Here is a 126,894-nt window from a genome sequence, read left to right on the forward strand (position 1 = left end):
ATGCCAAAGAATCTGATGTATACACGACTGATGCAGAAGCTGGGAATTGCTCACAAAATGTTGTATTTACCAAATGCGATGTAGTTGCAGGTATCGGAGTCTCCTCTGCGTTCGATAATGCACACATTAAAGTCTCTTGGAGTGAAGAGACAGTAGATACAGCCATCATCGGGATCTCTGGAGATGGTAGCCTCGTTACCATCGGAATCTCTGGAGCTGCTCTCATCGTTGTCATCGAGATCTGCTTCGTCATCATCACCTCAGTCGTCAGGGACCCCGGTGAAGACACGAGACCCTCCGTCAAGATCTATGCAGTCGTTGACCCCGCCACCATTGGGATTTGTACCGATGTCGACGTTGCTACCATTGAGTTCGGATACACATCAATATTCATATACAAGACTTATATGCAGACAAGCCAAATCATCAGATCTGCACTGCACCACTACAAGAGGTGGACTGAGGGACCTGCTGTCTAAGACTCGCTTAAATAACCATGTTCGCTTGTATAATACGCAAGTCAATACATCATCCATTGTTATTACTTAAAAAAAAAATTAGGAATTTCAAGGAATGTGAATTTAAATTATATATACAATCAACTAATCACACATCCTACATACACGGTTAATTTAGACTTAATAGAGGAGCAAGAGTCTGTAATCAATGGAACTTTCACAACCCAAACAAAATTTAAAGTAGGTACCCAAATTTAAATATTATGTAGAGCTACACATAACATCCAACTGACTCCAAATGACTACAACACATGATTAAAATAATTCATACGATACCAAAGTCAATTTTTTTTGTACCTCTCATCTACAGTTCAGAGGACCTTCAGTGTTGATATAGCTACAGCCAAGACATGTCCAGTACCATACATCTTCAAAGCCTTCAAAGTCGATCCTTGTTAAGCCTTACGACAAAAGTCTCCGAAACAAGAGACCTACTCTACAAGTTTACTGGACATTTTAAGCTTGTCATAGCACACATCGATAAAAATCTTCGTAAATAACCCAAAATATTATCAGACCACTAGCATTCGATTTATGCACATACAGTAGGTCACCAACATATTCGTCAACACATGACCATTCTACATTAAGCTCCTCACTTACTTCCATCGGTCTACTAGGCTCCACGCAGCACACATAAACTAAAAGAAGTCAATTAACAACCTATTATTTATTTACATTCGACTATTTAACAGCATACCGTCGACTAGTAAAAAAATCCTGTCAGTGAACATGTCAGCAAAGTCTACATTTATATAGAACCAGGAATCCATTGAACATTCAGAACCTAGCTACACATACACAGTGCTGGATGCAAGTTAATTCTACACTTATTTATCATCACTGACACTCATATTACATCATAGGCACTTGAGTCAACACTCATTTTCCATCATTAACATGCACACAAATGCAAATTAACCACCATCGACACTCAATGCAACCAACCACTTTCCATAATCTAATCTCAATTCGGCACTCATTTTCCAACATCGACACTCAATTCAACACTCACTTTCCATCATCGACACTCAATTCAACACTCACTTTCCATCATCAGCACTCAGTTTCCATCATCGACACTCAATTCAACACTCATTTTCCATAGTCGACACTCAATTCGACACTCATTTTCCATAATCGACACTCAATTCAACACTCATTTTCCATAATCGACACTCAATTCAACACTAATTTTCCATATTCGACACTCAATTTCCATCATCGACACTCAATTCGACACTCAATTTCCATCAACGACACTCAATTCGACACTCATTTTCCATCGATGACACTCAATTCAACACTCATTTTCCGTCATCGATACTTAATTCTACATACTCCTTCCTTCTTCGACACTCATTTTCCATCATCTACATACAGTAAAATGGAAACTTTCCACACACACACACAGAGATATATATTAATATATTCATACTCAACTCAATTCTTTAAAGTAGCAAACACATGAACTTAATTAGGGCATGAATAACGACACATTTTAATAACAATTTTTAAAATTATATTTATATCAAAAAATACAAAAGTATAAAAATCCGTCAGTCAATAAACATTACTAACTTAATATATAACCCGAAATTCTAAGTTCATCAAGAATAGCCCACGTTTCTTTGATAACTGATAAAATTTCGTCATCTTGCGAAACAAGTAAAAGTCGCAACCTGTTCACCAACACGTTCGGGTCTTTCCACGATATATAATCAATTTCACTTGATGACACCATCTTCTTCGATTGTTTGCTGAACATATTCTGAAAATCGTTGTAATAATGATTATGATAATTTGTATCATCATCATCGCTGCTGTCCACATCTTTATCAAACACACTGACATCTTCATCTTGCATATCCCAGTATTTCGAATTTTTTGACATTGGAGTACCGTCATTGGCATCAAGCTTATTTCCTAATTTTCAAATAACAATATTCCAAAGTCCGTAGAAGTCTACTATAAGACGTCTTGTCACTTTTTCTGGAGATGTTACTTTCATTATCTTCTACCTTACTTATATCTCCAACACCATTTAAGATATATCCTTTCTCAAGACCTGGAGAGATTTTAACACAATCGCTTTTAAGACTAGGTCGATCAATTTCATTGTAAGACATACAGTCCCCGAGCATATCGTCTCCATCTATGTACTTTATCTCCTGAACAAGCTTGGCTTTACAAGTTTTATAGTGTCTTTTTAAATTCTCTCTTCGTGTCATCCGCCTACCACACTTGCCACAACTTAGTATTTGACGGAATGGACTTTTAACACAATCGTTCTTTTCATGTCTACGAGGATTATAGCTTTTATCAAATTATTTGCTACAGTATGTACAATGTCCTTCAGATCGAGATCGATATTTGAGTATCGTACCTTCACTAGACTGTACGTACTCCATAATGGTTGAATAGCAACTAAAAGTATTATTTAGGTACTTCGTATTTTTATGTATGAACATTCATCAATTATTTACGAAAAAAGATTTTTTTTTCTCATTTTGACTAAAAAACTCATGTTCCACGTAGTTTTACTACCTACCTTCATATTTCCTCATATGTTATGTTGTAAAAGCAGCCAAAGTTGGTTGTAGGTAACGGAATGCTCACTCACGATCTGTTGAAAAAGGTGTGCTTCCCTAGATCTCAAGAGGAAGAACATTGACCTTATTTAAAAATTAGTGAATAATATCATGGCCTAGCAAGAATCACAAGATAATCTATTCACATATTAGGAACCATCATGTACCAGTTGTCTGTATATGCAGTGTCTGTTGTCTGTATAAGTAGACAATGTTTGTGTGGGATGCGGGATGCTCCCTAACGATCGCAACAGAAGGAGGGCTTCGCTAGAACTCAAGGGGAAGGGAAATCTTCGTGTGTGATAGCTTTTCCCATTTGTTTCAAGACATAGTAATCGTATGATTAATGAACTTTAGTTTTTGTGTGATTTCCACCTGTTAAAATTATTTTTTAAGTGTTGATTTGATAATATGACTTCGGAAATTTATACGAAACTCTGAATAAAATTACCTGTCTTAGACACCAAGGACAATACAGTTTGTCTTTCATGTTAATGCTTCTCAGCTGTCTCAAAGCATATTATTTGTCTGAGTAAAGTTATTATTTTTTAAATCCACCTTGATAAAAATATTGTAAGTGCTGATTTATGACAGAATTTCACTGATTAAATGTAACTCTGAATAGAAATGACATGACTCAGTAAGTAAAAAATTCTTCATGCAGAGATAGATCTCTCACAAATAATCTGAAGCACTCGGTGAAAACCATCAGATGTCTAGCCAGGAATAATCAGAAACACTTGGAGAAATCCATCAGATGTCTTGTTAGGTATAATCAGAAGCACACGGAGAAAACCACCATAATATTGTCAAAAATAATCGGAAGCTCACGGAGAAAACCACCATAGTATTGTCAAGAATAATCGGAAGCACACGGAGAAAACCACCATAATATTGTCAAGAATAATCGGAAGCACACGGAGAAAACCATCAGGGAGGATGTCGTTTATAAACATCCTAAATTACCAATTTTTTTAAAAAGTCCAAATTTAATCCTGCTTAAGCAAAGAGTTCACAAGTCTGCTTGTGAACTCTTTGCTTAAGCAACATGAGAGTTCTAGCACAGACTTGTGAACTCTTTGCTTAAGCAACATGAGAGTTCTAGCACAAGTCTGCTTGTGAACTCTTTGCTTAAGCAACATGAGAGTTCTAGCACAAGTCCGCTTGTGAACTCTTTGCTTAAGCAACATGAGAGTTCTAGCACAAGCCCTCTTGTGAACTCTTTGCTTAAGCAACATGAGAGTTCTAGCACAAGTCTGCTTGTGAACTCTTTGCTTAAGCAGGATTAAATTTGGACTTTTTAAAAAAATTGGTATTTTATGATGTTTATAAACGACATCCTCCCTGATGGTTTTCTCCGTGTGCTTCCGATTATTCTTGACAATATTATGGTGGTTTTCTCCGTGTGCTTCCGATTATTCTTGACAATACTATGGTGGTTTTCTCCGTGAGCTTCCGATTATTTTTGACAATATTATGGTGGTTTTCTCCGTGTGCTTCTGATTATACCTAACAAGACATCTGATGGATTTCTCCAAGTGTTTCTGATTATTCCTGGCTAGACATCTGATGGTTTTCACCGAGTGCTTCAGATTATTTGTGAGAGATCTATCTCTGCATGAAGAATTTTTTACTTACTGAGTCATGTCATTTCTATTCAGAGTTACATTTAATCAGTGAAATTCTGTCATAAATCAGCACTTACAATATTTTTATCAAGGTGGATTTAAAAAATAATAACTTTACTCAGACAAATAATATGCTTTGAGACAGCTGAGAAGCATTAACATGAAAGACAAACTGTATTGTCCTTGGTGTCTAAGACAGGTAATTTTATTCAGAGTTTCGTATAAATTTCCGAAGTCATATTATCAAATCAACACTTAAAAAATAATTTTAACAGGTGGAAATCACACAAAAACTAAAGTTCATTAATCATACGATTACTATGTCTTGAAACAAATGGGAAAAGCTATCACACACGAAGATTTCCCTTCCCCTTGAGTTCTAGCGAAGCCCTCCTTCTGTTGCGATCGTTAGGGAGCATCCCGCATCCCACACAAAACATTGTCTACTTATACAGACAACAGAGACTGCATATACAGACAACTGATACATGATGGTTGCTTATATGTGAATAGATTATCTTGTGATTCTTGCTAGGCCATGATATTATTCACTAATTTTTAAATAAGGTCAATGTTCTTCCTCTTGAGATCTAGGGAAGCACACCTTTTTCAACAGATCGTGAGTGAGCATTCCGTTACCTACAACCAACTTTGGCTGCTTTTACAACATAACATATGAGGAAAAATGAAGGTGGGTAGTAAAACTACGTGGAACATGAGTTTTTTAGTCAAAATGAGAAAAAAAATCTTTTTTCGTAAATAATTGATGAATGTTCATACATAAAAATACGAAGTACCTAAATAATACTTTTAGTGGCTATTCAACCATTATGGAGTACGTACAGTCTAGTGAAGGTACGATACTCAAATATCGATCTCGATCTGAAGGACATTGTACATACTGTAGCAAATACTTTGATAAAAGCTATAATGCTCGTAGACATGAAAAGAACGATTGTGTTAAAAGTCCATTCCGTCAAATACTAAGTTGTGGCAAGTGTGGTAGGCGGATGACACGAAGAGAGAATTTAAAAAGACACTATAAAACTTGTAAAGCCAAGCTTGTTCAGGAGATAAAGTACATAGATGGAGCCGATATGCTCGGGGACTGTATGTCTTACAATGAAATTGATCGACCTAGTCTTAAAAGCGATTGTGTTAAAATCTCTCCAGGTCTTGAGAAAGGATATATCTTAAATGGTGTTGGAGATATAAGTAAGGTAGAAGATAATGAAAGTAACATCTCCAGAAAAAGTGACAAGACGTCTTATAGTAGACTTCTACGGACTTTGGAATATTGTTTTTGAAAATTAGCAAGTAAGCTTGATGCCAATGACGGTACTCCAATGTCAAAAAATTCGAAATACTGGGATATGCAAGATGAAGATGTCAGTGTGTTTGATAAAGATGTGGACAGCAGCGATGATGATGATACAAATTATCATAATCATTATTACAACGATTTTCAGAATATGTTCAGCAAACAATCGAAGAAGATGGTGTCATCAAGTGAAATTGATTATATATCGTGGAAAGACCCGAACGTGTTGGTGAACAGGTTGCGACTTTTACTTGTTTCGCAAGATGACGAAATTTTATCAGTTATCAAAGAAACGTGGGCTATTCTTGATGAACTTAGAATTTCAGGGTATATATAATAAGTTAGTAATGTTTATTGACTGACGGATTTTTATACTTTTGTATTTTTGATATAAATATAATTTTAAAAATTGTTATTAAAATGTGTCGTTATTCATGCCCTAATTAAGTTCATGTGTTTGCTACTTTAAAGAATTGAGTTGAGTATGAATATATTAATATATATCTCTGTGTGTGTGTGTGGAAAGTTTCCATTTTACTGTATGTAGATGATGGAAAATGAGTGTCGAAGAAGGAAGGAGTATGTAAAATTAAGTATCGATGACGGAAAATGAGTGTTGAATTAAGTGTCATCGATGGAAAATGAGTGTCGAATTGAGTGTCGATGATGGAAATTGAGTGTCGAATTGAGTGTCGATTATGGAAAATGAGTGTTGAATTGAGTGTCGATTATGGAAAATGAGTGTTGAATTGAGTGTCGATTATGGAAAATGAGTGTCGAATTGAGTGTCGACTATGGAAAATGAGTGTTGAATTGAGTGTCGATGATGGAAACTGAGTGCTGATGATGGAAAGTGAGTGTTGAATTGAGTGTCGATGATGGAAAGTGAGTGTTGAATTGAGTGTCGATGTTGGAAAATGAGTGCCGAATTGAGATTAGATTATGGAAAGTGGTTGGTTGCATTGAGTGTCGATGGTGGTTAATTTGCATTTGTGTGCATGTTAATGATGGAAAATGAGTGTTGACTCAAGTGCCTATGATGTAATATGAGTGTCAGTGATGATAAATAAGTGTAGAATTAACTTGCATCCAGCACTGTGTATGTGTAGCTAGGTTCTGAATGTTCAATGGATTCCTGGTTCTATATAAATGTAGACTTTGCTGACATGTTCACTGACAGGATTTTTTTACTAGTCGACGGTATGCTGTTAAATAGTCGAATGTAAATAAATAATAGGTTGTTAATTGACTTCTTTTAGTTTATGTGTGCTGCGTGGAGCCTAGTAGACCGATGGAAGTAAGTGAGGAGCTTAATGTAGAATGGTCATGTGTTGACGAATATGTTGGTGACCTACTGTATGTGCATAAATCGAATGCTAGTGGTCTGATAATATTTTGGGTTATTTACGAAGATTTTTATCGATGTGTGCTATGACAAGCTTAAAATGTCCAGTAAACTTGTAGAGTAGGTCTCTTGTTTCGGAGACTTTTGTCGTAAGGCTTAACAAGGATCGACTTTGAAGGCTTTGAAGATGTATGGTACTGGACATGTCTTGGCTGTAGCTATATCAACACTGAAGGTCCTCTGAACTGTAGATGAGAGGTACAAAAAAAATTGACTTTGGTATCGTATGAATTATTTTAATCATGTGTTGTAGTCATTTGGAGTCAGTTGGATGTTATGTGTAGCTCTACATAATATTTAAATTTGGGTACCTACTTTAAATTTTGTTTGGGTTGTGAAAGTTCCATTGATTACAGACTCTTGCTCCTCTATTAAGTCTAAATTAACCGTGTATGTAGGATGTGTGATTAGTTGATTGTATATATAATTTAAATTCACATTCCTTGAAATTCCTAATTTTTTTTTTAAGTAATAACAATGGATGATGTATTGACTTGCGTATTATACAAGCGAACATGGTTATTTAAGCGAGTCTTAGACAGCAGGTCCCTCAGTCCACCTCTTGTAGTGGTGCAGTGCAGATCTGATGATTTGGCTTGTCTGCATATAAGTCTTGTATATGAATATTGATGTGTATCCGAACTCAATGGTAGCAACGTCGACATCGGTACAAATCCCAATGGTGGCGGGGTCAACGACTGCATAGATCTTGACGGAGGGTCTCGTGTCTTCACCGGGGTCCCTGACGACTGAGGTGATGATGACGAAGCAGATCTCGATGACAACGATGAGAGCAGCTCCAGAGATTCCGATGGTAACGAGGCTACCATCTCCAGAGATCCCGATGATGGCTGTATCTACTGTCTCTTCACTCCAAGAGACTTTAATGTGTGCATTATCGAACGCAGAGGAGACTCCGATACCTGCAACTACATCGCATTTGGTAAATACAACATTTTGTGAGCAATTCCCAGCTTCTGCATCAGTCGTGTATACATCAGATTCTTTGGCATCCAGTACAGATGATCTGTCAATCTCGACTGGGAAATCTCCAGCTCATGCAACATACGGGACTTCGTCGCCTACAACAGCAGTGCACATTGAAAGTAAGATACTTTCCGAGCCGTCGGTGACTCAAGGTCTAACGACGAGACATCTGTGTACGTACTGTGACAAAAGTTTTAAATACCGACAACATGCAAGAAGACATGAAAATCATGTCTGTAGAAGAAACGCTAATCGTGTGACATTTCCGTGTGACCCGTGTGGTGTACATTTCACAAACAAAAGTAATTTGATTAGGCATTGTAAAAGCAAAGTTCATTTGCAAGTTGTACATCGGGGAAGCGATGGTAATTGCGATGAATATCTGTATGAGTGCTGCTACTGTGGTAAACGATTTGAACGACTACGAAGTACACGCATCCATGAAAAGCATGGCTGCAGAAGAAAACTTGATCGCGTAAAATTTCTGTGTGAGAAGTGCGGTATACAGGTTACACGAAAATTTTACTTGAAAAAACATTATAAATTTTGTAAAGGAAGGTCTCTAGCATAATTTCAGGCCCTCTATCGTGATCTGTATGAATTATTTGTATTTTGTCATTCTTAATACGAACTATAATAATTTACTTTAATAAAAATGAATGTCGCACGGACTGAGAAATGTATATGATATTTATACCATGTCAGATTTTATTGTGTATAAATGTACAATTTTAAATAAATTATAGAATTCAAGAATTTTTTATTTATTTTTTCCTTAACCTACTTCACTCATCTTAATGTAATAAACTACATGCGACACGTAATTTAGGTCGGGTTTGTAATGTCCGTTTTGTCTTGTTTGTGTGTATTATTTTTTTTACCAATAATGATGAAGACTGTTTTTTTTTTTTTGCTAAAATTATTTTTGACTGTAAATGTCATCTGCATTCTTAAGATTTTTATGGGAGATGTTTTGGTAAAGTGCTGGTACAGGTAATACCGTAGCATTAGAGCAAATCTGACTAAGAACTTGATTTATTATTTTTGAGAAATAATTTATTACTTCCCGAAATAAAACTAACAGACTTGTGGGAAAATTTATGGTCTTTAATCGTAACCTGTCATATATTGGTGTACACTACGGAGGTGATATTAAAAAATTAAAGAATGTTTATCAATTGACCACACTTCGGGGTATGCTGGTGCACTGGATGGGCTGTATCAGTAAGATTCCGGATACTTGGTAAGCGGTTCTTCGTCCAAGTTACTCACTCCTTCGTTGCTGACTACTAACATGAATTTTTACATCATAACAGAAAAAATGTATACTGGCTAAGGTCTTGATTTAAAATATTTTGCTGCTTATAATTATCAGAGTATTGAGTATGGTATGTAGGAATCGACTCCTCTCGTATATGTGCTACACATTTATTTTTGTAGGTAGCAGGATATACATTCGTAGGCTGATTTTCTGCTCTGGTTCAGTGATGTATACTTTGAAGTGGTTCCGTCAAGTACTTTACATGAGCTTGATTACGATTTCACTGGAGTTTTACATGTAATGAGTTGGAAGGCTAGCGACGTGATGTATGCATGTCTTGAGCAAAACTTATGAGTGTCGCAGCATTCTGCCAGCTTGCAATTCCCGCGCGAGGGGTCAATGTTCATTTGCAGGTGATGGTAGGCGTGTCTCGATCGAGAAGTCTCTGCCTCTATCCTTGAGAATTTTTTTTTGCGGTTGGCGTGCTTGAATTTATGTACTTTTGACTAGTCGCACGTGAATAAGTTTAAATTCGTATGTATTGGAGCATATTTTTCTACATGAGGTAAGAAAAATACATAGATGCTACAATGTCTGAGGTAGGTATCGAACACCTGTTCCTTACCCTATGAGTGGCTAGCACTTGTTTGACCTATCTCCTCTAACCCTCGTTTACTTTGTGATAAAGATGAGACATGGTTGTTTTCAGACAGATGATGGTTAAAATGTCTTGGACAAAGTGTCCTTTGTAGAAATTACTGTTTGTGGTAATTATTTTAGTCGAAGAGATAATTTAATAAAACACGTAAAAATAATGTGAAGGATTTTTTATGTGTAAACAAATCATCGATAGGATGGATTTGTATGTAGAACTGGCAGTATACCACATCTCTTGAAGGACACTGCATGGTATATATAATGAAAGACTCTTGGGCTCAAGAAACTAAACTATATGTGGAAAGGATGATGCGGTTCCTATGATTAAATGAAAGGAACTTTGATGATTTTTTTTCTATATACTTAGATTATTTAATTCAGTTTGGGATGATAGAATGACGGATTAAATAATAAAACTGAACACATAGGATTTTACAGAAAATGAGAATGGAGCTCACAAGATCATAGAATGTGGTACATCTCTGACACCTGAAATGAGGAAACGATATCATAAAATGAGTGATATTGATGCAACTCATGGTAATATTGATGACAGCTACGATGATGATTTGTATCTGTGATAGTGACACGGACGCGGAGATTTTAAGACAAATAATATTATTAATATAGAAAAGATGGAAGCCTTAGCACGCCGATCGTGACGAGAAACAAATATTGAAGGATGTTGATGGTATCGGGAAGACTGAAACTAATGGAAGTATCAACACTGTGAAAAGTGAAAATACACTCAAACCTATATTCAGCAGATCGTCCACACTTTGTAAAAATAATGGACTCCTAAAAAGGAAGCATGAAGGCGATGCAGACACTTCGACATCGACGATAACGAGTTATTATACGGTAATCTGGGTGAAGACGATGCCTTCTACGGTGATTGCTACAGTGACTCTGAAGCTGGCGACGTGATCGAAGACTGTGATGCAGAACCTAAAGCTGACAAGACCGAAGAATGTGGTGGTGTCCTGAGACCGAAGCGATGGAAACGTCGTGATAAATAAATCTGATCAAGCTTGTGATGATCACTGGCTCGATGATGAAAGTAACCCTGAGGATGGTGTTAAAACGGAAGACACCAGAGATCATAATATTTATAATAAACAAGCAATGAAGATGGTGGCAGAAGAGATTGATTCCACATCATGGAAAGATCCAAACATATTGGTTGACCGGCTAAGACTGATGGTGGCATCTGTTCGTAGAGGAAACTACTCGCATATCGAGGATGTATCGTCCATACTGTAAGAACTTCGGAAAGCTGGCTACATACAATAATCATTTGTTTAACTGTCATGCGTGTACTATTGAAAAATAAATGAACTATTTATATTTTAAAAAAGTATGATTTATTTCTTGTATCCTGATTTCCAAATAAGCCTGTGTTTCCGCTACTGTATGTGTGATCATTCCGTTTCCTGTGTGTACATTTCGTTTTCCTGTTTGTACATTTCGTTTTCCTGTTTGTACATTTCGTTTTCCTGTTTGTACATTCCGTTTTCCTGTGTGTACATTTCGTTTTCCTGTTTGTACATTTCATTTTCCTGTTTGTACATTTCGTTTTCCTGTTTGTACATTTCGTTTTCCTGTGTGTACATTTCGTTTTCCTGTTTGTACATTCCGTTTTCCTGTTTTACATTTCGTTTTCCTGTTTGTTCATTTCGTTTTCCTGTTTGTACATTTCGTTTTCCTGTTTGTACATTTCGTTTTCCTGTGTGTACATTTCGTTTTCCTTATTGTACATTTCGTTTTCCTGTTTGTACATTTCGTTTTCCTGTTTGTACATTTCGTTTTCCTGTGTGTACTTTCCGTTTTCCTGTGTGTAAATTCCGTTTTCCTGTGTGTACATTACGTTTTCCTGTGTGTACTGTGTGTACATAGCGTGTTGGAGCCGAGTAGACTTGTATCCATGTAGCTTCATAGACATGTAGTTTCGTAGCCATGCGGTCTTTTAGTCATGCAGTCTCTCAGCCATGTATAACTCTGAACCAGCTAGATCCTTTTAGACTTGTAGCCTTGTAGCCTCGTAGTCACTTAGACTCGTAGCATTGTGGCCCAATATCATTGGAGCTGTTGAAAGAAAAGGTAGTTGGAGCATTTGGAGCTGTTGGAGTCATTTGGAGGCTGTTGGAGCATTTGGAGGCTGTTGGAGCATTTGGAGCTGCTGAAGCATTTGGAGCTAAGAAGTAGTCGTTGCACGTCTATGCAATGCTAAATATTTATAAGTTTGCTGGCTTTCGCAAGTGATTCTGTAGTACGATAGAAATTGTGTAATAAATATTATGTTTGTAAACGACTTTGTGGTGTTTTATTTCTCGAACCTTACACTTTTCTGGTACTTCTTTAAAATTAAAGTTGTTTTGTATCGGCCAGGGATCGAACCAAGGACATAAGTCTATTTAATCAATCAGTATATAGATTACAAATTTATTTAATGAATTTTGAACTTTTTCCCGAATTTTTAGTTTAATTATTACGAAAATTCCAAGATGATGGTCTTTATGTCGGATAGGATGATGGTAGTAGAGGATTTAAAGTCTCTTTAAGAATGTTGAACATGGTTTATTGAAATTATTATTTTTTTTTCATAAAATTAAACATTATTGCATCGTTCGAGTATCGAACCAAGGACTGGAGCGGATCGAATCAATATGTAAGTTAATGAGTGATTTTTTGATGAATTTTGGATTTTTTCCCGCTTTTCTAGCTACATTATTACATGATTTCAAGATGGCAGCCGAATTTCAAGATGGCGGGGGGCACATCCATAATAAATGATTACTGTACTGTAGCGGGTTAGAATAAAATTAACCAGATGGAAATGTACTCTATAATACAAGTACACGCGCAAGATGGTGTACTCCAGCATGTGGTCGCTCCTGGTAGCATGTACTGAACATAAAATTTCGTATCCATAATGGTCGACAAGGACTAAGTCAAGTTTCAAAGTCAAGGTCAAATTTCAAGGTCAAGGTCAAATTTCAAGGTCAAGGTCAAATTTCAAGGTCAAGGTCAAATTTCAAGGTCAAGGTCAAATTTCAAGGTCAAGGTTCAATTTCAAGGTCAAGGTCAAAGGTCAAGGTCAAATTTCAAGGTCAAAGTTCAAGGTCAAGGTCAAAGGCCAAGGTCAATGTTCAATTTCAACAGTTGAGGACAAAAGTATGGTGACCAGATAATTATACTACATGGTATCGGCACACTCTAGCAGACGAAAACAAGATGGTGGTCTCCAGCGGATGAAGACAAGATGGCGGACATGATGTCATACCAGTTGATGATATATACCTTGTTACTGGTGGTGGTAGATCAGTCTAGGTAACTTTCATGGAGGAAGGATCGACCCATTACTCTCGTCGGGAATCTAACCGAGGACGATGATCGATATAATTAATCAGAATTCGAATAAGTTAATTTTTTGATGAATTTTGGAATTTTTTTCGTTAAAATCGGATAATAAATAAAAAAGTTAAAGATGGCGGCCGTAACGAAAATTGCAATGGTGACGTCATCATCCAATATGGCGGAAAACACATCACCGGAATTTTCGAGAAAACACACAATGACGTCATCTAAAATGGCGGATCCAAGATGGCGGATCCAAAATGGCCGCCGTGATCTACATGTCCCGTTACGTTGTGTCCCGTTACGCGGTGTCCCATTACGCTGTGTCCCATTACGCTGTGTCCCATTACGCTGTGTCCCGTTACACTTATCCAAGATGGCCGCCATAACGTCACAATCCAAGATGGCCGCCGTGACGTCACAATCCAATATGGCGGACACCGACACCACCACCACCGCCTGGCGCCTGATCTCGGACATACATTCGTATACTACTACAAGAATATGCTACCCCCAACAAAAGGTTGCCGAAGTGTTGGCACTGCCCTGAACAACACTTTCACAAAGACTGCCCACTGCTCCGCTGGCAACAGTCTGAAAGGAACAGCCTCAACACAGTAGACCCCTGGAGGGAAAGAGTGGTGCCAACGAGCCCTACCCCTACACCGAAGGTAGAAGACCTCAACTCCCAAGCTCGGCTCGAAGGTAGACCGACCCCGAGCCTTATGTGCGTACAGCACCACCCACAACAAGAACTGCCAAGAGCCAAGGTGCAACTAGACTCACAGCCCATTCAGGCTCTTATCGACTCAGCCGCCACCACTAATTATGTGCGCGAGAGTGTGGTGCAGATAATAGGGACCCCTATTAATTCCCAACCGCAAATGGCACAGCTTGCCACCCAGAGATCCACCATGACCTTACTGGGCAATGCTGTGGTACAATGCTGCATAGCCGATATGGAGATGGAGATCCCATGTTTAGTCGCAAAGGACCTTCGAGAAGAACTTGTGCTGGGCCAAGATTGGCTCATGCAGCAGCAGGCGATATTGGACTTTGAAGATCAAACTATACACTTCGGACGAACGTCCCGCCGGACTCTTGACTGGGGAACCAAAGGAATGGGTGACCTGAATGCCCCTAATCAAAGTGGTGGTAACCCTAATCCTGGAATCTGCACTGAACAACACAGGGACCAACCTATGGTTGTGTTGACGCAAGGGGACCAGAGACCTCAAGAAACTCCTTCCCTTCGCTCTGCCACAACCAAGCTAAGCCAAAATAACTCGGGCAGTGGTTTTCAGTGGTGCCAGAAAGGAGGAACCCCAAAGGGGAAATCGACCATGCAGTCATGGAGACAGCCGCTAAGCGGCGCCCTCTCAAAGGCAAGATGCCACTGGAAGAAAGAGCCTTTTCCAGACCGAGGAATATGGTTTCCCCAGAACAGGATTCACCTGCAGCCATGGAGACGGAAAACAGATCTGTCCAAAAACCCCGAACCCCAGGAACCTACTAGCCCCTCTTCACCAGGACAACTACCTCCAGGACCCTACGACCATGGGAACGGCTAGGCAGACCAGCCCGCTACCGACTAACCTCCGCGAAGTGTAGTGGCCAGTGTAGAGGAGCCAGCCCTGGGACTGAAGCCCAGCGTGCTGACTCCTGGCATGAGCAACGATCCCAGTCAAGGCCACAGAGGGAGGGGGGCGAATTGTCATGTCCACCAGTTTGGCCTCGGCTGGTATGATAGCACAAGCCCCAAGTGCGCCACCCATCCTACATAATCTATGGGGAGGAAAGTTAGTTCGCAACCCGCCCCTAGATGGCAGACAAAGGGGAATGTAAATTAAGGAAACTTTGTCTACCTGCCCAGCCTAATTCAGGACAATTATGTAAATACCCAGTGTTGTGACAAGAAACCTGTTAATTATACAAGTGAATGTAAAGAGTATTGTAATTCGAATATGTATGCACAGGAAGGGTACAGATGTGCCCTCCCTAATGAATATGTACATACATTGTATATTTACCCTGGCTGAGCTAAGCCAGGCAGAAAGCTCTTCCCAGTAATTTCTGGGTAGATGGAGTGCGCTGGTTTCCCTTCAAAGGCATAGAATTGTTCAGGGGAATTTTTGCAAGCTATTTGAAGCAAATCAGTGCACTTTCGGCTTTATACTAACTGATTTCCTTTCAGCGATTTTAGCGAGCTGCCGAGACTTGCTGCTGCAAGTTCCTGAGTCGACCACCAGGAGTGCTCTTGTCGTAGATCTAGCTCTTAGCACCTAGATCCTCTTCTTGTGAGTGCTGTGTGCTACCGAATCGTAGCCTATAGGGGAGGTCGAGGGGGGGATCTGGAATGGATCCCCACCCGACGACGCCGAACCTGGGCGGAGACGATCTCGGTCCGAGGCCTTCGGCCGAAGCCACCATGTTGACCGACCGACCAACGCCGACGAACCCTTATGGACGACCAGCGAAAGCAACTGCATCTTCGCAACCATCGACGACGAAGCTGACCGCGCCTGGTGTGGCGGCCTCTTCCGCGTCGGGGGGGGGGGCTCTGCCTTCGCCCTCGGCACCGGCGGGGGTCCGCCCCCAGAGCGCCAACATCAAGGTCAGCGACTCGAAACACCTCGCCGGCATCGACCTGTCCACTATTCCGACTGCTACCTCGTCTCCTACTCTGTCCGTCTACACCACTACCACCACCACTGCCTCTATCACCTCGCCCATCGTGACTGCCGCTCCCTCCTTACCCGTTCTCGTCGTTGACGCGCCTGTGGACCCCATGGACACCGCCGCTCCAGCTACTTCAGACGACGACTTTGGGTTCGTGAAGCCTCGGAAGACCACCAAGCGGCCTCTCCGCGACGTGCTCTCTTCGGATGACGCCGTCCCAGTGGAAAACCGCTACGGATCCTTATCCTCCTTGCCTGACTCTGACATCGACGACGCCGCATCATCTGCTCCTCCTCTCACCGCCAGGCCTCGTCGTACCCAGCACCCGAAGAGACATAAGACTGTTGCCGCGCCGCCCCAGCCTCAACCTTCTACATCTGTCTCCCCTCCGCAACCTCAGCCATCCACGTCTCAGCGGCCGGCCACCTCTGCTCCGTCTGCACCTAAGCCGCCTCGCATGCCACCCATTGGCATTCGCTCCTCGCCGACCGCTCAACCCTTCCTCCACGTCAAACACTTGCAGTCCTTGCTCACCGGTCCACTCACCGCCACCTCCATTAACGATCGTACGTCTTTCTACACTGCTAATCCTCACGACCATCAGTTCCTCTACGACCACCTCAAGAGACATGGCTACCAGCCCTACACCCACCTGCGTCCCGACGAGCGCACCGACCGTGTTGTGGTCAAGCGCCTGCCCTCCTCCACCACCGCGGACGAGGTCAAGGGGGCTCTCCTGGACCTCGGCCTCCCGGTGGGCACCGTCTTGCCGCTCCGCACCTCCGCCGACTCAACAACCCGGCCCTTCCTCGTCTGCACCAACGGACTAGGGGAGGCGACGCGGTTCCTCAAACTGAAGACGCTAGGCTGCTGGGTGGTGACCGTAGAGCGCTACCGGGGCTCTGGGAGGGTACCCCAGTGCTATCGGTGCCAGTCCACCGGACATCCATCGACACGCTGCGAGCGGGACCCCAGGTGTTTCAAATGCGCTGGGCACCACTGGTCGCGAGACTGCACCTCTACGACTAAAAAGTGTGTCAATTGCGACGGGCCACACTTTGCTACCTCGACGGACTGCCGTGTCATACAGGCATACATCCGACGACACCCGCCGCGACCTGCTGACCCGACGATGACGACCGACGCTCCGCGCCCGTCTGCTCCGCTCCCTTCTGACGTTCGGACTTTCCCGGCCCTGCGGACTCCTGCTTGGCAGGGCCACGACCCGCCTTCCTCCTCTTCCCGGGCACCACCTCTTGCTCACCTCCCCTCATCCTCTTCACAGAGGCCACCCGCCACGTCATCCACTTCCACTCGCCCCGCCAATGCCGACTCAGACGACACTTCGCTGACATCCATGTTGAGGGAACTCATCACGCTCATCCGCCACTTCCTGCCACTCATCCGCCAGGTCCTGACAGCGCTTTCCCGTGCCCAGACCCCATCGGAGAAATTTGAGGTGCTCCTCCAAGCCCTCCTCAATTTCTTTGATGAATCACGCCCCACCCCTTAGTATCCTTATCTGGAACACCTTCTCCCTTCCTCCCAAACTCCACGATCTTCTCCACCTTCTCCGGGTGCATTCTCCCGATGTCGTGTTCCTCGCAGAAACCTGGCTCGACCCCCCCACACCCCTCCATATTCCGGGGTACGCCGTTCACCGCGCCGATCGTGATGGTCGGGGCGGAGGAGTGGCGTTACTTTTCCGCGCTACCTTGTCCCACCATCGTCGTCTCGTTCCGTCTTCCCCCGCGGCCGAGGCTGTCGCCGTGCGTTTGCACGGTTTTCCGTACTCCCTGACTTTGGTCTCCCTCTATCTCCCGCCCCAATTCCCCTTCCCTACCGACGACATTGTGGCCCTCGGACGGCTCGACGCCCACGTCGTGCTGGCCGGGGACTACAATGCGACCCATCCTTTTTGGGGCTGCGCTGCCGCGAACCGGCGGGGCAGCTCCCTCCGTCAATTCCTCCGGCGTACTCACCTTTCTCTTCACGCACCACCCACACCGACCTTCTATCCGGCCCAGCGCCATCGCCGCCCCAGTGTCATCGACCTCGCTCTCTCATCACCCCTTCCCGTCATTTCTCACCTTCGCACCATCACCGCCGGTACTTCCGACCACTTGCCTGTCCTCGGCTCGCTCCACTTCTTTCCTCACACCAACCCTCACCTCCCCCGGTACGACTTCATCCACGCCGACTGGTATGGCTTCCAGGATTCACTCTCCGCTGCTCTGGACCTCACGCTTCCCTTCGCCACTCCTGCTCAACTCGACGACCGAGTCCTCTACTTTTCCGACGCCATCTCAACGGCCGCTTCTTCTCACATTCCGCTCGCGCCTCCGCGCCCTCTCATCGTCCCCTTCCCGCCGTATCTCCGTGATGCCGTGTCCTTGCGCAACCGCTTCCGTGGTCGCTGGCAGGCGAGCCGCTCCCCGCTGCATCGCCGAGTTTACCTGGTGCTCCGGGGGTGGTGCCGCCGGTTGATCGCGGGGTGGAGGGCCCGGCTGGAGGCGCGGCGCCTCGGCTCCCTCACCGCTACCTCTGGCTCTCTGTGGTCTTACGTCCGTCGCCTTCGTTCCGTCCCCACCTCCATCCCTCCCCTCACTCTTCCTGTCGGGGTGGCGGAGACGGCTTCGGAGCGGACCGAGGCGGTCGCCGCCTACCTCGCCACCACCTTCGCCTCCGCCCCCCACCCCACCTTGTCGTCGGAGTCCTCGGACGATGATGATGCTCCTTCCCCCTTGTCCCGTCACGTCACTCTCCCCCTCCTCCCTGATGTCCTGCCCTTCCCGCTTGCCACGCCTTCTGAAGTCACCTCTCTGCTCTCCCATCTCAAGTTTCGTTCGGCCCCCGGCTCCGACTCCATTCCCGCCCCCGTTCTGCGCCATCTTCCCCGTAAAGCCACTGTTTTTCTCACTCGCATCATTAACGCCATGTTCATCCTCTGCCATTTTCCGTCTCCTTGGAAACTCGCCATCGTCTCGCCCATCCCCAAGCCCGGCAAGCCTTCATCCTTACCTTCCTCCTACCGTCCTATCTCTCTTCTCCCCATCCTCTCCAAGATCGCAGAGAGAGTCATCCACCGGCGCCTTCTTCTTCAAGTCAACACCCTTCACCTGCTCCCCCATCACCAGTTCGGTTTCCGCCCCCGTCATTCCACCACCCACGCCATTGCTCGTGTGGAACTCCTGGTGGTGCAGGGGTTCGCCAGGCGGCAACACACGGGCATGGTGCTCTTGGACCTGGCCCGTGCATTCGACTCCGTTCCGCATTCCCAACTCATCTCTCGCCTCTCCGCCATCGGTCTTCCGCCGCACCTGGTCCGTCTCCTCTGCTCGTTCCTGGGGGGTCGCTCCTTCCGGGTTCGAGTAGAGGGGACGCTTTCCGCACCCCGGCCCATTCTCGCCGGCGTCCCCCAGGGCGCCATTCTCTCGCCTCTCCTGTTCGCCCTCCACATTTCCGACTTGCAGCCCCCGCCTGGGACCTACCTGGTGCAGTACGCCGACGATACCTGTCTCCTCGCCTCCTCCGTCTCCGAGCGGCTGCTCGGCGACCGCCTTGCCCGCGGACTCACCTCACTCAACGCCCAGTTCCTTGCGCACGGCATTGGCTTGAATCACTCCAAATCACGCTCTATCATTTTCTCCCGTCTTCATCCTCACCAGGACCGCCCCCCCCGCATCTCCACCGTAGTCGTCCCTTGGTCGCCCACCCTCCGCTATCTCGGGGTCACCCTCGATCGTTCGTTCACTTTTCTTCCACACCTGGAATCCGTCCGCACCAAGTCCCGCGCCATCTTGGCCCAGCTGGCCACCGTACTCAGGCCGTCCTCTGCCGTTCCGCTCCCAGTTCGCCTCACCGCCTATCGCTCATATGTCATCTCACATTTCATCTACGCCTGCCCGGTCTGGGTTCACTCATCTCGTTCCAACCTTCGACCTGTCACGTGCTCATATTTTCTTGGTGCCCGCCTTCTCCTCGGCCTCCCTCGCGCCACGCTCCGCCAGACACTGTTGGACAGGACGGGACTTCCGCACCTCCACCACCTGCTCTGTCAGACGACCGACACTTTCCTCCGTCGTTGCCGACGTAGCGACAATCCGTACATTCGGCAGCTGGCGGAGCCGCCGCCCGACGCACCGCACCCACGACGTCCGCTTTTCAGTTACGATCACTTACTTAACGAAGGACAGCCGGACGACGTAGGCGCGGCCGGTGGACCAGACAGATGACCCTGGGGCCTCCACGCCGACTGGTAGCACTGTGGGAACCCCATCCTCCTCGGCGCCGCCATGATGATCTTCTCTCCGCTGTTCCGCGCCGGCCCATCAACGGCGCGGCACCATCCGAGCCCTGAGGACCCCCCAGCAGCCGTGAAGAACTCGCCCATCAATAAGTAGCTGAGCATCAAGGACGACCTCGTCGGGGAAGCTCTGCTTTGTTGTTGAATAAAGACTATTGTCACCTTGCAGGCCTTGTGCCCATGTACCAATCTTTTATTGTACCTTGTGCCCTTTTTTATTAAATGATGGATTTTTTGGTGGGTGACTCCCTTCAGTGGGAGTCCCCTTTGTAAAAAAAAAAAAAAAAAAAAAAAAAAAAAAAAAAAAAAAAAAAAAAAAAAAAAAAGAATACTTGAGCAGTATTATTTAGGCAGCGACCTCTTTGGAGAACCGCTCCTCCTTCCTACCTCTCCCTGCTTTTGGGCAGCGACCTCTAATCGGAGACCGCTCCCACTCTCTCCCCCCCCCCCCCCTGGACTTGGCAGCGACCTCATCTTGGGGACCGCTCCTGCTCCTCCCCTCTGCCCGACCTTTCCCTGCTCTTGGGCAGCGACCCCTGTTCGGGGACCGCTCCCGCTCCTCCTCTCTGCCTGGGACAAGTCAGCTTTTTTTTTTTTTTTTTGGTTCTTAATATTATACCATTGAATACAGAAGGTGCAACCGATACAAGCTACACGAACAAATTTTCCCGTGTCGGCTTTGGGAAATCTTGATCTGTTAAAGTTGTCGCAAGTCGCTTAGAGGTAAATTTTAGCAGGTGGCGTCATTGTTCAAGCTGAAATCAAACAAGAAGTTATTGTTTTGAATTTAATTTTTGTCGGAGTGAATTTTTTTGAATGAATTGCATTAATGTAGCAATTTAAAAGAGTTTTTAATGCGATGGAAGCTGTTCGCAATGGATCATGTTAATATCGTATTTTTGACAATCAAGGTATGGTAATAGTAACGCAGTAGGTGTACATTTCTTAATTAAAATTGTAAGGAGTAGACTAAGGGCGCGGTTACACGGGAGTCTGAACTACTTCAGGTGAACATGTTCAGCTGTTGAGTGCGGTTACACACAGTCTGAACATGTTTCGTTCGAGGCCATTTCTCATTTAACTTAAACAGGTTGGCAAAGTAGTTCAGATCGACATATCTTCTACATTAGTCTCTGATTGGCTGGTTAGAATATAAACAGTCTTTTGCAGAAATTCTAGATGGAAAGTGTTTCTGGCACAAGTTCGAGTAATATTTTACCGAATGCAACAAAAAAACCAACAGATAATTATACATATTTTTTAATTTATCCTGACCTTAATTTTCTTAAAACTGAGATAGGTACTCTCGCTCAAAAAATAATAAAAAATAAGTTTAAAAATTTTACTGTGCATGTTTGAATTCCCGATTTGTAAAAAAATATTGAGCAATATGTAAACACATTTCATTTCTGCTGATAATGCTGTATAAACAAGTGAGAAAATCCCGCGTTTTCTGGATGCAATTAAAAAATAGAGATCAACAACACAGTCATTCGTTGACAGTAGACAATCGGTTTTAGAGCTAAACACACTTTTCAGCAACTACCGTGTAACCGCACACTTTCGCGTTTGTAAACGTGTTTACTTAAACATGTTCACCTGAAGTAGTTCAGGGTCCCGTGTAACCGCGCCCTAGATCTCGATACCATAACGATATTGATGATGTCACCAACATGACAGCACTGTCTTCATTACAGAACAAGCGCGAGAATATTAAGGGTTTAAATTCACATGCTTGTTTTACTCAAAATACATTTCTTTATCCAACTAATTTTTGTATTCTATATTATAGCCCCATCTATTCAAGTGTAGAACACAATACTGAAAATATAATTATCGTATACAAATTTATTGCAAAATTGCTAAACTGGGTGGAACAATAGTGTAGAATATACCATAAATATATGAACTGTAGCATGTTACATACTGGAATCGGTATAGCTACAGTATACTTTACAATAGCCAGGGCATAAAAATAAATTTGAAAATGAATAACTAAATTATAAAATGTTGAACTGCAAAATATACCTACTAAACTAGAAGGGATTATAGCAAAAGAAATGATACAGTGGGAAATATATTTTAAGTATTGTGTTCTACACTTGAATATATGGGGCTATAATACGGAATACAAAAATTAGTTTGATAAAGAAATGTTAATGGTCGTTTGAATTCATTAAATTTTTTTAAAGGGCCTGTTAAAGACTTTTATTTAGTTTTTCTTAGTATGTATAAGAATAAAGATGTGAACCAGGTTAGTTAGTCACATGCATCAAGTCCATATTTGTGATTATGTTTGAAACAGCTGCACCTGGCGTGACTGTCCGGTCAGCGCCGGAGAGCTCTGACTGTGGTTGGTTGGCTGCAGGCGAGCCAGCTGTGACCGCCTGCCGAGGGATGGAAGGAGGTTCCCCGCCAGAAGACCCACTCCAAGCACAAAGGTGCCTTTGTGACCTTGGCACGTGAGGACTTCGATGCCGGGCCGACAAACTTGGATCGTATCGAGGAAGGATTGTGGCTCGGTGAGTTCTTACCAGATCACTTCTGCAGTTCGATCTGCCCTTGAACGTGCCCAGCAAGTACGCACCAGTCAAGGCTTGTATGAAGCTTCACGCATTTTCAAAATAAATACATGTGTACTGTATTAACCCATCAGTAATCACTATATGCACATTTCCCTCGCACTTCATTATATTTTTTCCCCTTTATTTTGAATTATTTTTTTATTCTAGTTTTATTTTCGACATTTGGTATTGCTTTGGTGTTAACGAAGTCTTTATACTTGTTATTGTTAAGCCCCTGCACCACCTGTGCTTGATTCAACACCCAACCAATTATGCTTGGCTTTTTCCATCATTCCTAGAATAACCCTTATATTTTAATTTGATGCATAACTTGTTCAAAAATAATTGTGTCCTGTTCTTTGCTTATTTCAAATTTTTTTTTTTTTTAATGGATACTTTATTAGGTATAAGTTGTTGTCAAACTTGCAAATGCTTAATTTATTACAGCTCTTTTAGTGGGTGTTTTTGTATCACTGTATCTATTTTATAAGCATGTTAGTATAGTATGAATGAATAAATGGTTTATTTAGTCTATAAAATAATCACTTATGTGGCATATACAGTATATGCATTAGGCTCCAAGAAAACACAACATGAGAGAATCCCCCATGCACAACACTCGTCTCTTAGGAGGAGGATAGTCTCTACCCGTATGAGCCCCAATCCTTACATCCCTACTCCAGAACTCTTCTGACTGTGATCTCAAAAACGTATTTTTAGGTTGGCAGTGCAAGATAGTACTGACATAGAGTACCTACCTATCTAACATCATATATCAGCATAATGTAACTCACATTTACCTACCTTCCAAACAAAACTTGTTTTTATATAATGAATTTTCTGAAATTATTTTTAAATTTGAATACACATATTATTTTTCTGAAGTGTTTTAAATATATACAGAAATTAAATAAAGTAATTAAATTTATGTTTTTGCTAGGCATTTACACTGTTGAATGTTCCGAAATGACTGATAAGCAGACATGGTTGTTTACTTATTATCGTCCCATTATTGCAGGAAATCACTGACAATTCCTCATTTATCTGAGTCTTGTTAGGAATAATGGAATCCACTAATTTTTTGCAAAAGAATTCTCAAATGGGGAATTATTATCTCAGAAAGTTGCATCTGTAATTTGTACCCCAGGAGCTACATCACTAGAAATACATGTTCACTTTTTAAGAAAAAAGTTTAAGTTAGAGCAAAACTGTATCGGATTTTTACGTGGTTTGACTTTGATTACCTATTGCAATAGGTCTCTTTTTTTGTGTGTTGCTGATTTAAAATTACTTTCTCTATTAACCTTTCATACATTAAGATATGACTCCCCTTTGGATGTAGTTTTAAATGATGGGTTTTATAAGGTACTTATGTGTATTGTCACAGTTCAGAATTTTTCAGTACCATCTTATTTAAATTTTTGTGTGCCCTGGATGGGACGGTGAGGGGGTGTTGCCGCCACGGTGATGCAACTCGGTAGCAGCGGCGTGCCTGTGTGCACTGGCCCCTGTTGTGCTAGCACACCACATTCCCACAACAGTGCGCCCGCCGGCGCAGCTGTGCTGATGTTCTCTGGTCGCATCGCGGCGTAAGTAGCGCAGGTTACGCTCGCGCTTGCTTGCGTCAGGAGTGCCATGGCCCCGTGGGGCGGGGCTGAAACCCTCTGGAACGGGGCAGTGAAAGTTTCTGAGTGGCCGGGAATGGTTGTTGGAGGCTCACTGGGCAGGCTCATGCCCGTCCTGGTAACGAGTCGGTAGAGTTCGGGAGCAGAGATGTAACGACCGGGGCTCACACAGGGGTGAGTCCCCTAGTTCGTGACCGAAGACGTGAACTTCAAGTCCGCCAGGCTCGCTGGCCGGACTCTAGCTCCGGGTAACGAGTTGTTTCATTGCGCAGTCCATGAGTCGTTAAGTTCCTGACAGTATTGAGGGGAGGAGAGGCTCGAGTCTTAAGTGTCCAAGTCTTGGTAATAACTACTTTTCATCTTAGAGAAACATGAGCAAAGACTTTTTGCATCTAATAAGAAATTTTTAGACAAGATCTAAGTTTAAATTTTAATAAACAAATCTGGAATATGTGGGATAAATTATGGTAAAGCTCTCTCTCTCTCTCTCTCTCTCTCTCCTCCTCTCTCTCCTCTCTCTCTCTCTCTCTCTCTCTCCCTCTCTCTCTCTCTCTCTCTCACTCTCTCTCTCTCTCTCTCTCTCTCCTCTTCTCTCTCCTCTCTCTCTCTCTCTCTCTCTCTCTCCTCTCTCTCTCTCTACTCTCTGTTTCTCTCTCTCTCTGTCTCTTTTGTATGGTTGTTCAGTGGTTATAATTACTTGAGTGATTGCTGTAAATTATAGTTTTTGTAAATAATAATTGTAGGTTTAACTGTAATCTGTAAAGACATTTTATAAATACTGATTTTAGCTTTTGAATTTTGACACTAAATGTAAGTTGGTTTTGAATTAGTGTTATGTTTCTTAAAAATAACTCCAATTGTTTATCTCTCACCAGACGTCCCATCCGAGATGCAAAACTTAGCCTTTGTGATCCTTGAATGAAAAGTTTTTATTAAATTAAGATTAACTAGAATGTCAAGCGAGTGATTTCAGTTTTACAGTTTTCCCCTAATAAAGTTTAAAAAAATACTCTTTTTAGATTCCAACTCATTTATTTTTATTTAAAGTATTTTTATTACTTATTCAACCTGCTTGCAACAATATCTCCACCTTATCATTTCATCCATTCTTGAGGTGTGTGTGTGTAGCAATAGTTCTGTCACTTGAGTGGGGTATTTTCTCAGGGTGTCCATGTTCTGGAAAGTCAGAGAAGTTGGAATTGGTCAGGGAAAGTCAAGAAACCTAATCCTGGAAATTTATGGAAATTCCCACAGTAATCGTAATTTGATGGGAAAATGTCATTCTCCAAGCTTCCATCATTCAAACTGTGATAGTTTTTTTTTTTTTTTTAGATTATTTTTTATTTTATTGTCATAAATGGTGAATGCATGGTTCTGTTTGAACTTTCATTTTTTTAATATAATTCTAGGCCATAGATTGAATGGTAGAGGAAATCACAAAATAGGTGAATTAATTTAAAAAAAAACTAGTCTGGGGAAATATAATTTTTGGTCACGAAAATATGATACGTAACAGGAAACCTTTTTTCAGATGCAGTGTCGCTATTCTAGTAACTACTGTTATTTTCCCCCCAGGGAACTTGACTGCAGCCACCAATGTGGAAGTGCTACAAAGCCATCGCATCGACCACATTGTGACGGTAGACTCGTGCCCTCTGCCAAAGAAGATCACCATGCTGCCAGGCGTGAATACAATGTACATACAAGGTAAGCTCCGAGAAGTGAAGGCATTCACTGTCTTACTTTGGGAATTCCTTTCTTTAAGGTTTGCAGAGCCTTGATGGCTGGCACAGAATTTGATGGTTGATAATTGCTAAGTGGTTGGAAATATTTGCCTGGTTGTTGACATCTGATGAACCTGTACAGATAATAAGTTTTAACTTCTTTGTAATGATGGTGTGATCAGCCCCGAAGAGCCACGGCAAGACTCGGGTGTACCAGGCGAGATGCGATGGTACTGCATGGTTACCATTGCCTTCCGCTCTGTGGAGGTGAAGGGATAACACACACCTAGTCCTGATCCAGGAAATATTCCCAACCCCATCAGGAATCGAACCAGTGACCTTTGGCTCGCAGCTCACTGAGCCAGCAGACTAGATTTCTCTTCTTTAAGTTACGTCAGCTTACGGCAGGTTCTCACACGCCATGTTGGTAGTTTCCATTTTCTCGTCACTGCTATTAGCTTAGGAGTATTTCTATATCGCTCTTGCATTTTCTCTTCTGTCACAAATACCTCAACAGATATTTATAAGTGTGATATATTTGAGGTAAAAAGTCATGCGAGTCATAGCAATTATAAACACTTGTGTGACTTTTTTCACCCATTATATAGTTTGTCCATAAAACAATGTCCCATTTACAACTTTAATAGTATCAACTGTAAGCGTTGTAGAGTTTTGGAGTTTAAGAGTAACTCAAACAGTTTTAGATAAGCGCATATGCGAGAAGCGCTTGCAGTGTCATCTATGTAAAATGGCGATTCCTGAGCTTAAAGCATTTTGTATTCTGCAATTTTCTAAGAGTGAATCTGTAATTTCAGTTCAACGTGCACTTCATTTAAAGTTTAATTGTGATCCCCCAAGTGGCAAAAACTTCTGCCAATGGTAAGTATAGGCAGTTCAAAATGACCGGATGTGTTTGTAAAGGAAAAAGTATGGGATGACCAAAAGTTTTGTTCAGGATGTTGACGTAGTCCTAAGAAATCAGTTTGGAAAGCAAGTCTTAAACTTCAGTTGCCAAAGACGACCGTGTGGAAGGTTTTATGAACATGTTTACACATGCGTCCATACCGGTTACAGTTGCTGCGTGCATTAAAGCCAGATAGATGACTGTGGTGTACTTTGTAACTTCGAACTTCAAGTATTGGAGTGAAAAGATGACTTTCTTTCTTGATAGTGTGGTGTTCAGCGAGGAAACAACTTCTTATGTACATGGGAAGGTAAATACCCACAATGGGGGTCAGAACATCCTCATGTAGAACCAGAGAGATTCCCCAAAATTAAACATTTTCTGCGCCATGTCCTGACGTCAAGTGTACGGACTATTTTGTTTCCCTGAAGCTACCATAACAGGGGTGGCTTATCTGGGTAAGTTAAAAGAATGTCTATTTCTCCAATTAGTAGAAGGTGAACCTTTAACTTTATTTGGCAACAGGATGGAGCCCCTTCCCATTGGAATCTTTTTGTACGAGAGTGGTTGAACATAGAAGTCCCTGACCGTTGGTTTGGTTGTAATGGTTGAGACTACAGAGCTCTTTTTCGCTTGCCTCCACATTTACCTGACATAATGCCATGCAATTTTTTCCTTTGGAGCTTTATTGAAGATTGTTTGTCTGAATTGAAGAGGCTTTTGCTTCCATTACTTCGGACTTGTTAACCAAAATGTGGAAAGAATTGGACTTAAGGTTGGATGTATGCCATATAACTAAAGGTGCACATTTGTAAGAAAAACTAGGTTATTTTACCTTCAATTTGATATATGATTTGTTTTAAATATTGTATATTAAACTCTTATAATTTACCATTGAAACTGGGACATTCCTTTATGAACATTTTCTGTATAACACTTAGTAGATATCTTTTGAAAATTTTTGTGACAGAACAGCAAATTCAAGCGAGGTGTAGTGTTAAATTTACAGAAATAATTCTTAACTAATAGCAATAATGGGAAGATTAAAAAAAAGAATCAACATGGCATGTGAGAATCCCACCCTAAGTTAAGGTGCGTGTTTACAGGATGTATACTTTCTTAAAACTTAAAAGGCATGGGAAATTAAGGGAAAGTCGCTTCAAGTTCTGGAAAAGTCAAAGGAATTCCTCAGTGATTTTAAATTGGAGGGGAAATTCCATGCTCCATCCAGAGTGTCATCACCCAGACTGAACGCATTTTCTTTCAGATGATATTCTATAGCTATACTGTGTAGCCCTATAAAATTAGTATGCAAGGTTTTGTTAAATATAGAAAGAATTCAAGATAACACGTAGTTGTATGCAGTTACAGATTTGCCCCGTGAGGACCTCCTAACGTATTTTGAAGAAACGTTTGAATTCATTAAAGAAGGACAAGCGAAGGGTGTCGTATTGGTGCACTGGTAGGTGATTTGTGCCTTTTTATGTGTGTTTTATTTTGTATTGTGGGATGTTAATGTACGTACTGAACTTAGTGTGAGAGTGTATCGGCATGTAAATACCTACACCTATCTCTCACTTAGCACGTCTTCAGATTGCACGGATTCATTTATCGCTATGTGAATTTTACTGCCCCAGTTTTGAATAGCATGTCTGTAAATTTCAGTTAGTACAAAATCTCGGCAGGCAAAATAAAAAAGTTGAACACGACTCACGAAGTCTGTTTCAACTGTAAACAACAGATGTGCCGTGGGATACAGTTAGCCAAACAAGGGGGTAAGAGATGCACGCGCAGGTCTGTCTACGCTATCGGCTAAAAGCTATGGCAAGTTAAGTTGCAACTATGAAGTGTAAAGGACCAAATGTTTTTACCTCCTTGCGTATGTTGCCGTGCCGTACTGTTGTCGCCTGGCCACAAACAGGGCCATGAACTCAGTCTAGCCAGTGGCAGGGAATTCACTCAAGCAAAAGCAACGTCTGCCCATTCAGCTGCTGGTAACTGTACGTGCTTGATCACTCATAATTCATCGTGTTCAAGTATTTGAGACAAAACTAGAAGTATTACGGCGCGCAGATTGTCATGAAGGCCACGATAATGTTGGTCGCACTGTAGTTTTAAGGAAGTCAACTGTGCGTACAATTGTACGAAATAAGGACTCGTACCAAAATTTTATATACATAAGTCTAATGCTGTTGGTTGTACTAGCGGGAATATAATTGACATTATTTACCGGAACAGAAATTAACAGATGATTCACGTGGAAAAGGTTGTTAAATGAATGTTATATGAAAAAAATAATCATTGGCCTGACAGGATTGGTGTGAACCAGGTGGTGATACGAAAATAAGCACTTTAATTTTTGAAAAATTAACATGTAATTATCCATACAGTCATTTCGGTTTCACTGTCAGTAAAGGATGGTTTGGAAAGGTACGGTAGGTGCTGAGTTGAAGGTCACGTCCGGGCAGGCAAGTCAGCCAGCCAACTGACGATAAAGTACATAACCATGTATCTCCCGTTATGGGGTGTTGTATTTGTCATAAAAAGTGCAATGGGAGGCGTATAAAGATAAATGGTGTGACATATTTATCGTTGAGTGTTATTCAACGCATTTATATTACGTAAAGTATATTTTCCTACACTATTTTGGAACACATTAAATAAATTAGCCTTGCTATTTATGGAAACTAATGCTTCAGAATACGCAATTTCGAATAACACAAGCATTTTTAGGAATGAATTAGTCGTGCTAAGTGAGGGATGGGTGTATATTGTTTGTGAGGGTTGTTTTAACCATATGTAGTGTCAACTGCTTGAATATTTTACCCTACAAAAATTTAATTGTTACGCGAAATCACTTTGGGCATGGAAATGAGCTAGAATACAAATATGCTGGATGTGCATTCCAAGTTTTAATCCTGGTCCAGCCAATGTGACCTGGGCTGTCTGTGGTTTCCCAGAGTCACTCGAAGCAAATTATAGGATGGTTTTTCACAACAAGCAAATGTTCCTTACATTAGTCATTGTGTGTTATCGTCTCAAATGAACCGAGTTGTCTACCAGAGATTAAAAACTTCATTTTAAAAAAAATCATAAAGAGCTCCTTGTTTAAAACATTTTCACTTTTGTTCTCACCTTTTTAGCTGATAAAGATAGTAGAAATAGAGTAGAGATTATGAAATTACTGTTTAAAATTTCCTAAGTAAAAAATGCAAGCCTCAGTTCTTTGGAGTTATTTTTTCTAAAGTTACAACTCCCTCTAAAGTAACTGTACGTCGTACTTGTGGCTACATCTATAGTGATGCGAGGTTCTCAACAGTATAAATAAAGAGTTAAATGCCATTACTTCCTTTGTACTATCACCGAGCGAGATAGGGCAGCAGTGAAGTGTTGGCCTTGCATTCCGGAAGACGTGGGTTCAAAACCTGGTTGTCAGTCCTGATTTGGTATTTCTGTGATTTCCTAAAGTCACCTCAGGCCAAAGCCAGGATGGTTCATTACTGTGGGATGTGACCGACTACTTGCCTAATTTAAATGACGTGTGTTGTGTAAGACCGCCCCTGATGACTTCATGGGCAAGATGCTCTATTGATATAAATAAATTATAAAAATAATTTTATATTTCACCATACTTTATTGTGAAATAAACTATTAAAATTTTATTTATTTATTTATTGTGACACATGAATAAAACCTATCTGAAAGGATAGCCCAATTAATTACCTTAAGTTCTATTTACTAACCAATAGTTACACTATTTCATAAATTACAACATTATTAATGTCTGTTCACAAACTAATCACACTTTCATAACGCCACTATTTACTCTCCTCACTGGAGCTTGGCACGACATGGGCTCTCTATGCTGTTTTTCTCTTACTATGCACCTCGGTCCCAACACACTGCTTCGCACTACACACCTGTCCTCTGTGCCATGTCACCATCCCAGATGCTTTGGCTCTCCATTCCGATCCGTGCAACCCTTCGCTCATAGCTCGCTGTCGCTCATCTGCAGCTCGCAGGTTGCTCCAAGGATTCGGCGGTGTCGCCACCACTCTCGCTCACTCGCCGGTGTCGCCACAGCGCCACAGGTCAGCGTCGCCTTGTATACTCACCGGCGTTACCCACAGGAAACTCTTGTAGCCCTCTCCCCCTCCCTGTGACCTAGCACTCAAAGGTACAAGAACAGTGGCATCCTAGTTATGCCACATCACACAATGGGGCTCTGGGAACCTGCAGAATCCTCGAGAAGGACAGTAGCACCTGTGCACCATGTGACAGAGGCCCACTAATGGGGAGAGCAAGTACTGGTAGTGGAAGGGAGGGGGGCATTCCTGAGTCGCGGCTGGGTTTCTCTGGCCAACACTTCACAATATTTTATTATTTATTTATTCATTCATTTTCTTCATGCTGACCAACAATTAGGAACCTTTTGAGGTGGGCACAAAGTAAACCCAAGAAAACAAATACATATACATGTAGACAACACAAATTCACAATGGCCAAAGCAGGTGCTGCAAGCAGGCAGGCACTACTAGTTGGACACACTGCAGACACTGTCACCACAGGACTGTCACCTCAGGATAAAATCATCTAAGACAAGTACATATACATAGAAATGATAAAAGATGACATGATAATGTTTACAATAATAAATTTATTTGTTTTAAGACCAAATAAAAATTTTAATTCTTAAAATTTCAAGTTAAGAATCAAGAAAATGCATATTTATCTAAATTTGTTAATGTTGGCAACAATTTGAAAAATTATGTGCCGATACATCAGCATTGATGTTTGATTATTTATTCGTAAACTGTATTTTTTTCTGAACTGTTAATGCTTTGAGATGCTTCAGTATGGTACTGAATTTTAATATCATCACACTCTGTGACATTGAGTGGACATTGGAGAATGCAGTAAACAAACTTTTGATGTGTTTGTAAATTATAAACATAAACTGCACCAGCAATCATTATTTTACAAACAGTAAATTTTCATGTATTTTTACATTTTTCGTAAAGTGTAAAATTGTGATACTGGCACCTGGCACCAAAGCAAATGGACCAATCAGAAGGCACCATTTTGAACCAAATGGTTGTGAATAATTTTATATGTAATAACCGTCTTCTGAAATCAAGTACTGAAATGGCATAATGTGTGTGAGAAGTACTGTAATAATTGAAGAGTGCTAGCTAGCAGAGATAACAGCCATAATTCTTTTGATGCTCAGAGTATTCTAAAAATGCATTAACTATTGAGGTAATAAAGGCAGTACTAAAACGTATTGTGCTATATAAAATACATGACTACAGTAACCCTTTGACTTTACCATTGGCCCTTATTATTGTGATGGTTACAAGACGTAAAGCCTTTTTTTCAAAAACTGTGTATTTGAGATGTTATATACAAAGTTTGAAGGAATACTAAAATGTTCTTTAATTGAAACAACATACCATTTGGAGTGTGATAGTAATATTCGAATTCACACACTGACTTAAAGTTCAAGTTTGTCATTCATAATCTCAGTGGTCCTGGTTGGTTGTTTCTCGTGTTCACCACTGAACTTGCTAGTCAGACTAACTATTTAAGAACTTAGTTGTAAAATAGAACCTGATTATTTAGTTTTCCAATACAAAATAGACATTTGTGTTACGAGGTGCCCACCCTAACAGCCAGATCATTAACAAGCTAGAGCTGACGCAGAGGACTTAATGATTTTATCTAATACAGTCTATTTTTATTGCAAATGGAAAATGAATTCCTTAATTCAGCTAGCCATTTTTATATTAAGAACTGATAAATACTGAATGTGCATGATATGTGTGTGTAGTTTTTAGTACAAGTTCTACTGTCTTCTGTTTTGTATACTCTAATTTGTGCATATAAACAGTTCACATAAAATCCCTTATTTGCAAAACTATTTTTTTTTATTTTGTGTCAGTCATTACTAATTTGTCTAACCCCGCATGTTCCTTGTTTGTATTAACATATGTTTTTCTCATCACAACACTACTGTTAGGAACAGTGATCATTCAGCTTATTACAACTCAGGTCGACTTGGCTGAAAGATGACCGTACATGTAACTTTCACAAAAATACTTTTTGTAGATGTTATCAATTTCGATGTTAAACATGAATTTAGATGAGCAGTTTTTACTGAAGAAAAAGATTTAGTAGAACTTTTACATAGTTTTTTTTAGTTCTTGCACAAAAATAAAACAATGTCCACCATTACACGATGCTCACAAGTACACACAGTTCTCATAGCAACACCAAAAAAATTTATTTCCTCAAAAAAAATTTTTGTCTTAATTTTGATTATGCCAAAAACATTCATTACATGCCAAACGCGACCTCTTCAGTCCACATCGAGCAGAGAAAACAACGCAACAGCCTACCAACACGCAGGGAGAGGTAGGTGCGTGATCACACCGACCAATCACAACACAGCTAAATTGTACAAGGACATAATTTCACATAAAATACGTTGTACATGTAGGTATTCCTGTACAAAACAAACATACAAAACATAAAGTTCTCTCCGATTGGCTGGCGTAAAATCGTGATAAAAATACTGTCCCTCTTGGGAAAGGATATTTGCTGACTTTCCCATCATAAAGAATACATAGAGAAACTGCCAAAACTGCCAGAAAGCCTCGGCAGCTAAAAACACTGTCATGTCGTGCAACTGTCTCAACTGTCGCTCTTTCACGCAAACAATACCAAATGTACTAGAAATGTAATAAAAGCTTCTAAGTACTCCAAACGTAAAATATCGGCATGCAAACAATTTTTAAAATTAACAAAATACCGAAAAATGCATATATACAAATAACCTAGCAAACAAAGTTAAAACCAGTAAAAACATATTTGAATGGCTTTTCTGGGATAAAATAACTTAATACCTAATTTTCGCAGGCTTTCACGGCCATTGTCTGAAGTTGCTTGGCTCTTGGGTTGTAGCAGTGTCCTTGGCGAATAATTCACCGATGTTTCGGTAGACATTGCTGTCGCCATCATCAGGGAGCATTTACCTACTGGTAACCTACAGTAGGTAACTGCTCCCTGATGATGGCGACTGCAAAGTCTACCGAAACGTCTGTGAATTATTCGCCAAGGACACTGCAACAACCTAAAAGCCAAGCTACTTTAAAATAACTTAATTTCAAAATTAATTACAAGAATATTACTTATGATCAAATACAAGTATTAAATACAGTCCCTATGACCTTGAAGCTATATATCAGCTGATCCCTCTACATGACAAACACTTGATGTCGCTGGGGCTTATCCTGTCGGTGGTGGGGGTTCGAGCCTAGCGCAGGTGTGCCACTGTCCCGGAGAGTACCGCAGGTTCTCGTCGTGGAACGAGAAGACGAAACTGAGAAGTTTCCTTGCCGTGGTTGCGTCTCGCGACTCGCGACCCACAGCCACACTCACTCTGCTGCTACTGCGGCAGCTGCGCGACTTGCGATCTGTTGTCTTTGGCGATCCACGCGATGCTGCCGCGCGCGATGATCCAGCTCGCAAGATTATCCCTACCCCAATCACTCCCCTCTCCCTGGTGCGTCTTGCCGGCGTTCCCACAACTCTTTCATTTCGTTCAATTCCCCCCTGTATCACACTTTTCCACACACATGCACACTGGGGCAAAGAGGTGGCCATATGCAACAACGGTCTAAGCGACTGGGAGGAGCACTTGGGGTAACGTCACACTATTGTTTTTTCTTTTAAAGAATTTATATAAAAGCTGGGGAGTGTAGGGCCTTTCAATGTTACAAGCTCAAGACGATGTTCTGAGAAAATTTTTATGTTATTGTTTTCAGCACACACAACTGAAATAATAATAGTATCATTTATCATACAGCAGTATATGTGCAGCAGCAGTAGTAGCACAATTATGTCATTTATACTATGGATAGAGCAAATGATGTATTGTACAGTATGCTAAACTATTCATAAACTATTCCTTTTTTTATTTTTTAGTGCAGATGATGAATTGTACAGTATGCTAAACTATTCCTTTTTTTTTTATTTTTAATGAACAGTGTGTTACATAACAAGTTTTGTTTATGTAATGCAAATAATTTTAATGGAATATTTTGCATAATATAGGTTACTTTTTCTAACTTTCATCACCGTTGTTTTTAGTTACTTTGGAGTATCAAGAAGTGCAACAATTGTGATAGCCTACGTTATGAAGAAATACCAACTTTCATTTGCTGATGCTTTCGAAAGGTATGTAAAGTACTCGTTTATAAATTCATACTTGGTAGTTTGTCTCTTGTGCTGTGTGTCGAAATCACAGATGGCCAAAGAAGCATGTGGAATATATTTCATTCGCGATATTATTTTTTGTCAATTCCTGGTACTTTTTTATGTCTTTCATGTTCCTTTTGATTGAAAATTGTGTACGTAGTTAAGTTCCGAATGCCACTGATTTTTAGTGTTCAAATGGTGTAAGACTACTTTTAGTTGATTTTGTGATGTTTGTGTGTTCTGAAGCATCTGTGGAACCTGTAATATGTGTATAAGCACACACAGAAATAAACTGGAAGTTAGACATTTTGAATGTTGATTTGATGTCCGGGCCACTGATAGTAACATCTTGCGCAAAAACCTAGTCCGCTCTCAGCATTGGCTCATCTAGATCAGTGATGAGCAAACTTTTGTAGGAGAGGAGGCCCAGATAAAATTTTCTTTTTATAAATCGACATGTGCAGGTAAGTTGTCATTCGGAACGCTATCAAGGGCCGGATCACACGAGTCGGGGGGCCAGATTTGCCCATTGTCATGCTAGCTGTTGACACTATAGGGCTCCCACACACGACACGTCATGCAGTCCCACATGGTCGAAGAGAAACCCGTGGTCTAGCAAGATTTTTTTTTATCACTTGGTTAATATAAAACAAACAAAAAGAAATTAAATGAATAAAATGCAGTACGGCACAAATCAGATTAGTTGAAGTCCAGCGCATCAGCTAGGCTGGACGATACCTTTGCATTATGACTAAGTTGTCAGCCTCCTGATGTGGTCTTCAAGATAAGGAAAGAGTTTAGTGATGAATTAATATATCAGTAGCGCGCAACAAAGATGTCCCCAAAGTACTTAAATTGTCCTATCTCTGGCGGCGATAAAGTGGGATGAGAATTGTAATCAGAGCACGGTGGACGGCATAACCATACCAAGGCACAAAGGTCATTGGGTCATTCAAAAATTATACTGCATACGTAAAAGGCTTATAGCCCAGTGCAATTAGCTCGTTTTGTAGCCAAACCCCCAAATTTGGAATAACAAGCTGAAATTTTCAGGACATATTCATTTGATACCCCTTAATAACATACTAAAAGTCCCAAAGAATCCCCTTTGGGAATAACGAGTTATTGCTGAAAATGTCCGCCATGTTGCATTTCATGCCATGTTCGCAGTAAAGCTCTATAAAAAAGTAATGGAAAGACCTACAGTAGTAATTCTTTTTTCTTTGTGTTCATATTTGTGTTCTCAATATGTTATTAAAGTCACTTTTACCTGTGATGCCACCCAAAATTTTTTGAATGGCTTATAACCTGACTTTAGAATAAAACCACAATAAAATTTTACAAATTTTTTTAATTTGTGGCCAAACAATGGGCTAAATTAAAAAATGTCGTGGAGTAAAAGTTGTAGAGCAGGAAAAATCCTATAAGAAACGTGCAATTAATGCTTTTTTAGTTTTATTCACTTTCTGAAGCAATCAAAATTGTAGAAAATATTCACCATACTGAATATAGCCTATACGTATCTATTGGTGAAAAACTTCTACGGAAATGTGACGGGATTATGTATGGACACAAAAGGTAAAACAAACCATTGCTTTTAGATTATTTAAAAAAATTGGTTGTTTTAAATTTACCTGTAACTGTACATGTCTATATAAGAGCAGGTGAATTTTATTTTGTGTAAGCATAATTATGCAGTTGCAAATGTTCTAAAGTTGAAACAAATTTAGTTTAACATAAAGAATCTAAGTTTTGTCTGTGGCGTTTCTCTACTATTTATATTTGTTTGTTAAAATTCGTTATTACCATGTAAAGAGCTTAGTGAAAATATAGCTAAATATTTAAAAAATATGTTTAACATATTACCAAAAGAAAATAATATGTATCGTTTGCAATATTGGAAGGCCATCTTCAAAGTCATAAGTTCACTCTAGGAGCTTCCTACGTTGCTTTTCTGGTAAATCAAACACTTCCTCGTCTTCAACTTGCAGCACCAGAAGCTCGTCGTCTTCCTCATCGTGTAGTTGCATTTCTCTGTTGGTGCATCCTTGACCAACGCATGAACCACAGAAATTGGAACATTTTATGCTATGCCTACGAGACTGGCAGTTGTATTCACATCCTTACTTGCAGTTACAAGAGATCAAACTCAAAAGTTCATTTGGTGCTGTTTTTTTCTGTGAAGAAATAGGGTATAGAAGCCCATTTTTGCTTTTCCACCCCCAGTCAGAAGGATCGAGTGCAATGCCTTTCCACGCCTGTACTTGATGGTATACTCTCATACTGTGCTGTCTTGTGGCTTCTGATGTAGGCGGAAGGCTCGCAAGCTGAAAAGTGCCATCAATGGGTTGCCGAGCGACACTGCATGTAAATCTGAAATCTCTTTTTGTTCAAGTCATCTGTTAACTTCCCTTTGTAGAAGGTTGACAGGAATAATTATCCAGCTGAAGCAATAGAGTCTGGGGAAGCTGTAGGGTTGTTTAAAATATCAACGATATCCTGCAAAGTAGTTTCATGCTGTAACTTCTTGGATGGTTTGATTTTACCAAGTTTAAATGGAGCAGATGTTGTGTCACACCCAGTGACAGCATGTAAAAATAATATTTGGTGACACATATTACCCAGAGCCTTTTGCAATTTTTTATTGCTAAATATTTTTTGAGGTTTGATTTTAGAGCCAGGCATAAGAATTGTTACTTCTGTATCAATGTCGGGAAGAGCTGCTAAAAGTACCAGAAGGTCAGTATCTTGGCCAACCAATACAGTGGGTTTCCCAGTCTTTGCAAGTTCTAACGATGTGTTTACTATAAGAACATCTGCATCGCCAGAGGCTTGATTCACTCTGAATCCACCATCGGTCAGGTACTGCGACAGAAGATTAATCACTCGTGCCTTATTTGGCAAATTGGCCAAAAAGTCCTGTTGTGCAGTAGTTGCTGTAACACATTCTTCTACAACAAAGTCGGCTGATTATCTTAGAGCAGATTGACGGATGTGTTCCATATCTTTAGTTGTTGATTGCTGATAACCATCAAACACTATTGTTGCATCCAATCCAAACATTTCAGTTACATACAACACATATTTTACACAAATCTGGCCATTTGTGTCGGTTCGATTCCAGGAAATTTGGTGAAACAGGAATCCTCCATCAATAACATATGTTGGGTGTGAAGGAAGCTCGCAGTTTATCCCCATGGCTTGAAGCACTGATATAAGGGAAGATTTTGTCCCCTTGCGTAGAGAAACATCATCAAAAAGGGATGGTGGAAGGGCAGCTAGTTCATATTGTAGATATTCCGCCAGTTCTTCATCCCACCTGACGATGCAGACCATACGATGGAACAGCTGGTTAGGGGTCAAGTGAACTAACTTGTCTCTTACTACAAAGCCTTTGGTTCCACTTGCCAAAGATACCACATTGTTCTTTCTTTTCAAGTGAACTTCACTGAAAAGTTTTCCTTCTATCAGCACCATTGACGACTTACCTACTTCTTCAGCACACCCACAGTTTACTTTTGCTTTTGCTACCATTACTGTGACAATACAAACAAGTAAGGGTGAATTTCTCTTGAATGGATTGTGACCCCTCATCCATTCAAGTATTTTATCACAGTCCAAAGAATCCCTTTTCTGTCGTGAAGTTCTCATTTCAACATGTTCTGTGGTTATGGTTGCAGTTCCTGTAAACGTTTCTACTGCATCTATTATCTTCGCTGATACTGGTGCAGAATGTATCCATTTAGAAATTGTTGAATCTGACAATCCACGACCATGTGTCAGACCTCCAACTGCCTTAATAGCTCACATTAATACTTGCTCAATGCACATGTCTGTCCATGTACCCGACCAAAATTTATCTGTCCGCCGTATAGTAAAATATCCCTTTTTTGTAAATTTGTGGAATTCTTCTTGACTGAGACTGGTTTTCAGTTGAGACATCTGTTGAAGATATAGTGGAACACTTTTGCTATAATTATGGTGGCCAGCTGCGAGCAAGTATGGCAACATACTTTGAACAGCAATGATGTGCAGATTACAGTCGCCACACCGTTCAGCTCTGACAAACAAACGTACAATTTCCACAAGCTTGAAATATTGTATCCAAAGTTTGGATGTGCAATTTGATGAGCTTGTGACTTGCAGTTTTGTGTGAAGTTCTTGTAATGCTTGTTTCAGGCACTGGGTATCCAAAGCTGTGAATGTGTACTTTACATTATATTTTAAATCACATATAGCAAGGACATCTTTGAAAAGCAGTATTGCTAGTGCTTGTTGAGTTAGGAAATGTGCCCTTAAAGCCCGAGAATATGCTCGGCCACTCAGCATATGAACAACTGAATTTCGTGCATAGACTGTTGCCCAAACATCTTCAAGACCACTTCCGGCCATTATTGTACCAATTGCACCTAAGAAAGACATAAGTAGATGGAAACCTCCAAGTTTTACGAAAATCTTCTTTAGCGGACTGTCACTGCTAGAAACCAAAACAATTTCAACAGCTTTGGCATACAATGGCTGGTCAAATGTTACCATACACATTGATTGATTATGTTTTATGCACTGATCAGCAGCATACAACAGTGCTGTGTACACGGTAGAAGGGTTACTGGGGTCACTATTTATGAATGGAAGAGGAGCTATGGCAGTTTTGGAAAAATGTTTCGTGTTGTGTACTTGCTCCATAAAACCACTCCATCCAGGGCATGAAAAGGCTTTTATCCACAGACCCATCAATGATAACATATTCAATAGGCGAGCAGGTTCTACGCTTTAATTTTATAATCCTTTAGTACCAATATTTTCTGATCTTACTAAAGACAGACCAGATTTGGAAGGTGGTTTGTAAGTCAAGTCAACACTAGCGAACCAACATCAGACAGTCTTGTGGAAGCTATCTTCGGTACGGGAGCATCAGAATGAAGTGATCTTGCTGGTGTTACACAGACGATTCCTCCCATGGCATGGAAAGAACAATAACCATCCAGAGTACGTACATTATAATCTGCATTATCAAAAACAAATTGAATGTATGCATTATTATCAAACTCAGCTGGTACATTCTTGCACACAGATGTTGCGTACAATACAGTTTCCTTATAGGGCATGCACATCCCTAAATTAGCAAGCATGTCTAGCAAGGATCTTGATCCATATCGTCTGTGAAGCGTTACGCTAAGTCCAAGATGTATAGGAGATATGAATGATCGAGGTCGTGTTGCAGAAATATGGAGTGCTGGATTGCCGAAGATTTCTTGTCTTTTTTGATGTCTTGGGCTGTAGAATCTTTACTCGTAGGACCCTTAATAATCTTATCTATAAAAAGTGAGAGTGTTTCGGGGACTAAATTATCCCTGCCCAATGAAATATCTTTTACTGATGGGTAACAGCCGATGTCATATACCCTTGACCTGATATCTTCTCTTATTAAAAGATCAGCTGTCTCAATTATTCTCTTCCTTTCATCGAGTAAATTACTTTTCTTTTCATTGTACCACATACTTGTAAGTATTTTTTGTGTTACTCCAGAGAAGCATACAATGCATTTCGTTCCAGGTAGCTCGGTAAAGGTCACTGCTGATTTGTATTTATCTTGAAGCTTTATTTTCAAATAGCTCTCCCCATATATTGGTGAAGATGGGTCTATTTCTTCAAGAGTATTTACTAGCTCACCAAGTGTATACTGGCATTCACTGTTATCTTCTAGTATATTACAAAGTTGACTAAAGGCTGCAGCTTTAACTGAGTCATCAGAATGCTTGTGATGTGGAGCTGTTCCTGGTAACGAAGAGCCAAGACGACTGAAATAGGCATAACACTGATGATGATAACAGGCTTCAGCTGCTACCAAGTCGGCTACAGTGTTAAGTCTTATCTTTACTACACTACCCCACATATCATCATGCTTCTCTGTTGTATCTCTTATATTGTCGACTATTGGTAATGTTGATACAAGACTAAAAGTCTTTCCGTGACGGTATTTGTGTACAACATCCACATATTTTCCACAAAACAAACACTGAGTTTTGAAATCAAAATCGGGTGAATGAGGCACTCTTAATTTTTGCACTGGTTCAACATTTTTTGCCTGTTGTACTCTGCGTCTGTAGTTTTTGCGACACTGTACGTGAATGGTAATGCAATCTTTACCATCAAGGTGTTCGGATAAACTGTCTTTCTTCAATCTACTACACTCTTTTATGGTATTTAGTCCTTTAATGCCTACTGTCACGAGGTCTCCTTCAATGTTAGTAACATGGTGAAATAAACAAACGAAGCACTCCATTATAATTGTTGAAAATAAGTGTGTGTCACACAAAAAAGTAAGAGACACAAAACCTAAATGTTTATTGATTTCTTGTCAACATGAGCAAATGTTTCACTTCACAGAATGGCTGCCAGCAAGGCAGTATCAAAATCATTCTTGTTGCTTGAAAGGTTCATTATACTTGAAATCAAATCCATGTCATTATCAGATTTGTATTTCACAGTAAATATATATATATATACACACAATTCAACATAAGGTATTCATAATTTTATAGTCTTCACCTTGTTCATGAGATTATGGGTTTTTGAAGAACCACCACTTGCACAATTATAAGAAAATAAATTTCTCTAATGTTATGTAGACATGTACAGTTACAGCTAAAATTAAAACAATCAATTTTTTAAATAGTCTGGAATGGTTTGTTTTCCCTTTGATGGTCATACATAATCCCGTAACATTTCCGTAAAAGTTTTTCACCAATAGAGCTATAGGCTATATTCAGTATGGTGAATATTTTCTACAATTTTGATTGTTTCAGAAAGTAAATAAAACTAAGAAAGCATTAATTACATTTTTCTTATAGGATTTTTCCTGCTCTACAACTATTACTCCAGGACATTTTTAAATTAAGCCCATGGTTTAGCCACAAATTAAAAAAAAAAAAAATTAAAATTTTATTGTGGTTTTATTCTAAAGTCAGGTTATAAGCCATTGAAAAAATTATGGGTGGCCTCACAGGTAAAAGTGACTTTAATAACATATTGAGAACACAAATATGAACACAAAGAAAAAAGAATTACTACTGTAGGTCTTTCTATTACTTTTTTATAGAGCGTTACTGCGAACATGGCATGAAATGCAACATGGCAGACATTTCCAGCAATAACTTATTATTCCCAAAGGGGATTCTTTGGGACTTTTAGTATGTTATTAAGGGGTGTAAAATGAACATGTCCTGAAAATTTCAGCTTGTTATTCCAAATTTGGGGGTAAAACTTTAATTGCACTGGGCTATTAAGGCATAAAACACTTCACATAATTAAAACATAGTATTAAATTGGTACAGTCCCTTACACTATTGTAGTGGGTAGCTCTCCAGTAATAATTTAATAACGCCCAACTACAAAGAAAAACTTTATTTTCACCTTCCAAAATCACCGTTACAAGCCTCTCTCTCCCTCCAAAGACAAAGTTCCATATCCTTCCGCGGTCAATATTTGCACTTACTTCAACCAAATATACACTTCAAAGTAACATAAGTTTAACAAAAAAAAATACAAGATTTTAAACCACAAATTCATTTACTTTACCATTATTTAAACAGCTTACAATAACTTCTGGCAACCTATAAAGAAATAGTTCCGGCACAATATGGCGGCAGCATACAGCGATTTTGTCTCAAATAAAGTGAAACGTCACTTGGCCAATCACAGCTAACTAGGTCACACCACAACACTTTCAAACACCTGGCGCCAGCTGGACGGCCCTTCCTTACTCCTTCTTCCCAAAACCCGGCTTAAACTTAAATTTATAAATCATCTCTGCCAGAAATCACCGACAGAAACAAAGGAGTTATAGAAAACATTTAAGGAATGCAGAGACAAATATTTCCATACAAAACATAACACAAGAATAAATATTTTTTTATCTTCTCAAAACCCCACGCTAAAGAATCAATGTTAGGGTAGGTCAGTGCCGAACCTCCTTACAACCCCCCAAGTTAAATGGAGTTTGAGTAAACAAAATTTAACTTTTGCCTGAGGTATGTGCAAGCCGGCGACCAATTCTCCCTTAGTTACTTCCTTCCAGCTTTTACACCACTTACCTCACAAAACAAGATAGCCATTTACAAGTGTTCAGTTTTACTTAATTACTTTCTCTAACACTGTTAATAACAAGTCACAGAATCCCAATAGACAAAATTACAGACTTGTAATTAACAAACAAACAAGAATATACCCTTAGCACAAATCTACTTGTACACAACCATCAATAAAATAAACCCACATTGGCTCTTACCAACAACCCCCTTATGAGAGTCCCAAAATGTTTCAAGAGATTTCCTGCTTCAAGCCAACATGTTATGCAGGTTATCCCGTTACATCACTAACCACACGACAAACATCAAATCAAACAATATAACATGAAACAACTCTCGAAACTCTAATCAACTTGAAAATGGCGCCACACGATTGGATTCACGTTTCACTAATGTACGGCTTTAACAAATATTGGTTAAAGCTACCTCGAACACCCCTGCCACCAGTCAAGTGTCCAATCTCCCAGACATTTTTTTCCTACTTCCCTAGTGATCCTGAACGGCCCTTCATATAGCAGTCCCAGTTTTTTCGTCTCTTTTAACATAAAATCACTTCTCCCACAAACTCTGAGCAGTACCAAATCCCCTACCTTGAAGTTACTGCTTATAACTCTCTGTTGTACTCCTCTCCTCAATGCTGCATGCTTAAGTTTCAGTTTAACTTCCTCTATCCTGTCACTAGTCTGATCCTCCTCCCCACTAGGAAACTTAAATTTTAGGGCTAGACTGTCCCGCTGAATTTTGCCACTGGTAAGTTCCTGCGGTGAAAAACCTGTACTGCTGTGAATGTGTTCATTAAAAAACCTATTTAATAGTGGTACAGCTTCAGCCCACTTGCTGTGCTGCTCATGGCAATAGGTGCGTAGCAATCTCCCTATTTCCCTCATAACACGCTCAATCGGATTCCCCTGCGGGTGCCTGACAGAGCTATAGATCACATCAACGCCCTTCCAGGCTAACTCCCAGCGCCAAACATCCGCAGTGAACTGGGTACCGTGGTCACTCAGTATTCTCTTAGGTACACCCATTCTTTCAAAATAATGATTGAGTAACTTGTCAACACATGCCGCTGCCGTGGCTTTCTTTAAAGGATAGCAAAGCACAAACTTGGTAAAAACATTTAATACCGCGAAAATGTACTGGACACCTCCCCTCGACTTGGGCAGTGGGCCATATAGGTCCACAGCTAAAAGATCCTCCGGTCCTGATGGAACAATCGGTTCCCATTTACCTTCCCAATTACGATTAGGGTATTTCGCCTTTTGGCAAATGTCGCAACTACTAATTATTTTCCTAATTGTCTTTTCCATATTAGACCAATAGTAGCTGTTACTTGCTAACCAAAATACTTTTTTGTTCCCAAAATGTCCAGTGGATCGGTGAAGATGCCATACTAATTGGTTGACCAATATCTTAGGTATACATAGTCTCCATTTTCCCGAATCATCCTTCCTATAGAGTACTTTACCCGTTATACAGTACCACAAAAGCAGCTTCTGGACTTGTGGTTGGTTGACATCTTTATTTTCATCTTCTAATACCCCTATGATCATGCCCCAGACTTCATCTTCCCTTTGGGCCTCCCCTAACTTGGTGAACTTCCTAAATAGTTCATCATCCTTTTCCACATTAATAATGGCCATAATGGGTCCTGCTCGGGGTTTCTCCTCCATAATTAACTCCCCTTGCTCTATTATCGTCCTACTTAGTAAATCTGCATCCCCATTCTCCTTGCCCGAGATGTAAACAATCTCCAAGTCATACTCCTGCAGAGCTAGGCACCACCTAGTCAGACGGCTCCCCATCAGTTTGCATGATTGTAAGAAAGCTAGTGAATGATGATCGGACTGCACTATGATTTTACTGCCTAACACTATATTTCTCAATTTCTCGAGGCTCCACACTACTGCCAGACATTCCCGTTCCGTAACAGTATAGAACCTTTCAGCTGCATTCAAACTCCTACTCAGCATGGCTATCAGGTGTTCTTCCCCCTCCTCCCCTAGCTGGAAGCACTTTGCACCCAATCCATAGCTGGAGGCATCTGTACTGATGTAGAATTCCTTGGTGAAATCAGGGTGCCGGATTACACAATTGTCCACGAAAAGGGTTTTTGCCCTGTGGAAACTACTCTCACATTGGTCATTCCAATCCCAAACGCCATCCTTCCTAAGTAAATTCAACATAGGTGCCACCACATCTGAGAACCGTTCAACGAACCTTCGGTAAAAATTACACAATCCCAAAAATCCTCGCAGTTCTTTGACAGTTTTGGGTCGCGGAAATTCTCTAATTAACCTCACCTTTTCCGGGTCCGGTCTTATTCCCTCTTCACTCAACCTAAAACCTAGAAAAATCACCTCGTTACTTAGAAACATTGTTTTGGATACGTTCAAGGTTAAATTCACCTCCCTTAGTCGGTACAACAACTGCTCAAGAATTTCCAAGTGCTCGCCAAACGTTTCTGTTGCAATTAGCACATCATCCACATAGGTTCGAACTCTGGACTCTAATTCGGGACCTAAGGAAGCATCCACCGCCCTACAGAACTCCCCTACACTACTAGGTAAACCAAAAGGCAGTACCTTGAACTGGTATACACGCCCCTTGTAAAGAAAAGCTGTGTATTTTCTATCGTTGACATGCAGTGGCACCTGCCAGTACCCCTTTACAAAATCAGTCGTGCTGATGTATTTACATCCATAGAACGCAGTGAACAATTGGCTGGGCTCCACTGGACTCTGCCTATCGGGAACAATTCTGCCTTTTAATGCCCTTGAATCTACACATAGCCTCACCCTCCCATCTTTCTTTCTAGCACACACCAAGGGGTTTACAAAAGGACTGTTCCCTCTTTCGATTATGCCACTAGCTTCCATCTGCCTAATTTGGTTCTCAACCTCATCCTTACATGCCCAAGGGATCGGGTAGCTCCTACCTCTGAATGGCGTGTCGTCTTTCATGGGTATTCTGGCCACATACTTGGTGGTCAGCCCAGGTTCTCCCCGAAAAATATCTTTAAATTCAAGCAACAGTCCCCGTAACTGCATCCTTTCCTCCTCACTTCCTACCTCACATCGCTCTAACATATGCTTCACCTCCTCCTCCCAAGGTGTAGCGGTGACCCTTTGAATTTGTTGTGGGTCCTTTTCTAACATTTCGCCTAGTTCTTCCTCCAATTTACCCTCCTTCCAATCCTCCACACACTGTACCCTCAATACCCCCGGACTCCGGTCCAACCAGTTGTCACTCCTCACCATAGCATAAGGGTCTCCTTTAATGAAAATCCTAGCCTGAACAAAATCAACAACTATGTTGTGACTATGCATGAAGTCAATGCCAAGTATCACCTCCTTGGTTAATCTGGGTATAACCAGACAATTTGCACGGTAGGTCTCTCTCCCTAACTGAAAATCCAAAAAGATTTGCTTGTTTACCTTTCTGCTTTTACCCCTGGTAGCCCCAATTACCGTCAGCTGAGGTACGGGCAGTGTGGGATACGTGAATCCCTGCTTGTTTAGCTCTGCTAGGAACTGTTCGGAAATCCCACTGACTTCCGATCCCGAATCAAAAAGGACTGCTACCTCCTGGTCCCCTATCTTACACATTAGTTCAGGCACACATACTTTATTTGGTTTCTGGGCTCCTTCAGACAATAAAAATTCTCTATCATCAGTGAAGATTGCAGCAGCCATGTGAATAGGCCTACACCCACCTAGCGGCCCTTCAACAGATTCGATCGCCCTAGCCTGACTGCCTAGGCTCGACGATCCACTTCGTTTCCCGATTGGGCATTAGAACGGTGGTCGCCGTTGCCTCCTCTCTCATCTATCTTACCTTCTTTCTCACCCCTCTCTCCCTGTCCTGCACCCGCTTTTCTATCATCCCCATCTACTGGCCCACTACCATTCTTCCCGTATCTCCAGCTACCTTGCCCCCTCCCATTACCAGATCCTCCTCCCTTCCATGGCCTGGTTCCCCAGTGGCTGTTATTGGAGTCCTGGTTACTGTTGCTGGTCTTTTCCTGAAAATACCCACCTTGGCTCTGATACCCCCCACTTGCTTTGCCATGGCAAAAATTATCAACCCCCAAACTCTGTGGTTGTCCAGACGCACCTCGTGGCTCTCTCCAAGCATTTATACGGTCTAACTCCTTAAGTACCTTGCGCAGCTGCTCAACAGTGGATATATCCTTTCCTACCAGTGCCTCTTGTACATGTTCAGGTGTTTGTGAATACACAAGAGTAACTATCTCCTCCTCACTGAACGCTGTATCGTAATACCTACTACGCTCAACTACATTGCTAAGATGGGCCTCTAGCTGCCCTGCCACGCATCTCCCCTGATACAGATTCGCTCGATCTATCCCTTTCACCCTTTTCCCCCAGTATTCACTTGTAAATTCTTTTTCGAATTCTTTGAACGTGGTAATGCGGTTTTCACTTAGCCTCAACCAATTCTCACCTGTCCCCACAATGGATCTCTTTGCCACAAAAAGTTTTTCATCTTCCGAGCACCCATAAACTGCGAAAAATTCGTGTAGTTTGCCAAGATGCTTCTTTGGGTGTACCCTATCCTGCCCCGAAAATTTAGGGATGTCTCGGTCCTGATATGGCTGTGTGAGACGCCTATTTCGACACATACCGTTTCCACTACACCCCCCAGCGCTAAGTTCTCCCTCTATTGTAGCTAACTTTTGACTGAGGTTCCCTATCTTGGTTTCGTTCCCGTCTATCTTTCGCCCCCACTGGTTCATCTCATTGCGAGTTTGTGCCATGGCTTCTTCCTGCAACCTACTTTCGCTTGATAGTTTTGCTTTAGCCGTCTCTAGCTCTTGATTAACACGCAAAACTTCCCCTCGGCTGCTGGCCATCATTCCCTCTAGGGATGTCAGCTGATGTTCTATGTTTTTGACATCAAGTTGGTGAGTGTTTACTTCCTCCTCCACTTTGGCTATTTGCTCCCTAATGGCCACCTGTTCCTGGACTAGGCTGGAAACTTGGTTTTCCGCTTCTGCTAAACGACCAGCATACCGCTCTTCCAAAACCTCCTGCCTCGAGCGAAACTCTGCAAAATCCCCCCTGATCTCTGCTTTGAAATTTTCCAACTTTTGATGGTGTACCGCAAACATTTCTTTAATTAGTGACGCTAGATCCTGGTTACTCTCCCCTGCTGGCGGAGGTGGTGTGGATATGTCCCCGACAGATTGTTCCTCCCCTTGCTCTACTATTTCCCCTTGCTGATCGAGCACCCCAACACTTACTAGTGGCAGGTCCTCCAAACTAGCGCCTGTTGCGCTACTGGCTAGTGCCCCAGTTGATCGAGTATTTACTGGCGCCATGTTCAAAGACAAAGATATTATTTACTCATACACCAGTTACTCTAAATATACAAAACAAAAAACAAACATTTTCCCTTCCACTAAACCCCACAGGATCTCGAACGTGTACAGCTAATCAACGATCAAAGAGTACAGTTCCAACTTACACCACTGCACCTTATCCTGTTTTGCACGTTTTTATGCTTTTTTTTTTTTTACAAAGACCCTACATAACAAAAGTGCACAACTACTTCACAAAGAAAAATATAACACCGTCAATAGGCTATTAACACAAACCGACGAGTCGAAATACTTTGCTGATACTGTGTATGTAGGGGAGTGTGACGGTGTATCTCCGACCTTAATTGACGGGTTCCCTGGTGACCGCTGCGAATGCCGCCATGTCGTCCACGGAGTGTCCTAGGCCGTTGTCCTCTGCCGAGCTGTCCCACGCTGTCGCCTCTGCCGCTGTAGACACGTGGTCGCCTCTGCCGCTGTAGACACGTGGTCGTCTCTGCCGCTGTAGACACTTGGGCTTCACACGTAGAATCACACTTCCTCCAGTGATTACACCGCGAGTGACTATTTACGCCACATTCGTTATTCTGCACTTTGCAGACCTCCAGTCACACTCCCTAGGTGATTACACCGCCCTTTGTTTCCGCTGCATTTGCCACGCCGACGCCGACCTTTTCACAAACAACTCCTTTTGTCCCTTTTTTTTTTCACTCAACACTGTCTATTGTTTACCCGAGTACTCAACTTCGTCGGGTCCCTGTTCGGGCGCCAAAATATGTAGTGGGTAGCTCTCCAGTAATAATTTAATAACGCCCAACTACAAAGAAAAACTTTATTTTCACCACATGTTTCACAGCTCCTTCCAAAATCACCGTTACAAGCCTCTCTCTCCCTCCAAATACAAAGTTCCATATCCTTCCGCGGTCAATATTTGCACTTACTTCAACCAAATATACACTTCAAAGTAACATAAGTTTAACAAAAAAAAATACAAGATTTTAAACCACAAATTCATTTACTTTACCATTATTTAAACAGCTTACAATAACTTCTGGCAACCTATAAAGAAATAGTTCCGGCACAATATGGCGGCAGCATACAGCGATTTTGTCTCAAATAAAGTGAAACGTCACTTGGCCAATCACAGCTAACTAGGTCACACCACAACACTTTCAAACACCTGGCGCCAGCTGGACGGCCCTTCCTTACTCCTTCTTCCCAAAACCCGGCTTAAACTTAAATTTATAAATCATCTCTGCCAGAAATCACCGACAGAAACAAAGGAGTTATAGAAAACATTTAAGGAATGCAGAGACAAATATTTCCATACAAAACATAACACAAGAATAAATATTTTTTTATCTTCTCAAAACCCCACGCTAAAGAATCAATGTTAGGGTAGGTCAGTGCCTAACCTCCTTACACTATGTGTATTTTAAAATAAAAAAAAGTATGAGAGCTTACTCTCACTCAGGGATGTTCTGAATGTCCAAGTCTGCCTGAAGATTAATAAATAAATTAATGAAAGTTATTTATTTAGTTGATTGTAACCAAAAATAACACAGCCCTTGGAAATAAAAAAATACAAACAATATTTAAGTGATCTTTTAGGTTATGAGGCATTGACTCAAAATATATTTTCTCACTCCCCTCCCCCTCCCCGCCAATCCCCCTTCCTCTCGGGTGAAGGTGCGCTGTCAAAATGGCCGTGCACACACGTAACTCGCTGACGTACGTGCTAACCTGTATTTGGCTTTTCTGGCTAGCCTCTTTTTCTCATCCCCTTCCTCTAATTCTTATAAGTAGTTCTTGCTGTTCAAGATATTAAGTATATCAACTGAATGTTTTCTTAATTTTGTATTATATTTTTTGTCAGCATCTTTTTTACTATGTGAAATCTCATTACAATGTACTTAAAAATAACTAGTTTTAGTTCTTAATAATGATAGTAATGTATATTAGATAAGGGGCCTATCTATTAATATTAATCCCACTTGGAAATTCAAAATTATAATGCATTTAATTCTAAAAAATGTGTCAGTATGAGACTTTAACATGGTTACCTGCAATCTTCAAAGTGTCTCTGAAAATTGAACTGAAAAGAAATAGTTATTGACTCGGAAGCAAGACAAAGGCCCCTTTATTCTGTTAAACAAATCTGGTCATTTACAGTGTATCGGTGTGACATCGATAAGGATGAAGATTCCCTCTTAAACAGAACACAGTGTTTATCACTAATACTTATACTAAGGAGTTTATAGCCAATAACATTAACTTTCCAATCTCATTACAGTATTTAAATATTTCAACTAAGGTAACCATTGAATCTCATAGAAATTAATCAAATAATTATTTTTATTACTAATAAATACTGTTAAATTCAAAGAAACTAACTTGGCTATTTGCATCAGAGTAGTGTATGAAAAATATTTTCTCCAAAGGGTACTCTAATAGTTGTATGGATACGTACAGAAACATATATAGTTGTCTTTCACTAAAACTTTTCATTGAATAATGAATTTAAGAAATAAATTACATTTATAATAGAATATAAAAACATGTATGGCAATTTGTAGTTGTAATAATAATGCAAATAATAACAATTTACATACACCTTTACACAATACCTTCAAACTACATTACATACCATGTTAGTCCAGGTTTATATCTTCAATAAGTATTTAAAAGGAAATACAGTATTATAGAACCTCAATCCTACACCACTAAGTAATTGTAGGATGGTCTCTATGATGCTTGTAGAACTCTAGAATTGCTCAGAATAGACAACAAGTATATGAAGTGATTTCTCATTTAAAGTAGTAGTTCATGTAGTGTTGGAACACACGCGTAAAACGTTGTTCTGTATAGTCAGCTTTCGTCAGCAACAGTTCAGTAGGGCCGGAACACACGTAGAATATGTAGTTCAGGTAACTAATCTTCATCATCAGCTCGCTGAATGTTTTGGTTGATTATAACTTCTCTTTTGTAGATTCTTGAAGTTATATATATATAATACTCATATGAAGTTCAGATTTAAATAACTCCTTAAAATGGATACTATAAGTTGTTGCTATAATCCAAATAACATTAACTTCTGTGCTGTACGATACGCAAAATTAATTCCAAGTGAAAATAAGCCTCATTTTCATCAGGGCTATCAAATCATTCTCAATTCCAAAAGTTCCAGAATGGATAACATTCTTAACTAAACAACTGTCTTTTTTACATATAGCAAATATTTAAGTTTTAAAACATTCAACAAATGAGCCATAAATTGTCTTATTCTCCTGGCTCAACTTTAGGCTTAGTATAATTTAAATAAATATTTTAAGTATTTTTCTGTAGCCTGTTACAGCCTATCAAAATTTTATCCCAGTATTGTACTCTCCTACTTAATTTTGTCTCCGGTCGTTTCATCCATGGGCTCCCACACCACTCAAGTCCTGATTAAGCATCGTCTCATGTCTCCCCGCTCCTCGGCACGTACGCGAGTGAAATTTCGCACCCCTTCAGTGTTCTGGGCACGTCCTGCCACACGCTATCTGTGCTTCCGTCAGCCCTCCTAGGCACACCCGTAGCTCAAGCTACAGTTGACCGAAGCAACTTTGGTCAGGTTCGCCGGCACAGGTTACAGTCGGTCCCGGCACGCCTCGGGAGTCCTGTAGGCGGCCGTTCCCACTACACAGCACTAACATCCCCCCCTTCTCTTTTCCTCTCTATCCATTCCAGACCCTTCCATCTGGATAAACTCCCTCCCTCCCTCCTGGTCTCTATAACAGACCCCAGACCGGCGAATGGACAGCTTGCGCCATCTCCCGACGGCACGGCGAACTAAGTTACCTTCTCTTAGGCATCGGAGCAAGCGCTCTGGCGGCCGCGACCATACCTAATCTAAGTTCCTTTCCTCCCCGACAGAGCTCGCACCAAGAGGGCTCCATATGGTACTACCTTTCGCTAGTTCCCCCCCCCCCCCCCCCCCCCCCCGCGAGACTCTCGCGTACCAACCCAGAGTCAGTTCCTGTTGTCCCCAACAGAGCGCTCTGCTTTGCACCTCTTAGGCCCCTTTAAGTTAGTCAATGAGCCCTCTTCATATTTTTTTTTTGGAGGGCGGAGCAAGTAGTCCTCCGAGCTTATTCTAGCCAATCAGAGGCCACTTCTCCCACTCCCTAAGACTCCGGGCATCTCGCTCGAACTTAACTTCATGTCACCTGGAATAGCGAGAGATTCTTCCTTCAGCGGTCACCACGATAGCGTCTCGTGCCGGAGCTGCATCGCCCGCGCCGTTTACGTATTCACCGCCGCAATCTAGTTAAGAGATGTGATCTCTCAAGTTCGGGAGTGTTCCCTAACATTTTTTTTATTCTTTATTCTTCTGGTTGGCTTTTGCCATTAGTAGCCAAGTAGTAATTTCGCATTATGTTTCGCGACGGTTCATCGCGACTACTCGCGCAGCCTCCCTTCGGGGAGTGACTTCAGTTCACTTCACTTCACTTCACTTCACTTCACTTCAACCCCAGATCGGTAAGTGGAAAAGTCAACGTCCTGTTTGACAATTGTTGCCTCCCCGTTATCCTTTTGCCCTAACTTAATTAGTTTACTATTCTTGACCACTGGATTCCCTTTTGGTTCCAGTGGGGTTCAAGACTTGAGTCAAGAAATGTTTCAAGACGCGAGTGAAGTTTCCTTTCAGGACTTAGTCTGCCAAATTTACGCCGATCATTCTGAGATTGAAGCCCTGCCCAGAACCTCCTAATTATGCTCCGCCAGTGAACAGTCCGCTATGCAACATTTTGAATATGTACTCCAGCACCAATCAGAGCAATTAATGTTTTTTTATAACTATTACATTTATTAATGTTAAAACTATTATTGTTATTTTCATAGTCTCATTTATGAAATGTATCATAAAATTGTAACTAATGACTTCAAATGGCCCGGGCCCCCTTTAAAATAATTAATTATTAATTCCAATAATGGTAAATTTGTAATTTCAAAGAACATCAAAATAATATAATGCAGAGTTTAATTAACAATAAAAAGGGTAAATTTTAAGCAAACATATTTGTTTTTCACTTCAAATACGATCCTCCTTCCTAGTTCCCATTGTGAGAACTAACTAATATTTTTGGTTGCTCCCTTGTGTCCTCTGAGTATTCAGTAGTTACTGTTTCGCCCACTTGATGCAGCTTCCAGTATTTTCATAACTATAGATAAAGTTTCTTTAACTACACAAGGGGCACACAAAATATGTTTTTTTTTTATCCACCATGGATATATGTACTTACAAATTTGTTCATAGAGCAGGATGATTTAAACTAGACTGTTAATTACTTTTACCAAACAAAGTATTTTTCTGTGACATTGCCAGGAAAATAAACATTTTAATTTTGTGGTATGTAACTACATATACTGTTGTTATTAATACTAAATATCTTTTATAGATCGAATAATATATACTATAAAGGTCACAAATCTAAATTCACAATCTACTGTTCCCGAACTTACTTTATTGTACCTACTACATATGCATTATAACATTCTTCTTTCACCTTTCAACTGTTGGATTATACGTGCTCGAACCAGCTTTGGGATCTATTCTTGTAGCCCAAAACTGTGTTGTCACAAAGTAGCTTATTCTTTGAAAATGGTCTTACCCATGTTCTCAGCACCTCAGGTAGGACAGCATGTACTATGTTGATCAGCTGGGACACAACGTCTGTCTATGACATCCTGCAGTGTGGAGCTACTCCTAAAAGCAATTGGGGCACCGAGATGCTGACCGTGTGATTGTCTGGGTTTGCTGAATGAAAAAAAGCCATGTACATGAAAACAAATGTGAAATAAGTCTGCTGGTTTTTGCTCTGCTTCAAAAGAAAAAGTTTATGACTGTTCATAGCATAGGACTTTCTATAGGTACTGACTGTCAACTTTCGTGAACTGGTGTAATAATTACGACAGTTGTAGTTACTCCAGTGGAGTAACCAGACGTTAATGAGGTACAGAAGTTTGGATAGAGATATTTATGCTCTGTCATTCCAGAAATTGGGACAGATAGGAAAGACAAAATTAAAAACTCTCAAATGGCAGGACATATTTCCCCTTAATTTTAAAATGTGTACATTTCTGCTGCCAAAGCTCTTTTAACCACTAGCTTGTTTTACATTATTGTATAGGTTTTTAGCAGGAATTTTAATAATATGTTCTATTACTATTACTATTTCAATTGCATTGTGAATGGTTGCAGAGCCTTAAGAGGATAGCTTCAATAACGTAAGTCGGAAAACTTTTTGTAACCTTTAAAGGAGGTTTAAACCCTGGGACCACAGCAATTTTTCAGGAAATCACCATTTTCTTGTGTAGTTTCACCATTCCTATGCCATAACTTTCTCTATTCCATACGCCCCCTACTGTTTGCTGTTCTCATTTCTTCTTTACTCTTACTTTTCCTGCATTTCAGATTCAACATTTTTTGCCAATCTCTTTACTTTTCATCCGCTTACTTACTGATACCATCACGTTCTTGCTTCTTCGATAATCTTCGAAAATGCCTGTGATTCTTTTCTCTCTCTTTTATTTTTTTTCAATTCCTGTTTACCTGGTTCCCGTCAGATTTCTTGCCGACTTCATTTCTGTCATTGTTTCTGCTGCATGCATCATTCAGCTTATTCACCTAACACCAAGTGTAATCTGTCTTCAAATTCCCTGTGGGGTCAAACCAGAAATTTTTAAAGTGAGAGAACATGGTGGACGTTTTTGTGAGCCTGTGGGTTTCCTCAGGGTGCTCCCGTTTCCCTTGCCTATTCATTTTTTATTCAGCCATTGCTTTTTCCTCATTTCTTCACCTCTCGCCGTCTGATCTCCCAGATTCGAGTCGTTAAGCCCTAGTTATAATTCATTCATGCCTAGTCTTATCCATTGTCCGGGTTACTGCGGCGTTCATTGTCGGGGGACATATGGTATAGTGTGCCTTGTTACAACAGATACCTCTCAGCTAGCCCAAAACTGGTCTGAATTTCACTTACAAGAAAGAAAAAAAAACACTTTAAGAGCGTTCATCAGAGCAGCAAGTTCTCAGCTCGCGCCTGGCATCTGCATTTGGGTGTGTGTGTGTGTGTGACCGCGAAGAGAGCAAAAGGAGGAGACAAAAAAAGTGTCGGTTATCGCTCTCGTACTGTCTTCTCCACACCATTCGGGAGGTGTTACCTTTCTTCCCCCCACCTTGCGGGCCCCTTGTCAAGATAAACCCTTCCCAAGGCCACGGACGCACAACAACCGATGCGAGCCACAGCCACAGTGCTACGCATACGTATATATGTACACTCCAACGATTCACTCATCCTTTTTAGTCTTGTTTCATATTAATATATTATAATCACAAAAGTAAAAATGGTGTTATAATACATACCGCACTTTAACTTGAATACATTTCGAATAGTTGTAATGGGAAACTAGGAACTATGATAGAAAATTTTCCAAATTAGTTAATAATTTCTATAAGTGCAAATATTAATTTTTGACGTAACAACGTCTAATAAATCTATGAACGCCGGCTGCACGCACGAAAAAGGATGACTCATTATCCCGTTACGCTCATTGTACCTTTGCGCCGCATCTATCTCTCTTCCACTAGATTGGCCTATGAATCTACTATTATATTAAATAGGTTAAGGCGGGCTTTTCAAAAGTAGCTTTTAAATTTAGTACTTTAACTAAACTATTTTTTTATTAATTAATTAATCATTAGCTTTTAAATTTAGTACTTTAACTAAACTATTTTTGACGTGACGTCTAATACATCGAAGAACTCCGGCTGCACGCACAAAAAAAGTGTCCCGTTGCGCTCATTGTTCCGTTACGCTGTGTCCCGTTACGCTCTTTGTTCCGTTACACTGTGTTCCGTTACGCTGTCGGCCAGTGCAGTAATAATAGGCTATGTTACAATTGACTAAAAAATTATAGTGATTCATATAATTGGTAGATATTTGATTACAGTTTATTAATATGAAAACTTGTTCATAATTATATTTAAACTTTATAGCTAAACGCCAGTTTTTAAAATTAATTACAAGTCATCTACAGGTGAACTGTTTCGTCGACTGTTTATAAAGTGAAAAAAGTTAATGTGGTTTTCAATGCTTATAACAACAATTTCGGCAATAAAGGTTAATTATTCTTGCATTTTAAAAATCTGATTACTAGTATAATTTCAAGTATGTATTCTTTTAATATTAAAATAAAAATGATTAAATTTTATTCATAAAGTATGCAATCATTTCATCAATGTTTTGTTATGACGTCACGTTAAACTATCGTCCGAAAACCGACTTTACAGACAACCAAATTTTTTTATTAATTAATTTTTTGACGTAACAACGTCTAATAAATCGATGAACGCCGGCTGCACGCACGAAAAAGCATGACTCATTGTCCCGTTACGTTCATTCTACGCTTGTGCCGCATCTATCTTCCACTCGTTTGGCCTATGAATCTACTATTATATTAAATAGGTTAAGGCGGGCTTTTCGAAAGTAGCTTTTAAATTTAGTACTTTAACTAAACTATTTTTTATTAATTAATTTTTTTGGTTTTTTTTCATTTTTCCAAAATAAAGAGCAATAAACAAAAAGAAACATAAAAGAGAATTTTAAAAATATTTAGAAATTTTAATATCAAGTTGAACCGCCTAACCGACGTGCAAGGGAATATACTATTTTATGGAGCCAATTGAACATTCCAATTAAACAATCACTTTCATTCAAAAAGTTATAGTTAAAATAATCTGTTCGTTAAAGTAATAAAAATATTTGAATTAATGAGTGCAAATAAAAGTAAATTTATCAATTAAATTGTAGATTTCATTTTGTATCCATGCAAAATAGTGATAATTCAATAAAAATGATTCAATTTTATTCATAAAGTATGCAATCATTTCATCAATGTTTTGTTATGACGTCACGTTAAACTATCGTACGTAACCCGACTTTACAGACAACCAATTTTTTTTTGATGATCTTTAAATACTACGGACAAAATACGATAATCTAAACCCCCTCGTCAAAAGTCAGACATTCTCCATCTGTATATTTCTCTAATCTCTGGATGTGACACTGAATTTAACATGAAGTACATGTCGCCAAATTACAAGGTTCAGTTTCCTCTATGAGAAACAATGTAAAATCAAAGTCGGAGATATTAACATTCCAAATTAGTTTAAATTCATTTAATTTGCTTTATCTGGGATAATACAAACCAACTCTAGACTAGCATAATCAATTATAGAGAACTCAAAGTTAAATAAAACAAAATATAGCTGGTACAGGCTTGTCAGTTATGGTAAAGCACTTTACGATAAACTTTTCTAAATTGATGATAGTTATGGAAAATTACTTCACAATAATTGGTGCAGCAAATTGAATATTATAATATTGATGTTACATTAATTAATCAGGAATAAATCTACAGATCAGCACGTCGTTTGGATTACCTACTAATATTTCAAAGCACTTCACATACATATTTACACTGTCAATTAACAGTAACTCCATACCACTTTAATCCTTCTGTAGTTCCAAACATAAGTCAAAGGATATCGTGGTGTTATTCGTCCAACCATAACATATAGTCATGACACTCCATAAATGTCTTCATTGTCACGGCGTTTGTTGGTAGGTAGCAGTTGAAATAACCAGTAGATCCTTAGACATCAACTCTATATTCGGAGTTTGACTATCATCATGTATACCCAGGTTCTTCAAGGTATTATGAAATTTGAATTATGGGGTTCTTGATTTAGTTATCCCTCGTCCTGAAGTTCGTGGTCCAGCATAATAGTCGAAGCAAGATATTTCGCAGGACAATTATAAGTTCGTAGTTTTCACTCTAAGATACACGCTGAAGTCGCCAACAGTTCTTTTTTCAATCTCCGTAGTAGCTTAGTTCACATTTTATACGATTAAGTATATATGGATCACAATTTTAATAAATTATAATCACCGTACATAATACAGTCTTAGTGTATAAAATAACATTGATGTATTTACTTCTTTCAAAAAAGAACCAAATTTTTTGCGTTTCAAACAAACAATTTTGTTTCTCATATATAAATTAGTAATACCCAATTTCAGCCACAAGTCCAAATAAAAAATACGTAGTGTTGATAGCAACACAGTTCGCATTTCGTAAACAAAATGGCATTTAGTACGGAACTAAATGTCACTTGTAATACGCGTGGCACCCACGCACACAATTTTTATACATTATGTAATTAGTGCGTTAGTAACGAGCGATAGTCATTCCTGTGAGTTACCTCGACCTCGATTTCTCAGTTACTTCCACAACGATCACCAACAGAAGGACAATGAAAAACAAAAATTACATAAACTACAGCAACACAGAGATTGTTCTTGGTTTTCTGTTGTATAGCACAGACATTTTATCCTATGAAAACAATTTTAATTTACATAATTGCATGATTAAGTACCAGTACATAAGTTACAGTGGTTTTATTTTTATCAATGTAGGCTAACAAGAACACACGGCAAAGAACACTGGTCAAGATACAGTAACACAATCACATATACAACATATACACAATATAACAAACGACGTGAACATAAATAAGATACAGTAGTGTACATTTAAAGTTGATACAGTCCTACAAAGTACAAAAAATAATAATAAGGAATAATGTGTTCCAGAATTTGAATGTAAAAGTTATTGTTCACATATTTGTCCAGTTAAAATTTAAATATTTTCTGTAACTTAAAAGTTACATAATTGCAATTGAACTAATTTCTGAACACAGGTTTTATTGCAAATGACCTTCTCAATTGTTGGTTTCAAATTAACTTCAGACTATAAAATACTTTAATGGTGTGAAGTTTTAAGCAAAATGTATCAATTCAAGCAATCAAAAAAAAAATATGTATTGGCGAGTTAACTTCACAGGTTGAATAAATCAACTCTATATCTATAATCAAGTAGCAAATTTAGTTATAATCAATTTAATTACATTGACAATAAAATTCATAAAAACGAATGTCGGGTTTAACCTATAATTAATTTAGATAGTTATATAATTATTTTGACACGAACCATTATGAATCAGAGGACCTTTAAAATAAATAACATAAATTTAGTTATAATGGTAAAACTATCGTTTACCATTAAACTGTTGAACTCTAGAAATGGTTTTACAAAAAAATACTTTGTGGAATAAGTTTTTGGATATTCGTTGAAAATGAAGCGTCAACTTGTAGCAAAAATCAGTTCAAAATAATTAATTCGTGCAGAAATATGATGTAATTGATATAAATAATTAAGTACTTAATTTTTTTTTTACACTGGTAGCAACCACCAAAATCATCAACACTATCTATGAATTAGAATTTTCGAAGTGCTAACAAATACGATATAGCTGTTTAGTACTTGGTCACCAAGTCTTGGTGCTACATCTAAACACATTTTTATGTATTCATTGGAGGATTGAAACTCTCTGTACACCCTAACAGCCAAAATTTAGACACTTAGTTATACCTTACAGTCTAACAACCAGTCATCGTGCGGCTTAATAATGCATTCAAAATTGCAATTAACTTTGAATAAACTTACTTACAACTTAATTAAGCTTATTTTCTTATATAGTTATCCTTTAAAACACATTAAATGATCAGAGTTAGGAAAATAGTACATTTACAAATTTACAACAAAAAAAATTTTCTTTTGGTTATTTACGAGGGTGGTAATACTTCCTGGTAATCTGAGCTTACGCAGCAATGCCGCGGCGCGCCGGGTCAGGTAGAAATCTATCTTCGTCTCCTCTTTGACGCTTCTTCGCATTCCAAGATAGGAACCGCGAGTATCTCTTGTTCCATTCTCACACATACACGGCAGTCCGGCGCGCCCAGCAGTATGCTATAAACGCGTGCAGTGCCTTCGGTTTAGGAAGATTACTCGAGATTTGTCGCGGTGACAATGGGGGACAAAGCGACAAAGTTTCTGGCGAAGAAATACAGTTTTTGCCTATTAAAACAGAATGTAGATGTGCCTATATTTCTTGGCTACAACGTCGTTTGAAAATGGCTAAAAATGGCAATTACAGTATGCTTTTAAAGCAACTTTCAATTGATATTTTCAAAATGTTATGCATTTAAAATGTTCACCAACATTTAAATTCTTTTAATGCGTCAACAGAAATGCTAAACGTGTAAAAGTATAGTAGTAATCTTCCGAATCCTGGATGACTGTATTAGAAAGTTTAACTCCATCTGATGCACGCTCTTAAGAAGTTGTTGGGTTGGAAAAAACTGTTCAAGTTTCATAAAAATGTAGTACTATATGATTCATGATTAAAATAAAGACTCTCAGTTACAAAGACTAATTTTTAAATTTTTAAATATTTATTAAATTTTATATCTTGTCTCTTTTTTTAATTAAAATAAATTGCAATACCATTGATACAAAATAGAAACCTAGATACAATGTTGGAAGCTCAATTTCCTTAAGCATATCCTTGTGATGTTTATTTTGTTAACATTTAGCCACATCTGTATGGTATCAGATATTGGATACTTTTATTTACTTAACTGTTTATTCTTTTTTATTAACCACCTATTTTCTTTACTTTTACAATACTTTAAGGGGGAAAATGTACTTAAGAAACTAAATAAATTTTTGAACACAGTGCTTAGTTGTTTAAATTGTCTAAATGAAAACATAAACTTGAGATTTATGAACTGAATTTTACATTTTTATAAACAAAATTTTAGATCTTTCGGGTGAATTTCATCATATTTCAAGTTTTCCCTTGGATTGTAATGTTACTTGGTTTACTGACATCCATTTTGGTGTTATTTTGGTTTTATTTGTTATTTGCCACACGATCCTGTCTCTGTCTATACAGCAGATTCTTCACTTATTTATAAAGTTTGCATTACAAAACCCTTGGAAACCCACAATTATCATCGTGAAACATTAGTAAAACCTTAAAAAGCACGTTAAGACTACAAAATTTTTTTCCTTCTTTTTTTCACCGACCCTCTTACCCTGTTTACAGCGAAACACATGCCCAGGGGTTACGTAGCTGCAGTTATCTGTTTCTGTGAGGTTTATCAGAGGTGCATTATTGGTTGGGAGTACAGTGGCTGTAGCGCGAAGTGCACTAGTGCAGTCGGCGGGCGCGCTGTACACGGTCCTATGTGCTGTTATGTACGTGTATGGTAAGTGACCTTGTAAGAGAGGAACAGTGGCAGTGGTGCGGGGAGATGGACGGTGTCTCAGAAGATCTTCACTTGTTTGTAAAGTTTGCATGACGTGTGTGGTAAGAGAGGGACAGTGGCAGCGGTGTCTTGGCTGGGCGCAGGGTGAAGGCACAGCGCCAGTACGTGGGGCCCAACCCGGGCTTCCAGTCGCAGCTGCGGCTCTACCACGGCATGGGCTGGCGGCTGGACCGCGCCAACCTGCAGTTCCGCATGTTCCGGCTGCAGGTCGCCGCCGACTACGTCAAGAAAGGTCGGTGCCCTTCGCCACAGTCCAGTCTGGCACTTAATGATGAGTAAAATGTCTTGTAGGAATCTGATGATATATATACTCAAAAGGTCACAAATCCAAATCAGAAACCACAAGCCACCGTCCCCGAACCTATAACCAGTATAACCGTTATACTAATTTTTATGAGCACGTTTTCTTAAAAAAAAGTTGATTGTCACATTAAAATCTCAGGGAGAGTAGACATTTAGAACTTTCAATGTTCACACACAAAAATTTAAGTAATGGTTTGTTTGAAAAAAGAAAATTGAACTTATTTAAAAATTGTTAGATATTTTGTTATGTCAATAGTTTCATGATTTCGTTAAAAACAAGTCGTAAATACATACATATTAGTTTTATGAAATACATGACACACATGTTTGAGTTTGTATGAAAGACATGCTTACATTAACACGTGTCGAACTGGCATTAAATATAGACAGTTGAAAACAAAATTCCTGCCACTTGTGAGTAAGAGAGATGTCATGCTATAATGGGGAGGAAATACTTTATTGTAGCACACTAAGAATTACAATAATCTATTAAAATTATCTCTCTGTGACTATAATTTCCTTATTCTGCTTTTGATTTTTTTCCCCCGGCTATGCATCTGCTCAGCACCTGCATGTGTGCGAACAGCCAAGCTGGGAATATAATTAATTCAACCCACAACTTACGTTATTTAGGTTGTCAAATAAAATTTTGTACACACATCATTGAAGAGGTGGGTTTTAATGTATAATTGTTAGGTTAGCTCAACATTAAGTGGTTGATAATTACCTTTGGCTTAAAATTTTCTTTGAGCTTCTGACATTAATTGTAACTCTTGTATAGTTCTATTATTATTATTGTAACTCATGCACTTTTTATATAAATTATATATTCCTTTTTATGTTTAAATAATGCTTGAATTATACCCTATCGTAATCCGCAAAAGATGTGGCTTGCCCCATAAAAGGCAATTTGTTGTCATTTGAAACAACCCAAGCAATAACACTAACCCAGAGAATTTTTATAGACTTTCTGTTTTCAAAATATACATGCAGGCAACACATGTAATTTATAATGCCGGTTAATTTTGTTTTTCCCTGCCTTAGGTTTATGTGATTAATTCATTACCAAATCTTGTGTTTTCTGCCATACATACCAATGCTCTTCAATGTGTATGTTCACAGTGCTCATGTGGCAAGATGACAGGGCCTGCTTTGGCTCATGTCTATACCCGGGAAAACATTATGAGCACTCAGTCAGTGAACAATTGGTTTGTAGTTCAGCGCCCATCTTCAATCTAAGAGCTCTTATCTCTGCTTCTCCGGGAATAGTGTGTTATAAACCCCCTGACATAATTGTTCTTTTCCTAATCTTTCTTTTCCATTGGAGATAAATAAATTCTTCTCTCTTGTCCTTCTGCAATGCCTCTCTTGCTTCTTCCATAATCTATTGTACTATTGTCACTATTTTACACTTTTTCTCTCTTTAGTGGTTTTTATTATCAGCAGGTGTTTTGTATACTTACAATTTTCATTTTTTACTTGCTTTGAAGTGGGCCACGGTGGTTGGGTTGTCAGATAATTCCTCCCCCAATGGGGTCAAACCTGGGTTTTTCGTAACGAAAAGGTTTCTCAGTGTATTCTCGTTTTCCCCACCAACTCATTCCATCACTGCTGTCCCTCATTGTTTAGCTCCTCACCCCCTTTAGCCACCTCAGTGTCTGTAAGACATGGACATACATTCGTTCACATATCTTTGACTGGGATATGCATATGGTTGGGTAAAATATTTTAGACAGAAAATACCTGGCCACTTGGTTCTCTGAATCGGAAATACTACTTATTTGAGAGAGACATATTCAAAGGATAAACTATCATACAATGAGCTGTAGTCTAAAATGTGTAGCTTGCTGGAAATTGATTGCTGGAAGTTAGATGCAGATGGAATCAGTTTGGTTGGATAGCAGGAAAAGAATTAATTTTTCTTGGTCATTATGATTATAGGATCACTAGCGTGAATAGCAAAATACCAAATCAAAAATGAAATACACAGTTTTCATGATTGATAATGAATAAAATAATAGCACCAACATTTAACTCTGTTGGTAAAGAAAAGTTAAGCACAGGTTTAGACTTCACTAGTATGAGGACTGATGAATTGAAGAAACAAAGAAATAACTTTTGTGTGATATTTTTTGAGTTGACTCCTCAGCTGACTCAATTTATGAGCATCATCATTTTCTATTCTTGTGATATAAAGACTTGGAGATAATCTTTTTGTACCTAATCATTGAAAAACCTGACTGTGTACATCTTAATCAGTACGTACTTACTGCTTAATTTGTTGAATAAAAATTGATTTTTGACTATGCTCAATGAATTGTTTTTAATATTTACACTGCCCAAGATTTACACTACCAGGTTTTAACCGTAACATCATAACTTAAGACTTAGTATGAAAACAAATTAATTTTTGTTATAAGGTATATAACTAGGTACATAATTTTGTATCCTACAGTGTGCATTATGTGTCCACATTGTGTTTTGAACTGTTATCTGTAATTTTTATAGCAAAGATATTGCCCCAGAACTGCATGGATGTGGTGAGACCTGACCCCTCGCTCATCACCGTTCGGCCAGATCCACTCGTGTACCGTTGTCGTAAGTGTAGGTAAGTTCATCATCATCATCATCATCATCATCGTCTGTTTCCACTGTCGCAACACATGCTTGGTTTACAGGGTACAGCTGTCCAGAGCATTCCCTATTGTGTCTTGTGAATAAGTTTTTAAGGTTATCTAATCATATTTATAATTTTGTTCTTTATTGATTGTATCTCAGTTTACAAAAATTATTTGAATGCACTGCTAGGATAGTGAATGTATGTTATGTAAACACTAAACAGGTGAAACGCCCCTCGTGCCTCAAAATTAAATTATTTTAAATTAATTAAAAAGAGCCTTGGAAACTTGCTGGGTAAGAATAATAAGAAAAATAAAGTTATTGACCAGAGGTGGCATGAGGTGGAGAACAAGACAATTTGGAACTCCCTGACACAAGCAACTGGGGAGCTGGTGGATCGTTTACGGGAAAAAGGTATATCATAAATAAATTAACACTAGCTTGGTCTATAGGTTCCTAGTTTATTATTATGGAATTTTGTGTTCGTATTATTCAATCCTGACAATAAAAATCTTAGTAATTAACAAAGTTAAAGGGGGCGCCCCAGAATAATTTAAAACAATACACATTACACCTTAACAAAATATTATTACATAATCAAAAATTTAAAAATTCGCACCAAATTTGATTTGTCCAATCATTACATCGATGATTAGTTTTATTGACTCTACATATTCTTAAGGAAAGCACTGTTCGCTGGTAGGCTATTCATTCGATTAATGTAGTTCGTAGCTAGAAGGTGGGGGGGGGGGGGATGTTGATTTCACATTACCCCCCGGGTCTTCAAAAAATAACGTCGGGTCGCGGAAACCTCTCTTCTAACGTGACCCGCAGTGGAGGTGCAGGACCACGAGCTGGGAGCAATTTGTCTCTCCAGCACTTCGACCCTGTCTGAAACCCAAATCAAATTCCAAACGAATTAGACTTGCTTCCAGACAGTCCTACACCGTCGGCGCAAAAGGCCAACAAACGGGAATGGGGGGGAAAAGGCCGGATTACTCACCAACCAGGGTGTAGAGTTCGGAGCTCACTAGGTGTCCCGCGCCGACATCAGGATGCCGCGGACCGAGAAGTCAGGATGCGCGAACGAAACCGGAATTTTTAGAATTAAATAAGAATAAATATAAAATTTAACAACGCATGACTTTTCTAAAAACTACCTCTGCCTGGCTACTGTACAAACGGGATCACATCCCTTAAGCAAGCTGACTACATTCTCGTGCACACGAAAATCACCGTTCCCGCAAAAAGCCTCTTAGCGCAGAGGACGTAGAGGAGACGTGGTCAGTAGCCGAGGTCAGAGGGCTGAGTCCTAGCAATCGGACAAAGCACCTAATTAAATCCGGCGGTAAGGCCCCGGGTTAAAGGAGGGGGTAGGTTCGGTTCTAAGCCGAAAATTTCCGAAGGAGTCACGACATGCGCGCTCTCTACCGGACCGAAACGAAAGCAACGAACAATCGACTTCTCCGGGCCGCGAGAGGAAAGCATAGTGCCTTATGGCACCGCGACGCTGCTTTCTAGCGGCGTAAGGGGGAACTACTTGAGGTGGTGAGCAGACTTGCCACCAGGTGTCATGAGGGTAAGCTCTGCACGCTGGCGACCAGGCCCGCGGTTACTTTTTCCTCCGCTAGATGTCAGGGATGTGTCTGTCGGACCCGGGAGAAGGTTTTTGCATCAGGTCATCGTCCCGTCCGGTCACTGCTCTTAGCTTAATTTCTCAGAACTAAAGTGAGGAGGAGAGAGAGGAAGGGGGGGGCAGAAATAGCCACTAAGGTGGGAACGCAGCTCCACTGGAGACTGCTTCGTGACGAGACATGCTTTTCTCAGCAGGCCTCTACAAGGTAGCAGCTTGCAGCCCAGGAGCTGCTCAAAGCAGTTTTGGTCATGCAGGGAATTAAAATTACAAACTCGGGACGTGACTGCAGGCGAGAGAAATTTCAACCGGGCTGACCATGTCCACATTAGACAGCAAAATATCAGATTGGCCCCCTGGGAAGGGGCTTCGGTCCACTGGCACAAAGTTTAAATCCGTGGCGTACACCGGCCTAACAAAAAGTATATCACCCCCATTAACAACCAGATAAATTAAAAAAATAGAAACCCCAAAAAATTTTAAAATTATAAAAAAAATTAAAAAAATAGACGAAATGCCTCATTTCCGGCACATACTCCCCCGCTTGAATGCGGAGCATATAGGGAAAAAAAACAACACTTACACTGCTCAGTAAAACTAGTACCAGGTTCGCCTGTATCCTACTACTTATATTCTAACACCTTTGAGACACGTCCGCCTCTCAGGCACAACATATCGATAACCCTTAAACAAACTTATTAACTAAGAGCTTACCTATTAACTAAGTTGCCACTTAAAACTAATACAACGTAAAGCTAGCATTCTTATTTCTAGTACCATGGATTTTTAAGACCTCGAGGATTTCTGGCATGCCTAATATTAGAGAGTTCCCTATGTTAGGGTAAAGAAATTAAACACATCTACTTTAAGTCAGCATGTGTTTTCTTTAGATGGGAGATGTGCGCTCTGGTCACGAATTCTCCTGAACTGGGGTCAGCTAGGCTAACCGTCACTGGCGTTAAAAATCGCTGTATTTGAAAGGGACCTCTCCAGCGGTACGCCAGCTTGGCGGAAAACTTATCCACTGCCTTGCTGAGTGGGTGTGCCTTACAAAGCACAAAATCGCCTACCCTGTAAGGGTTAGGAGATCGGTTTTCGTTGTATTTTTTCTGCTCTCATGAGCCAGATTGAGATTTTTACGGGCTCTTCTCCAAATCTCCCTGATGTCTCTCGGATCATCGGGCAATAGGTCATTCAAAGACCAAAGATTTGAAAGAGGGGTATTAGGTCGGTAAGTGAACATGAGTTCGAAAGGAGTAGTTTTGTGTCCTTCATGATGTGCATAATTAAAGGCCATTTGCAGCCACACCAAATTCGAATCCCATTTATCCTGCTCCTGCGCATGGTAAGCTATTAGAGCAGACCGGAGATTGCGGTTGAATCTCTCAGCATGCGCGGGCTGTGGATAATAAGGCGAGGTTGTGACGTGCAAAATGCCATGTGAGAAGCACATGTTCTTAAAAATCCTATCCGTGAACTGGGTTGCATTGTCTGAAACTACTATAGACGGGACTCCCGACGTCTTGAAGATCTGATTACGTAGCGCAGATACAGTGTTTTCTGCGGTGGCTTTTCGCATGGGGATGAGCCAGACAAATTTTGTGAAGGCATCGATACACACCAGCAGCATAGTGTTTCCTGTCTTTGAGCGCGGGAAAGGCCCGACAAAGTCGATAAACATCTTTTGCATGGGGCGCTCGGCCACATCTGAAGTTAAATAACCGAAACGAGTGTTCTGCGCTGGCTTACTCAGCGCACAGATTTTGCATAGTCTCACCTGCTCGGTGATGTCCTTGTGCATGCCGTCCCACACGAAATGACGTCGGATAGCCTGAATGGTCTTATATATACCGAGGTGGGCGCCCACCGGCGAGGTGTGATAATAATGGAATATCATATTACGCAGATTTTGTGGGAGCATAATTTTGTATGTTTTTGATTGGGGGGTGCGTTTTTGTAACAGCCCCTTAGACATCCTAAAGTATTTTGGCGCAGTTTCTGAACTAAAAAGGTTAATAATACTGGAAATGTGGGGATCAGCTTCCTGCTGGCTCTGTAAATCCTGAAATGCCAACGGAAACTCTGTCAATAGGGCTTGACATAAGAGTGGTGTTCCTTCGGGCGGAGTCTGAGTTGGGTTTTCGAACATGCGAGACAGTGTGTCCGCTACTATATTCTGTGTGCCCCGGATGTGTTGGATTTTGAACTTCAAAGAGGAAATTTTTGCAATCCATCGCCCGAGTTTCCCTAATTGTTTCGGGTGTGCCAAAAGCCAGGCTAATGCCTGATTATCTGTCTCCAACAGGAATTCCGTGTGTTCTATAAATTGTCGGAATTTGTCGATGCCAAATACCACGGCGAGGCATTCTAATTCGTAGATCGAGGAGGCTTTCCTCTCGGCGTGGGTAAGTGTCCGCGATGCAAACGCAATAGGCTGTCTGCAGCCTTCGACTTCCTGTGACAGTACTGCGCCAATAGCCACACTGGACGCATCCGTCTGTAAAATGAAAGGTTTGGTGAAGTCTGCCATGCGGAGTACAGGCGGGGAAGAAATCGCCTGTTTCAGGAAATTAAAAGCTTTTTCTTGTTCCAGACCCCATATGAAAGGTGTATTTTTCTTGCGCAAGGTATTTAGTGGTGCTGCGTGCTCAGCGAAATTAAGAATATATTTTGAGTAAAAATTTGCCATCCCAATAAAACGTGAAATACCCTTAGGGTTTGTGGGAGGCGGAAAATCACGAATGGCTTGTGTACGTGAAGGATCAATGGTGACTCCCTTGCTAGAAACCAGGTGTCCTTGAGAAGACAGTTCTTGGACTGCAAACTTAACCTTTTTTGTGTTGACAGTTAACCCTGCTTTACGAAATCTACTTAGGACTTCCTCTAAATGTTTGATGTGTTCCTCGAATGTTTCTGAATATACGACGACATCGTCTAGATGGTTGTACACTGTTTTGAATTTTAGATCTCCTAGTATCTGATCCAGGAGTCGAGTTAGTACTTGGGCTCCCGTGGCAAGTCCGAAAGGTACTACTGTGTATTGGTACAAGTTCCAAGGGACACAGAAGGCTGTGATGGGTTTTGAATCCGCAGTAAGGGGAATTTGGTGGTAGGCAGAATTTAGATCAAACACACTAAAATATTTGGCCGTACTGAACCAATGAAAAGCAGTGTTTAGGTCTGGCAACGGTATGTTTTGTATGACTATTTTCTCATTAACTTTTCTGTAATCAATTACACATCGTTGTTGATCCTTGCCCTTAGGCACCAGGAAAGCTGGGGAACTGTAGGCGGATGTCGAGGGTTCGATTACCCCTTTTTCCAAAAGCTCCTGAACATGATTGCGCATCGTCTGCATCTTAGGGCCTAAAAATTGATAAGGGTGAGATCTCACTGGTATTTTATCCGCTAACTCAATTTGGTACTCGACTAATTTTGTGCGACCTAATTTACTAGTCAAGACATCTGGAAAAGTACTGCATAATTTATCAATGGCGCCCCGCTGCTGTGTATTAAGGTGCTCGTGTGAAGTGGTGTTGCCCTGATCCAAGATGGCTGCCGTTGGCTCGGCCGGAACTGAAACTATTTGTTCAGGGGTCCCACAAGGAATAGGATTACCCATGTTGAATTTAAAAACGAAATTCTTCGCCTGAAGATTAATGATTAGACCTGTCTTGGCAATGAAATCAGACCCGTAGATTAGGTCTGTGGCAAGTTGATCAGACACCAAAAATGGGAAATTCCATGAATATAAATCAATCTTCACCTTGATCACAACTGCTAACGTAATATTTAATGGCTGCTCTGAAGCTGTGAAACATTGTAACTTAGTGGTCTCAGTCCTTAGAATTAATTTGCTCTGTTTTAACTTGTTAAACAAACGCCCAGAAATTAGGCTGCGCGCTGATCCCGTATCAATTAGTCCCGGTACAGTGTGTTCGCCAATCGTTGTTACTGCATACGGAATTACTGTAGGAATATTGCCAAAAATTTGGTGGCATTTTCTCTTGCCCTTATTTGTAGGATCAACACACGTTTTACATGAGTACGTGTGCGTTGAATTACCATTTCCCTTATTTTTGTTATTTCTCCTGCTATTGTGCTTTCTTTGTTTATGTTTGTGACCTCGCTTGTTACTTTTATTCCTGGACTCTTCGTTGTTAGGATTCTTGTTTTTATGTAATGATGTTTCTTGTGTACTGTCATTACTTGGCGCAAGTTGAACTTCCCACTTATAAGAAAAAATTTTAATACTAGAATTTTTCGGTGACCCTAAATAAGGTTGTTCGGGCCACCGCGTTATGCGTTTTTTGGAGTGTCGCCATTTTGTTTGTTGTTTTTGTGGTAACACTGGGCCAGGGAATGCCCGTCTCTTTTACAGAAATTACAATGTGTATTTTGTTGATACCTCCCTTGTGGCCTTGAAGAGAAAAATGTATTGCCCTGATGTTTCTGTGCTGCATTCTTATGTTGCGAATTACTGCGCTCCGCTCCCGCGCTGCTACCTTGTTGACTAGCGAATGTGGCTTGTTTATTTCGCTGAAAATCAGCGTATTCTATGTTTATGGCGTGTACGCAAAGTTTATCTAGTTCAGCATAATTTTGGGGGCGTGCCTGGAACACTGAGCGCGAGCGCTCCGCTGGGTTCAAACCGTCTAGAATCGTACTCACGACCTCTCTCTCTGGAACCTTTAGCCTGAGTACCTGGTTGGCTTCCCGTATGTCAGCAACGTAATTCGGCAAGGCTTCATTACGCTGCTGCAAGCGGTTAAACCACTCCAACAGGATGTTTGTGAGTAGCCTACTCGGTATACAAAAATTTAACACTTCTTCATGAAACTCGTCGAAAGTGAGATCATTCTCAATGGCTGCCATGATCCGCTCACTTAAGGGAGCTTGGGTGTATGGGTAAACAATTTCAAAAATTTGTTTGTCGGGAATCCCTCCCTTTTGCCGTAGCTTTAACAAGACTCGAAGGAAATCAATCAGTTTGTGTGCATCCAGACCCGACGCCTCTGGCAATTCCTTGAGTAGCCTTTCTACAGGATGGGTGATTTTTCCGTAGAAACTGTAGCCAGTTTCTGGGACTGTCGTGCTCCTCAATACTGAGTCGTGGGGCTGAGCCGCGGCTCCTGCCGGCTGAGGTGAAGGCTGATTTTGTGGCACCGGGTGCGACTGAGTCTGTTCCCGAGTCGCACCCGAGGGACTGACCTGTGGTGGAGTGATCTGGGGCGTTATGAGTGGCGGCTGCAAAATACCAGCACTCGGAAGTGGGGTGGTTTGCCATGAAGGAAACTGTGGTTGAAATTGAGCATAAGGGTTAAAATAGCCCTGAGTAGTCGGATACGAGAAAAACATGTTTGGTGGGTATGGTTGCGTCATGTGGTGTACCATGGTTGGTAATCCCTGTGAAAATGTCACGCTAGTGACGGGGTGGGTTGTCACATGACCCGTTGTAATGTTTGTCGCCGCTGTCGTCGACTGCACAAGCGGCTCTGAATGAGTGGTAGATACATGTATCGGTTGGTTTGGAAGCGACGTTAGTGGCTGTGAGTCAGGGGCTGCGTCTGGTAATCTGCTCGTTTCCGTCTCCTGTCTGTTTACTGTCGCTCGTACTTCTGATTGTCGCGTGTCGGGTTGCTCTACTCCCAGGGGCAAGCTAGGAGCGTCCCCTTCCGGGAAGGCGGGACAATCGATGCCTAAAGCCTGTGCCTCAGCCACATAATGCTGACTGCGTCGTGTGTCTTCCAAAACGGCTGCTCTCGCCGTCAATTTTGAATGGAAACCTGCCGTCTGTTGCAAACATCGTTCTACCTCTTCTATATAAATTCCATGGAGAAGGTCTGCCGAAAGCTGTTTCAGGTTTTGCAAACGTCGGGTAACATGTTTTAGCCTGACTATATGTCGCTCGACATTGGGTAAATTTTCCTCCACATCTAGATAGCTTACGAAAGCCGATATATCATAAAACTTGGCGCAAGCAAGGTTGAATTCTTCAGTTACATCTAAATCCAAATTCGATACACTAGTGGGCACGCCATCATGAAGGGCGGCCCTGAGCCTCTTCCTGAGGACTTGGACATTGCCACTGGAGGGCAAATTGCGTAGCTGTAACTCATAGGTCAGCTCATCTGACAGCAATAACTCCGGCTTAAACATACTGCTCGGACGTAAATTACTGCTAATTAAAACAAAATTTTAACACACCTGTACGATTCAAACGTACACCATAAATACTCCTCCCTTAAAAACTATCTTAATTTTAAATACCTCCTAAGGCTTCCTATATTAATATAAACTACCAACTAGCCCCAATGCGCGGGGAGTAAGTCACACTTTCAAGGTGGGGGGGGGTATGTTGTGATAATACTAATTATCTCAGAACATTGAAACTTTAGTTTAACTATTTTCCAGTGTTTATTTATATGTCTTTCAATTGTAATTATCTTTAGGGTTTATTTATTTCTCTATGTTTAATGTTGTGCAAAGATATGTCACTAAGAGAAGGTGATTTTGTCTATGGATCGGCGGATCTTTTAAAAAATGGAAAGGAGTGTGGATTGTTAACGATATAAGTTTGAGAGAATAAAATGAAGAAGGAAGTTTTAGTGGCTGGTATCAGCTATATTATCAGCTGATAGTTCACTGAATAAGTGAACTGTTGTGCCCCTGAGCCAGGGCGAATGCTATGGTAATATTTAATTACCGGGGCTACTTTTATCCGCTGAAATATAAGGTACCAAAAGTCTAATGTATTCAGTACTGAAGTTTTGTGTTCGGTGAGCCCCTCCTATTAACTGTTTCGGCATAGTATTTTATTTCTCTGGTTTTCATTATGGCACAACATAATTATTTTGAATTACGCCTAGTGGTCCCGATTTAAAGACTCTTGTGCACTCCGAAGTAACTGAGCTAGTTAATTTTTTTTATTCACTTTAAATACTATTATTTATCACAAATGAACTTTTGATTTTGGTTGTGCCCAACATAACTTTATAGATAAATTATATTTTATTTGATTTCTAATGAGTCATGGATAAGCAACCTAGTTTCTCAGTGTCGAAATAGGTAACCTTGGGCATAAGCCGCAATGGAAAATTACTTATAGCATAGTAAACATTTATGATTAATATAGTAATGTTAAAGTGTGGCGCCCATATAAACTTAATATAGTAACTATAATTCCTATCATATAAGTAAATACAATTATAGAGTGACAACTCAAGGGGTTTCATTTTGCTTCGAAACACATAAGAGGTTACCCTATAATATTAGTATAAATTACAGAGTGTCGACCGTACGTGGGGCCCGATATTTTGTCAAGTAATTTTTGTTGAGTATAATCATGAATACCAGAGGGAGGTGCCATAACCGAGGCAATACCGGATCTAGGGACAGCAGCATGTCCGAGGACAGAGAGACAATTCCTATTCTGGTAACACAAGAGATAGAGGGAAACGAATCTAATCAGCCCACGGAACACTTGGAAACTATCTCAGTTTTAGTCCCTACTCCTAGTGGCAATATTGACTTAAATAACTTGCTCCAGGGACTCATGGACAGGTTAGATGCCAACGCTGCTGAAATAAATGCCAGGTTAGATGCCAACGCTGCTGAAATGAATGCCAAATTAGACTCTAACACTACCAGGTTAGATGCCAACGCTGCTGAATTGAATGCCAAATTAGACTCTAACACTGCCAAATTAGACTCTAACACTGCCAAATTAGACTCTAATACTGCCAGGTTAGATGTCAACGCTGCTGAAACCAGTGCCAGGCTAGATTCCTATACTGCACAACTGACTGGCATACAGCAAAGTATCCTCAGCTTCGAGAGTAACCTCAAGTTAGAGCTGCAGGAAGTTAGGGAGTCAGTATCAGTTGTAACCAACCGGATAACAACACTAGAGTTTAACACTGATCAGAAATTAGCCCAGCTTCAGAATCAATGCCAAGACACCACACAGAAGATACAGGAGGAGTTAGGCAGTGTGTCAGAACGCTTAGAACAAGTGGCCCAACAGGCTGCACAAAACCTCTGCAGTTTGGACAACACTAGTCAACAGGTGCACGAACAAATGGCACAAATTTCACACAAAACGGACGAACTAGGGCACCAACTAGAACAGCGAGTAGGTAATCTGGAAAATCGCATGCTTACCCTCAGGTTGGACAACCTGATGGATAGACCCATCACTACCGCAGTTAAGCCCATAGCTATCCCTAGTAACGTGCCAGAGACGGCTTCACCAGTTACTACACCACATGCAGCACATTCTAGCCTTTCTCCTGCACTTGACCAAGTGGCCATTATGCACCACCCGGCCAGACAGTGGTCAGAGGCCATGCCTCGTTTCGCAGGTGGGGAAAATGAAAACCCCATGCGGTTTTTAAAAAAATTTGAGGAGTATTCAGCCATGTTTAAGCTGAATGACGAGGAGAAATTAAAATGCCTGAATACTGCCCTCCGCGAACATGCGTATTACTGGTGGGAAGTAATACAAACTTCGACCCACACATACGCAGATTTCCAAACTCAATTCAAGCAGAAGTTCTGGAGTGTGCGAATACAGGGCCACTTAAGAGCCAGGCTGCATGGGGAAAAATTCGACTATAAAAAACATAAGTCTCTGGAAGCCTATCTCTCGAGCATGTTCGAACGTACCAGATATTTAGACCTACCAATGAATGACGATGAATTTATTTCCATGTTTCTTGGACAACTACCCTACAAGTACCAGTTACAGCTAACTGGTAGGAATTTTTCGAATATTACCGAGTTTAGAGAACAGTTACTGGCATTCGCCAGGCTAGAGCAGCAGGGGCGGATTAATACCACTGAACCAGAAAAGGCACAAGCTCAGAAATCACCTCCGCTTTACCAACAGTGGCAGCGCGGCGGGGAACAGCCCAAAATACGAGTCAACACCGCCAAATGGAAGTTTCACCACACCGGTAAATGGAACAACCGGCAGAATCGAATACATAACTCGAACTTCTGGAGCGGGAAATGGAGTCGTCCCGGTGGTGACGAGTACGAGCCGAGCCACCATGAACAACCCCGTAACAAGAGGTCGCAACACGAAGAACAACGGCTTCCCAGGTACGAGTACCCAGAGCGACCAAGATCACCACGTCAAGGGTACCACGACCGATTGCCAAGATCACCGGAGCAGCAGCAACAGCTAGTGTTCCCTCCCAGTGGAGCTGAAACCGTCCAGTCAGCGAACACCACGACGAGTTTCCCCACTCACAACTTCCCCTCGTACACGTCAAAGTACCAACAAGGATACTTTGAGCGGCAATCGCCAATCCCTCCCAACAGCAGCCAGATGCAGCAGCTGCTGCAACAGCAGCAGGCCAGCTCATCATCAAACGCCGCCTTGGCTAGCACAGCCAATGTGACGGCGTTAAACTAGCAAGGATTGATGGTGGTACGCCCCGACCATTGATCCACGAACCAGGCATGGGGGTGAACTATTGTGTGCCCAGTTATAATTGCATCACATATCAAATTTTGCTCGCCACAGTTTTGCTAAAAGAAAATGAACGTGAATTTCTTTATAGCGAGGAACCTGAAAGTATTTTGCCCAAGTACAACACTGTTTGCCCAGAATTAGATTTAGAGGTTAATGGACAACAAATTAGTGTATTATTAGATAGCGGAGCAGAAATAACTTGTGTAAGTGAAGAATTTGTCACGCACCTGATTCATCTTGGACAAAAATTATGCATCATGCCAGTACCATGCATAAAAATTATTGGTGTGACGTCCAGGTCTAGTCCTATTGTAAACAAACAAGTTTTGCTCCACATCAACGGCCTAGGTCAGTCCAAAGACATTACGGCATTAGTCGTTAAAGGGTTAGCAAAAACATTGATTTTAGGTACTGATTTTCTGACACAGTATGGCATAGTACTTAATTTCGACAAGTGGACTATTTCACCAACTGAATGCAAGTTACCTACCACCATAACTACCAGTCATTGGCAGGTGACAGGTAATTTTATAGGCATGTTACGTCTAAACATGTTACCTCAGGTGCACAGCTTGCAAGCTAACAATAATTTTATTGCATCAGTGGAAGAATTACAGCAATCAGCACAGGAGGTTCTCACTATTAATGCCGAGCAAAAAGATTTGCTATTACAGTTACTTTGCCAACATCAGGATGTGTTCAACGAAAAGCCTGGGTATAATAGTTGGTACAAAGCGAAAATAGTGGTGAAAGAGGGCGAACCTTTTCATAGAAAAACCTACCCTATCCCAGCTAAGTACCTGAATGAAGCAACTGACTATCTGCAACTAATGTTAGACTGGAAAATCATCAAGAGGGAAGCAAGTCCTTACGCCAATCCTGTGGTTTGTGTACGAAAGAAAGATGGTACTGTACGACTATGTTTAGACGCTAGGGAGCTAAACTGCATCACGGTGAAAGATCGTGAGAGCCCGATCTGCACAAATGAAATTCTACGCTTGTACCAGGGTGTAAAATACTTGACCACCATGGACTTGTCTTCAGGTTACTGGCAAATACCATTACAATATGATTCCTGTCAGTACACTGCATTTTTATTCCGCAATCAACAGTACACATTCCAAGTGCTTCCCTTTGGTTTGTGTAATGCAGTGGCGGAATTCACTAGGTGTATGGCTACTACGCTAGGACCAGAGTGTGCATCATTTGCAAGAGCGTATGTTGATGACATTCTGATTACGTCATCAACCTATAGCGAACACCTAAAACACATTCACATAGTACTCACTAAACTCAAGGAAGCAGGCATGACTGTGAAAATAAAAAAATCACTGTTTTGCAGAGAAGAGCTGCCATTCCTTGGGCACATTTTAACTCCAACAGGAATTAAAACTGCACCAGATAAACTTAAGGCCATACAAGAATTCCCTGTTCCCAAGAACATTAAACAAGTAAGAGCTTTCCTCGGAGTCGTGGGATTTTACAGGAATTATAGCGATCAGGTGGCGAAAATTGCATTACCACTGTTCCAGTTACTGAAAAAGGACGTTCCCTGGGGTTGGAATGAACAACATCAGACAGCTTTCCGAGACCTGAAACAGCTGTTCCTTACGGGACACGTGATTTATCACCCCGTCCAAGGTCGAGACTTCCTTTTGTACACCGACGCGTCAGATTACGCGCTAGGATGCAAACTAGCCCAGCTCGACGACAAAGGAACAGAGAAAACTGTGGCTATGGCCAGCCGCACTCTGAACACAGCGGAACGACAGTACACGGTAACAGAGAAAGAAGCCCTTGCCATAGTCTGGGCTTTACAGAAGTTCCGCGACCTGCTGTTAGGGGAGAGAATACAACTACTCACTGATCACCAAGCTCTCACGTGTCTGAAAGCAGGTAGAGTGTTTGGAAGCAGACTTACTAGGTGGTATTTACTCTTACAAGAGTATGACATCAATATCTGCCACATACCAGGGAGCGAGAACTCGGCAGCAGATTACCTTAGTAGGCTGGAGTCACCTGAAACAGGAGATATGTTTCCTGTTAGCAAACCAAAGGAATTCCTAGTAGCTCCAGGCAAAATTGCTAATTTTGGCGAAAATAAGAATTTAGAAAATATTTTGAAAAACTTAAAAGCACTGCAAGACACTGACAAGTTTTGCCAGGAGGTAACAGCAAAAATGACAGCTTGTGAACCTACTCACAAGGTACATTTGCATTATTGCAAGTCAAAAGAGGATATACTGTTTTACCGGCAAAAACAACAGTCATACTTTGAAGATTGCTGGAAGCCAGTTATACCAACGGCTGTACGAGACAAGATATCTTGGGAGCTTCATGTAAGCTTAGGCCATGTGGGTGCAAAGAAGCTGTTCGGAGCCATAAGCAGACAGCTATATTGGCCCAACATGACAAGGACACTGTCAAAAATCACTGCATCCTGCTTGTTATGCCAGAAAACCAAGCATGCACAAGAGCGGCTGCATGGTGAACTACAACCAATCATTCCACAGCGAGCTCTAGATTTAGTGTCAGTGGATTTATTTGGACCCCTACCTACCTCCAAGGCTGGTGTAAAATTTATTTTTGTTGTAATGGACGTGTTCAGCAAGTACACTAAACTGTACACTATAGTAAATGCAACTGCAAAAACAGTGTTGTCAAAGTTCAAAACTTTCACTGAAACAATCGGGAAAGTCACCTACGTGTTATCTGATAGAGGATCCCAATTTTCTAGTGATGTGTGGCAAAGTGGTGTGAAACGACTAGGTACTTCACCCACCACATCTTCAGTGAGGCATCCACAAAGCAACCCTGTGGAGCGGCAGATGCGTTCGCTAGGTAATCTGCTAAGGGCATACTGTCACGATGCACAGCAAAGCTGGCGTGATTATTTACCGTTTGTAGAGTGTGTACTAAACCACACCATACACACATCTACCGGCGTTACCCCCCATGAGGCCATATGCCTGGTTCGGTCGGAGGCGATACCAAACCAATATTTACCCATCTGCGACGAGAATCCGGATCAGGATAAACTTCCTAGCAGGGAAGAAATTGAGGATTTAATTAGAGCAAAGCTACACCTAGAAGCCAGGAATAGGCAGAAGCGGAAAACCAGGCGCAAGCTACACCGTTTTAAGGTCGGTGACCTTGTGCTGTTAAGAACTGCACCAACAAGCAACAAGTGGGCGAATGTAACAAAGAAGTTATTCCTACTCTACAGTGGACCCTACGAGATTCTCCAGGTACATCGGGAGAACTGTTACACCTTAAAGGAAGTGTCAACAGGTATCAATGTGGGAAACTACAACATTAATCATTTAAGGGCCTACCACGCACCAGCTGTGCAAGATATGTAAGATCAGAGTATACAAAATAGTTAGCTATATGTATACTGTACTGTTATTGTGCCTAGAATTATTAATAAGATTTATGTGTAACTGTGAATTTATACCGGAAGGTTATGGTGTTAGTCAGCTGAGTTTTTTTTTTAATTTTGTGAACTCAGTTGATTTCGGCTAGGTGAAGCGTAGTCTTCCTAGCATTTATGTGGTTCAGTACGAGAGTAAATGCTTTTGTCCTTAGTCAGAGACCTAGAGGATGTACTGTGAACCTGGTGTACTGTATGTACATGTTTATTGGCAGCACCTAATAGTTCGGTTCACACACACGAATTGAGTAATTTTAATGTACACTGTCAGTACAGGCTGTATATTGGTGCTAATGTATACCTAGGCAATGTTCTGTTGTAGACACGGACACCCTGACACACTGTGTTTAAACAAACAAGAAGGTACTGTAGAAATTGAAAATAATGGCTTACCTTGTTATGATCCAGGTTACAGTCTTTTTACCTACCTATTTCCTAGGCATTCCTCATTTCTAACACTTTTCAATCAGTAGTAAATAATGCTGACTAGGATTGTAATCCCACAGGATTACCCTATCTAAGTGGATATTTACTTCATCCACAAATTCCTAGATATCACACATGAAGAAAGAATTAGCTATATAGCTGTCTAGAGAGACCACCTTCAATTCTCTTTAGATTAATTTTGAAAAGAAAGAAAATATAGCTGACAAGAAAGAAAAATGCACATTAATCATTGAATTTCACTTGTTTACATCATACAGATAGCACTCAGGTTGAAATCACTGTAATTCACTGTCTATTTCTTGATGTGAAAAGATTCTTCAGTGATGAGTGTAGAATGTTATTATTTGTTAATTGACAAAATATTATTAAATATCTGTGAGGTAATTAATAACAATGCTAAAAAGCTAGTGATGTGAAAATGTGATTTAATGTTGTTTTATGGGAGACCAAATGAAACAATTATGATTACTAAATATAATCAGAAATAACTGTAAAATATTAGAATATGTGCATATCAATGTTAATGGCCAGGAATGTGCTATTCCTATATACCAGCAAGTCATTTATGAAGTTCTAGTAATCACTGTAAATATTTATTTAATATGTGCATATCAATGTTATTGTGTTTGAAGTTTAATTATGTGTTCCTGCACTGAAGTTTAGTTAATGTTTCTAAGAACAAGTTGATTGTAAATATAATATATATATCATAATGAAACAAATGTTTATGGTTATAGGCAGAATTCCAGGAAATGTTATTATTTCTGCCATAAAATTAATGTACTAACATAATAATGTTTAATAATGAAGTTTAACAAACAACTATTTCAATTGATGGTATGATACCAATTGTAATAAAACAAAGCTTTCTTTGGCTGGGTTAAAAATAATTATTTTCAGCCAAAATAACTAAATGGCATTTGTGTAAATAGTTATCGATTGTTGTAGACAAGTAAAAATTATCACATTTATGTACACAGCATTTCATCATGAACATGGAAAAAAATACCCAGTCTCAACAATAGTCCACATCTGATTTCCACTATATTATGTAGTTGTGTTATTATGTTAATGAATTATGCTTATTTTATTTAATATTTTTGGTTAATATGAGTTGTGTCAAATTATGTGTGTTTAATTTAAGATTTTAAATTTTTAATAAGTAGGCCTATTTTAAACCAAGGTTGCTTACCCATTATTTAAGGTTAGTTAGGGTAGCAAGTAAAGAAGAATTTTTACGTTCCGGTGTCTGCAGCGAATGGAGAATAAACTGTACGAGGTAGTTCACTTGGACGCTTAAAGTTAAAAAGCGCGGGTGCATTTAGAGGCTAATAAATAACAGTTTAATGAGTGTTTATAGTGTACACGAGTGTGCGGACGAACTACGGACCGAGATGAATTCTTCTTGATCCTCGTCTACTGCATGGGGTAGTAGCATCAGCAGTGACAGCGTCCACCACGTCTGTCAGGCTTTGGGCATGACGTCACACCGCAGGCCTGGGGTGGAGCGACCGAGAGGTATATCCAGGCATGGGTTGTCTGGAATGGCTGCCACAGTCCTCGCTAGCCTGGATCACGATGTCAATGTGGTGACATCAGTGGTTGTCATTGGCTTGGACGGCGTCCCGGTCAACAGCGTCCAGCGACGGCGTGTATCTGCACATTGAGCGGTATTGCTTAGTACCCGCCACACAACACTTGTTGATAGCAGCCTCGTAATTCCCTGCAGAATCAACTCCTACCTTGTAACCAGCGGCAGAACGAGTTTTCTTCTTTGTTCCCGAGACCTTCAGCGAGGTAATAGACACCTCGATCCACGACGCCGAGTGTTTGTTTACCAGACACTTGTTGATAGCAGCTGCCTGCTCCCAGGATGAAGAAATATGGTGTGAGCCGTTACGATTCTCAACTGTCACGAAACTCAGTGTTACCAACTTTTGGCAAATGTCAAGTTTCAGTGTTTGAATTTGAAATTATGGTACGACCTAAATTAAACCAAATTTAAGGTAATTTTGGTGTGAATTAAGGCCGAGAGCGGCATCTGTGATAATACTAATTATCTCAGAACATTGAAACTTTAGTTTAACTATTTTCCAGTGTTTATTTATATGTCTTTCAATTGTAATTATCTTTAGGGTTTATTTATTTCTCTATGTTTAATGTTGTGCAAAGATATGTGACTAAGAGAAGGTGATTTTGTCTATGGATCGGCGGATCTTTTAAAAAATGGAAAGGAGTGTGGATTGTTAACGATATAAGTTTGAGAGAATAAAATGAAGAAGGAAGTTTTAGTGGCTGGTATCAGCTATATTATCAGCTGATAGTTCTCTGAATAAGTGAACTGTTGTGCCCCTGAGCCAGGGCGAATGCTATGGTAATATTTAATTACCGGGGCTACTTTTATCCGCTGAAATATAAGGTACCAAAAGTCTAATGTATTCAGTACTGAAGTTTTGTGTTCGGTGAGCCCCTCCTATTAACTGTTTCGGCATAGTATTTTATTTCTCTGGTTTTCATTATGGCACAACATAATTATTTTGAATTACGCCTAGTGGTCCCGATTTAAAGACTCTTGTGCACTCCGAAGTAACTGAGCTAGTTAATTTTTTTTATTCACTTTAAATACTATTATTTATCACAAATGAACTTTTGATTTTGGTTGTGCCCAACATAACTTTATAGATAAATTATATTTTATTTGATTTCTAATGAGTCATGGATAAGCAACCTAGTTTCTCAGTGTCGAAATAGGTAACCTTGGGCATAAGCCGCAATGGAAAATTACTTATAACATAGTAAACATTTATGATTAATATAGTAATGTTAAAGTGTGGCGCCCATATAAACTTAATATAGTAACTATAATTCCTATCATATAAGTAAATACAATTATAGAGTGACAACTCAAGGGGTTTCATTTTGCTTCGAAACACATAAGAGGTTACCCTATAATATTAGTATAAATTACAATGTGCCCAAACTTATTTGCGTATAGAGTCGCCGTACTACTCAGACAACTGCGCGAGCTTCCCCTGTCAGTTTGACTTGCCATCCTGTATACGTCAACAGGGGGACTGACCTGCCGCTCGCAAGGTCGTCTCCCACGATGGACAAGGAAGAGGGGTGTGCGGGAGGAACAGGTCCGTGTCGTCGCCCTCAGATAACGGGCGTGTCGCTGGCTCAAGCGGGGTGATAAGGGGGGGGGGGGGGGACGCCAGCTGAGCCGAGAGATAAGACACGTCTCGCTGCCGGCCTGCTAGCGGACCGCACGCCGCGACTTCTTGCGCCGCGCGCAGACTAAGTCCGCACGGGCCTTTAAAACTTAATCATAACTTTAAAATAGAAAAGCAATATAACTACCGGGTGTACCAGCGATCAGTTCACAATGTTATTATTACAAATTTGCTATCACAAAATTTAATTAATTTTTTTTTTCTATATTTATTTTTTTATTTTATTTTAGGTATGCCTACTCGATTTTAGGTATGCCTATAGACCAAACCACGCTCTGCTACCAATTGAAACGCCCCTCGTGCCTCAAAATTAAATGTAAAACCCCTTATTTGCACTTTTCAAGGAACCCCAAGGAAAAAGTGTAAATTGCGGGAAAGTGTAAATTGTGGGAAAGCACTTTTATTGGCAGTTAATGCTAAATTTTAGCTTAAAAAAATGTATCAGCATTTACTGGTGCTACAAGACAAACAATAGTTGTTTACAACACATTAAAGTACTAACAGGAATATTCAGTTCCTTGGCCAAAACCACTCGGGTACCCACATGCTTGTCTAACTTCTTAATAATTTTAATTTTATCTTCAATAGATAAAGTATTTCGTGGAACTTTATACCTATCCATCTTCAATCAAAATCTTGCCATAAATAATATTGTGAACGATAAAAAAACACGTGCTAACCAAAACGGACGTTGACTAATGTAAACAATGAAAGCCGTCATAGATATGTACTGTACATAATGCAGCACTACTAAATATACGTACTGTGTATGAGCGCTTTCCGGTAGTATCGATAGCTCAGCGCTTCGGACTATGCTCTGCTACGAGAGTGCTCTATGACACCATAAATAAAACCGTTTGTGGTTCTGCTACGAAAGTTCTCTATGGCAGCAAAGATTAAAACGTTAGTAGAGGAGAGGCACCATAAAACTTGTCGATACATCAAAACGAAAGGTTACAGACAATAGGCGAACTACTTCAAACTTTTCACATCTATGACTAACGTGATGAGTATTTACATTTTTACCGTGTTTTGAAACGTACATTCCGGGTTTTATGGTTACGTAGCGGTGTAATTTCAGGGAAAATGCAACACGAAAGTTAATGTACAATAAAACGGACCTACATAAAATGACGTTATTTGCGGGAAAACGTAAATAACGAGAACGTAAATACGAGGTATTACTATTTTAAATTAATTAAAGAGAGCCTTGGAAACTTGCTGGGTAAGAATAATAAGAAAAATAAAGTTATTGACCAGAGGTGGCACGAGGTGGAGAACAAGACAATTTGGAACTCCCTGACACAAGCAACTGGGGAGCTGGTGGATCGTTTAAGGGAAGAAGGTATTTCATAAATAAATTAACACTACACAAGTAGCTTGGTCTATAGGTTCCCTGTTTTATTTAAAAAAGGTAAATAATGAATTCCGTTTTCATTTGATTTGGCATTTAACAGTTTCCCAATTAATATATTAATTATATATATTAAGTTTTTCGATAACGGGCCGGCCCTTAGATTAGTATAACACATATACTCAACTTTAACAACAAACAATAACATAAACAAAAATTTATTAGTATCACACCAAAATTTGATTTGTCCAATTATTACATCGATGATTAGTTTTATTGACTCTACATATTCTTGAGGAAAGCACTGTTCGCTGGTAGGCTATTCATTCGATTAATGTAGTTCGTAGCTAGAAGGTGGGGGGGGGGATGTTGATTTCACATTACCACCCGGGACTTCAAAAAATAACGTCGGGTCGCGGAAACCTCTCTTCTAACGTGACCCGCAGTGGAGGTGCAGGACCACGAGCTGGGAGCAATTTGTCTCTCCAGCACTTCGACCCTGTCTGAAACCCAAATCAAATTCAAAACGAATTAGACTTGCTTCCAGACAGTCCTACACCGTCGGCGCAAAAGGCCAACAAACGGGAATGGGGGGGAAAAGGCCGGATTACTCACCAACCAGGGTGTAGAGTTCGGAGCTCACTAGGTGTCCCGCGCCAACATCAGGATGCCGCGGACCGAGAAGTCAGGATGCGCGGACGAAACCGGAATTTTTAGAATTAAATAAGAATAAATATAAAATTTAACAACGCATGACTTTTCTAAAAACTACCTCTGCCTGGCTACTGTACAAACGGGATCACATCCCTTAAGCAAGCTGACTACATTCTCGTGCACACGAAAATCACCGTTCCCGCAAAAAGCCTCTTAGCGAAGAGGACGTAGAGGAGACGTGGTCAGTAGCCGAGGTCAGAGGGCTGAGTCCTAGCAATCGGACAAAGCACCTAATTAAATTCGGCGGTAAGGCCCCGGGTTAAAGGAGGGGGTAGGTTCGGTTCTAAGCCGAAAATTTCCGAAGGAGTCCGAGGCGGGCGTGACAACAACACGACATGCGCGCTCTCTACCGGACCGAAACGAAAGCAACGAACAATCGACTTCTCCGGGCCGCGAGAGGAAAGCATAGTGCCTTATGGCACCGCGACGCTGCTTTCTAGCGGCGTAAGGGGGAACTACTTGAGGTGGTGAGCAGACTTGCCACCAGGTGTCATGAGGGTAAGCTCTGCACGCTGGCGACCAGGCCCGCGGTTACTTTTTCCTCCGCTAGATGTCGTGGATGTGTCTGTCGGACCCGGGAGAAGGTTTTTGCATCAGGTCATCGTCCCGTCCGGTCACTGCTCTTAGCTTAATTTCTCAGAACTAAAGTGAGGAGGAGAGAGAGGAAGGGGGGGGCAGAAATAGCCACTAAGGTGGGAACGCAGCTCCACTGGAGACTGCTTCGTGACGAGACATGCTTTTCTCAGCAGGCCTCTACAAGGTAGCAGCTTGCAGCCCAGGAGCTGCTCAAAGCAGTTTTGGTCATGCAGGGAATTAAAATTACAAACTCGGGACGTGACTGCAGGCGAGAGAAATTTCAACCGGGCTGACCATGTCCACATTAGACAGCAAAATATCAGATTGGCCCCCTGGGAAGGGGCTTCGGTCCACTGGCACAAAGTTTAAATCCGTGGCGTACACCGGCCTAACAAAAAGTAAATCACCCCCATTAACAACCAGATAAATTAAAAAAATAGAAACCCCAAAAAATTTTAAAATTATAAAAAAAATTAAAAAAAATAGACGAAATGCCTCATTTCCGGCACACAGGCCTCAGTTTTGGGGCACCAAAAATTTTTTTTTTAAGAACTTATTAAGGAATAATAATAATATGTGTACTAGGATGCAGATACCACATTGACCAATATTGATGTACCTATATGGGAAGCGTCTGAGAAAATTATCAGGTACTTGACACACCATTATTTTTAATTTAAATTTCTTCAGGATTAATGAGATAATGCATCAATATTATTTTATATTTTAAATAATTCTTTGTGTATAATGTATTCTCCTAGAGCATAGAGAGAAGTGTGGGTATCTGCAGTATTGGCAGGATGGTATCAGTATCAGGGCCATCATCAAAATCTTCTGAAGGCCCATCCCAAAAACACTGTAGAGAAATAAATTTAAATATTTATATACATCACCGAAAGTTCCTGCATACTGTCATAGATGAGAGATGCTCACATCACCAAGATCATGTTATGTATTAGAGTCTCACGAGTACTCGAGATTACGAGTCAGTTCGAGTTTTAAGTACTGGACTCAAGCCTAATTTTAAAACTCTAAAAATACAAGTACAGTAGAATCTCGTTATAGCGAGCACGGTAATAGCGAGAACACGGCTATAACGAGGTATTTTTGAGGAATTTACGGCGTGATCGCTTGAAGCGCGCTTTTGTTATTTGTCTGCTTTATCTCCGCCCCTCTCGCTCGCCACTAGACATCTTGCCGTTGATGCCTGTCACATTCTTCAGCCTCGCAGTCGCCACCTAAGTGCGTGGCTTTAAAAATAGAATCCCGTCCTTTCTTTCTTTTATCAAACTTCCGTTAGTTATCTGTGCCTGCGACTTCATAGTCACAGCATCACTGGCTGGCTTCAGGCCAAGGTATGCTCGAGTCGAATAAACCAAGCCTTTGAATATAGGTACATATACTTGTACACATTTCTTGTTATTTAGAAAATAGACAAAATCTATTTTTTCCCGCCATTAAACATAACAATGTGCACTTTTTTTAAAATATAAATGCTTTTAATTAATTTGTTGCGACATTTTCATTAACGATTAATAACATTGTTTATAACTATGTTAGGCCAAAAAAGTCAGAGTCGTCTTTATACTTGTTGCTAATTGATCGCGTTAATAATACACAAAAATTTATAAATTTATTTGGAATTATTTCAGTTTTAACACTTTTACAAACACGTCACGTTATTTATTTTACTATCTGACAAATAGTAGGCACTAGAGCTGTAGCAAACTGTATGTATTCGGTACTGAGTAACGGGTGCACCATCTAGTAAAGAGTAACGAAACGTTACACACGGCTGCATCTCATTACTCACATTTTTCGTATGTTTTACGCATGCGCGCGCATATTAGATGAATTTACGTTACAAAGAACGAGGTTTGTTTATTAAGTAAAGTATAATTTGGAAATTCGCAGTCCAAGTTTTTTTTACTGTTTATTAAAGGTATTGTGTGTGTAGACAAAGTTTGAGATTGGAACAGAAACAACGTAAGAAAGAATTTTTTACAAATTAGAAATATGTATGTTTTTGTTTTTATAATCGTGTATTTTCACGTTTTTTTTTTTTGGGTTGTTATCTTAAAAGAGATAATATTAAAAAGCTGCTCTAATGAGATTTAATTGTTTCTTGGTTAACAAAAACTATTAATTATCAAATATTGTTAATTGTTTATATTCTATTTATTATTATTTACGCGACGTCATACTGTATTCGTACGCAATACGACTGGATTCGTTGCTGCAACATAACATAGCATGTTATGCGGTATCAGAAGTAACGAGTAACGTAACGATAGTAACGAGTTCTAATTGTTATAGTAACGAATACATACGGGTACACATTTTTTCGTTACTTTTACACCTCTAGTAGGCACTACCGTATTTATTTCCGAATCGCTAGGACAGTTTTCTTGTAACTTTTGTTTCGGTCAGTTGTTGGGGTATCTGTCCGGGAAAGGGGTGGTGATGGTTTGAGTTTAATCCTTTAATCCCAAATTTATTTTCTAAAAAAGTTGACAGGTTTCTTTAAATGAAAAAAGTATAGTTTTCCAGCGACTATTATTTGAGGCGTACGTGCGTTGCCGCACTCCTGCTTTTTTGTAAGGAATTAAATCGTCGTGCTACACTAGCACCACCTGTTAGCAACATCCCGAACCAACATGGCCGCCAGCAGACAGCCCGCGTCGACAATAGATAGCAGGACAATGCTGCGTCGGCCGCGGGCTGAGATGCTATACTACGTGGCGTGGTAGGGTATTCTGGTTATTTTGACACAATCGGTGATCGCATCCGTACTTATGGGGTATCGTTTTAAAGAGAATTCTCACATCTGCTCACAGAAATTAAGATTTCGTTAATATAACCTGTTATTTTCCAATTATACAGGTTTAAACACAATTTGTATGCTATTTTCGGTTAATTTTTATTTTTTGGGGGCCAAAATTTGTCCAATTCGGTTATAGCGAGGACACGGTTATAGCGAGGATCAAACCCGGAACCGTGACTCTAGTGTAGTTCACTTTCAGACTAGGGACATAGTAAAATATTTATGAAACATCTTTAATACAAATCTGTATTAGTAATTGTGAAGCTCATACAACGCAGTTCCGTAGGAAATAGGATTAGTTCATGCAGAACTGTTCTAAAAGGTACTCCTTACAATCTAAGTACTTCAGCATGCAATGCTTATACTCTCCCGCTATTACATTATTAGATATTAACAATGTAGATAGTGAAGTATTGAATTTGCTAGCGATGGTGGTTGATTTTACATAATCTTGTACTGTATTTACGATTTTCATTTTTGTGTGGACGTACCGTGTTTTATCGCATAATCATCGCACATTTTATTCTAAAATCAAATTTAAAAAGTAGGGAGTGTGACGTTTATGCGAGAGAGAAAAAAATTTGTTAAATAAAGTTATTCATAAATACAAAACCCATTCATGGATAGTACGTTTATTTAAAAAGTTAAGTATAAAAGAGCACACCAAACAATTTAAATTAATGTCATGCAAAAAAAACCTTTCTTCAACTTTTTAAATAGAAAAACAAAATCTGTGATCCGAATGCGAGCCTGAGCGAACGTGTTACTATCGTCATAGTCCACACCATGAAAGAGTGCGGGCCATCAAATTTAGTTAAGTCGGCACTCGACAGAGCGCGCACGTTGCATGCAATCAGCGAGATATCGATATTTGACTACATGTGTGCACTCTATACAGGAAGCAACATAACCAAACATTAATGATGCCAACTAGCGCTGGCTACATTTTTATAAGCGGTACACCGCAGTGACGCAGACGAACAGAAAAAGATGGTAACGTTTAAAAGGTCTGTAAAAGAAAATTTACACATCAGACAACTTCGTATTTCCGTTAATTAAATAAGAAAGTGGTAATGTCCAAATAAATGTTAGATTTCTACTTTAAAATACATGGTTTTATACGGAAAAAAATACCTACTCAAAGCGATTGATATTTAATTGTGGGACCAAAAACATCATGCGACGTTTACGGGAGAGGTTATTTTTTATCCAAATTTAACGCCCTAAAATATCAGTGCAACGATTATGCGCGTAGTACGATAATGTTAACCGTTATATTAATGGTTATAAAAAAAAAAGAAAAATTTAAACAAACTAAAGGCAAAAGTAAATTAGAAAACTTAAATAAAATTCACAGTTCGGACCACTGTGAAACAGGGATGCCACAAAATAAAGAAAACTCCAAAACATTTTTGGCAATATGCCGAAATTATGAAAAACTGCTACTATGAACATATTTCACTAAATATTAGTCATCATGTTTTAAATGACCCTGTATTATTATCCAATGTTTTTGCTCAATATGTTTGGGATTTCAAATGATAATTCCAATGTATCTCTCACCAACAAATACGTTGACACATTATTTGTACGTACTATTTCTGAAAGCCTTGTTTGTACTCTGGAGTTTAAAGGCCCTCAAATCTTCTAGCTGATGAGCTGACATACCAAATTTCATTGTACCTTTTTTGAAACATTTATTTCATTTTATTTTAAAAATCTCAATTTTTTCCTAATAACGTTTCTTAGTGTTGTGTGATTTTTCGCAAATTCATGAGTCGTGATATTTCCTGGTCTCTAGTTATAAGTGATGTAAAGCTGCATACGTAGTAGCTAATACCTACCGTGAATGAGTATTAGACAACTTAAATCATGTTAGTTTATTTTTCTGATAATTTTTTAAAAGAATATTGAGCCTGTGTTATTTTTCTATACATCTACTTGTAGTTAAAATGATCATCCCTATCTGCTAGTGAAAAGAGGGATAAAAATTGTTTGGTATCTCGGTTTAAATAACTGTTTTTTTCATTCAGACACTTCCTGCTGGCATTATCTTTCCATCTGGGCGGGCTAGCGGCTAGCGCAAGGCGGTGAAGGAAATGAAGGGGACACTGCCTTTGTCGGTGTCGCCTGCGATCTTCAAATATTTACCACGTGTGCATGCTGGTCGCTGGCGATATACTGCCGCGTTTTACCAGAGTCTATTGTATTTTCACTATTGTGCATTCCGGTACCAGTACCAACATTATATTTACAGTTCTCGGTGCTGGTTAATTAGCTGAGAACCGGCAGAACCAAGATTAATTTCAAACTCTTTGAATTGAATTTTTGTTAGTTAAAACATAATTCATCAGTCCTGTAAACATTCAGTTAGTAATATAAACCCCCTTACTTTAATTATCCTATTTTCTTTGTTGTGATATTTTATTGATGCTTTTGTTTAACCCTTGTCTTTGTTACTAGAATTTTTAGTTGTTCCCAGTTTGCTTATGGTATTATTGTGTTGTTATGTATTTATTATATATGTGTTTCATTATAAATATTATCCTTTAAAGCACTTGCGGCAGTTAGGACCGTGCACTCGGGGCGGGGGAGCCGGGGGAAGGTGTGGGCGGCCGCCTTTACATCCCAACCGAGCCTGACCTAGGGACTGCAGTTGCCGGTCTTGTCCGCCGTAAGGGAAATTTCTATTTGCTTTGTTGTTTTGTTGCATCATTTTCTTTTCTGCTATTTTAATTATACTATACTGTCCTTATATTTTGTACATGATTTTATCCATTTGTATCTGTTTTGTTTTGGTTACTGCAAATATGTGGTACGCTCACCTTACGTATGTCGGCCAGTTGCGGATGTGCCTACCTGTTGCGGAATTTCCCTCGGGTAGTGCTTGCCTGCTCGTGGTACTGATGGGGTGAGTGTCCACGTATTTTTAGTGACCTTATGTCCTTGTCTGTATGTGTCCTGCCCATCGCTAAAGCTCGACTGTTGGTGGGTGTGTGACAAATATATAAATTAAATAAATAAATAAAAATTAATAAATATAAAATCTTGAATTTTTTATTTTTTCCTCCTACAGCACCAATTGATAGTAGTAATTAAATTAGACAAGCATGATATGTTGCTCTTTGTGCTTGTAATGGCTTTTGGGTCAATATTATATTTAGTAAAAAAAAAATTGTAATAATTTACCTTGGAAGTGGCTGGGATTTAAAAAGAAACAGATTAACAAAACTTTGTACCTTAGAGGCGACACTAAAGGTCCAACAAAGAAAGGATAATGCCTCCTTGTAAACACTGTGGAGACTGTGGATTGGTAACTTTATATTAATAAATAAAAAAAATGCAGTTTCGTCTATAGGTGTGCTTCATTTTATTTTACTTCATATGGCCGAATTGTTACAAAAGGAAATAGACATAATTTTGATGATAATAATAAGTATACTTTAAAATAACTTTAATAAGTTAAATTTATAATAGGGTAACTTTATAATAATAACAAACACAATGACTTAAGTTTATGACAGGGTTTTATTTATAATAGGGCCTGCCCGAAAATGATTACACAAATGCATTAAGACATAATTAAAATAAAACATAATACAATATGTTAACATATAGAATTTGCACACTGGGGTTCTTCTTTGTACATAAGTAATTATAAAAAGGTGGCAGTATTTAAATTTCACATTTTTGCTCGACTTGCTGACATCTTAATTCTTGCGGTAATGTCCTGCTGTTGGTGTCACGGAATAAAAAGGGTTCTGAGTCGTTTAGAGAATTTGGAATTGAAAATTTCATAGCCGGTGGGTCTGGAGTGGTTATTTCTTAGGGTGCCAGGAAGACCATTTGGCCGCAATCTCGGCTCCGGTTCTTGGACCCTGTTTGCGAACAAGCCAAATCCAAAGGTGTTAGACCTAGTCCGCAGAGTCATAAATATGCACAAATGTCCGCAAAAAAAAGGGTAATTATCGGGGATGAGAATGGGTATCGACAACTCACCAAAACAGGGTGTTGCTCCTTCAGGAGGTGTCTTGCCCAGGTGCCCAATAAACTAGGCGCAAAACTAGATTAGTGGACGCGGAAGCACTCATAATTAAAAAAAAAACATTAACAAACTATTAACTATAACACTGACTGACTGTTTACAAAAAGGTAACTAAATACGTGATTTGAGAAAACATCCCTTGACGAAACAACTACATCTTAGTTGAAGTAGTGAAGTCGAATCTAGCTGAGGGCTGGCCGAGAACGATGCAGTCAGTTGGAATTTGCGCCAAGAAGTCCCTGGTATGGCACCTGTGTCGTTCAATTAAATTCGGCACTTCGCTTTGAAAGAAAGGGGGGATACTTCGGCTTCAGGGCCGAAAAGTTCCGAAGATGTTCGAGGGAGGGGTCGAGAAAGCCAGGCTTCAAGAGCTCGACGCTGCTGTTGGCACTTGATCGCAGCACTATCTACTGGGGAGTGGCCAAAACAGAGATGAAGTCAACTCGCACATATCGCACAAGACTACTTCAAAAGCAAAGGGCCTATGGAGGAGACTGGTGGAGCGCTCTGGTGGCTCGGAAGAGAAAGACAGGAGAACGTTTGTTGCGTTGGTCGCTAGAGGGCAGGTGTGTTAAGCAAAAATTCGAACACCCAGGGAATTAGTTTACAACTCCACCACTAGAGGTCAGAGGCGGTACATTCAAACACCAGTGGCCAGTCCTTGAGACAGGCCGTCGCTAGCCGGGGTCAATGCTCTGGGCGCTGATTCGTGGAAAAAGGGAGGGGGCAGGGTGCTGACTCATGAGAAATGTCTTACCTGAAGCGCCTATACGTGCTCGACAGCCCTGGAACATTAGAATGGGGCATGACTACAAGTGCTCAGAGAAACGAGCTCCCCTGGGAAGCTGCAGGGACAAGCAGTCCTGGTCACGACAGCAGAGGGGAGTTTCAGTAGCCGGGCGTGCACTGAGGCGGGGAGAAAGTGAGGCTAGCCTTCCAAAGGGTCGGCAAATGCTCTCAGATACTGTGCTGGGAACGACTCGAGGAACTAGCCGAACAAAAATTAAGTGGGAGGTTACAGTGAGCAAAACAAGTTTAAATTCAAGCTATGAAATTACTGTTTGAATTACTGTTGAAAATTCAAACTTAAAAATTGTGCCGAAAATCACTATTTGCGGCACATGGTGTGCATAGCAACATCAAAATTATACATATATCTGTCTGGTTTTATGTGGGTGTTTTTAGTGTGTAATGAAACACTTAAAAAAAAAAACTTTTTTTAAGTGGAAAAACAGAAAACTGAAAATATGTATGTGAAAAATAATACAGAATTAATCGTTTTCCTCTATTGTTAATACTTTGCATTTTAGATATTTTATATTTCAGACCAAGAAATGATTGTTCATGGTATGAAAAAACATCATAAAGTTTATTTTATGTACATTTTGTTCTGTCACTGTTGACGTTTGAGTTGATTGCATGTCTATAAATGTACACATTGTGTATGATCAGCCCTGTTTTTGCCAAATGATAGGTGGTGTGGTGTGCTGCTTTATTTAGTACTTACCATGTGTCTGCATGATTTGACTGTAAATTATTTTAGCTTGTTGGCTGAATTTTACGAAGTTTTTATAGATAATGTACAGTTGAAGGTCTATTATTATCAATAAATTTTGGGAATGAGTTATGTTACTTAAAACTGTTATTTCAGCGTAAAATAATTCTTTTTCAGTTTTAATGCTTAGGTTATAACTTCAAAATTAAGAAACAAGATAAAAATAAAAATTTGGTACTGAAAAGTAGAACTACCATTAATTTTCTTACACAAATTTTGCATTGATTCTATGTTTTCACACCAAAATTTTGCCATGGTTCTTGGCTTATTTTAACATTGATTTTTATCAGTTTTATTTACCTTTTTTGGGGTCCCTGATAGGTAATACAGTAATGCCTAGTATTAGGGATTTTCAGTACTTATTACTGATTTTATAAACCCAGTTATGGAACTATGGGTTGTTGCATACATATTTATTATGAAAACAGAGAAACTTAATGAAACATCTGAAAAAATCAGCATTTCATACAATAAATATCCCTCCAGTTTTAAATAATATTTTTTGTAAAGTACTTCATATTATTTCCTAAGCTTATATTAGCTTTTTTTTTTTTTTTTTTTTTAAATGTTGAGGGGTTTGCAAAATTAAATTATTTGATGGAGTGATTTTGTTCACTACTGTATGGGAGTGTGTGTTCATTATTTTGCAGTCTTGTATTTGGTGTGAACGAGATAACGATGGTGTGCCTGGAAGTTGGTAGCTGATGATGTGTGGTGGAAGGACCGGAGTGAGCAGACAGACGGGTGTGTTGTCGCGGCTCAGGCGCATCCTGGCGTCGGCCTCCAACCTGCTGCCGCACCGCCCCAAGGAGCGGCCGCTCTGGGCGGACGAGAGCTGGTCCGTGCCGGGCCCCACGGACCAGGCCGTGTGCGCGCAGACACACTTCGTGGAGCCCATCGCGTGGATGCAGCCCGTGTACCAGTCGCTGCAGGGCAAGCTGCAGTGCCCCACGTGCCGGTCCAAGCTGGGCTCCTTCAGCTGGGTCATGGGTGAGTCTCTCTCTCATTCCCATCTGTCTCTTTCTCTCTCTTTCTCTACTTTACTCTTTTTCTCTCTTTCTATCTTTCACTCTCTCCTCTCTTTCTCTCTCTTTCTCTCTCTCTTCTCTCTCTATTTTTCTCTTTTCTCTCTCTTTTTCTCTCTATTTTCTCTCTCTTTCTCTCTCTCTCTCCATTCCTTGTGCCCCTCTTCATTTTTCAGTTTTGACCGGGTACAAATATAAAAAATGATAAAGCTCGATATGAAATCTATAAAAATAGTAATACACACTTCAATCTCATTATAATGTACTTGATACTTCATAATGAAAAAAAATACTTTATACTGAAATTTGTACAGCACGAGTCAATTCTCCATACAAATGGTAGAAGCAGTGACTAATTTATTTTTCGTGTTCACGAAGGCGAACCAGTTGAAAAGAAGATGCCACTAACAAAGGAAGAACAAATTGATTTTTTTTTTCTGGGAGTGGTACCATTTGTATGAATAAAATAAATGTTAATCACCACTTTCACCATTTATATTGAGATGTAGACTCATAGTGTATTTATAAATGTAAAACATCTTATAGGAATCTGAAAATAATTTAAATTAAAGTAATTGATAAATTTAAAGATAGACTTTCTAATGAGGTTTCATTGTGGTAAGACTTGCAGAGTAAATGTGTAACCTGCAGTTCTGTAGTGAGATGCATTGCCCCGTGTGCAGGTTGCCAGTGTCCGTGTGGCTCCAGGATCTCACCTGCCTTCTACCTCGTGCCCTCCAAGGTGGAGTGGAGCAACTTCGTGCAGAACGTTCAAGTAACTGTATGATGAACAGCCTGGCTGGAATAGTCGACCGTCTCTTCGTCTTTTGATCCCTCTCTGCTGCTTATTACTTGCTAGTCATTGTGGGACAGAATGCTGAAAGAATGCAGTCTCTTCCCACTTACCTGAGTACTTTTGAACATGGTATTAGCCTGTTACGGCATGTAATGAAACAAGAACTGTTTGCCAATGTTGCCATGAAATTGTTTTGATTGTTCAGGGTGTCTACTGGTCACGGAAGTCACGGAAGTCATGGAAAAGTCATGGAATTTGGGGTAGGGTCACGGAAGTCACCGAAAAGTCACGAAGTTTGGAAAGAGGGCACCGATTTTTTTTTGTGGAGAACATAAATGTGATGTAACTCGCAAAAACCTCTGGAACACCTGTTTACTTGCCCTCCCTTTGATAGAGATAACGGCTGAAATATCCATCTTTCTCGCTATCTATCTCACTGCGCCGTCCGTAGTGTTTTTTCTTTGTCAAGTGCAAGCGAGGAGAAAAGAATACCGATCGATTACATGATGTAACAAACGTACGAGAACTATTGTGTACGTACTAGTACAATGGGACCATATATCTTACCAACAAGAGCAAACCCAAACATTAAGTGTAGAATAATAATCGTGTTTGTACCACGTGCGAGTATCGTGGGACGCCCAGGGCTGACAAGCACACTTCGAAAGCTGTTGCGTTGTTAATTATTTATTTAAGGAACAGATATATCGTTTCCGCCCTTTTTTTTATTCAGTGAGGATGTAAGGTTTTGTATGTAGGAATATGTTTTTTTTTTTAAATAATGACGCTGTAACTGCTAGACTGGTTCTCACTTTCACCTACGCTTCGATCAATGTTGGCAATATGTTATATGCTTTGCTCTCACATGAAACAACTGCGTTTGTTTGGATTATTCGCGGACGGTATTTTTTGGTGTCCTTGCAGTTATAGTTTATTATGTTTCAGCCAAACATAATTTATAATTAATAATATGCCGGCGTACAACAGTTTGGGGAGGTTAAGTTTATTTTTTTTTGATTTCGTGGCCGCTACGTTTTATGACGCATTATTTACAATTAGTAAACGGCCGGCGTTTTTTGTAATGATATTTCTTTGTGAAAGAAGTAGAAATGGGCCCCATTCTCACTAATTAACAATCGGTAATTTATTTTTTATTAAAATTACAGTGAGTTGGTTAAGTGTGTATATTTTCATGTAGGCCAATCTGTTTTAACCGCCCACAAGGCTCAATAGTTGTAGACTGCCCCACGGTTCACTATGTTGACAGTTTTTTTTAATGAATGAAGTGTTTGTGTAACAGTTTTTTTACAAGATGCCGGGTAAGTGCCACTTCCAAGAGATGTGGTTGGAAGAAGAAGGATGGAGAACTTGGCTGAGAAAAGGCAAAGATAAATTTTTTGGTTTTTGTTCTCTTTGTAAAAAACAAATTGATGTGTCCCACTCTGGTGTGAATGCAATAAAAAGCCACGAGAAAGGCAAGAAGCATAGTGAATTTTCCAGTTGCCTGAAATCTGGAAAACAAAAAACTCTGTCTTCCTTCAGAGCTATACCCATGGATACTGACGGGCCTTCCATGAGTGTTCCTCAGGCTAATACACCCAGTCCATCTTTGCCAGAACCTAAGCCTAGCACGTCTGCTTCTAGCCAAGAACATACTGCTGAACCATCAAGGCTGTCAACTTTCCTAGTTAATGACAGTGTGACAAAAGCAGAGATTGTGTGGGCAACTCACTGTGTTTTCACACATGCTTCATCCCGCTCGGGAGAATTAGCAGTGAAGCTGTTTCCCATTATGTTCCCAGATAGCTCTCTAGCCTCTAAAATGAAAATGCATAAGGATAAAATTGCATACAGCATAACATATAGACTTGGACCCCATTTTGCGAAATGTGTGTCACATAGTGTTCAGAAAAGCCCATTTTATGCTTTGTCAATTGACGAAAGTTTAAACGATGTTTGCCAAAAGGGGCAAATGGACATTGTTGTAAAGTATTGGGATGCAGAAAACAGTTGTGTTTGTACAAAATATCTGACATCTGCTTTCCTGGAGCATTCAAAAGCTGCAGATTTGCTCAATAATCTTATTGTATGCATTGGAGAAGCTGACCTGTCTCTAGGAGGCTTGGTGCAAATTGCAACTGATGGACCCAATGTTAATTTGAAACTGATTTCCGACCTGAAAAGTTACATGAGATGTACTCTTGACAGCGAAAAAGAAATCTTGGACTTAGGCACCTGTTCATTGCACATTCTAAATGGTGCATACAAAACAGCTCATGCAAAAGTTGGTTGGCAACTTAATGAGTTTCTTAGAGCACTTTACAGTCTTTTCAAGAACTACCCATCTCGTCGTGCAGTTTATCAACAGATCACTGGCTCCAGAATGTTCCCGAAAAAGTTCTGTGCCATACGATGGACTGAAAACTCATCTGTGATGAAAAGGTGCTCAGAAATTATTCCACATCTGAAGAAATACGTTACAGACAAAGAGATTGAAAAGAATCCTCCAAACTCCCAGAACTTTCATGTGGTAAAGAAGGCCTTGTTGGAAGACCCAGTACTAGAAGCTAAGCTACATTTCTCTGCCATGATATCTGAAGAGCTGGAAGAATTTTTGACATGTTTTCAGAGAAACGATCCCCTACTGCCTTTTCTTTATCAAGAAGTTTTCCAGTTGATGAAGAACATTGCGAGTAGAGTGTTTAAAATCTGCAATGGAAAAGGTTGTTAGTGCATCCCAGTTAAAACATTTGAATGTCAAAAATGAGACTGACCTAAGAATGCCAGATTCTATTGAAATTGGTTTTGGAGCAACATTTTGCCTAAAGAAAGTAAAAGAACTACACTCTCTTAGATTTAAAGCAGATTGCAAACAGTTTTTGTTACAGTTGTTTTCCAAGCTTGAAGAGAAAAGCCCTTTAAGGAAGCGAATTGTGCTTGGATCCACTTGCTTATCTCCTTCAGTGATTGTCAAAGATGTCAGAACCTCGAGGGCCAAGATTGCCATTGAAGAACTTATTTCTCTCAATCACCTGTCACCAGCAGATGGGGATGTTGTGTTAAGAGAATATGCTAAGTTTTGTGCACTTCCTGAAGTTCTGAAAGCAACAAAGTTCTTTAACTGGAAAAAGGATAGCCTAGATAAGTTTTTGTTTCAACTGCTAAGCTCGGCAATGGAGAATGCCCATAACCTGTTTGTTTCTTTCATTCAGCGTTTTTTGATTTGCTTTCATGGTAATGCAGCAGTTGAGAGAAGTTTTTCTTTCAATAAGGAGTTCTTAGTGGAAAATCTTCAAGAGAAATCTTTGGTTGCCCAAAGACTTGTTCATGACCATGTGTCTTCTCTTCCAGGTGGGTTTAAAAAGAAATGCTTTCTGAATGTAAGTTAGACTTAAATATTTCTTTATCAATAATTTTAAATCTCAAATTTTTTATGTTACAGGTGGAATTGAAACTTTTTCTCATACTATATCTAAACAGATGATTTTAAACTTCAGAAATGCTGCATCAAAAAGAAGAGATGACCTGATGAAGAAGAAGATTAAAGAGGATGAATCTGTGAATGCAAGGAAAAGAGCAGCACATGAAATTACGCTCTTAGAATTGAAAAAGAAAAAAGTGCTGGAAGAAAAGAAAGAAGAACTCTTAGAAATAGACAGGGATTTGAAAAAACTTAGGAACAAAATATGTTTATAAATGACAGACTATATTTCAAATACCTGTTAGTTTCGCCTATTTATTTATTTTTAAATTAAGTCATTATCGATTATTTGGATTTATTTTTCATTACCCTCCAAAGCTGCTTAAAGTAAAACTTTTTTAAGGTCAAGTTTAGCATTTTAAACTGCATGTGATCCCATTTATTTAACAATAAGCTTAACCGTTGATAAGTAAACTAGACCTATATTCAATATCCGTTTTAATTTAATACAATTTTTAGTAAAAAAAAGTCACCAAAAATGACAGAAAGTGGGCTCCAAAAGTCACCAAAAGTCACTGATTTTTGGAAAGGAAGACCAGTAGACACCCTGTTGTTGTACAGTAGGGGTGTGCGAAAAAACAATTTTCAATTTGAATCAAAGTTGAAAATTGATAATTTAGCGGCACCTGCCACCTTCGCATCTCCCAGCCCGGCCAGAGCATCAATAATGTTTACCAGCGAGGGCGGGGCTGGGATTATAAGGTGGTTTACAGGCTTAAAATTCACACAAAAGCGCAGTGTTCATGTTCCGTCCTTCTTTGATGGCATTACTATTCGTGAGTTGTAGGGAGAGGTGCTGGGTTCGATGACCCCATCCCATAGCATCTCACTTATCTGTCTCTGAATAGCGTCCTGCTCGCAGGGGCCCGAACCCAAACACCTCGTAAGGTGGCTTGTGGGGCACCATAGGAATCCTGTGTTCAGTAACGGTGGTGCGTCGCAATCGGTCTGCTGCGGCGAAGACCTGGGGCTGGCCCTTCAGCACACGGTTGATGAGATCAGCATACTCACTGGGCACGTTGTGCCGAAGATCGTTCAGGCGGGTGAATGAGTCAGGGGAAGGAGGCTGGGGGCGGTGCACACCGTAGACCGTCCAGCGTCCGCACGTACCGAGATGGAGTCACCCGGCACGGACCTGCTCGAGCCACGGAGCCCCCAGGTCGGGCACCGCACCACTAGGGCCTCGGTGTGACTGACATGGTCCCTGATGTCGAGTCTTACCTTAGTGGTGCCCGCCATCGTCGTGCTGGCGCTCCTGGTGGCCGGCTGCACCACTCCTGGGCAGGGCGTGACCTCGGTGCACCGCGATGTGTGAGTGGCTCGCGGCAGTGTCCACCAGCGCCATCAGGTCCCGCTCGTTCGCACGGACGGGGATCCGGAGCAGCCCGGGTCCTTCCGGCAGCTCTCCCTCCACGTCGGCCACTGCTGCCAGGGTAGCCAGGGCCGTGACGCCAGCAGGGGAGCTCGTCTGCGACCCAGGGTGCGGTCCGTAGCGCTGTTGTCGGCCAGCTCCACCGGCGTCAGGTGGACGGGGCGGCTCAGCTGGTAGGAGAATCGGGGGTTTGGGGCCCACCTGCTTGCCCAAACCCGCTTAGGCATTTCCCGCTGACGTTCATCCAGTTCCGCTCGTCTCTTATTGGACGCGCTGCTCCCCTTCGCGTGGTTGCCGCCAACTCCACCACGGCGGGTCTTGTGGCGTGGCGACGCGTTGCTGTGGTTTGTTCGCAATGGTGGCGGCGACCATGAGTACGGCAGGGCAGAAGAAAGTCCAGGATTTAAACATCTGTTGTGCGTGTCGGTTTGGTGGTGGCATAGGCGCAGCCTGCAGATGTTGCAAGTCCTGCTCCACTTCCCACGCTACCAAAATGGAAGTCTTCGAGGCTTCCCGCTACGGACCTCAGGGACAGTAGCTCTACGATGACGGACAGCACTCCGCTCAAGTCGTCACCTGACGCTAGACGTCGTTACAGATGCAATTTGTCATGTGAACTGCTCCACTCCTTTCCCTTTGCCCTTGGTTGGCAAAATAATGTCCTTTGGCACTGTGTGTGCGCGCGCGTCGTCGAAACACAGCTCTAACTGCCCCGCGAACTCGTCCCAAGTCACTCGATAGTCCCCTGCCATAGTCCACCATGCTTCGGCACGACCCCGGAGTGAGCGCTCGCCCGTGGTGCCCATTCGTCTGGGGGCACGGAATAGCGTGCAAGTCTGTCCTGGCATGTCCTTAAAAATACCCACTGATCTTCGTGTTCCCGTCCACTGAACTCCAGTAGCACAACAGACGCGCTCGCATAATGGACTGTCTGCATCTTATGCCTCATCTGTTCACCCTTTATTTTTTCCTCACAGTTTTGGCACAGAAAAAGTCAGTCGCGAAAATTCGCGAACTCACAGGTTGTTGTTCACTTAACACCGCGCCACAGCTATGACAGCACACTATCTCCCTCTGTTGTCCCTGAAAGTAAGACAGTGCGCACGTCATCTTGGCGCTGTCACCCGCGCTGACACTTCCACTTCCGGTTGTCACTTCAGGTCCTCTGCGCACCACGTGTCCGATATGTTATCGACCGCCCCCCTTTCTTCATTACTAAGTGAAGACAAGAGAAAATATATTTAGAATGAACCCTCATTAATACAAATATCACTCTGTTGTACAAAGTAGCTTATATTTCACAGTTCTATGAAATGAAGTGTAGTTGCATACTAAGTTCAATGTTGAGGATAATGGTTTCGACTCCCAAATCATGATGTATTTTGTAAGGAATGTGTCAGTATCAAAGTGACTTGGAGACTACTTAAATTGGGGACATCCTTCTGTCCAAGGGCGGATTCAAGGGGCGGGGGAAAAAGTGCCAAACCTTGCAAAAAATGGAATGCTGATTTTGATATCATGACTAATACATTTTTCAAAGGATGTATTGGAAAAATGTTTCGTATTATTAATTATAAATTTACCCATGCATTTTTCAAGGAATTTATCAACATGAAATGGGCAACACTGCTTCGTAACTTTACTGTTGATGGTGGAGTATATCTTTAATGGGAAGTTAATGCTTTTTTTTTTTGAGGAATTTCTCAAAATGAAGTTGGAAACACTACTTGGTAACTGTAGTGTCCGAGATAGTTTCGCGCTCTGTAAAAGCAAGCAAGCAGTAGGACCTTGGTAGTGGGTATTGTTTCGGTAAACCATGTATTTTGTAAGCTGCTTGATGCAAGGACTACTGCAGAATTGTTTTAAATACGAAAGAAATCTGACTTTACACTATTGATAACACATAGGTCTCCTTCCTAGGTTCCAATATTCTCAATATCATGGTAGCAGAGCGTGCGGTTGTGAAATTTAAGGGGTAATTTTTGATGTGATAAACCTCGTCACTGAAAAATTTTAATATTTTTTTTTAATAACACATTTCAGGATTATACAAATTAATATTCATTTGCTTAAAATCTTCTGCATTTTCTTTGTGTAGGCCTGTCTAATTGCTGTAATATTATTAAAGACATAGATCAGTCCACTGGCTTGATTATTTCATTATTCCATTTTTATACATTTTACAGGAATCACGAAAAATGTTTTATAACCACATGTCATAGTTTAGATTTTTAATTAAATTTTATTGGAAAGGAGGGGAGGTCTCCAAGCATTTAAGATATAGTTTCAGTATTGTAGTGTTTTTAGATTACCTAGATTTTGTAATTATCCGGTTTCGAAGTAATCCAGGTTTATTTACACAAGACTTTTTAATGCCCAAAGTATTGCATTCTTTTTGGTAAGGATTTTTTGAAAAATAATGAATTTATCTTTCTAATAATATTTAATTTTTAGGTTAATTTTGAATTATGTTTGTCATGTTGGTATCATCAATATGTCTATTCTATATTGAAAGAGCAGGGTTTTGTCAATATTGTTCTATGTTTTAGGAAATAAGTCCCTTAGTTTTCACAGTTTTTAGATGGTCATTTGATTTTTGAAATTTGGCTTCGTCAAAGTATAGTATATACCTATAATTTCATGGAATGCCTCAAGTTAAATGTGACTGGCTCCTTCAAATAGTTTACCGTGTGAAGTCATTAGCATTTAGTATTTAATTAGTTTTTGGGAAATGACTACAACTGTAAATACGCTGTCAATGATCCAATTTATGGACTTTAATATCTTGATTTGCAAATTATAGTTTAACAAAGGCTAATTTTCAATGTTAAATGATAATAAATTGTTATGGCATAAAAACTGTTGTAACTTTTGGAGTCTTTTGGTTCGTCTCTTTCTCTCTATGCATATGCATAATAGGTGAAGATGCTTGGTTCGGTTAGTACAAATTTTGTTGAAACAAAGTACCAGAGTAATGACCTGTCAGGTTTTAGTAATGAATAAAGTTTGCAGGCTTTCTGTGCCATTGTTTGAATTGGCTTTCTTTGTGGATCTTAGCTGCGTCAAATAATAAATAGTGTCCTGAGGTTAGGACGACATCACAGTTGCCTGCTGATGCAGATACACATGCAGTCCAACTGCTACCCTGAAGATGGTGACTGCACTGTAGATCGAAACCCTGGAGGCTATTTCTTCCTACTTGACGAGTAAAAGTCAAGCCAACCTACAGTTTCAGATGAAGTTTCATTGTTTGTTTATTCTGACACATGGTTGGTGGGTTTACACAGCACTGGAACGAAGCAGGGCGTTTGAAAGTTTTCACATACACTAACAACTCCACTGAACACTGTCTTGTATGTTTATTAGGTAAAATATGATCAGAGGGCAAGAACATTATGTTGATTATTTTGACAAGTGACCTCTCTTAGTTTGGTTGCCAGCCATTTTTGAATGCAAAGAAGTTTGAGATTCTTCCTTCCTGACGCAACTGGTCGAAGTAGGAACATGAGGAAGCACTAAACGCGTCTATGCATCACACTAATTGTATCACATGCCCCAACCAATACCTTGGAATCACATATACTGTGTTTATTTTTATGTAATAAGTAACTAATTGACTAAGTAGAAAAACTTAAAATTTCTTTAACAATGGAAAAGTTAATAATGCCCGTGGAGTAAAGGTCATATCAGTGATTGCCGTTTGGTAAACATTATTTTTTTTTTACATTTAACTATTGAGTTGTTATTCGTTATTCCACATATCACACAAGTTATTCTGTTAAATAAAATAAACTACTTTATGATTTCCTAACAAATAAGCTAGCCAATCATTTACCAATGATTTTCTCAGAAAATAAGTAAGAATATTCAGCTGTCGAACTAAAAAAATTAAGTTACTTATAAAGTGCACTCGCTTGTGAGATGTACTATATTATTGCATTGGGAAATAAATAAAGTCAGGTGGTAAGACTCAGAACATTTTTAAACCCTCATAATCATTAATAACTCCATTGTTGTGGGGGGGGGGGGGGGGGGGGGAAGCAAAGAGAAAACACTACTTATTTGTAGATATAGCACTCATGCTAGCGGTAATCATTACTTTTGTCGCCACAAGTCGAGAGGGCGGGCCGACTCTAAAGGTTTTCAAGGAGACGCCCAAGAGAAAAACTAGTTGTGCCGCACACCCTCGTTGCTTTGTGCCATTCTAAAAACATTCAGCTTTATTTTGTCGAATAAGGTTCTCAGTAATGGAGAGTGACAAACATCAAAACATTAAGTTGTAAGTATCCAATATTAAAAAAATAACAGTGATACAGAACACAATATTTGATTGCCATGGTTTCGAACATAATGGTTCACAACTACTATTAGCATGTGTGGGAGGGAGGTCAGTAGCATAGCAGGGGAATTAGTATACACTAGAGTCCCGTTATAGCGAGGTGTCACGGTTCCGGGTTTGATCCTCGCTATAACCGTGTCCTCGCTATAACCGAATTGGACAAATTTTGGCCCCCAAAAAATAAAAATTAACAGAAAATAGCATAAAAATTGTGTTTAAACCTGTATAATTGGAAAATAACAGGTTATATTAACGAAATCTTAATTTCTGTGAGCAGATGTGTGAATTCTCTTTAAAACGATACCCCATAAGTACGGATGCGATCACCGATTGCGTCAAAATAACCAGAATACCCTATCAAGCCACGTAAGTATAGCATCTCAGCCCGCGGCCGACGCAGCATTGTCCTGCTATCTATTGCCGACGCGGGCAGTCTGCTGGCGGCCATGTTGGTTCGGGATGTTGCTAACAGGTGGTGCTAGTGTAGCGCGACGATTTAATTCCTTACAAAATAGCAGGAGTGCGGCTGCGGCAACGCACGTACGCCTCAAACGTAATAGTCGCTGGAAAACTATACTTTTTTTTCATTTAAAGAAACCTGTCAACTTTTTTAGAAAATAAATTTGGGATTAAACTCAAACCATCACCACCCCTTTCTCGGACAGATACCCCAACAACTGACCGAAACAAAAGTTACAAGAAAACTGCCCTAGCGATTAGGAAATAAATACGGTAGTGCCGACTAGAGGTGTAAAAGTAACGAAAAAATGTGTAACCGTATGTATTTGTTACTATAACAATTAGTACTCGTTACTATCGTTACGTTACTCGTTACTTCTGATACCGCATAACATGCTATGTTATGTTGCAGCAACGAATCCAGCTGTATTGCGTACGCGTACAGTATGACGTCGCGTAAATAATAATAAATAGAATATAAACAATTAACAATATATGATAATTAATAGTTTTTGTTAACCAAGAAACAATTAAATTTCATTAGAGCGGCTGTTTGATATTATCTCTTTTAAGATAACCAAAAAAAAATGTGAAAATACGCGATTATAAAAACAAAAACATACATATTTCTAATTTGTAGAATACTTTCTTACGTTGTTTCTGTTCCAATCTCAAACTTTGTCTACACACGGCACAGATAACTAACGGAAGTTTGATAAAAGAAAGAAAGGATGGGATTCTATTTTTAAGCCACTCACTTAGGTGGCGACTGCACGGCTGAAGAATGTGACGCGTCAACGGCAAGATGTCTAGTGGTGAGCGAGAGGGGTGGAGATAAAGCAGACAAATAACAAAAGCGCGCTGCAAGCGATCACGCCATAAATTCCTCAAAAATACCTCGTTATAGCCGTGTTCTCGCTATTACCGTGCTCGCTATAACGAGATTCTACTGTATTTTATTTCTGTAACAGACGCATGGTGCAACAGCCAATGAGAGCAGAGTGTAGTGGAAAGAAATTGTCAGGATATTAGCCTACATGGCAGTCATCATTATTATCTAGATAAGTGACTCGAAGTAAATGTACATTAAATATTCTATTAAAAAAGATTTTAGGCTCCTTAACCTTAAACATTGTTCACTAAAATTTTTGCATAAGCTATAATATTTAAGCTATAGTTAAATCTTAGTTTAAAAAAGTAGTGTTTACAAGGCGTAAGGCTCAAGTCCGCTGTCAGAGTGCTTAGGACGTGAAATTTACGTGATATGGCGAAATATCCCTGTTGGGATTAAAATGATTATGCGAAGAGCCACACGTAAGAACGTACGGCTGAGTGGGGTCGGGCGCAGAGCTAATTGCAGGGGTCGAAAATGGTCACTTAACTCACTTACAGTCACTTATTTTGCATCAATTACTTTTTTGTCACTTTTTTTTTAAAACAGTCACTTAATTTACTTTTTTTTCGATATTGGTGCCCAAAATTTGCATTTCCGCTTATGAAAGTGACATTAATTAAATGCTTGAATTTGTGTTTTTGACCGTAATCAAGGTATTTGCCGTTTGCCATAACACGGATTGTGTCGAGATAGTTTTTTACATGCGTAAAAGCGTAAACAACTGAAGTCAAACTATCCATTAATCGATTCGCCGTACAGTATCGATCGGCTGACGTGATGGCAGATAACCTATGTTCTCGCCAGTATGTTTTGTAGTTAGTCTGATTACGGTCTTAAGTTATTTTTGTTCTTGGGGACCTTGGCTAGCGATATGACTTGTGTCATGCTATACTATTATTTGAGGTAAACAAGTAACCGGGAAATAATATCGTAGTGTTTTGATGTTTTCTTGTGTGGTGAAGATGGGGAAGTGTTGTTTTCGTAGCGAGTGGCTAGAGAGGCGCGATGATAATTGTTATATCATTAACGAGTGGGCAAAAAAACGTAACGATACTGATGTTTTTTGTGCAGTTTGCTGTGTCACAATCAAAATATCAACCAAAGGGTATCAAGCACTATCTCAGCATGCTACTTGCGAGCGACACAAGAGTGAATGTCGGAATAAGTTGACTCCTAGTCAGCTAAAATTCACGGTCGTTCGACCTTTATGTTCAGCTTCCACATCAAGTGAAGTGTCCTCAGAAAACCATGTTAAATGTCTTTAACGTGTACGAGATCGTGCAACAAGTGCAGAACTGAAATGGGCAATGAAATGTATTATTTCAAATTATTCAGCATCATCTTGTGGAGGAATAGCTGACGTTTTTAAAAGTATGTTTGGTGAGGGTGTGCCTGAGGACTTCAGCCTGAGCAGCACTAAATTTAGGTATCTACTAACAGATGCATTAAGCCCATATTTTAGCAATGTTATTTTGAAAGACATGGATGGATGCTACGATGAAACAACAAACCACACAGGTAGAAAGGAACTGCAAATTGCTATCAGGTACTGGTCTAAAACAAAGCTACAGATTATCACTCACCATCTTGAAACCTTTTTTATTGGATCAGCTACAGGCGAAATACTAGTTGAGAAAATTAATTCTGCACTAGACAATGCTGAGTTATCTTGTCAGAAGATATTAATGTTAGGAATTGTTGGCCCGAATGTCAACAAGAAAGTTGCTCGTATTATTTGTGAAAAGTTGGTTTCTATTCGCACATGTTAATATTGGCACATGCAGCATCCACACACTTCACAATGCATTTCTCAGTGGACTTGATAAACTTTGAGAAGATGTAGCTGATTTGGTAATGGCTGTCCATAATTTTTTTGATGGTTGGCCTTCAAGATGTGAGGACTACTTACAAATACAAGATGACCTATCTGTTCCAAAACATAGTTTCATCAAGCATGTTCCGTCAAGGTGGCTTACCTTAGAAGGAGCTGCATCACGATTGATCGAACAATGGGAAGCTCTCAAAAAATACTTCCTAAGTTATGTCCCCAAGAAGAGAAATAGCCTAGGCAAGAGCAACAACTACAAGAGAATAGTGAGTTTACTAAAGAAGCCTACTATAAAGGCTGAACTTCTTTTCGTGTGCAGCAGTGCCAGAGTATTCACACGCTTCACTGGTGCATTCCAGAAGGAAGAACCAATGATACATGTTATGCATGATGATCTAGACACTCTTGCTAAGAGTTTGCTTGGAAAGGTTTGCAAACCAGAACTTATACAAACTGTTGGTGTTAGTGAAGATTTACTAAAAACAGAGAACCTACTTCCTGCCCAGAAAATCTATGTTGAGAAAGAGATTGTGACAGAAATTTCAAAGGTAAGTTCTAGATTTAGTTGTTTTAAGATTTAAATCTTCAAATTGTACTTTCAGGGTGGCCACTTGACCTGGAATTTTTTTCCCCCTGTAAGGAACAGTAGGGGAATATTTTTTCAAGAACCTGGAATCATTTTTGTTTTGTAATATATTTCTTATAGTAGCCTACCATTTTTAAATTTGGTTCCAACGTGTAAACAATGTACTAAATTATGCACAGATCATTGCAGTAAGTGCAATAAACCATTTTGCAATTGTCTAGAATAGAGGCATTTTCAAAAATGTTTAAAAAATTAGAAAATGTATTAATTAAATAGTATTCACCTCCTTTAATAATACTGTAAAAGATTTTTTTTGAATTTGAAAAAATTTTACCCCTATTATCAAGGCCCCCCCCCCCCCCCCCCACCCCCCAGGCTAGTTTAATATGTTTGTGCCTGCTGGTTTTTTTTAATATCTATAATTTTTTTTAAAAAAGGAGATCCCTAAAAAAATAAAACTACCAGGCAGGAGGTGTGATTGACTTACCTCGAAATGTTATTGATGATAGGGGTGAAAAAAGTTCTAATTTGAAAATCATTTTAGGTTATTAATGAGAAAGGTTGTTACTATTGAGTGCACCCTATTTTCAAATTTTAATTTGACATTTTTTTAAGTTTTTCACAAGAGACCCTATACTAGACAATTACTAACAATTTTAACACCTGGTAAATTTGTTGTAGAATTTTTTTGCAGTTAGGATATATAAGTATATATAGTGGGCACCCTAACTCTTGGTTCAAAACACATTTACAAATCATAAAAGGTATATGTTACAGGTGGATGAAAGGTTTCAACTGGAGTTTTTGGCCGGAGTGAAAAACCATTATGTTGAAGCTGTTACTCATGTTATCAGAAAGTCACCCCTAATATTGAAAATCACTTCTGAAGAATTGCCGTTGCCTCCAGAGAAAGGGTTTTACACCGCAGTTGTCGAGACATTGTTGCTCTAGCAAAGGGTCTGCCCATTGTAATTGATGAAAGTATTCTGTTAGATGAATGGAAACTACTCCAGTGTGAAAAGGACAATGTGTGTGGTGGCCGTATAGATGACTGCTGGGCTCAGTTTTTTGTTTTGAAGAACAGCATTGGTGATGATAAATACCCAAACGTTGCTAAAGTTGTAAAATCTGTTTTGGCTCTTTCACACGGAAATGCTGACTTAGAGCGAGGGTTAACTCAAGACAAAGCTTCCATGTCGGAAAGAACACTCAATGCAGCACTGACTGTCAAGAGTGCAATAATGAAGATGTACCACAGCAAGCCTGATTTGGTTCCCATTACAAGAGAGCTATTAGCAATGGCTCGTGTAGCTCATAGCAGCTACCTTACACACTTGCAAAATGAGAAGGCTTTAAAAGAAGAAGCAGCTCAGAAGAAGTTGGAAACAGATGAAAAGAAATTAGTGGAAGCAGAGAGAATACAAAAACTGAAAGATGAGAGAAAGATAATAGCTGGTGCTGAGAACAAATTGAAGAGTTTGCAAAGTGAAGAGCAGCAAAAAAGAAAGACTGCAGATGTACTTTTTGAGGAGGCAAATAAGAGATTAAAGAGGGCTGTAGAAAATAAAGATATGCAGGAAATTGGATTGGCCCAGGCCATGTTGGAAGGTGTTAACAGTCAGAAAAGAAGCTGCAGAGAATAAGCTTGAGGTTGATACTGTACAACACTCAGTGGAGAAATGTAAATCTAAAATTATTTCGACTATTTTTCAAAATACTCAAAAAAATTATATGTTTTGTGTTGATGGAGTGTTCTGACATAAGTTTGCTGATGTTGAAATGTTCTTAAATTGGGCTAGATACAGTTTTGTAGTAGGCCTATGGTGTCTTCTTAATTAATATAATTCTTAGTTCATTTTGTAAGACAATATAAAAATGTTAATCTTGACAGAATTTTCATGGAAATCACTTTTAAGTCACAGTTTACACACTTGCCTTCCCTTTCACCATCTTAGGTATGTGAATAATTTGTTTCTTTTAATTTTGTGCTACTGGTGCATAATTTGTAACTTGTGTGTTTTTAAATAGTTAATATAATAACTGTCAGTATCTTATTAGATCCATATATAACCTAACATTTTATTTTACTACAATCAGAAATTTTTGGAACATTTATTTCAGTTATATTTCAGGTCACCTTTTTAGTCACTTATTTTCCTGGAGATCACTTTTCTCACTTTTTTCCAGTGAATAAAGCACTTTGAGGCCTGCAATTGGAAAGATTGGGTAAACTTACGACTATGGCGATGAACTGGACGTGGCGCGAAAACTGTAGGCTCTGCGTTCGCAGAGCGACCGACCCCTGTGAGCTCCCGACGGCAACTGGTGCTCTAGCGCCGCGCGACCTCGCGCCAAGACGCGTATAGCGCGGGAAAACAGCTCCGACCAGTTTTGAACTTAAATGTTAAATTTGATATTACATGATTATCAGGGTGTCTACCAGATCTAGTAAAATTAAATTCCCTGATTTTTCCAGGTTTTCCAGGTCTAAAACTGAACTTTTCCAGGTTTTCTGTAACACAATTACGACATTCCACGAAACTGAAAAAACTGCATAACAGTACATTGACGGGTTTCAAAATATTTCAACTCACTTAAATTAGTAAAAAAAAAATACCTTCTTCAAGACGTGGCCAAAGTAACTCAATTGATGGCAAATAAAACATGCTGCTACAAATATTTCACACACATACTTTTGCAAAAACATAAGTAAAAGGAAGCTCCCATCAATTTCGCAATGACTCAACTTTTGTGTCTATTGCACTTGCTTCAGAACGAGCCAAATCCAACACTCGAGCCTTCTTCAACTGCAATGCCTTGATCTCCTCTTCAACTCTTCTTTTTCTGCCTTCTTCTTGTCTGTAGCTTCCTTTTCTTTTTGTTTCGTTTGCAGGGCTTCCTTATGCCTACAACTAGCATTTCTTACATACTGTAACATGGACTTGGTGATATCAACATGCTCTACACCTCCAGAACGTTGAACAAAGTCGTACATCTATCTTTGTGCGATCAGTATTTCTTTCTGCAAGTTTTCAGTCAGCAAATTAGAATTTACTGAAAATCCTCTTTCCAATGATGCATTTACATGGGAAAGTACCAACATCATCCTCACAAACTTTAGAAGGCCTGTTTTGGCAGCTACTGTATGTGCCTTAAGAATGAGCATCCACAAGTGATCAAGGCGCCAGTCTTCTCGAGAAAAAGACAAGAACAGTGCTGCAGAATCTTGCGAGGAACATACCAACTGATATGATCACTCAATGTTATCAGCTTCTTGTCCTTATAGCCACTTGTTTTGAAGACAACATTCTAAACTGTAATTCACACGCTGTTTCCTCACACCCGAATTTAAAGCCACAGACGGACATAAGCAGGAAATTCCCTTGGTAAGTTTGTACTGCAGGGGACTTTTGTCTTGAAGTTTTTTTACCATAACCTTTAGACAAGTCCTAACATTTTTCAGTAACAGGACAGACTTTACTGGTAATTTCTCTTTCTTGATGGCATGGCGTACTGCATAACCCAACTTGATATTGTTAGCAGTCAATAGATTTTCCTGGTTATCTACATCCAATCGAGATACATTGTGTTTCTCCTTAAAGCTCTTCAGTACCTCTGGTTTCAAAAACTTTCCTGCCAAAGCTAATAAAATGTCTACCAGTGAATCATAGAGAAAAGGTGCCATGGGTGCTTCACTTTGGAACATTATGAGAAACAATTCCAGCTCTGATGCCAAAGAGTAGAAGAATGTCAATTTTACTTTCTTCAAGAGCACTTTTCACTACACTGAAAGACACAGATGAAATAGAAACTTCACTAACAAATTTCTTTAGGTGGGGTAACGTTTTCATGGCACGCTCAGCAACTGCAGTATTCCATCTGATTGCACAAAATTTCTTGGAAAAAAAGCTCTGATCCAGTTATTCTAATGTAATCTGCCCTCCTTGCAGGTAGGTACATGCATAAACAAATAGTAACTGTGCCTCAAAAAACTAACAACGTCCAATTGTATAGCAGAAATTCCAGTTTTGAAAGCACCATGGACCGTATGAAGCCCACAGCTACCAATTTTGTAGCAACGATGGTGAATCTTCACCAAAAGTGTCTGTGATATGTATTTTCAAAACTAACAAAAATGCCCAGTTTACGTTGAGGGCATCCATTGATGCACCTGTCGGTATAATCCGAACGTGGGAAGCACATGCTGCAGCACGTCACGTCAGCAGGATAACAGACCAGCTTGAACCAGTTTGTATCACATGATTTAACGCCACTTCCGAATCCGATGGTAAATAAAAGAAAATGGACGTGGGAACTGTTCGTTATTTTCCATTCAAAAATAAAAACATGGGGCGCGATTCACTTGATGCTACGTCAATGCAAGCAGATCAATAAACAAAAAACGTATTGCCAACTACAACCTACCAAACAAAAATTCCCTGATTTTTAAAAAAATTCCCTGATTTTTCCCTGATTACAATATTCCCTGATTTTTCCAGGTTTTCCAGGGACAGTAGACACCCTGGATTATTTAACAATTGCACATAATTTTCATATTATTTTAGTATCTTTTAATTGTTATTATTATGGTTTTTTAAAAAGAATTACTTATTAATTACACACTAGCGCATTGTCACATCCGGCCGGGCGCTGTAGTCAACTTGCCGTTCGTGGCGGCGCACATCACGCACGGGCATGTTCGTTGCACTTAGAGTAAGTGTTGTTGGGACGTAACGGCCTGTGCGAACCAGAGGGAGCACCGGCGGCTGGCGTCAATGTAAATTGCCTTTTTATAAACTAGGTAAAGCAGGCCATTTGGACAGACTATATTTTAGGTAGTAGTTGGCAACCGACTGTAAACAGGATGGCTAGCATCGAACTGACCTGTGACTGTATAGGGATATGATTGGCCCAGTGAGATGGTTAGTCATGCCGTGCGGGAAGAGAGGGGGAAGCCAAGCACTAGGAAGGCGACTCTTCAAGATGTTTGCCAACAAAAGTACTTAAATACTCAATAAACATGTGTAGCACAGGATCTGTGGAGTTAGTTTTCACTGTTTCTGGTGTGTGAAAATTAATCTTAAGGATTCAATTAATTAAATTAACACTATATTCCATAAAAAAATTCATTTATTTCTAATTCAAACAAATTACTTTGAATTACAACTAATCAGCCGTGTAAATTTTAATAATCCAATGCTTACCAGTCAAAAACAATTAAACTTATGTCAAGGTAGAAAGTGCTATAAATTGATACAGTAGTTTAGGCCGTGGAGATTAAACTTACAACTGTTTAAAAAATGTATGACACACCTAAAAGCTCTCCAATGGAGACGGAAACATTTAACTTGCATCCTGACTGATTAATGATCCCCCTGAACTCCAATGTGACGACGGGACAGCTCAGCCCCTAGACTTGCCTCGGACGACCTTTTCAAACTCATTCGAGTCCCCCTTGAAAACCTCCCATGTTCTCTTCTCAAAGCTTCCAGCCGCCAGACCTGAAGTCCCCTTACACTGTTCATACCAGAGCTGGATCAGCTTCTGTATGCCGGCACGCACGCCCAGTATGCAGTTGTGCCAACTTCGCGATCGAAAACCGGTGGTCCGCGCCCAATCAAGGCATAATACCGTGCAAGTCCTAACACCGTCTACGATAGGAACATCAGGAACCAGGACAGCCTTAGCAAGCTGGCATGCCCTTGTGTTGGTGTTGGATTTACACGTGAATAATAGATAATGACATCATATAAATAACTAAAGCACATGAAACTTATTTATCAGTATTAACATTATTTGAATCTGGTTTAAAGAAAACTATCCATCCAACTTACATAATGTAAATTGCCTTTTTATAAAGTAGTCGAGACAGGCCCTTCTAGTGTTCCAAACAGTGGATACTATGATTAATCATTACGATTAAACAACACTGCAAATATATTTTTAACTTAATGTATCAAACATGATTACATAGCAAATCAGTGTACATTACTTGCAAATACAGGGATACAAGTTGATAAAGTAATATATACATTTTTCCTCTCTTAAACTATAATACAGTACCATGTTACAATGGATTTGCTGGTTTGCTTTGTAGACTTATTGCAATCTCTGTCTCAATAAATCTGTCTTTTGAATATCATACTATAAAAGTTTTTGCTACTGTATTTTTTTTTTTTGTTAAGTTAATCTGTAGTTTGTGGTACATACATACATACATACAACTTTCAAACGACAGTTAATATATTGATTCCAGATGTGTAACTTAATATATGGAAACATGTACAATATAGTTTTATCCAAGAGACTGATTTAAAATAACTTTTTTACAATAAAATTGTGGGAAAATTATGTTAAAGTGTTGATAAAGTTTTTACTGATGTTTTTGTAAGAAATGTTTTAGTTGATGTTTCTAAATTGAAAGTTAAAGTTTTTGAAAGTAGCTTTATTACAGTGAAATGGGTCAAATTTGTGTGGCATAAAATTTTATATTCTGCATTTTATTAAAGTACTTGCTCAGTAATTTTTACTAATTGTAGCAATGATACAATTTTAACTACAGGATAATAAAAGTAATTTTTGACTGTTAAGTGCCAATTATTTTATAAAAAAGGCAGAATACATTTAAATATAATTATTTATAAGTAGATTTTAATTAACTATGTTGTTAATACTTATAGAATTGTAGTTAATATGATAAAATGATATGGATGTTCAGCATTTCACGTAAAACATTTATTAGCCAAAGTTTATAAAGATACTCCAATCCCTCGCTTAACACGACTAATGCATTCCTAAAAATGTTCGTGTTATTGAAAATTGCATATTCTGAAGCATTAGTCTCCATAAATAGCAAGGTTAATTTACTTAATGTGTTCCAAAATGTAATGGGAGATACGTGGTTATGTACTTCAAAATTAAAGTGCTTATTTGCATATCACCGCTTTTTTTCACCAGTCATTTAACAACCTTTTCCATCTGAATCATCTACTCATTTCTGTTCCGATATCTAACGTCAAATAATTCCAGCTAGTACAACCAACAGCATCACTTATATAAACGTTTTGATAGAGTCCTTATTTACGATACGTACGATTTTGCGCACAGTTGACTTGCTTAAAACTAAACATAACTGTGGCCTTCATGACATTCTGCACACCGTAATACTTCTAGTTTTGTCTTAAATACTTGAACACAATACATTATGCTCTCGAGTTCCCTGCCACTGGCTAGACTGAAGTTCATCACAACCCGGTCTGTGGCCGGGTGACAACGGTATGGCCCGGCGGCATACAAACAGATGTAAAAACATTTGCCCTTTACACCCAATAGCTGTAACTAAACTTGCCATATCTGATGTTTGTACAACAGCCGATAACGTAGTCAGACCTGTGCATGCATCTCTTTCCCCCTCGTATACGTAACTGTATCCCATGGCACATCTGTTTACGGAGTTGAAGCAGACTTCGTGGCATCATGCCCAACTTTTTTTTTCCCCCTTTGGCAATTTGGTGCTAACTGAAATTTACAGATGTGCTATTCATGACTGGGGCAGTAAAATTAACATTGCGATAAATGAATTTGTGCAATTTTAAGACGTGCTAAGTGAGGGATTGGTGTACTGAAATTATTCACAGACATAACAATAAAATGTTTCTTAATACAAATTATTTTACCAAAATGGTGTAGTATAGTGTTTTATATTTCAGATATATGTTCATGTGTATCTAACTAATGTACGTTTACTCTACAAGTGTATGTAGTTGATGCACTCTGTATCCATGTTGTTTAATTTGAATGTTTTGAGACAATTTATTTGGCTTTATATTGTACTGAAATAAATGTTAGACTTTTTAATTTCATCAGTTTTGGCACTTTCTGATATGTTGAAAAATGTGGTTTATTTGATGTGTAAGAGGAATTATGATAATTTTAACATTGACACTGCTATATGTGAATATTTTGAATTTAACAAGTGTGTTCTGCATGTTTCATTAGAATTTTTGAATCACAGTAGAGTCCCGATAATCTGGACCCCTCTTGTCCGGACATCTAGTTAGTGCGGATGGAATTTTAAAAATAGCGGGAGTTATTAATATTTGTAGTTATAAACTTTGGTTTACATATACAGTAGCATTAAAACTGAAGTTCAGCTGTAGGAAAACTTGTATACTTGCATTTACGGCCTTTCCTGACATTTTAATCTATGTAATCTAGTGATTGTCTAGGTGATAAAAAACAAATTACGATTGAAGCTCAACAGGAAAAATAGTTGAGTGTTTTAAAGTAGAATTATTCGCCTTGTAAGGTGTTTGTTAGGGAAATATTAGCTGTGACTGCACTAGTGCTTTCCCACGTTATCCTTTAGAAGCCATCACCATCTTACCATTTTTATTTTATGTCTTTGACCAGTCAAACCCCCTAATTTTTTTCTTCAGTGTTTCATTGAACTAATCAACATTCTTCAAACTGCAGAATTTTTAAAGCCAATATAAATCATAAATTCTTTTTTCTCATTATTTTCAAATGTAAAGTCTAACCTGATTTGATCTATTGTATGTAGTGTGTAATGATATTATTTTTTAAATTTAATTATTGTTTAGTATATAGTGTGTAATTATTTATTCAATGTCTTTTATATATTTATTTTTATATGTTTGTTCTTGTGTCACTTTAACAAGTACTATGTATTGTATCGTGGTTGTGTGTCTGATGAATACATTACACAGTAATACAATTTAATTACTGTTATTTTAAAAATGCCTACCACAATGTTAATACAATTCGTAGGAAACCTTACAAGTTACACAATATGTGCAGATCACATTTACAGTTATGGCCATGGTAACATTTACAAGTTTTTAGATTTTATTTTTAATTGTGGATTTTAAAAAGTTGTACATTAAATAATAGGGAGACAACCCAGCAAAATTATTTGTCTCCGGGCCCCTAGTTCTGTTGACAGCCCAGTGTAGTGATACTGATAGTGATATTTTTGTTTCTCAAACCTCGGTGGGGAAACGCTTAAATTATTAATGGCCTGGTTTCTAAGTGTGGTTAGAAAAACATATATTAATCATGCCATCTAAAATGTATTTTTTTAAAATAAGCCAACATGTTTGCTTACCCTTGTTCAATTTGAGAGCCAGGTTTTTTTGCTACTTACCTTTTCACAGGACTCTTAGCATACAAAGACTTTGCCCCCAAACTGGAAGTTTGACAAGCCTCCCAGGACAAGGCATGGTCAGGGCTCCGACACTCACATTACGTGCTTTTTCTGCTTTGTTGTTTTTAATTGGCCGGCCAAGTCCCTACCCCTCTTGCTCTGTTCCATCTTGGTGACTTGCTGATGGTGACTATACACCTATCCCTCACTTAGCAAAATTGTTAAATGAATGTTGCAATGAAAAAAATAATCATTGGCCTTACAGGATTGGTGTGAATCAGGTAGTGATTCGCGAATAAGCACTTTAATATTTAAAAAATTAAAATGAAATTTTCCGGACGGTAATATCAGTTTCACTGTCAGTAAAGTGTAGCAAGGTTCAAACCATGCTAACTGCTATTATTTTTGTAGCAACAAACCAAGGTCTGATTACCATCTTTGCCTTGCTGGGTGGATCTTTAAGTTTCACCAGTTTATTAGAAATGAACAAAAACAAGGTGTGATTCCGTCTGAAATATAATTACTCCATTCTGAGGAAACTTATTACAGATACAAGAAAATATTAATGTACAATATTAATTACATTCTTAAACAGCTCTCAGGTATATTCAAAAAAAAAAAATTGGCCGGCCGTACATGGAAATATCAAAAGTTTCATTTACTAGAAATACATAAACCAATAAAAAAAAAAGTACAAAAATGTTTAAACGATCCCAGGATATATACTTAAAGACCAGAAATTATGTTTATCTAATTAACTGCATCTGACGACGTAATTTAAAGAAAGTTCAGAAAAGGGTCAAAAGATACAGAAGCACCGGTGGTCGGGGCTTCGTTTCCCGGAGATCACGCGGGAACATGATGCTAGGGGGCTTGTGTCCTGTTGTGGAAGGGAGATGAAAATGCCAATTCGGCGTCCGGCTGTCGGACCCCGTCTGGAACAGTCCGAATCAAAGATCAGAACTTGTACACAGACCGTATACGGGGAAGAAAATGCCCGGAAAAGTTAAGGGGAGGTTGGAGAAAGCCGCGGATCGTCACTCACCAGACAGGGGAGTTGGCTTCTATTTACAGATGCGTCGTAAGCCAGGAACTGGATCCCCCGAATACGCGGCTGGGTGCGGTCGTTTTCATCATTTCAAAAAAAAATTAAAAGAAAAATAACTATTACATTTTGTACAACGCAGACGGACTGAACTACTTGAAAAAGATTATAGGGATAGCATCCCTTATTTAAGCGACTACATAGTCGGTTTCGGCCGGACGGAAGTCTTGCAGTGTCTCGTCGACTCGCCGATAATCAAACGGTCCATCTGCAGTCGCGGCGCGAAGTGTCCCGCGGAGAACCGCGTCTCGTAATTAAAAGTAAATCTTGAATCAAAAGTGGAGGCGGTGACTGGGAGTCCGGACCGAAAGGTTCCGAAGTTCCCCGAGTGGGTATCATAAAAAAAACTCTGACTGATGTCTGTTAAAGGGGCAGTCAGGTGCTACACTCTGGCGGCCTACAGGGTAAGTTGGCTGGGCGGTTAGCGAGTTTGCCGCTAGGTGTCGCGGGGTGGTCCATCTTGACACACACATTTTTTTATGCAAGGCGTCCTTGGAGACGGTCGCTGTCTGCTGTGGTTTCTGACCTGTCATTGGCCTTAGGCGAATTCTTAGAACCGAGAGAGGAGGGGGGTGAATAAAAGTGCAACGACGCTGCGAATGAGCGTCCATGACGTGCTTTTCGAGGAGAGAACCTAATAAGTATTCGTGACAGTAAAGGCTATGGTCAGCTCGCCTCTGAGAAATGGTAACAGCTCGTCCAGAGCTGCTGTAGGCGGTTTTAGTCATGAAGTGAAGTAACGTTACAGGCCTGGGACATGCCTGTAAGCGAGGGAAATTTTAAGCGGGCAGCTAACAATGTATTAGATCTGCAAAATATCAGATACGTCTCTGGGAAAGGTGCTTCAGACTACTGGCACAAAGTTTAACTTAGAGGAGTACACCAGTCTAACAAAGTGTAAATCACCCAAAGAAACCAAATTATAGAGCAAATAAAATTTCCAAAAATAATTTAAATTATATAAAATTTAAAAAAAGTGTCGAAATGCCTAATTTCCGGCACATACTCCCCCACTGAAAGGCGGAGCCAGGGTAAGCAACCAACACTGAACATAAAATGATTGAAATCTGGCATACTTACCCTGTACCAGAATCGACTTAGATAAACTACTTACAATAAACACAGAATTAATAGCATTACCGTTGACTGTAATACCTTTTAGGTCTAAAACAACGGTTATAATTAAATGGGTCCATTTAAAACTCAGTTTTAATTATTTTAAAATTGGTTTGAATTATTTAAAATCTTTAAAATCATTTAATAATAAAAATAATTTTAGTATAAAGTACCTTAGTATGCTTACTACTATTTATGTAATATCTATATTAATGAAATGAATTCATCCCGTTGATCTCAGATATTGGATATCGTGTAGGAACCCTTAATGGGCGCTATGAGGGAGGTCGAAACAAGGTATAAGCGTCCTTGAGCGCTCAGTGACGAAGGGGGATTGTAACACCTGTAAATGGGTATGGTAGCCCTGTATATGAGCGTGATAGCTCTGTAACTTACAAACTAAATGGGAATGAAAACCCCTGTACAATAGTCTTTCCATAAGAAGCCGAAGGCATTGGGACTCAGCCCTGCACAGTCAGGCGATGGAGAAACGGTAGAAATTTGCTGCTTGCCCGAAGGCGAAACAGAACCTCAGTCCCAGGTAACTACATTTATTAACTCACATAGGCTCCATGCTCAGACTGAAGATTGATCAGACCAACAGACTTGAGCACAGACACCTAAGAGGGAATTTCACCCCTGAGTTAGTTCGGGTTCGAAACCCGAAAGATCAACGAATTTCGGATGAATGATGGATAATGTAAAAAAAAAAATTGAACTTTAAAGGTTTTCATGTGCACTCAAATTTAATAAATAAAAAAATGTATATAAAATTGTAACACCTGATATTATCATAGTCCTAAAAAATATATAACTAAGTTATAATTAATTTTAATTTTCGCCATCGGATCTTCCATGGTGGGCATGAAAGTTCACACTGCCTGAGAAGGGGTTTGAACATAGGTCGTCCAAAGGGTGAGTGCTGGGGATCTAACCCAGTGACACTCTGTGTTCATAGGATGTTTCACCTAGAGGACCGGGTCGTGGCTCGTTGGCGCAGAGGGCCCTTACTTTAGCGCTGCTCGGTGGCTAGCTTGACCTTGCTCGACTTTTAGGAAAAACACAAAAATAAAACCTTGATGCCACCTTGGAAGTCACAATTGCAAAACAATGCAAAATCATATCATCATAATGATGCAAAATAAACTACTAACATTGGAGAGAGTGCAATAAAAAAAATGTTAACTAAAAAAAACTTCTGTAAACATAGATGTACGAGCTGCAGTGCTCAGTTTTCTGTACGTAGCTGTACATCACCTGACAATAAAAAAATACTTAATGTTAAAAAAAATTAGGAAATAAATGGTTTACTATAAAAATCGTAATTACTAAATTTATCACTCAAATACTTTGATAGTTTAAACTTTATCTTTTAGTTGTTCACCTATACGTCGACGTAAATAAGTAGTACTCTATCTTAACAAAAAAAAATCATCATCGCAGTGCTAGCATAAAAAAAACGTGTGGGGAAAATTCGACCGACACACTGACAAATATAATCTAATAAAACTTTTGTTGAAGGTAGTGACTACACCTCTTGTTGGGTGATCACGAAATCATTTAAATAAAAGCTAGGCACATGGATGGATATGGTAACACAATGAAATGATATGTCGAAGTATATTCACGTTGCTTATGAACGATGCAATTGGATTAGAGTACTAGTTAATATTACTTAAGAGTATATTATTTTTAATTTATATTACTTACATAATGAATGGACCCTTTTTGTGATTTATTTTATACATTATTAAAAAAAATTAATCATTGATTTTAAGATACTTAGAAATCGTAAACAATGGCAGTTTCTTAACATTAGCTAAAACAAAAAAATTATATTATCATATTATTTGTATAGTTAGTATTATAAATTATATATAAAATCATTATGTTATATATTAAGTTCCCCTAGATTAACAAAATACTTCGCTGCTAGATTGAAAGCAGTATAGATTATTTATAGTGCCTGTCTTGTGACATCAAACTATTATTAGGACATACAAAGCATGGGTGGTTTGTTTACAAAATACTTGGCACGTGGGTGGAGCACACAGAAGAGAAGAGGGGGTTCCGCGCGGTTGGCGGCCCTGTCATGAGGTGACGAGATAACATGGCGGCGCGCGCAAGCGCAGAGAGACAAAAATACAAACAAACACGACAGTCCGAAAGGACATTATAGTAATTTATTTTTTGGGGGCCCTCATTAGTAAACAAAATACTGGTTGAACACACAACGTGCTCTGTTTATTATTATTACAACCGGCAGACGTATAAGTTGGTACGTCTGTCTGTGTCCCGCAGAGGTAAGCGACCTCTGGGACTTGCTGGAGGAGGGGGGGAGAGTCCGCACGAGCGCGCAGACATGTACGGGATAATATAACGCCGGCCGTCGGACGGGGTGAAGGGGGGCAGGGGGTGTCTGTAACCTTGTGTATGTCACGTTTGAGGACGCGCCGCAGTGCGGTCGGGACAGCTGGAACTGCTGGGAGACGTCTTACGTGAAAGTTAGATTAATATTGCTTATAAGGAATTAAAATTAAAGTTACTTATATTCGCGCTAAAAAAAATATAACAAGGTTCCCGCTCAAATATTTATATTAAAAAAATCAAATATCTAAAAATTTAATTTACTTTATGTTATTTTTACTGGGATTGTTTAGAGATGAAATCACACTAATAAACTATAAACCCCAGCTCTGCTACCATTTTTGTAGCAAGCATTCAAACCATGCTAACTGCTATTATTTTTGTAGCAGCAAACCACGGTCTGATTACCATCTTTGCCTTGCTTGGTGGATCTTTAGGTTTCACCAGTTTATTAGAAATGAACAAAAACAAGGTGTGATTCCATCTGAAATATAATTACTCCATACTGAGGAAACTTATAACAGATACAAGAAAATATTAACGTACAATATTAATTACATTCTTAAACAGCTCTCAGGTATATTCAAAACAATTATTGGCCGGCCATACATGGAATTATCAAAAGTTTAATTTACTAGAAATACATAAACCAATAAAAAAAAAGTACAAAAATGTTTAAACGATCCCAGGATATATACTTAAAGACCAGAAATTATGTTTATCTAATTAACTGCATCTGACGACGTAATTTAAAGAAAGTTCAGAAAAGGGTCAAAAGATACAGAAGCACCGGTGGTCGGGGCTTTGTTTCCCGGAGATCACGCGGGAACATGATGCTAGGGGGCTTGTGTCCTGTTGTGGAAGGGAGATGAAAATGCCAATTCGGCGTCCGGCTCTCGGACCCTGTCTGGAACAGTCCGAATCAAAACTGATCAGAACTTGTACACAGACCGTATACGGGGCAGAAAATGCACGGAAAAGTTAAGGGGAGGTTGGGGAAAGTCGCGGATCGTCACTCACCAGACAGGGAAGTTGGCTTCTATTTACAGATGCGTCGTAATCCAGGAACTGGATCCCGCGAATACGCGGCTGGGCACGGTCGTTTTCATCATTTCAAAAAAATATTAAAAGAAAAATAACTATTACATTTTGTACTACGCAGACGGACTAAACTACTTGAAAAAGATTATAGGGATAGCATCCCTTATTTAAGCGACTACATAGTCGGTTGTGGCCAGACGGAAGTCTTGCAGTGTCTCGTCGACTCGCCGATAATCAAGCGGTCCGTCTGCAGTCGCGGCGCGAAGTGTCCCGCGGAGAACCATGTCTCGTAATTAAAAGTAAATCTTGAATCAAAAGTGGAGGGGGTGACTGGGAGTCCGGACCGAAAGGTTCCGAAGTTCCCCGAGTGGGCATCATAAAAAAACTCTGATGTCTCGAGTTGGTAGCACTGGCCGACTTTAGCGCTACCTGTTGAGAGGTGTCTGAAATAAAAAGAATCGACTCGCCCAAGGCGTCTGCTTAAACCAAGGGTTAAAGGGGCAGTCAGGTGCTACATTCTGGCGGCCTACAGGGAAAGTTGGCTGGGCGGTTAGCGAGTTTGCCGTTTGGTGTCGAGGGGTGGTCCATCTTGACACATACATTTTTTTATGCAAGGCGTCCTTGGAGACAGTCGCTGTCTGCTGGGGTTTCTGACCTGTCATTGGCCTTAGGCGAATTCTTAGAACTGAGAGAGGAACAAAAGTGCAACGACGCTGAGAATGAGCGTCCATGACCTGCTTTTCGAGGAGAGAACCTAATACGTATTCGTGACAGTAAAGGCTATGGTCAGCTCGCCTCTGAGAAATGGTAACAGCTCGTCCAGAGCTGCTTTAGGCGGTTTTAGTCATGAAGTGAAGTAACTTACAGGCCTGGGACATGCCTGTAAGCGAGGGAAATTTTAAGCGGGCAGCTAACAAAGTATTAGATCTGCAAAATATCAGATACGTCTCTGGGAAAGGTGCTTCAGACTACTGGCACAAAGTTTAACTTAGGGGAGTACACCAGTCTAACAAAGTGTAAATCACCCAAAGAAACCAAATCATAGAGCAAATAAGATTTCTAAAAATAATTTAAATTATATAAAATTAAAAAAAAAGTGTCGAAATGCCTAATTTCCGGCACAAAAGGATGGTTTGGAAAGTTACGCGACGTGAGTTGAAGGTCACGCCTGGGCGGGCAAGTCAGCCAGCCGCCTGACGATAAAGTACATAACCATGTATCTCCCGTCACACGGTTTTGTATTTGTTATACAAAGTGCTATGGGAAGCATATGAAGATAAATGGTGTGACACATTTACCGAGTTGAGTGTTTATTACGTTTATATTACGTAAAGTATATTTTCCTACACAATTTTGGAACACATTAAATAAATTAGTCTTGCTATAATGATTCAGAATACGTGATTTCGAATAACACAAGCATTTTTTGGAACGAATTAGTCGTGCTAAGTGAGGTATAGGTGTACAGTATTCTGATGATAGCTATTCCATCAAGCATTTACATGTCTGTGTCAAGTAGGTACCATTTCTTTTTTACACTTTCAATACTTATTTTACAACCCTGGTGGTGATATTTCAACTTTACATATTCATATTACTAAAATAAATGTGCAGGGGTGCACAAGAGGCAGAGAGGACATGAATAGTAAGAGAATAAGCTCAAGACATTAACCTGGACTCTGAATGTCTCACGGATCAATTACTCTAGCTGGAGCTTAAGGCCCCGCCCACCCGGGCACACACACGGTGGGCAGAGCTTCAGGAAAAACAAAGTGGTATGAAAACTACTCAAGATATCCAAGTGGGGTCTTTTTAAGAAAAGCATTTCATAATTTTCTGAGGGCCAAAAAGTATTTCGATTTTGGATTAATTTTTTAAACTGTATTTTTAGGTCAAAAGGTGTGTTTTCAGAGTAATTTTTAGGTGTAAAACAACCGGTACAGATTCTTGAAAGCACTTAAGGGACTTGCATTACACCATTATCTTCATTTATAGGCCTTATCATTTTACTGTCACTGCTCAAATTTCAAAGTTGTTCTATGGGCGACGAGAAGACTGCGCGTCAGTTCAGAGGGGACACCGCACTAGAAGCACCAGCGAGCGTCGCGCTTTTCATCCCACCTCACAAACACTCTGACACCTTGACTAGATGGGCTCCTAAGCGCTCGCTCTCATTGCAAACCTGTAACACAGCTCTAAGTGGTGCAAGTGACATCACCCTCAACTATTGCCAAAAGGTGCAAAGTACAGTTACATCCTAATAATGCGTCTCCTCACAAACCACACAGCCCTAACAAAAAAGTGTCTTGTCCAACATGAAAAGGCAACTGTTAATGGAAACACTACCCGCAAGGCAGATCCGACATTACAAACATGATCTCAGCTCGCAAAGGCGTGAAAGCATCATGCATGGCTAGAACTGATAAGAAATGACATTACTGACCGCTCAATAATCAAAGGGAATTTTGGGGAGAAGAGCCAAAACATTAAATTTAAGAAATCATTTGGAATATTCAAGATGGCACACCACTCTTGCGCAGAGACAAGTGGAGACTAACCAAGCTAACGGCAGAGCAAGTTGCCCCTTCAGTGACCAGTAGACGACGAGGA

General features: G+C 39.9%; 1 protein-coding gene across 1 annotated transcript; it reads left to right on the top strand.

The window, feature by feature from the left end:
* Positions 1-23,096: 23,096 nt before the first annotated feature.
* On the top strand, positions 23,097-96,717 carry LOC134537977 (dual specificity protein phosphatase MPK-4; the record flags this gene model as incomplete). Its single annotated transcript, XM_063378996.1, has 8 exons — positions 23,097-23,232; positions 26,475-26,606; positions 28,893-28,989; positions 35,679-35,765; positions 62,575-62,723; positions 65,303-65,402; positions 95,472-95,698; positions 96,417-96,717. Coding segments are annotated over 8 exons (1,032 nt in total), but the record flags the coding sequence as incomplete, so codon positions are not given.
* Positions 96,718-126,894: the final 30,177 nt, after the last annotated feature.

Source organism: Bacillus rossius, chromosome 12 (genome assembly GCF_032445375.1).
Source record: "Bacillus rossius redtenbacheri isolate Brsri chromosome 12, Brsri_v3, whole genome shotgun sequence".
Taxonomy (NCBI): Eukaryota; Metazoa; Arthropoda; class Insecta; order Phasmatodea; family Bacillidae; genus Bacillus; species Bacillus rossius.